General features: G+C 40.8%; 3 protein-coding genes across 9 annotated transcripts; 1 reads left to right on the top strand and 2 right to left on the bottom strand.

The window, feature by feature from the left end:
• The first annotated feature begins 28,493 nt into the window (after nt 1-28,493).
• tcf7 (transcription factor 7) lies at nt 28,494-98,642 on the top strand. 7 transcript variants are annotated; one of them, XM_070843494.1, is made up of 12 exons: nt 28,494-28,944; nt 29,352-29,421; nt 30,984-31,081; nt 71,785-71,911; nt 81,893-81,980; nt 86,543-86,632; nt 88,504-88,623; nt 89,179-89,341; nt 90,024-90,131; nt 91,212-91,259; nt 93,738-93,786; nt 98,477-98,642. In XM_070843494.1, the coding sequence occupies exons 1-12, from the start codon at nt 28,762-28,764 to the stop codon at nt 98,542-98,544; spliced, it is 1,212 nt and encodes a 403-aa protein (XP_070699595.1). In that variant the 5' UTR covers nt 28,494-28,761; the 3' UTR covers nt 98,545-98,642. The 7 variants fall into 7 exon arrangements, with proteins under 7 accessions (XP_070699595.1, XP_070699597.1, XP_070699596.1 ...); XM_070843496.1 differs by having other exon boundaries at nt 98,453-98,578; XM_070843495.1 differs by lacking the exon at nt 91,212-91,259.
• Nucleotides 98,643-100,982: 2,340 nt separating this feature from the next.
• skp1 (S-phase kinase-associated protein 1) lies at nt 100,983-106,242 on the bottom strand. The gene is made up of 6 exons (XM_070844225.1): nt 106,130-106,242; nt 105,310-105,409; nt 105,055-105,128; nt 103,689-103,832; nt 101,893-102,033; nt 100,983-101,702 (listed from the first exon to the last, which is right to left on the bottom strand). Exons 2-6 carry the CDS (start codon nt 105,404-105,406, stop codon nt 101,667-101,669), a joined length of 492 nt encoding a protein of 163 aa, XP_070700326.1. The 5' UTR covers nt 105,407-105,409; nt 106,130-106,242; the 3' UTR covers nt 100,983-101,666.
• A 2,255-nt stretch (nt 106,243-108,497) lies between these two features.
• Nucleotides 108,498-116,969, bottom strand: ppp2cab (protein phosphatase 2 catalytic subunit alpha b). The gene is made up of 7 exons (XM_070843100.1): nt 116,681-116,969; nt 110,290-110,499; nt 110,019-110,192; nt 109,743-109,832; nt 109,354-109,515; nt 108,894-109,012; nt 108,498-108,654 (listed from the first exon to the last, which is right to left on the bottom strand). Exons 1-7 carry the CDS (start codon nt 116,780-116,782, stop codon nt 108,582-108,584), a joined length of 930 nt encoding a protein of 309 aa, XP_070699201.1. The 5' UTR covers nt 116,783-116,969; the 3' UTR covers nt 108,498-108,581.
• Nucleotides 116,970-121,896: the final 4,927 nt, after the last annotated feature.

A 121,896-nucleotide genomic window follows, 5' to 3' on the forward strand; every position in this document is an offset into this window, starting at 1 on the left:
ATCTGAGAAAACTTCCTGCCAGTAAATTGGGTATTTCAGGGAATTGAACGCACCGCGGCTGAGCAGCAGACTTCACCTCCGTCTCTTTTAAGAGTCTAATCATAATTCAACCTATTATCCACAGTGAAACCTATGAGATGTTTCAGCAAGTACGTCTTTAACTTTTATTTCCTTTTCTTTCAATTGTGGATTATGATTCATTTTCAAACCTTTAAAATATCACAAAGTATAATTAAAACAGCATTTGGCGCCTGTTATATATTAAACCATGTACCTCCCAAACAGCAGCTTTTCATGACCTAAGAAAAAAGGTCTGATTCATGATTTTAACTTTTTTCAAAAAACCCAGAGGGTTTTTTTTGATAGTTTAAACAGTTATCTTAAGAAAAACGACAATTTTCTCACCACATAAAGGAACATTAAATCATTCAGGATATCTGGAAAAGTTCAAAACAACCAAATGTGGACTGTTTTGCTTTTCTGACTTTATTTGATGAATGTATCAATTAAGACAACAATGTGTTTCACTTGTCATGAACAGGACAGCTCCAGCTGTGCGTGAAACATTGATTTTCCCTCCCACATAACTGTCATCAGTAACTAACATGTTATAACCTTGTTTTTAATGTTTTTCCTCCCAAATACATTAACACAATACAAAGTTCTACATTTCATTAGTATTTACTTGAGCTTTGCTCGAGCGTTTCCAAGTTATCTAGTTTAAGACTCAACAGCAAGCAAAATAATCTCAATAATTCACTCTAAACATTTTTTAAAAGAGCCTACCTTCACTTGACTCTTTATGGAAAAGGATTTACATGCAAAACATTTAGTTTACAAGATTAACTTAGAGAGAAAAGTCAAAGCCAAACACATTTTTTTCACTTGCCAGGAGGACTTTATATTGAACATGTTTTTTTTTTCTTTTTTTTAAGTACATTGAATATTAAATACGGATTAGTCTCCTGTCACTAAACTACTGACTTAAGTCACTTTTACCTGTGACAAACTGAAGAAGACAGACATGACTGTTTTTTAAAAGTTACTTTTTGGATCATTTTTCAAATCTTGCTGGTTGGTTTTATTACAAACGTTTCAGGTTTTCTGAAAAGTTTCACTTTCTGGCATTATGGGGTCCTATCAGTAGAAAATGTTTTGGTGCATTTGATGCTCTCAGTTTATACTGAAGGCAGCTATGATGGAAAACAGTGATTAATAACATTAATTACAGTCACAATCGCAAACAGCATGGCTCATGAATAAAAGGAGCTGTCTCATGACAGATGAGAAGAGATAGCTCATTTTTTATCCATTCACCAGCATCCACAGCTTGTTGTCATTAAACAAACATATTTAACTTATTTCCTCATGTGTGTGTTTGGAAGTTTCCATCCCTGTTTAATGTCCTCGCAACACTGAATCTCAAGTAACATTTAATCAACAACTAGTAACATGTTTGTCGCCTGTCGGTCGCCTTCAGAGGCAGCCAAAATTCATTTCTAGATTATCCTCGAGTCATATCTGGATGCTCTGCTTTCATCCCCCAAGCTTCAAAGCCGACGCTACGCTCACTTCAAACAGCCGTCACCGAGTGCCAATCAAATCCCGCTCCAGAAGACAACAAACACTACAGAAAATGTTAATCAGCCCGGGCCAAGCATCACCAAAGTAAATAAAATAAATTGTAAACAGATGCCATAATTTGCAGCATATGGATAAATAAGGCAGTATGTCATCTTTCTTTTCATTTCTTTATTCAGTGGTTCACTCAGGGTCCAAACTCCTCCACCTCTTCCACTTCCCTCCAACCATCCACCCATCCATCCATTCATCCATCCATGTATCCGTCCATCTCAAACCCTCATGACTCAGTGACTTCATTGCACGCTGCTGCTTTTTCCAGCTCAGAGTGGAAGTCCACAACCCAGGGTTCGGATATAAATCACTTCACTCATGTTGCCGCGTTCAAACAGTCTGAGCCCCGTAACCTTTTTACCTTCGCCTCTGTGGGATCAAATGCAACATTCAGCGTGCTTAAAAGGGTTTGTAAAAGATTTAATGGTTCAAAGTTTCCACTCCCTCAAATTTGGAGGACTTTCTGCCACCAAATGGGACGGCGAAGGAGATGACAGGTCCAAATGGGTAAATAAAATCACTCATTCAGTCGCTGGGCACAGTCCAAAAGCATCAATATGAAAACTAGTGATGCAAAGCAATTCGGTTTTCGTGTCGTGAGCTGACATCTTTCATTGGAGACACAAGAAATATTTGTGTAGGTCAGACCTCATAAAACATTGCAACAAAAAAAAAAAACACAAATGAAAGAAATGTTTTAACCTGCTAATTTTGAAATGTTTGATTAGAATACCGATATCTGATATATACAAATATGGATTAGATTTGGAACAGCGCCTGCACATTTCTGAGTCATCTTCAAAGTTTATTGTGTTTTTATTCATTAGATAAACAGTCAGTTAATAATGTGCAGGTCCCTCTTTGCTCAGAATAAATAACCAACCCCAACTTGTCCTGTGACAAGTCCAGTGATGTAACGTCTAGAAACAGGAACAATGTGAGTGTGTTTCATGAAACAATAAAGGTCTGTTGGCTTTCAGTGTTTCCTCCTCTTCACGACGTTGAGAGCGCTATCAGTGAGCCATTGTTCTTCTGTGAAAATCTCAAAATGAATAAAAGAAAAAACGACGGGAGTCTGTAGCCGTTGTCTCAAGAGGTCTTTAACTTTAAAGATGCGTGAATGAGTCAGTGGGAGAATCAGGTGGTTGCTCAATTACAGAAGTTCACGTCAAGGTGGAAAGGAAGTTGGAAACAAGCAGTTTCAATCCACACAAGTAAAAAAAAAAATCATGTATTTGTGTTTTGTTTTGTTTTTTGATGTTTATAAGTGGTTGGCATGGAGTGAGAGATGCATCCTTCCTGTCTGAACTTTGGTAAATAGATTGGAGAAAATGTCAAGGCTCAATGAGGTCAGAGCTCTCACTGTGATTGTGTGAGCATGTATGTTTGTGTCTGTGTGTGTGTGTGCATGAGAGAGAGAGAGAGGGAGAGAGAGAGAGAGGGGGAGGTGTAGGGTTTGTGTGTGGCTAGTTGTAGGCAGCAGATGCAGCGATCTTTATCTCTCATTCATGGCGTCCAAGGAAATGTAGCGTGAGCTGGTTAACAGTCATTTTCTCGGTATCTGCCTGGCAGAGATGTGCTGATAATCGCTGTCGTGTCGCTCGTGCAGCCACCTGCCGTCTTGTTCTGTGGAAACTGAGGTGATGCTGCAGCATTGCTCAATAGTGCTCATGTTGCCCACGTGCTGCTCGGTTCATTGATTGTCTGTCAGATGCTACACGGTTGCTCTGTGCAAGCAGTGTAACCTGTGGTGATGCAATGTAGAGTAAACCTACTGCAACTTAATGGTTTGTGAAATAAGTTGTGTTAACTTATAGATCACTTTATAGGCAGTTAGATCAGAAACACAGCTTAAAACTATTCTGACATTAAAAAGAACTAGCTAAAAAACTATTTAAAAGATTATTTATTCAAAGGATAAAGGGAGTTTGTTTTTTTTTTAATCTTCCTCAGCCACATGTTGATTTCACAGTTTGTACTCTCACATCTGGTTCTGTTCTTAACTAAATGTGGACTTGTATGGCGCTACTTGTGACACTCTCAGAGTTAAAAGGACACTGGCAGGGCTGCTTTGTTGACAGCTTTAAAGATGGCACCTTTAAAGGCAAAACCTCCTGTGTAAGTAATGACAGAGCTCTACTCTGAGGGGGGGTGGGGGGGGGCCCGGGCCACCACCCGTGGTTGTTTAAGGCACTTTGGATGAAAGCGTTTACCAGCAGACATACAATACTCATCAAAATCAGTCCAAGTAAAGCCTATATCTTTGGCCACATTGATCAAGAGACGCTTATATATTCTGATCCACATCTGCCGTTGATAATCACAATATGAAACCACAGGCTTGGCAGAGAGAGGAGAGCCGCGGCCCTGCCAGCAGTTTTACCACATACCATCAAACTGCCACGCCGAGCCTCCTGCTATACACTACCTCGCTGCACCCAGCATCTATGTGTGTACTGAATACAGGACCCTGTAATCAACAAATTCTCCATATTCTCCCCCTCAGGTGCCTCGCCAACATCAAAGGAGGTAAAGGATGGTGTGGTATCTCTGTGCGCCTGTGCCTTCTACTGTATAAAACAGCCCGGCTTTCAGCCCCAAGACACAGGCGGGGAGCAGCCGAGGAAATTCAATTTCACAACTACCACGTTGCTACCTGGCAGGTAGGGCTGTGGTTCGTGTGCTTTGTAAGTTTCGCCTGCACCTGGTTAAGTGCTGATCACACCAAATGCCAAGATCAGATATGGAGACCCCTGTGCCAAAGATCCAAATTTTTATGATTCTGTGCGGAGCAGAAGTGGTGCCGCAGTGAAGATTTGGGAAATTAAAAACAAGCAACTTTTAGTGAAAGTAAAAATGAAACATACATTTACGTACTGTACATCAACACAAGTCCTAATTCAAACACCATTCTTTTGATTAACAATCTTAATAAAGTGGATTATAAAGTGAGATAACTCTTCTCAGATCACTGATAATGACGCCATAACTGGAGTGTTTCTGATTTTTCAAAGTTCTCCCGGAAACTCGTACTCTACTCTGTAACTGAGTCAAACAGCTTAAGTTTCATTTGTTGAAAACAAACAAAATGACTTGCTCCAGCTGCACAAGTGCACAAAAGCTGACCTTTAACCTTTGAGTTTATTACTTATTGGTCACCACACTTTATGTGTTTTTAATATTTATAGATAGCAATTAAACTTCAACCTTGTTCATGTTCATTTACTTATAGGTGTTTGAAATCATTCAGAAGTTGAAGGTAAATATTTGAAACACACTGTGAATTGAATTAATAATCAAATAATTGAGTCAAAATATTCTTTTGTTGTGATTTGTGTTGATTTGTATTGTCGGTGTGGTTTCCTGAATCATCGCTGTCGCTGTTTGGCACTTTGCTCAAACGTTAAAGTTACTGGGGTTAATTACTGGAGCAAAGGCCCAGACAGACACACTGAGCACCAACTCAAAATCCTTGGCACTGAACATCAAGCCCCGAGCTCGTAACCTTGGTGTGCTTTTTGATCCTGACTTGGGTTTCACATCAGAAAAATCCCCAAAACAGCCTTTTATTCTCCCAGGGGTGCAGCCAGATACTGAAAGGAAGCTGCCTTCATCATGAGCTGACTACTGTGATTCTGTCTCTCCTGGAGAACTCTAGATAAAAATACAGCCCTGATGTTTCATTTGTCGCTAGTGCATTTTAAATTGTTTGGTTCTGTGATTGGTTTTCAAAGACACCTAAAACATGACCTGCTCCATAGATCCATCCACTGGGACTATTTTTTCTTACTTTCAAGACATGAAATTACGTTTTAGTTTAAATTCCATAGTAAATAAGACCTGTTAAGTTTATATTAAGCAATTTAGTCTCTTTTATTTAATTAACTAACTTAGTCTGCAATGATTGTTTCTTTATTTTGTTATGTCTCCATTGACCTTTATGCAATTTCTCTCTGAAGCTCTTGTTATTCAATCACGCACCAAAAGCATGATTTGATTTAATTATGTTAAATCAAGCAAAAACACATTTATAAATACACATAAATAGAATGAAATATCGCAGTGAATCAACAATTATACATTTGGGCATTTAATTTCCAGGAGTGATGTCCTTTGATTTCCCATCAATCGCTGCATCAATGTCAGTGTTGAACCAAAGCTTTTCTTTTTTGTTTCTATCCTGCAGCTCTGAGGTTGAGTTTTGACCAGGACAGGACGTGACAGAGGGGGACACGGAAATTAAACAATATAATAAGAATAAGAAAAAGAATCTTTACAAAGTGAAGTCTCCTGCGTTAAACTGCTACCAAATACTGATTACGCTGTTTTATAGGAATTAAGATATATGATTCAAAGCTTTAGGTGACGATTTAAAGTTAACAGAAACAACATGGAGCCGTTCAAGATTTAGTTAGTATTATAATATTTAGTATTTTAAAAAAATTTGACAATTGCATTGATCTCAATGCATTGATGTTAATGGCTTGTACCATTCGTATGAGATACTTAGATTGTAAATAATTTTAAATCACTTCAATTTAAAAATCCCTTCAAACTGTGAGTCAAGTGAACGAAAGAGTAAGAAATAATTACTTCTAAGTCTTGAGTTTTGTAGTCATGTAAAACCAACTGAGTTCATTGAGCTTAACAAAACTAGTCCAGTAAGATATTAAGTTGAATTGACAATTGTTCAGTCAAACACATTAACATGACCGACAGGTTTGTTCAGATCTTGTACATTTCCTCAGATCAACAAATGAGTTTTTCTTGTGACTTGAACTCACACCTGCAGCTGCTGATAGAGTTGGTGCAAAGACAACAGATAAGTAACCTTATTAAATCATCCTTCAGTGTGGTTTGCTTTGTTTTCATTATTATTAGCAGAAACAACCATGACTTATCTTAACATATATGTAAGACACTCAGGACATTTCCATCACGTATGTTTTCTCAGTTTTGACTATGAAAACTGGATGCAGGGAAGTCTGCTGATCTTCTAATCATGTTCCTTTAGAAATTTTATTTAAATCAATGAGTATTATGTACTCTCAACATTAGGCTGCATTTATCCAACTCATCATTTCAAGTCCAAAGACTTCAAATCAACACTTGATTATTGTTCTGAACTGGTATGACAATAAAATAAATAAATAGATAAGTTGTATTAATGAAGTTGTATATTTATATTTATATTCATTATTCTAATGTAATATGATTTGTTCATTCCTCCAGATTCCTGTATGAGGTTTTACAACGTAGGCTGAATGACTGTTTAATTAGTTTTATAAAATCACCAGAGCTGTTTTGCACCTTTAACCTCAGACAGCTATATGGGAGGAGGTTACAGTTACAGTTTGTGATACCGGAGTGGTAAAAAAGACATTTTCCATCGGGGTGTCTGATCAGCGCTGCAGATCTGTCAGCGTGTTGTGTAATTCTGTACGTCCTAAGGAAACATGCCTCAGTGTCTTCACCAAGCGTCTACTGTAGCTGTGAAGAGCTCTTTCATGTGAAAAGAGAACAGACAGAACTGTTGTCTGCTGTTGTTGCGCTTTGTTTGTTGAGATGCTGACGGTTAAATGTAAATGCCAGGCCCACCTCAAGGTAACATACAGCCACACACACACACACATACAAGAGCATGACCCTCACACACACACACACACACACACACACACGAAAGGCACACAGCTTTGTCTTACTGTAGATGACCTCTCTGTGTCCTCATCTTTCAATACCAGAAAGTTCTCAATTAAACAATTGATATTTTAACAAACATTTCATCAAGTATTCTGTTGGTGGGCAACTCTTAAAAATCTTAAAAATGAGGAGACAAATTTCTATTTATCAGTCGGAAGCCCATCTGACTATAAATATAAATGAGTGTCAATATAAATGACACATGTACCGTGTGCTCCGCTGTATTATGGTAACACTCAAAGTAAGCGATCACAGAGAAAACTAGAGACAACATAAAACAACATAAAGTGCTTTTTTTCTTTTTTTTTTAAACCTTTACTTACTGAGAGGCCATGAGAACAAATGGTCTTTTGCGGGAACACCCTGTTCACAATCACACTTCACCGTCACACATCATGAAACCAACCTGTGTGTGAAAGCAAACCACTGGAGACTAATGCAAATGAAAAATAGAAGTTGAAAATTTGAAAATAAAATACATTTAAACTACAATCTAAAAAAAACTGCAAGCAATAAACACATTTAAAAACAAGAATACAATTCTAAGAAAGATAAAGTAACTAATGGCCATACATATTGTTTTAATTTTGTAATGTTTTGTCCTGCACCTTTAAACATGCTTCACACATGGACAAACAGGGTGGTGTAAGACCATGAAGTGATATATAAGCTAGTGATGGAATTTTAAAATCAGCTAAATTTAATACGGGTTTTGCTTTTGTAACACTTTTTGGGCTGTATCTCTTTTTTATACAGTGGGCCTTCTGTTAGCTAACTCCTGATCTGTGTTTCACAGTTCATGTGCGAAAAGAGGATTTCTCTTATCAAGTCTGCTGTTTTTAAATAAAGGCTTAAACCTCATTACTCTTGAGGCTCCTGTGATGTATTAATAGTGCTCTTATGTCTTAGACATATGGGAACTGTAATAAAAGTGGCTCTGACCATGAACCACTGTATGCTCATATGTAATGTATATCTATATATATCATTTGTGCATTTTTACAGCACTCAGCATAGTTGAACATAACTATAGTTGTTAGTGTCCACATGTTCTTATCATTTAACAAGTAATTTGACCTACAAACCAAATATAACCAAATCATTTAAAAAGTCACTGGTTGTATGTCTGTCTAAACTTTTCCATCCTATTTATTTTTTCCTCATGCATATTCTAACTGGATCCAGAAACAGTCCTCCTAAAGGCAAACTTTCATTTTAAAAAAAGTTCAAAGCAGCTTTCTAAATGCTTCAAAAACAGCAAAACTAGAAAAAAGACGGCAAATTAAATAAATGATAAAAACCGTTTATAAAATGTATTTATGTAAGAATATGACTCCTTCTGATGTTTTCCCATGGCAAAAACAAACCACTTATTTATCTTTTTTTTTTTTTTAATCAAGATGGTTTCATGTATCACAGGGAAATGTTACCGTAATTACATGCTGTGACAGATGTAGTTCATACAGTCAAAGTCACATCTCCATTCAGTCAGGCTTCGTTAGCTGTGATGTGGCACATTATCATCTCGCAGTTCAGTCAATGAGAACAGACCAGCTCTGCTTTTCCTTTATCCCACTGACTTTATTCCTGATGACGTAACCTCAAACCTCTGTTTCTCTTCTCAGACTAACACGTTTCGTCAATCATAAAACAGGACAGCTACGCACTAAAACCCCAAATAAAGGTTTGACGTAGAAATGATAAAACCGTCAACAGTCGTGCATCACCGCAACATTCAAATTAGTGTCAAATCAGCCGAAATCTCCCCCAGAAACCATGCATCAAGAAATGTTTCCGATTGTTTTCTCTGTGTGTCTATAACAACCAGACAGAGACGATGTGGAGATGTGTGTGGTGACACGTTTGTCGCCATCGCAAAAAGGGCCCTATAATCTTCCCAATCAGGAAAACCAGTACAAATTGGGTTGAGCAGTGCTTCCAGTGTGCCATCACTATAAATCATCATCATGACCCCGAACATTTACAAGTACACGCTACAACAACAGGGCCTGGGAGAATAATGTTTGTTCCCAAGATTGGTCCCCAAGTAATGGATGATATACTGTGAGAAGAGGCCCATTCACATTGATTTCTCACACACTTATTGTATGGTGGAGTTAAAATATTTCCGAACTATAGCTTACAGGATCTGCTGGGTTTGGGTTTGGCTCTCCTCATTTCTCATTACAGGGTTTGTTGACTGTGAACAAGCATCGGGCAAATCTGTGTGATTTATTGTCACTATGTGGAAGCGTGGAGCTGCAAAAAACACCGAAACAAAGACCTGACAATGGAAGTCACATAAACAACAAATAATAATACGCTTTTTTTTCTTGTTTGTGAAACTTTCTCAGAGACGAAACAAGACAAAGAGTCTATAGTCGTGCTGTAGCTGCTCTGTGAGGCTAATTCCAGCATGGCAACACTCTCACAATGGCAACGCTGACACGCAGATGTTTAGAAGGTATACGGTTCGCTATGTTCAGTATTTCAGTCTAACGTGTTAGTATGCCGACATGCCGAATATTAGAGAATTAGACTAATTGAAATTTTGGCGTGTTGATGACAATAAAGGAAACGTGGATCAGTAAAGGTAATACAATTCATCTTGAGGGGGACATCAATGTGTTTATAAGATTTCATGGCCAGACCGGTAGTTGCTGAGGCATTTCACTCAAAACCACAAATGTAAACCTCATGGTGGCACAAGAGAAAAAGTAAAAATATCATGAAAATGATTTGGATTCATCCTCTGGGTACCGTGAATGTCTGCGCAAATTATGTGTCAATCCATCCAGCAGATGTCAAGATATATCCCAAGATTAGTGAGAACTTTGACCTCCTGGTGGTGCTACAGGTAATGTCAGGGGGTCACTGAAACCATCAGGATTCACCCCTTAGGGACCATGAATGTCTGCATATCATGACAACCGATTCTTTAGTTGTCGAGACACTTCACTATAAACCAAAACATCAAGATGCTGGTGGAAAAGTCAGAGGATCAACAAAGTAGAAAGCAAATGTTATCTGGGGATCAAATGACGGAGTACAAATGAATATCTGTTCATGCCAATCCATATCATAGTTGTTGAGATATTTCAGTGTGACCAACATTGCGCTCGCATGGCTAAAAATGGTGCAGGTCTGTCTCCATGCAACAAATCTTGATATTATCATGACCAGTTGTCAAAGTTGCCAATAAAGACAAAAATAGTATTTAGTAGGATTTTTTTCTAGGTAATTTACAACAAAGTTGTATTAATATGCGCATCTACAAGTAAGAGAAAGTTATTCCATAACCTCCAGACTGTGGGAAGGCCTGTTTGTTAGAATAATTGCAGTCAAATAAGAAAGAACATTTTGTCATTCAGCTGAGCATCAAAACGAAAATTCAGTTTAATTCAGCTGATGTTGTTTTCAGTCATCAGTTTTGTCAAATAAGTGTGAAGGAAGAATAAGACCAGAGAAAGAGAGAGATGAGAAGTGAGCAGTAAGCGGCAAACAAAAAGAGAGAGCACGAGGGTGAGGAAGAGAGGAGAGAAAAAACACAGAGAGGAAGACAGATGCAGAGAAGGAGAGAGAGCTGGAGAGGACCAGTTCAGTTCCAGTTGGATATCCAATCTGTGTTCTCAGTCTCTGAGTCAAGTATAAACCATCAAAGCTTGAGGTTTGGGGACTCAAAAGTCGGTTCAATCTCCAACCATTTCCCACAGCCTTTCAAGGGCTGCCAAACGTTTATTTGTTTTGGATTAATGTAATTAACCCCCCCGTTCCCGGTGTCGCACAGAAGAAGCGAGTCACAGTGAAAAGATTACAAGGCCTCTGCTTCTCATACATCCAGCCCAGCCAACCCAGCACAGTGGCTTGGAGATTTCATATCGGTGGATTATATTTTGCTTTAGCTTGACGTGTAAATCGCCCTCTGACAGTCCTCATGAGCACATCAGCGAACGCTTTCCAGTCCACGCAATAAAAGCATCAATTGCAGCAGAGGAATGAAGAATATTCCCGAAATTCTCCACTTTTTAGTCACTCCAGAGTCACTTCTACATTTACACAGTCAGTCCGAGTTTGTTTTGTTTGTGATATTCATTTGAAATCTCTCTATATATATCTATTGGAGTATTGATTGTTCTTGTTAAGGGTGCATATAGTTGTACTGCAGTCGTTAAATGATTTAAATCCATTTTCTTAGCCTTTGGTGCAAATAAAGTTTTAATCATAAAATGCCTGTAAAAATAAAGTTTTGACCTATTTTAGGACGTATTTCCTCCAGACAGAATTGTCTCAACAGACTAGTAACATACAGTACCTACTTACCATTATGTTGTGCCCAGAATTATGATATGGAAATGTTATTTATGACCCAATTTGAATATAAAAAGCTCAACATATCTCTGAGGCATTCATGTGAGGACAAACCACCCCACCCCTCTGTGGCTTAAAAAAAGGTTTTTCACATACAAATAAGATTTCCAATCCTATATTACACCATAAACCACTTCATCAAGCACTGTTGAGTCATTTGAAAGTCTTAAATCTTTAAATATGGTATTCAAAAGCTAAGACACCCCTGCTGACTTTTGCCATTGACCATATAATGCAAATTCCGAAATCATGCAGTGTGTTTTAAGTGGGTTTTAAAGGTCCTTGACTTGGATCATAAAACTTATTCAGTCAATAATGGTCTGTATAAAACTACATTTCAAGTATAAACCAGGTTTTCACAAACCGACTCATGAGCCTCTCCAAGAAGCCCAGAGCCATAACTCGTCTGGCGTCTATATTTTTTCATGTGACAGAAGTCACAGTAAAAATGATGTGTGAGTATGTAAGACATTAGTGTTCCAGCCATAGTAAAATGTCCCATAAATCCTGAGGGTTTTCTGTTTAATACGCTACATGTCTCTTCATGAGGAAGAAAAAAGAAAAAAAAATCTGAAAAGTTTTGTGAAGATTTGACAATCAAACCCAGATGGGACCAAATCATTTTTCTGGTACAATGAATAATGTGCTTTCTGATTTTGCATAAGTTAGAAAAATGAGAGGTTTTTGACAAGAAGATGACAATTCACATGTTGGAACTCAGATAGCACCATTATTTGTACTTTTTTAAAAACTTTTTTACATGATACAAGCATCTAAAACGTGTATTTTGATTAAAATGTAATAATGGAAATAATAATGTCTCAGTTGATGTATCAACATCTGATACCACTGTCAACCTGTTATCATCTATAGTTCTGACTGTCCTCATCTGCCGAGTGCATTTTCAAGACTTTTCCCAGCACAGAAGACATTGAGGTCCTTAATTTTCTGTGAGCTACACTTTACCAGTCAAAGAGCAACTTTAACCCCTCAGCAGCGAATAATGCCGGAGCTGCTGCTGCTTTGAGAGACAGACTACATAAACCTCCCTTCATCTCTCTGCTGCAGTGATGCAGTGGAGCTCACACCTTCTGTTAATTTCCATGTTGTACCTCAAGAGGTCAGTCTAGCTCCCTGTGCCAGCAGCGGCTGACCAGTTATACTGCTGACCAACACTGTAGCTTTAGAGAGAGGCAGCTGTCAAAGGAAGCAGAGCAGAAACCTGAAACTCTTTGTTGCAATAATCAAAACTTGCAAATCTTTGATAATGCATGTCATTCAAACATCGTGCCTCTGCTTCATTATAGATAAGTTGCAGTTGCAGATGATACGTATTGATCTGTCTAAAATAGTAAAATGAAGGATTAATAACAACAACAATAATAAAAATAATAATCATCATCATCGTAAAACACTTTGGTGTTGTTAAAAATATAATGTACAATATTTTCTGCCTATTAAAGGCTGTATTTTTATATTGTGGCCATAATATGAAAATATCAGATCAAATGTATATGTATACATATTCATATACATTTCTGGGGAAGTTTAATTGAGTCTGATAATAAAACATCTTTCAACAATCTAAACCATCAATAGTAGGATTTGGAATCAACCGAGCATAATGAAGAAGAAAAATCGTGTTTCCTCTGATGTCCAACAAATGTACAGGGAGGAATCCGTCGATGGAGAGACAAACAGGTTTCCACGCACGGCATCTTTGAGAAACCTGAAAGCAATGCAGCCAAAAGACAGTTGTGGATCAAAGCTGCTTGTTTTTGTCTTGAAATCTTCTGCTGCAATGATGCTTCATCTAAACTTCAGGCCCATGCCATGTAGGCATTCTGGGAAACGTAGGAAATAATGCAGATAAAGGTAATTTGAGAGTGGAATTCTTTAATGTAGTGATTTTCAGCTTGTGTACCCTTCTGCTACCACCACCTTCATTAAACCAACATGTAGTCAAACTCCTGACAAATGAAAAAAGAATGAGATCCTTCACACTTGATTCCTTGGCACCGATATTACTGCAGTTCTTCCTTGAGGATTTGTCTCTCTGTTTGAACTGTTTCTGTCAAGAAGTTAAACCAACTAACAAGATCGCTCAAGGATCCAAATGGACAAAAGCAGATAAAAAGTTTCTCCTGGCCTTACATTAAAAGACTCAAAAGATGCCCTCTGAAAGCTTTCAGTGCTTTTCATGACGCGAACCAGTCAGCAGAAGTCCTCTCTTAGAGTCTTCGCCTCCTATTTCCAACTGGCTGCTGCCAGTTTGCTGAAGAAAAAAAACATTGCCAGGATGTTTTCTTTGTCCTGCATGGCACTCCCTGCGTTTGACCTTGGCTTCAGATGAGGCTGTTTGGGCTCTCTGTGATGCTTAGGAAATGTTCTTTCTTTGAGTTTCTACTGTCTGCTATGACCTTCAGTACTGTAACTCCATTCCCATTTATTCTTTACAATAGAATTCTTGCACTTCATGTTTGGCATTGGCAGAAAAAAAGAAAAAAACACACACACACAAATTATTCAAAACTTTTATTTTGACTAGATGTCATCAGAAAACACACAGTGGATATCATCTCCCAGCAACTACAACATTTACAGTATCTGCTTAAATTGTTATTAGATTATCAACATACATCCCTCCCCCCTTGCCTTTGCCAGAAAAGCAGTATATGAAGCCTATATATATGAAACAGTGGCAGCTCATGGCTCTGTTTGATGTAAGCATCATATTTTCTTTATTTCACACTGGACTTTCCTGTGTTTCTGTATGTTTTACAGAAGTAAAACATCCCTATCAGGAGGGTCCACTGAGTGTGTTCACTCTCCAGTCAAAGCTTTTACTCATATCATCACAGTCCTGCAGAATCCTTTGCATCTCCATATATCAGTTTCTCCGGAAGAGGGACATTTTCCCTTTTGACTTCTGTGGTTTTGGCATTTTGTGATGTTTCTTCAGTGGTCTGGACACAGTTAGATCTCTGTAATGCTGTAATGAAAGACAAACCCAACATTTAACTCAGGATGTTAGCCTGAGCTGCATCATCATGCTAACATCATTGTTTTTAGTATTAAACAAATATCTGAGGGAAAACATAATTCTGATATGACCGCATAAATCACTCAGCATCCTCATTTACGCTGTATCACTCATTCACCTCCCCCACACCTTCTAATCATCTTACAATCATAACTCAGTCGTGTGTACTTTCAAATCAAGAATAAATACTAGTCTAGAAATCATACAAAACTAACAACAAAAACTCTGAAAAAGACAGTAGCTTTGCAGCACATCCTTAGTACAAACAGGAACATAACAGGCCATGGTTAATGAAAGGCATTTAATCTCCTCTCTGTAGATAAGTCATGGGGTTTTTTATCCTTGAATTCTACCCTTTCTGCTATGGGTTTAAACGTTGGTGTTTAGTTGACGGACTGAGTTTCTGACTACGAGCACCTGATGCCTGAAATTGATTCTGGGGGACTTGAATCCATGACCTCTAGAGGAATTTAGACAAAAATCTCAGGAATTTTAGGAGGAAAAAAATTGAATTCCTGATATCTATATCAGACCACATCGCCAGAGCAGCTTTAATTGAGTTTGATAATGAAATATAGATTAATAGTAGAAACAGGTTTATGCTTAATTATTTTCCTCGATCCACAAACAACTCTATTAGTTTATCTGAAAACTTTATTAGAAAAGTCAGTTGTGCTTAAAGTAATGCTTGTGTGAGAATATACCAGTAGTGTATCAATTGCGGATGTGGAAATTACACTATACTAATTAATTCTTCATTCAAGTGTATCTAAGAAATGCTACAGTGTTTGTGTGTGTGTGTGTGTGTGTGTGTGTGTGTGTGTGTGTGTGTGTGTGTGTGTGTGTGCATACATGTAGTGCACAAACTTGTACAAATGTTTGCTGCTTCATGCAGATGTTTGTCTGCACACATGTATGCATGTACTATGGGGCCAATCCAGAATCCTTGATCTTCAACAGCATGAACTGGCATGGAAACACTCACACACATATGCGCGCACACACACACACACATAGGCTCACACACCCACTCCCCAAACCTAAACAATGATCCATCATACGATTCCACATCCTCCTCTGGGCCACATCAGTCCCTTTGCTGCGGAAAAACTGATCCCAGAATCGGCTGCTAACTGTCAACTGCAGGACTCTGAGCCGCCCACTCACCACTAGAAAGAGACCACTGTGGACGCATGCATTTAATAGGCCTGCCATCAGAGTAAATGGAGGCTTAGTTTGAGAGCGCTCTGATCTCTCCCTGGATTTGTGACGCTCCTCTTTTTTGAAAAACCCCACGGAAAGCGAATACAATGGTGGATTTGTCAAGGCTGTAATTGTGATTTTAGTTTTAGTTTTGTTCCTTGTCATTGTAGGTGAATTGTCTGGCGTGTCGCAGCTGTCATCGAGGTTTGTGTGTGGTGTGTGGTGTGTGTGCTTGCAAACATGTAGGTCTCTGCTCTTTCCTCTGAACACATGCAGTGAGGGTGCAAACTACAGGGGAGTCAGGATGAGCCTGGCTCCTCTTAGAAAGACTTGAGCTCCCCTGGAAAAAAAACTTTGGGGGCTTTTTAAAATATTGTAAATATGCTATTTTTGCCATGTATTTAAATGTATCTGTATTTTCATCATCATGGTTCATGCATAAAATTAGACCATTATTATTGACTGAAGGTGGTACAGTGGTGCGGAGGTTAGCACTGTTGCCTCACAGCAAGGTTCCCAGTTCAAATCTGCTGACTCTGCTGTCTCTTTGTATCAGCCCTGTGACTGACTGGTGACCAGTCCAGGGTGTATCCCACTTCTTCCCCCATGTCAGCTGGGATTGGCTGTATGGCACAATATGATTATATTCACTAACTTTATCCGTGTCTTATTTGTGCCAACAGATTATAGCAGTGTTTCCCACCCCTGGTCTTGGGTGCCCACTGCCCTGCATGTTTTAGATGTTTCCCTGTTCCAAAGCACCTGATTCAAATGGATGGGTCATAATCAGGCGCCTGCAGAGTACATCACTCTGCAGAGCATACTGTGTCCTGCTTTAGCTGGCTGCATTGTATCATGCCTTAATGTGAGGTTTTGATACTCATGTGGAGGTTTGATGTGGCCATTAACGGATTATCGTATATCAGATGTGTTGACATAAAGCAAATATCATGTTCCCCCAAAAGCCAGGATACAGTTCACACACTGCAGGCAGTCATTACACCTGAACATTCAGTGGCTTTGGATTCAAACTAACACACCACCATTAGAAAAAAATACCCCACCTGGTTTCTCCTTAAAACCACAAAATGAAAACAGTTAAGTTTTTTCAGAGAAAAAGACTCAGGCTAATGAAAATATCAGATATTAGAAAACATTAAAGAGTAAACGTATTTGTTATAGTGAAATACTTATGTTTTTCTACATTTTTCTGTGTGTGTGGCCATCATCAGCCACCCACACTCTCTGCCCTGCTCTGCCATTTATATCAAACTCTAGATAATTGACCATCTGGGGACTCTGTATGTTTAACTCATCAGCATCACCACAAGTTCCTCTTTGTGCCAGTTACAAAGTGATTTTTTTCGTACCATTCCCAGCCTCTTGGCAGCTGAGTCGCCCAGTATGTAAAGGTGGGCACAGCTAAGACAAATGTTGAGATTTGGTTCAGTGACAGTTTTAAACAACATGGTTTCCATGGAAGGCTGCAGACAGGGAACGAGAGTGAAGCCTGCTAGTGAGTTTATTCTAAAACTATTACAAGTCTATTCTAACTTCACAGCTTTTCCAAGGCAGGTAAATTACAAAAAAAGAATAAAATGTATGGCAAAAAGCTAAAAGCCACTGGTTTTTGCTATAACCTAGAAATAAAATTTTTAAACGGCAGAGTAGTCAAAACCTTCTTTTTAGCTAAAAATGACAGAGCCAAACAGTTGCTTTATGTTACAGCTGAAGAGGATGAGTGTGTCGGAAAAGACCATTCATTTTGTAAACTGTGCCACCGCCATCAAATATTTTCTAAATTTCATTGTGGTCTGACCATTGAAAACAGATGATTGTGTGCTTTGCTTATTTTTTTTTCCTAAATTGCTGAGAGACCAAATCCGACAAGGCAAATTCATGCAGAAGCAACAAAAGATACAAAAAATAAAACGTACTTATGAAATTAAAAACTGCGCAGATCTCCGACATCAAACAGTGGGTAAATGAGACCAAAGCAGAGACGAGAGGAGAAGCTCAACACATGTGCAGGATAAGACTTTGATTGCCAACGTCCTATTTCATACAGTGTGTTATGTTCTGGTAGATGAAGCTCTGGGCAGAACCTTCATCAAAGACTGAGTCGGGCCTCTCTGGCTGTGGTGAACACACTAACCACTAATATCAGGTTGGTTCAGCAGAGGAGAACAACAGCACGGCCACACTAACCAGACAGCTGCAGCCTCCTGCATCACAATATGCTAGAAGAGGGATTAGCCACTCAGCTAGCATAATAACAGCAACAACAACAATACTGACGACAATAGTATAAATAATTACCATAATTACACTAACGCCACAATACAGCCACAGCTGCTACTATGGAGATACTGTGTACTATAACGAATAGTTGATAGTAGATGACCACAATAGACGTTATTTGGATGGCGATTTTAAAAACTAAATCTTTATGCTGTTTCACAGAGACTAAAAAAATGAGGTACAATAAACAAAACTGAACAATGCCAGACTTAGCTAAATGCTAACATTAGCAAGCTAGCATGCTAGCAATGACAATGCTAGCATGGTTATGTTGAGCAGATAATATTTAACATTTTCTCCATCTTAAATTTTCCTGTTAACATTCAAACTAGTAGCCGTTTAACAGCTGTCCATTAAAAAATGTGGTTAATGGATATCGAATTAGTTTTGCGGGGACCAAAGTATTGTCCAGCTTGAATTTTGACCAGATGGTGGTGCTAAATGAAACGTCTGGGAGTTGCTAGAGTTATTAGTTTGTCCATCCACGGATCTTGAGCAGCTTTTTTGCAAATTTCATGGCAATCTATCCAATGGTTGCCAAGAGATCTGCTGAAAACCTCATGGTGGCGCTAAAAGGAGAAGTCAGGGTCACCAAGGTCATGGCCAAAATGTCATTATCATTTCTAGAGCCACTAGTACGGCTGAAAGATGGCACAATGCAACAAAATACAAGTGAAGAAACAATGCTAGTCTTACTATTTCAATTACTCCTGTTTCTACAGTCTATTTCAGCCGCTTGCACTCCAAATACTGCGTCTTTATTATCGTTACAATGACATCCCTTAGATTTCTGAAGAATAATGTTTTCCATCACAGGGCTCACCTTAAGTCACATCAACTCTACGATTTGTTTTCTCATAAAATTTAAGGGCCTGGTGCTTCAGCTTTACGTTGACAGACTGAAACAGACGCCAATACAATATTAAATCCCATAAAAACTCAGCCAGGATGAAAACTGTATACAATCTCTGGTGCTGTTGCTGGAAAATTTAATCAAATTAAATAGAGCGTGTTTTAGACATTTTCAAAGCAAAAACAATTTTTCAAGCATCTCGCATGGCTCCTACTAACAAATTTCAATTGGTTCAATGCAGATGGAAATAAAATTCATGAAATAAACCACTTTAGAGGAGCCCATCTCAAATCGTGAGAGCACTGTGAGCGTAGGATCTGTACAGTGTTTTCTTTCGTGCTTTGAGCTTTCTGGAGGTCACAAGATCCAACATCTCATTGAATGCTTATCTGCGGCTAATTTAGTGCCTTATGGGTTCCCTTCATTATGTTGGACATAAGAGGCTCAACATGCCGTATGTCAGCCCTGAACTTAGTCAAAAAGAACCACAACTGCGTCTACTGCTACGAGCACAACTTCTTCTGCTACTACAGCTTGTGACTAATACCGGGGTCAGTGCAGCAGAAATGGAACAGCCGAAAAGAGAATGAATAAGAACTTTTTAGATTAGTGAATCATTGAGAGTTGTCCATCTCTGCTCATATCTTTGAGGAGGTTGATATGCTGAGTATCCACAGGAAAAGCCGAAATGTTTCTTTTTTCCATTTACTTTTGTGTTGTACATATTATGATGATTTAGGAGTCAGTTTTCCATGAAATATTCTGGTGTACAGATGGTCAAAGATTAGACTGGTTGATTCTTTTCAGTGTGTATGAGTATGCTAATTTTGTCTCAAAAGTCTGGAAAAAGACGGGCAGATGGACTATTTAATAAGTGTCTACTCTGATCTGTATAGTGAAAATCTTTTGTCAAGTGATTTACGGTCTGATTTATTTATTGAAGGTTTGATCAGATGCTTGTGAAAGTTGCTCGAGATGGTTTTCTGGATGTGGCTTGTGTGAATTTGTAGTGTCTTGTCTTGTGCTTCTACTACACTGCTGTCACCCATACTACAAATGCTGTTACAAATACTATTCTAACTACCACCACTGTTTAAGATTATATCCACTACTGAGATATGATGTACATCGGTGTGCTTGTGTGTCTGTACATGAACATGTAACCTCACCAAGTCTGATTCCTCGTGCAAATATTTCATGTACAAAACCTGGTAAACCTCTCTGAATTTGATAACTTGTACTGATAGCACAATTACTGGTGCTACTACTACTTCACATCATTACAGTTTTCCAGCCCTGTGGGACTTCATAATTTCTTGATTTTACGAGCTAAACTGAACTTTTTCCTTACTAAAATGAAATGGTGGGAACTGAAATCATCACACAGGGGTGAAAATGTGCAATGGAAAAAAAAAGTTTGTTTCCATCGAGCCAAGCTGCAGCTTTGTGGTTCATCAGTGTGTGAGCGTGTGTAGCGTCAGCTGATTCAAATCTAATGTATCGAGCTTTAAATAGCAGGCACGTTGCCTCAACTTCGAGGAGATTGCACTCTTTTCAGCGTTTTCCTCTCCACCAAAAGTGTGTGTTTGAGGCGTTCTGTGGTAACAGGCTGCATGTGTGTGTCCTTGTGTGTACGCATTGCATGTTTCTGTCTTTCTGTAAATGTGTGTGTGTGTGTGTGTGAGAGAGAGAGAGAGAGAGGGAGAGGGAGAGGAGCGAGGAGTGAATGACTTGGCTCCACATCAAAGGCCCCTGCGAGTCTCTGCATTAACGAGGCCCTTTGTTCCCTGCCTCCCAGATTACAGCACGTCTCTCCCCGTGCTGCCAGTGAGCAGAGTGTGTGTGTGTGTGTGTGTGTGTGTGTGTGTGTGTGTGTGTGTGTGTGTGTGAGAGAGAGAGTGTGGAGGGCACGGTAACCTGTAGACCAGAGGTCTGATCCTCCTCCTCCTCCTCCTCATCATCATCATTCTCACCTAATGTAACCAAAAAGAAAGCTGAGCTAAGGAAACTACACTTTTTCAGTCAACTCGATGAATTAGTTTCATTTGTAGAGTTGCATCCTTTCATCGAAACTGATGTTTTTATTCTCGCTGTTTTATCGTCACGTTGTCAAATATACTACAATATTTTATCTAAGTCTCCCCTAATGTCCTCATGCCACTGACCACTGTATCTAATTGTCTATCTCCTCATTTTACCCATACAGACAAAGCTATGCGATGTAAAAGCCAAGTAAGTTAAGTTAGTAGACGTCTAAAAAAAAACACCAATCAGACAGTTGTGAACAATCAGTGATTAGCATCTGATGTAACTGTTCCTGAAGTAGAACAAGCCATATGCTAAATAAATGGGAAGCAGTAACTAATGAAATAAATGCAATCTGTTTCCTTTAGCAGATACCTGCTACTGATCTTTGATACAGGATTTTATTTCATGTGTTCTGGATCACTCAGGAACATGCTAAAAAGGTGTAATCTTACATGCTTTGAATATCAGGAAAATAAATATTTATACCTCCCTTGATGCTCTATTTTCACTTTTATCTGTCCTGTTTTATACAAATATTTATCCTCTGCAGTTTATTTGTGAGTTTGTGACGTGAATGCGCAGAAATGAAAGTGTCTACACAATTTTAAGCAACCTGCCGTGGAATACGTTTCAGAAGTAATCTTCCAACCACTGCCTTCAAACCTGATGCTTCAACCTGCAGATCACCTCACCTCACCTCAGTCAGCTCAGCAGCACACTGAGACACACCGCACGGTGTCTGTGTGTGGTGACACGGTGTGGCGCAGAAGCTCTTTTGCTGCTATTTTCAGTCACTATCAGACCTGTTTTTCATAAGCCGGGGCATGATTTTTTAATGCACGTCTTTAAAAAGTTCATGAACTGAAGCAGGCCTGAGCGAAGATGGAACTGTTCCAACCACAGCTCGCTAGTTCTTTCCTCTGAGCGCACAGGGAGACGAGAGCAGGCTGGCTGCAGGCTTTTGAAGGGTTTTGTTCCAAACAGAGATATAGACGGTTCAAAATAAAAAGGGGCATCTCCTCTTACACGCAGTGACGGACTGCACAAAATGAAAAAAGGATGGCACTTCTGAAGAAGATCCTTGGAGCGGATTTGATTCAGCTCAGCAATCAAGTCCTCAGTTGCCAGAGAAAAGTACAGTTTTATAGTTTGGATCTTCAGTACTTTTATTCATTTATTTCAATTTGTGCTTTAAATGTGGCCAGATCTGCCATTAATGTAGATTGGGTTTTCTTCATAATAGATGCATTGGAAATGGTTCCTTAAGCTATTATTTTTGTGATGTGATCTAGATTAGTGACATTCATTTATGTATTAGTTGTGCTCTTTTTGATGTGGTTGCTGAACATCGTGTTTGATAAGATAAAAATGTGCATTCATTACATTTAGACTCAAAGTCACAAATAAAGTGTTTGCATCTTCCGTCCACCGATCCTCCACTGAAGACCATCGATGTGTTTTCAAAGCTCTTTTCCTGCACTGTTTATGTTTGTTGATTTCACACCCAAAACCCTCCACAGATCTGTTATATCAGCTCATAAATGTTTGATAAGGAGCTAATGAAGAGGTAAAGGAACTGCGTTCTGCCAAATCAAAAGAGACAGACACATTCAAATCAGCAAACACTCAGCAAACTAGAACTTGAACAAGCCTCATTATCTGGCACAAGACATCAAGTTCTCTCTCCTTCTTTCATTTGGGCTAATTTAGCTGAGCCAGTATCCTTCGTTTTCGATATTCACACAGCTACACGAGAGCTGAAACCAGTCTTTGGATTGTAGGTCAGTGAGTGGGTTTCACAGGAGAGGGTGCAGGTTGGGTGCCTTGCTCAAGAGCATCTTCATGTTAACTGCTGAAGGAAAGAGCCACGTTCTCTTTTTTTTTTTTGTCCCTGCTTTCTCTTTCACTTTCAGACCGATCAGGTCCTCGCTCTCGAGATGTAAGATGCTTCCTCTGTCTGCCACTTCTTAAATAAGTGTTTGAATTTCTGAAATGATTCAAAGGTTATTCAACCTCCTACAGGCCGACCTTCACAAGAGCTATGGGGAATCTCATCATTGTACTACTTAAGTCAACCTCTGTGTTAAAAGAAACACTTTCACACAAATTTAGAGAGGTTTCTACTTCTTAGATGTAGGCAGTCTTTAAAAACATATCTAAGGTGTGATTGATTTGATTTAAAAGCTGGTCAACTCTCCTTCTTCTGCGCAGAACCTAAACATCATCTTCTTTAACCCTTTTCATGTTTTGCATGCAGATTGGTGGTTACTTTTGGTCCACTTCATATTCAAATAACCATTAAACATAATCAGTCATAATCTTTAAATACCACTAAAACCACTGACTTGATATTTGATGTTAGAGTAGATCAGTTTACCGTTTCATAGCAGAAACTTAGACACAAAATAAAATGCTGAAAAGATTTGTTGAAGTTCTACACTGCTGGCTGGATGCTGCCTTGGAGGACATGGTTTTGATTGTAGGAAAACTACCAATAAAAAGCACACAAGTGGTTCCAGTTAAGAGCTGTTCGCTTGGATGTGGCTTAACCCCAATGAAAGGACATGATTTAATTACTCTGCAGCTTTAATGCGCCTGATGTTTCTTTATAAAGCACAGTATATAATCTTTTTTTGAACCAACTGTGATTCATCTTTAAACAAAAAAAAGAAAAACATGTTAAAGAAAGAGCGTTTCCCTCACCAACATTTGAGCGATGGAAAGGGATTTGTTGAAATGATCTTCACGCATTAAACGAGTCCTTTACACACTGACTGTGGAAATCATGTTTGTGTGTTGTGCACTAAGTAGCATCATTAATTTGCATTGTTGATTTAAAAAAAAAAGAAGTTTGGGTTCAGGTAGGACCACAAGATCTCATCCTGTTTCTTATCGCCACTGTGAGGGTCCCACATGTTTTGCCTTGTGATGCCTTCGAGCAAAGGACCCCTGCTTGGCACCCCACTCGTCACTGACTGCTTCTTGCAGTTACCAGTTCAACCTAAGAGTTTCTTTTCCTTGTTTTATTTGAATAACTTAAAAAGGCTTGTGGAGATCAAATTATCCAGTAGAAAAAACAAAAAGGGCAGTGAAAGTCTGAAAACAGAAAAACTTTGTGTGGCAGAAATAAACTTTTTCTGTTGTCCTACCCAGTGGCCCCATGTGGAGGCCCAGATGCCCCCTGGATGGGAACCACTGATCTAACATAACACAATTTTTCCTGGATACTTTTCCAATTGAGATTTTACACTTGCCAAGGATTTTAAATAATATATTATGGCAAATAAAAAATATTTCTAACCAAAACATGTTAAAATACCATGAATGCCCTGTTTGCTTTCTGACAATAATTCATGTCTTTAAATGTTAGCATTACTGCACAGAGTCAGGCATGATTTGCTCCACTTGATTTCCATACGCTTTGAATGTAAATAAAAACATCTCTGCATCAAAACACATTTCCGTTATCAGAACAACCACAGCTATTGTCTTTTTCAGATATAGCACAGATATATATCTGAGTCTGTACGTGAGAAGCTCGCCCTCTGGGGTCACAGCAGCGATGCACCCTTTTGTTTTCTGTGTGGGCTGTTTATCTTTTCTATCTGCGCACGTTTCCTTATTTGGCCTTTCCTGCCAAGAGATGATGTCTGATGTCACGGCAGTCATTAGAGTTTGAGACACAAGATGATGAGAAAGGATGCTCAGGGTGTGTGTGAGTCAAACTCTGGACTGATAAGGGAAGGGGGTGTGAACCTAATATATGACTCTGATCTGGCTAGAATGATCAAACCGCTCATAGCAAAAATAGAGACGGTGTGTGTGTGTGTGAGAGAGAGAGAGAGAGAGAGGGAGAGAGACGTAAAGAGAGAGAAAGTGTTAGTAGGTCAGAGCACCTCAAAGTACTTCAACAGAGTCTGTATTTCAACAGTCTGTAGGAAGAGTGCGCTCTTTGCTGAATTTGTGAATTGTGTGTCTGTCTGCTATAGAGAAACAGACAGGCTGACTATAGCCCGTAGCCTTAGGTGAACCTCTGAACCCATGTGATGAATGTGCAGAACTATCAGAACAGATATTCACGGGAAACTGTGTTAAGATCAGAGCGCCGTGAGCTCACCAGGCAGTGTGGCCCGCACAGGAGAGGTGCTGTCTCTCTGGAAAAACAGCTGTCTATATTTAATCAAGGCGAATAAACAAGGAGTTTAAACAACTCATTTATAATTTAGATTTGCATACATTAAAACCGCTCATTTTAATCTTTTTATTAATATGCATCAATGATATTGTATAAATATGCGGCTTTATGCAAATACCAGGCCCATTTTCTGTTTGTATTTAATTCTGTTTCTCAGCTGTGGATCATCATTTTCATTCAAGGGAACCGACTCAGATTAAGTCACGTATTAAGTCACAGCATGGGGGTGTATCAATATTTCTCAATTAAAAACTCTGAAGACCAGCTCTGCTACTGTATCAGCATTAAAAATGCATTGGCATTGGGAGGAAAATAGGCAAAGGCAAGTTACGAGTTTGATAAGAAATCAGAACTTCAAGTCTACATCTTTGAACTATGTTTTTTTTTTTTTGCTTCTTTCCCTCCTCCAGTCGAGTAATTGCAATAGCTAACGCTTTTTGCTGTTTTGGAGACTGTTACAAAATCTGGGGGATGTAAGGACCAGCCAAAAACATGCTCTGTATCTGTTATTGATGAGCATGCCTTGCCTTCTGATGTTTTTTTTCTCAGAATGTCCTACATTTTTGCTGTTTCTTGCCCGAGCTGCCACTTTTCTGCCTATGCAAATGAGGAGTTTTGTTCCAAAATGTGAAAAGTACCAACTGAGCAGTGTGACAACAGCCACTACAAAAGGACTGCTGGGATAGGAGTAAAAATCACAGTGCATAATTACCAAAGTTATTCACTTACTTGATGATGATAATACCCACCTCCCCCAAAACGGAGGCATGTGATAACAGTTGCAACTTATTTTGCATTTTTTCTTAAAAGAGCTGTATGGTAGCTAGGAATCACTAAACGTATGCTCACTAATGACAAAAGGTCAACCTTTAAATGCAGCGCTCATCACAGGACGGGCTGACATGTGTAAGATAAACCAATCACAAAAGGGAGAGGGCAGGGCCTCGTGCACAACAGGCAGCTGATATGATCCACTGTCAAAAAACAAAACACACACGCAAAGTGAAAGTCAAGTTTTTGTGTGTTTGTGTGTGTTAAAGTACATCAGTTTGATGTACACTACTCAAAAAGTTAGGGATATTCGACTTTCAGGTGAAATATATGGAAAATGTAAAAAGTGAATGCTACAGTGATATTATATCATGAAAGTAGGGCATTTAAGTAGAAGCATGCAATGGTCATTTTATTCATTTTAAACAATTTATTGAAAGAAAATCTACCAACAGTGGTAGGTATACCACAACAAAACATTTTCAGTGTCTCAATAAATTGGGATGTGGCCAAAGGACATCCACTCCTCTCCTTTCTGTGACTCTTCCAGTCTCTGTATCACTGTTCCAACCTCCTGATGACACTCTGTGACCCTCTAAGCTCAGTGAACACCTCCGTCTGAGGACTTCCTGTTTGAAGCCTCCAGTGTTGAGGTGCTGCTGATCAACTGTTAGGTGTCGTCTTGGTCTCATGATGTCAGAATGTGAACAGCAGGATGAGGAGGACTGTTTAAATACCAATTCTAACTGAAGCAGGAAATGTATTGGTGGATTCATGGATCAAACCTGTTGTGAATATTGCTGTTAAGCTTCTTGTTAGAGAACAGCAACTTGTGCAAAAAGTACTGAAACACTGAACAGTTGGACATGTGCATTCAAAGGTTTAGAGAAGGTCACATTAAGTTCACCTGGAAAGGTTACAATGCATTTTAGGTTCATCCTGAAATTTCACCTGAAAGCCGAATATCCCTAACTTTTTGTGAGTAGTGTAAGTAAGAAGCAAATCTTCTCATTTGCGGTTTATCATCCCACATGTTTAATTACAGGACAGAGGTCACCATCTTGCATGTTGTCAATCATATAGGTATGACTGCAAAAGAATCTAATCAAAAGCAAAAATAAAATCAAAAGAACTCAAATGCAGGATGTAAAGGTATAAGTTTAATTCAATTTATTGTAATAAGTACCTAGAATGGACGTCTGTGTTGAGTTTGCAATGCCAGTCCTGTAATGAACGTTGCAAACTGAGAATGCATTTGATTGGAGTATGGCTGATGAAAAGGAATCACTTATTGGTGCGTTTCAATAATTATGCATCTTTAAGTGATACTGCAGGTTTAATTTGAGACTAAAGCTAAAGTTCAAATAGAGATCCAGTGAAACCTGATGAAGACCACCTTTTAAAAAGCCCAAAACGTAAAATCGTGAACTGGCTCCGCATTAGAGAAAAAAATAATCTTCCCCGCATGTGACATTAGTTTTAGCTCCACAAAGTGGATCATTGTCACCAGTTGGTGACAAAAGTACAGATTCTGTGCACACTTTGCTTTAAGACTATGGCCAAACTCCAAAGTAACGAGGCTGTGATTATTATTTCAATACTGTAAATAAGAAATAAAATCAGAGTACAACGAAAAAGAAAAATAACTTTAGCAGCAGCTACGTTGAGAAATAATCAGTGGTGGAGGAAGTCCTGAGTTCCTTTACTATAATAAAAGTAGTGTCACATTGTAAAAAATACTAAATTTAAAAGTCCGTCATTCAAAATTTAAGAAAAGTATTTTAGTATCATTAGCACAACGTAATTAAATGTGATATACTATTATATTATTCATAATTGCAATAATAAGAATAATAAGTAATTTCATTATAATGAAAAGTAACTATAGCTGTTGATATAAGAGTTAAGATAAATGTAGTGGAGTGGTATCATAAAGTGGCATAAAATGGAAATACTCAAGTCAAATGTGTACTTAAGTAAGATACTGCAGTAAATGTACTTCCACCAGGGGAAATAAGGAAGAAAATGGTGCAGATGCACAATAGAAAATAATTCTGTTTCCTGAAACCAGAACGCATTAAGTGTAATCAGCCGTCCTGACCACGACACAGAAACGAAACCATGAAGATTAACATTTTTGCCTGCAGGTGCTCTTTTTTTTACACATCTGCACTGCTGCCCCCAGATAATATTTCTTGGACTTTAGCAAAGTTTCTGGTGTCAGGAGCAGCCTGCAGCCAGGGGGCCGTAGATGGTGTGAGCACGCCCCTGAAGTCATGAATAATGCCTGTCTCTTTAAGAGGCTCAGCCCTCTGCCGAAACAATCGTACAACCCCCCAACAAGTCATCCAAGCTGTCAATCATCCGGTCGGCGTCCTTTGATGTCGGGACTCCTCGCCTTGTCTTGGGCTCAAATGAGCTGTTTGCTGTTGAAGGGAAACATTAGTCCTCTACCAACCAGCCAGCCGGGGGACGCCACATCTCAACTTTTTTCTGTATGTGGTGGGGGTTTCTGCACTTTGGAGGCGCCCCAGACTGAGGAGATTTAACAGAAAACTCGCTCGATTCTCTTCTTTATTTATACTTTTTTTTTTTGTTTGTGTTATTATTATTATTTCTTTTCAAAAAAAAAAGTGTATAATATCGCAGGGGGTGGAAGTAGACATGCCTCAGCTCAGCAGCGGCGGCGGGGACGACCTGGGAGCGAATGATGAGATGATAGCGTTCAAAGACGAAGGGGAGCAAGAGGAGAAAATCCCAGAAAACGCGTTCACGGAGAGAGACCTGGCCGACCTCAAGTCCTCTCTGGTGAACGAGTCGGAAATAAATCAAAGTCCGAGCGCAGCGGTAGGTGGCACGGTGTGTGTGTGTGTGTGTGTGTGTGTGTAGAGGCTATAACACGAGTGTGTGTGTGTGTGTGTGAGTGTGTGTAAGCTTGTTTTATTTTACACGCTGCTGACAAGCGTTGAATGAGCCCGAAAAGCGCAGTGAGTTGCCTTCAGGGTTACAGTAGTAAAAAAAAAAAAAACAATTCCCAGGGTTCTCCAGCTCAGGGATGCCATGTCATTGTAGAGCAAAAACACACCGGGAAGTGTGATAAGGCTGCTTTAAACTCACTCCCTCTCTTTGGCTCTCTTCAACACGTACATGTGTGGTTGCTTTTCTCTGAGGTGCATCGTCTTTCTCTCTGTTTTTTTTTTTTTCTTATGGAGGGGAGTTTGTGACCCTCCTTGTTTGTTGTCGGTCCCTTGCAGGCGGTCAGACGGACGCATCACGGCGAGCAGAGGGGCTTCCCAGAGAAACACCGGGAGCATCTCGACGGTGGTAAGAAGAAACATTTCCACACTGGCTCTCGTCCGGTTTCAGTGGCCACTTCTATCTTCAGAAAACAGCTGAGAAGCGATAAACCCCCTCCGCCCCCCGCCGCCATACTGTGTCAAAGTTAGCCCTATTTTGGTCACATGGGACACATGTTGCGTTAAAAGCGACTTCAAAGAGTTGTTTCCAGGTGCACGCTGCAAAAGATGTCCGTCAGGACTGCGATTGTCTAGTTTATCTCTCAGATCCATCACTCAGAGGGAGGTTTCCTCTGTTCCTGCTTCAAATTAGCACCATTTAGTGGAGATTACGTGCTTTAAATGTCCAACCCAAACAAGTTATGCGGCGAAACATGGACTCTGGAAGTGTGTTGGCCCTAAATCCAGCCATTAGGATGGGATGGTTCCACTTTTATGCAGTGCAAATCAGCTTGTATCAAACAATTTCCTGATATTGTCTCGATCCCAGTGTGATCTGCCCGGTGCTCGTGTATCTAGAGGCTTGCTAGAGGCTTTTTAGGGTTAACCCTTGACATTTTTTGCAGTGGAGCTTTTGCCAGACTTTGCCAAAAGTGGGGTCAACCATGGAGTTTAAGAGGTTTATTTTAACAATTTTTTTTTTTTTAAAAGGTTGCCACCCAAAAGAAGAGTGCAATTATGCCTTCCCTCCCAGTAGAAGAAGGCACATTCAGAGAAAGTACACATGGCCGTTTTAATCATAGGCTGTTCTCAGTTTTTGTAGCACATTTTAATCACTTCTAAAAGTTCTCACATCGTGTTCCTTAGTGCCAACTCTTCATCAAATGCAGATTTTTGCGGTTTAAATTTTGAAAAAGTGAAACCCTCAGAAAGACAATCTTATGACTCTGAATGATGCTGATTGGATTGTTTCGAGATCTGTCACCCTGGTTCCCGCCATGTTAAAAGTTTTGGCACCGCCGGCGAAGCCCAGCAATGACAAGGCCCGACCCTGGAAGAGTTAAAAAAAGTTTAGTGTATGTCTGTGTGCTTCATACAGACCAGGTATAACCTAGTTACAGCTGACCCCGCACAGAGGCCTCTGACGCTTGTAATGGGCGGTGGTGAGAGATAAATTAGCACATAGGCTACAGGAGTTCACGCCTCTTGGGCTAGGTGATGGCTGTAACGCTTTTGTCTCAAGTATTGTAGTCTGCGCTCATACAAGGATATAACATGTAGTAACTAGAACACTTGTAAATGTTTGACCTACTTTTGTATGCAGGTTTATTTTGGATGTCAGGCTTCTCTTTTTGTTCTTATAGCAGCGTTTCGGGAGTAAGTATTAGATTTGTTGTTTTTTTTTTTTTTTTTTAAATCCTCACAATGTTTTTATCTATGGCTTCTGTTATTCCATAAGAATCTTTTATCTATATCTATATCAATTTAAATCACATTTAAAAATCATACCTCGCTGACACCCGTCCTCTCCGAGACCAAAGCAAAAGAGTTGTGACAGTTTCTACAAACTAGCATTAAAAATTATCCCATTAAAACATTTTTCAAGTTTCTAACTCATATTTGTTTTTTTTTTTCCATGTCCGATCTCAGTGTCGAAGCACCAAGATGGAGGCATGTACAAGTATCCGGGGTATCCGTTCCTGATGCTGCCTGACCCCTACCTCCCCAACAGCTCGGTTTCTCCATCTGTGAGTCCTCTGGTTTTTAATTCTCCTGCTGGCTACGGCACACTGGTCGCTGTTTACGTCTTAATCGTGTCTTGTGTGTGTGTCTGAGGGGCAGTCTGAGGTCCTCATCTGCCCCTGTTCACATCCCACTTGGCACTGCTCTTCAGCTGCACTTTGAAACACTGGACACATGGGTTTGTGCTTCAGAAAGAGTTTAATTTGACTAAGTTTTTAATAATATACACTGTTGGTGGTGCTGCTCTTTCTGTATTAGCTCACCACTGCAGAAGAAATAAAAGGGACTGAAACTTGTACTCAGGGATGGAAATGCTTCGAGGTTGATGGCCGCTGGCTTGTATTTTTCATTTGTGGCTCAAGCAAAGGACCTCCTCAGAATTTAATAGCAGCAAACAGACAGTAAAGTGGTTGTGATTCTTCTGGTCTTTATGGGTAAAGGCATAAAAACATTTTTTTGTAGGTGTCTCTGCTTTTTCTTCATAATTTGTTGGACATCTGACCTTGCACATTAGTAAACTTCCACTCACATCAGCCTAAGAATCAGTGGTGTCTTTCCCTGTTAAATGCGATCAGCACACTATGGTCTCAGCTGTAATATCTAAGGCATTTTACATCTAATAAAAATAGCATTTTATCCAGTTTTTTTATAGTTTTTTAATGGCTTGTTCGTCAATAAATCAAATTTTCTGAGATTTTATAATATATACAGTACCTGTTAACAGGTACTGTATATATTTTTCCCACATTTTTAGAATCTTTAGTTATGCTTTAAATTATTAGTTATGCTTCTCCAGATTTAGTTATATGTGATTGAGATCTATAATGACTGACAAGAGACACTTCCCTCAGCCTTTCACATCAGAAACAGTCCATTTATTTTAGTGCAGTCCTGCAGTTAAACACATCGACAGTCAATTCATGTTCAAAAGAGGCAAAATGAGGCAGCGTCTCCAATGATCACAGTCGCAGCGCTGCAAACCAGTCCCAAACTTTACATGAGTTCTGATTTGGCTTTGAACTGTGTTGTCCCCCCCCCTCTAACTGCCTTATGAAATAAAGCGGTATTTAAAACATGCTCTCCCTCATGAACACCGCAGCCTCGTGAGGGAAAGCAGAAAAAGAGCTTGTTGTTGTTTACGCCTTTGCTGAAGTTGGAATATGATTGATGTCGTCATCGGGAACCGTCTCGCATGACGTTTTCCATCTGTTTGTACCGTGGATGAATGACAAGAGGTTTGTTGCTGCATTAATAGCTGTTCTGAGTGTTAAACTGCTAAAACAAACACCAGAAAGACTCGCGGAAGGATGTTAAGTATGCAGTATCACTCATCCAGCCTGACAGCCCTAAAAAAATAATCATAAAATCCCTTCAAGTCACCCATAAGCACCAATATCCATGGATAGGCTGACTAATTGCACCAAACAGGAGCAGTTGTGTCAAATTCATTTTTCACGTGCTGTGTAATCCTGTTGCCTGAATTAACCCCCTGCGTGTGTAGACAAGACGTTGCTAAACAGCAGAGATGCCTATTTGTGTATCACATGTACTGTAGGCTGATCTAATGTGAGGCACACTGAATTAGGCTTGTGCTGTACTACAGAATCTATTTTATGCCCAGAAAATGTGATTTGCTAATGACACCTTGAAGAGTGTTTTACCCACCGTCGTCTTCATCAAAGTCCGGGTCAAGACCCAGCAGGTGGTTATGGGAGATTTTAAGTGGCATGTTGAGGGGCCAGAAAAAAGATAGTAGATAATTCCTCTTAATAAACTTCATATTATTTTTTTAAATTAATTTTTCAACCTCTAGTCAATGGGGAAAATAAACTTTCAGTTTAATGTCACGACATCTGGGAAAGGTGCTTATTTACTGCACCACAGTTGCGTAGTATAGAAGTTAATAAAATAATAAATAATCAAATATAAAAACAAGCTGCCCTGTTTGTGCCCTCATAAATTCCTTTTGTACTTGACTAATATCTTTGTTCTCCCTGTAGTTTGAGTGTAAGCCACCAGATTTGCACTTCTTAGAACTAACCAGTCGCCTGGAAAAATGATTCAGTAGCCACTGTTTTACAGTGTTTTAGTATTTAAAATCCAAGACAACCGTAGCTCTACTTCGGTGGGTCTCGGTTTGACGCGTAAAGGCGCTTTTGTTTGTCAGAGATTCACATGTACAAACTACAGCAGTCTTCCAGGAAATCACATTCTCCATAGGTCTGTTATTCAAAGCCCTTCACTGTGATTGACAATGTAATTGAATGAGCTACTAGTACGAGAGAGCGTACTCCTATTTCCTTTACCATCTTTATACTCATCGTTGCATAACACGGCACATCCGGCATCGCGTTATACAAACACGGTGAGCAAGTGTGATGGTATGTGTGGCTCATCAGCGTGTCTCCACTTCTTTCACCTTCCTCTCAAAAGTTCTTCTTCTCCAGCCCAGGAGTGCCAACCGCAGAGCCTCTCAGAGATTGTTTTTGTTGAGGGTGGGATGAGGGAGGAGGGAGGGGGGTAAAGATAAAGAGCACTTTCTTTCCTAGTGTGTCCTCGAGACTCCACACAATGCTCACTTGTTGCTGCTTCCCTTGTAATTAGCCCGCTGGTTGTGAGGCGGTAGCGCGGTATAAGGCCCCATCTACCTGCCACTTGAAAGGGCTGAGAATAGTGGTTTAGAGGGTTTGGGGTTGGGTTGGGGGGTGGTTGGGTTGGGAGAGGGGGTCAGGGCTGGTGATTATGGATGGATCGGAAACTATAGGTCGTGGACACTGGCAGGAAAAATGGCTTGTGTTTGGTGTTTTCCTCGTGTTGTGCTGTTTAACGTGGGATAAGGCGGCACGTGTTGCGTCTCTGGCCGTGTGCGTCCATGTCTGACTGCTGCTCTCCTGTCCTGGCATCGTAACTTTGGGTGTTTCACCCTTTGCTGTTAGTTTCTTATGATTCCAGGAGAGTTTTGATGTGTATTTTTGAGTAATCATTTGGTTTGTAAAATGTCAGATAATAGTTCCCAAAATGATGCCTTCATGTAGTTTTTTTTTTTTTTCTTTTCCAATCTGACAAGCACCTCCAAACCACAAATATTCAGTGTTAAATGGTGTAAAAAGTGTCAAATACGCATTCAAAGAGACGGAAGCAGATTTATCAGAATTGTCAATCCATTAATCAACAAACTGTTTCAACACTATTAATTCTTTGGTCAGCTGATCTAATCTGATTTCATGCTGATATTTTATGAATAAAAAGTCCTGTGTTTTATTATATGTCCTGAAGGTTCATGAATTTAAAAAGTGTAATAATACAGGTTAAATCTTGCCAGTCTTGTCCGGATCTTTGGTGTTATTTCAGCTGAGCAATCACATATTCACCCACCGCAGAGAGATTTTTTTATTCTGTTTAGAGCTGAAATAATTAGCCTGCGAATCAATTAATTCATCGACAAAAACTCAGTTGATAACTGCTTAGATAACTGAGTTATCATTGTAATTTTAAAGCAAAAACACTCTCTAGTTTCACATTCTTAAATGTGAGGATTCTCTGTTTTTCATTACTTTTATATCATTATGAGTTGAATATCTTTGGATTTTGGACTTATGTTTAACGAAACAGGACATTTGAAGATGCAGCCTTGGATTCTGAGAAACCGACTGGTGCTTTTCTCATGGATTTTATAGCCAAAATGATCTACAGATGAATCAATACACAAAATTAGAGTCAGTCGCAGCCCAGATTCTGTTACTGTCACTTCCAGAGTTATTTCAGTTTGTTCTATAAATCAGTAGGAGCCTGAATGTTGCCAGCATTTAGCAGCTAAACAACAACAAGGGTAATTTCTCAAAACCTTTGTGTGTTTCTGTAAACTGTTGAACTCATTGTGAGAGCATCAGCTGAATGACTGGAAGTCTTACAGTATATTAATTGTAATATTTGTCTGCCTGTATCTTTCCCTCCCCTCCCCTGAGTACGCTGTGTGGGTTTATCTCTCGTTGTACATGACTAATCTAATAATTCCATGTTTCTTCTCAGATATTTTTATGTTTGGTTATTCACGCCTTTTTCCCAGAATTAAGGTTTGAATGAGAATCTGTCCAAGGACGTCAAACATTTCTCTTAGACTGATCACGACCTTCGGGGGTCACATTGCATTTCACAGAACAGGAGCAAAAATAATCCCAGAGCGGTTGTTGTTCTGAAAAGATTAACATATTATTTTCCTTGTTCACCCGAACCAGATTGTCTGAAATAGACAAAAAACATGGATAAATCACACCCCTTGTTATTCTGGTATTATTGCTAACATCTCATGTAAAACAGCTTCTAATCTCTGTTGAGAAGTGAAGCCTGTGCACTGGAGGGGCTGCTGCAAAGTGTATTCCCTCCTTATCCCATTCAGCGATAATACTGCAGCATTTCATGGGACATTTCACTGTTGTTACATTAATGTAGATATCAGCTGTCCTTCCAGAGGAAGTGGCCAAAGAAGGAGATTTGTGGGATTCAGAGATATGACTAAACTCCCTCAGCTTGTTGTCTTTGGATAAAGCTTTATCTGGATAGTGGTGTGTTTGTGTGTGTGTGTTTGTGTGTGTTTGTGTGTGTTTGCTGTTTAAGTTCATTACAGTTTAAAAAAAGCAATTTGTATGTATCTAAGTTTCTCGCATTTTTTCTGTGTATGTGTCTGTCTTCATCTGCATGTTTTCTCCTCAAGTTTGTTGCCGTGGGCTTGTGTTTGTATCCAGGGTTCATGGTGTGTTTTATGTGCTAATGTTTGCTGTATGGTATTTGTGTGTGTGTGTGTGTGTGTGTGTGTGTTAGACCTTCTCCGGCTGTGTGTATAATGCTGTGGATTACCAGCAGACAGTGTTTTTGAACGGATCATGAGTCTTTGTCGTTTCGAGGAGTCAAATCCCAGCAGAGGGGAGATTGAGTATTTTCCTCTCCTCAGCATCCACCCATCTTTCTCCTAACTGCCTTTTGAGATTTGTCTTTTCCACCTATCCATCTTTTCTCCTCTCTGTGCTGCCTCCATCATTTCAGCTGCTTCGGAGCATCTGTTTGCTCCAAGTCAACGTTCTTTCTTCGTTGTCTTGCTCATGAGAACTTATAACTTCATGGTACTCGTGAACCAGGCAGAGGCAGATGATGGAGAAGCGACAAAGCTCAAGAGTCCCTGTTAACTTTGAGATATAAGGTGGCGTGATAAGTTGTAAGCTGGCAGGTCAGATTTAACCTGGAGGACCTGGTTCTTGGGAGGAATCCAGCCTGATGAAGTGTGTTTGAGCAACTTTCTGAGTCTGTGCTGACTCAGGGAGTGCTGCTGTGCGGCTGAGCAAATATACATTTCGCTATGTTGATCCATATTATCGCAGCGTTTTCATTTTGGACAGAGTGAGTAAATTGAAGACAGAATGGAGGAAAGCAGAGAGGGGCTGGGAAAGGCAAGAGGAACACAGTCTAATAACTCTGCATGACACACGATTTTGGTTCTCAAGTGGTGTTGATGTGTTATGGTCTATTTGGATTAATATCAGCTTACCATAATCTTATGATCATAACTTTAAATAAAGATGTGTACATGTACACAGATGACTAAGAGCAGTGTTTCCCCTAAAATGTCAGATATTAGTGGGCAGTATTGGTTATTAAGGGGGCACAGATGTGTTTATTTGTCATAAGCTGAATCTCATAACGTGGCACATTATTAGTGTTCTTCTCTCCTCCGTTTCATTATCTAATTGGTTACTTCTACCGTTCCTCCCTTGCTGTATTTGAAGATGATTGGTCAACAGAAAAGTGCAGAAAAATGTCCATATATTGGTGGAAGCTGCTATTGATCCATAGACAAGTTAACGGTTGTCATTTGGCTGCCATAACTCAAGCTGCACTTCCTGCAGCTGCTTCACAATAAAAGCCTATGAAGTCAATGCTGGTGGAAGGCTTTTAATGTGAAGAAGAACATTGCTATCACCCTTGCTGCAGTGGGCTTCAGTCGTGATAGGACAAGAAATTAGCAGCAGATTAGAAAACAGCAAGGCTGCCATGTGTTAGATAAAAGTAAGAGCATAGATAAAGTAGTAGAAGAAGTCACATTTCCTGAGTTTTGATGGAGATAGGTGGCTGTTTGTGTGAAATTAGTGGGCAAAACAAGAACGGGGGCAGGTTCATCTTTCTGAGGTGGCCAATGACGCATGACGACGAGTGATTTGTTTGGCGGATTTTGAGACGCATTTAGACTAGATTTTAATCAGCTTTCACGACCATCTATTCATGAGTTCAGCACATGTATTGTTTAGTCTAACAGAAGAAGAAAAGAAGCTTTTTGTACTAAAGATTTGCCCTTAAAAGAGCTTAAACATATCTCAATCAAAACCAAAGATTTTGATTTGAAACATTTTATTGTGATGAAGCTCTCAGTGGGGTAACCGAGGAGTTGATTGTAAAGATGCTTTCTCGCCGGACTTACAGATGGCTGGGCTGTCCTGTGTGCATTTCATTGTCTAAATGGTGAAAAGCAAATAAACCTTTCGTCTGATATTCGGCGGTGTGCAGTTTTATTCACTATCAGGGAGGCTGTGAAACCTCCTCTGATGTGGAAGCTGTGGTCACACAAAGACGTCAACAAGCTTCGAAGACAACACGCCACCATGAAACACATCCCCGCTTGCTGTACCAGGACACTGACTGTCAATGGCTTTCTGTATATCAACCAGTCAATTTGGGAAAGCAGCCAGATGTTTGTTTTAAATGCTGTTCGACAGCATGTAAACTTTTCACTGGAAATTACAAGCCGGTGCTTAACAGCTCACTGTGCAATGTCATCATCTCGTTTAGGGGAATTTCCTGCTCATCTGACATTTCACTTCACAGAGTAAAATTGAAAATTGACAGGAAGACTGAAAGAGAAAGTTTACATTTTTGGGAAGGTTAGGGGTAGCACTTTGTCATTTCGTAGACTTTGACGGCTCAGCTGTAGCGTGTTTTGAAATTTCTATATATCTGCCTTCATTGTTTTCTCTAAACCAAACCGGAGTTTCCGAATCATGCAAGGAAACATTAGTTTGATTATATTTAACCACTTCAACTGACTTTGTTATTTGGGGGAAATGTCTTTAGCCCATGAACTTCTTCACATGCCTCCTCCTCTTCCTCTTATCCATTCAGAAATCAGCTGCTGTTGCTAACAAGCTCCCCTCCCCCTCCCCATCCCCTTTTCCTCTTCCTTGTATCTCCCAAATAATACGAAGTCGATCCTCCAAGATCAAGGGAATGGCATGTGTGTGTGCGAGTCTCTAAGATCTTGCCACTTCCTTGTTTCCCATTGTATTGCGGTGTTGACAGGGGGGTTGTTCAGCCAGCCCCTAGTCGCTTGGTAAACAATGGCAGCAACACAGGCTGAGGCCTCCCTAATCCCCCCTTCATACAGACCCAGGGGCTGGGATGAGCGGCGCTGGGGCCTCCCTGCCTCTGACTGGCTACGATAAGGACCGCCACTCAGATTTAAGAGGCCTAAAAGAAAAGCAGCTTTCACTAGAAGGCAGCAAAAGCAAAAGCTGGGATCGGGTGGAAATCTTGCATCTCCAAATGCCTTTACGGACTGTTTGTTTAAAATATATGTATCAAGACTTCAGAAGTAGCATCCCTCTTACTTTCCATGCATTTAGCCTGAGTATGTTTTTTTTAATAACTAATAAAGTTGGAGCTTCCAGTGTGCAAGAGCGCCATGGGACGGAGGGACCGGCAGAGTCTTAACTTGCTATTGTTGCGATGTATGTAAGTGCAAGATTATGGCTGTGTAAAGTCTAAGATTACTGAGTGAAGTGAGGTTGATGATGGGACAGCAAATCTCCATTATTGGTGTCGGCCAAACACACAGAAATCCCCTCTCTTTGAGTTGGGATCATGAGAGTGCCGGAGAAGTTTCCTCGCTCACATCACATATAGTGTTGTATATTGTCACCTCATTCTTTTACATTTATTGTGCTGATAGCAATGTGTTAGACCTCAGTAGGCTTTTTAAGCCTCGAAAATGAAGTAAGAAAAAACCCTCCTGTTTAGCAGTACTAGTTAATTTGAGAGAAATAACTTTAATTTGTCTTTTGAAGGATTGAAGGTTCAGGGGTTTCACCTGGTGAGATCAGTAATAGAGCTGTGACTGAAGGATAGTCTCCATTATCAATTTTGTAAATGATTTTCTTGATTAACTGAAAATTAATTTGGTCTATAAAATAAAAAATGACGGTAAGATGCCCATTACAATTTACCAGACTCTCAGTGTGAAAGCCTGCAACTATTCACATTTGAGAAGCTGTAAGCAGTTATTTGTTTTGTCACTTTTGCTTGAAAAACTGCACAAATGATTAAGACAATATTAGAATTTGAGCCCATAAACTTTGTGTTGATCTGCTAACTGATTAATGGACAAACTGTTTCATTTCAAATTTGGAGTGAAAAAGCCAATGAGGCGTCGAACTCTATCTGTTGCAGAGGAATCCCAAATCAGGGCTTTCTCCTGCAGAGAGGAACATCACAGAAATACAGAAACTCAGTTGCTTCAAATATCAGTGTGTGTGTGTGTGTGTGTGTGTAGACTTGGTTGCCACATACACTCAGGTAGACCAAGGCCCCCGCTGCTTCGAAGAGAGACCGGAAATATGAGCAAGAGATCAAAACAGATAAGGATGAAGACAGATAAATAGACTGTAAAGAGAGATTTTGAAGAGGGAGGGTTAGAGAGGTAAAGAGAGCATTATAGGGGGAGAGGAAAGGGAGGGGGAAGATTAAAATACAAATGACCATAAGAGCGTCCTCATCGCCCTGTCGGCTTTGAAGTAGCGGGCTGTGAAGGCACCTAAAGAGAAACTGTTCAGAGGACTATTTCAAGTGGCGGAAATGTTTAAAAGAATATCAGAAGAAGGGGGAAAAAACCCCTTCAGATGGCCCCGAGGTGTTTATACCTGTAATTATTCTTCCACTTATTTCTTTCCGGCAAAAGGGAGGTGGGACGAGGGGAAACTGTAGAGTAGTAAAAGACAGGTGTTGGAGAAGGAAGTATGGGTTTGTTTGATATTGATATACTCCTTTAATGAATTCAGAAACGGTAATGCAGAGAGTTATTGCTGCAGTGAGTATGGGGGGGGAGAGAGGAGGTTGAGACGATTGGTGTTGTCATGCGGTGTTGTTGGTGCCAGTGTTTATCTAAATTAAGACCACATTTCCCATAATTCCTCCCACACATCCTGTCACCAAGAAACTGCTAGAGGTCAGACACCATTTTTCCATCTGCCTTTCACTTTTGCTGCCGTCAACCATTGAAATTAACTCTTGAGAGCTTGAGCTCCTTTTTAATGCCTATGTTCTATTTTCATTATGTAAAGTAATCTCCCAGTGAAGCAGCGCGTCAGACTAACTCCAGCCCCGTGTTATGGATCATTCAGTGCAGACAAAACTCACACTATGAGTTTTGATAACCAGTACATGAATTAAGACATTATTGCCACACATTCTTTGGTTGCACTTCCTCAAATGTGAGGATTAGCTACTTTACAGCACAACGGGAGATAACAGGGAAAGACACATCTTCCACTGTCTGGTGGTGGAGATGGTGGTTTGTTGAAACTTTCATGAGAGGAAAAAGGCAGAGACAGAAACCGAGACAGAGAAGGACATGGGGCAAGCTTCAAGAAGCAACTCTTTGTTTAGGCTCCAGTGTTTGTCTGTGAGGTCTTCATGACGAGTGTGTGTGTGTGTGTGTGTGGGGGGGGGGGTGATCTTGCACCCAGGTGAGTCAATGGCCTGTGGAGTGAAACCATGCAGTTTCTCCTGTGTCGTTGTTTACAGAGTGAGCTGTCCAGGCCTCCCAGATGTGGGTTCTCAGCTTGTAGTTAATCAGTGACAGCATTGTCTCCCTCACATGCCAGTCGATATCATCAAAATAGCCACAAATATCTCTTCATACTGCAAACCAGGATCTTTTAAAAAAATATGGAAACCGTTACAAAGTGTGCACATTTTCTTGCTCCATTAAATCACTCTGAGACCTTTAGGTTCTGGGTTGGAACAGGTAAGGACGTCTTTCAATCGTGTTGACATTAGGAGCTGGCTCAAAAAATGCGGTTAAGCCTTGAAACAGACAAGTTTGTCTAACACGACAAAGCATTTCCTGCAGCACGGTAATGAAACTCAACATTTTTGATGTCCTGAGTCACAGTTACAATGCCCTGCAATCACCTAATGCTAACGTGTCCAGCAAGTTAAAACAAGTCAGTAACACAGTCAGGTGTCAAGCAGGACGACATAAATCTGTTTTAAAAAGGTTGTTTTTGCTTTCAGCACGTTTGGGTTTCTATTCTCATTCTACATTCGCTCCTAGCCAGCCGCAGTTAGTAATTAACAGGAGCTGTAGCCTGCTAGTTGTTTTGTGTTACTTTTTTTTATCTCATGTTTTGGATGTGCAGCGGCTGCCCAGAACCTGCGTGTGCCTAATTTTTCTTTTTTTAAGACTCATGCAAACACGGACCCACATCACAAAGTTTGTAGGTCAGTGGGCCTCGCTCCCAACCTGTTGAACCACGTTGAATCCCTCCTCCCTCTCGTGTCCCTGGTCAGTCAGGAGTTTCAAAGCGAGCTGTGGAATAAACGGCTGCAACTATCCGCCTGGTTTTACCCATATGGAGCAGGTTAAATGGCACTCGAGGTGGAGATACTGGCTTTTGATCCACAAAAAGCAAAGTTCCAGTGTCTTATTAACATGCATTGGTCTTTTGCACAAACATAAAGGCTTTTTTTTTTATTTGTGTGCCTGTTGATGTATTGACTTTAATATAGAATAAGGAGAAAAAGCAAAACTAGTCACTGATGTAGGGAGTAGTCTACATCCACTTTGATTAAATCCATGCTGCATTTGTTCCTTTACTTTTTCCTAGTCACACACAGCACATCTATTTATCATGTAAAATACAAAGCTTATTTGTATTTAGTCCAGTCTAGAGCTGCACTCCTGTCATTAGGAACCCTCAGCATCTCGTTTTGTCTCCTATGAAACATTGATGTCGATGGTAAATCAATGCCCGACAGGTTTAAAGTTGTCTTTGTGGGAAATAGAGTGATATTGTGGTGATTATGCTCTGTGAGTTTCTGTTAGAGTAAAAGAGATGAGTTTTTTTTTTCTCTAAAGAAGCCACGTGACCTATGGGAATTAAAGTCTTGTTTCATTTCCTCTTCATTACTGTCAATAATCAGACTGTTGAACAGTTTCACAAAGCAGTCACTACCTCTCTATATTAGTAGAGGTTCACACTCAACAGGCGCACACAAACATACACATGTACATAATCACCATGGACTTTCCAATAAAAGAAACCAAAGAGAACTTCAAGAATAAATCTCAGGTACATTAATGTAACGTGAGCTGTGTGTCACATCATTCAACTTGATTTATCTTAAAGAAGCATGTTGGAATTTAGATATGCAGTGTATGAAATCTACAGATCTACACCAACATCAGATAATCAGATTCATAAGAATGTAAGAAATATTCAGAATAAACGACCAGTCCAATGACTGTGGTCCAGATCAGCATGGAGACAAAGGTCAGATTTTGCTTCACATGAGGTGAAAAGTTGAGCATGGTACGTTGGCCATGGGGCCATATCGCTGCTTGTATATACAGCAAACAAGCATGACTTGCATTATGCAAAGCTGTACAGGAGGAAGTTAGGACAAGGTAAATACTTTGAGACAGCAGAGAAGCTAAATATATTTAACTAAATTAAGGGTAACATTTCAGATCATCGAACGTGCACCTCAGTCTGTCTCATTCACTTCACCATGACACTTCAAACTGCACTGGATATATTAATCATAGTTAAACGACAAAAGCAGACATATAATGTGTTTAATAATGGGAATGTGTTGTCAGTCACCTCCACTCTGGTTGACTTAAACATTTTCTAAGCCTGCAGCCTCAGCCACACATGCTGTGTTTGTCTGTGTGCAAACACCGTCAGTGTGACGACCATATGTGATCGTACATGACAATTTGCCATGTGCTCTGCCTCTTTCATTTCTTCTTGTAAGGAAATTTACAACCTGTTTACACTCCTCTACTGAGAGATGAAGGTGTGTGTGTGTGTATTTTGTGTGTGGATCTGGCATAGCACGTTGCTTTGATTCTTGGATGTGCGTGCTGTTCAGTCACTGGGTACCTCTTGTTCTTGATTCTTGATTACGCCTGTAACGATTGTAAAAGACTAGAAATGCATCATTATGTCTAAGCTTGAAATTACTGACTTCACTCTAAATGTCCCAAAGTCTTCTCTTTTGAAGGGTTGAGAGGGCAGTGTGACTTTGCATCCTGTTGCCTTCCTCACTCTGTGCTGCTTTTGATCATTTGGAAGCAAAATATATTCCACTGTTGTTTTGAATTGTGAGTCGTTCAATGCAAGTATTTTAAGTACAACAATATAAGATAGGAAAAAGCCTGTGATCTCTACGAATGAACCCATCTTTATGAACCAGCCATGAGAGGGCTTTGTTTATGGAACAAATGTCAATCAATCAGTAACTTTTGCTCCAAAAACTGTAAGAAGATTGTAAAAATAAATGAATGAATAAATAAAATAATATTAAAAATGGCCACCAAAATTACCCAAACGCTTTTTCAATGTAATGATTAGAAAAACCTGTAAGTACATTCTGAGGATCTGTAACCAGTGAAGCTGGCCAGACCCTAAGTAATGACAAAATATTAAATCAGCAAAAATTATAATTGCAATACAATTATAGTCAATAGGCTAATGGATTTACTGATTGCTACAATTTCACAAATAATCCTCAAATCAGCTGAAATAAATGTCACTTTTATGGTCCACTGTCTGGAGAGTGGAGAGTTTCTCAAGCTTAATGTCTTGATATGCAGGTGGGGCACTAAAGAACCCAAAACCACATTGTAATGTTGTTGTAGAGAAGGGCTAAATGTTATGTCACTGACAACCTAAATTTACTCACAGGTTTCCAAAAGGAAAGGTTTTGAAATCCATATAATTTAACTCAGAATAGCTGTATGAACTACTAACAAAACAACCCAGTCCACAAGGCTAAACTCTTGAAGAGGTCATTCTTCCAGCAATCAGAGAAATGGTTTCAGTTTGATGAGAGGATCGATATCATTCTCGTATCTGTCTGTTAAATATAAGGCTACAGCCAGTAGCCGGTTAGCAATTAGCCTGGCTTAGTCCAAAGATAACACAATCCAATCAACAGCACCCTTTAAAGCTCACAAAGTAAGTTACATTTCCTTTGTTTAGTCCTTACAGAAGCCAAAGTGTAAAACATGAATTCACAGTTTTGTGGGGGTTACATGTGGAACTATTTCATGGCTAGCTGTCGAGTGGCATCAATCTTCTCACCTAACCCGTTGCCTGAGAGAATAATAATAAGGCCCAACCATTGCTTTTATCTACATAAACAGTTTGTTTCCATCTCACTGAGCTCAATAACTAACAAGCCCAAGTGGTTTACCTGAATCTAGAACCAACAAGATGTAGTTGGTCAATGTAGTAATTTTATCCTCGTGTGCTTTTCCCTGTGAGTAAACATCCATATCTGCTGTGTTGATGTTACTGATTGTTAATGACCTGTGATGACTTCCCCCTCCCCCACCACCCATTTCACCCTCCAAACCTCAGCCTCTGCAGCCGACCTTTATCATCATTTTAATGTGCACTTTATTAAAATAGTGTTCATAAAAATAGTCGACTGAATGAAACTCAAACCCCGTCCTCCTCCTCCACCCTCTCCTACCCGTGCCCGTGGCTCTGCCCAGACCAGCTGGAGCCTCCACAGCCGCATGAACCAGCCCAGCACACATGGCTGTGATCACACACACACACGCACGCATACACGCGCACACACATGCATACACAGGAGCAGAAGTCTAATCCTCCCTCATATGATACTCATCTGAGAGAAGGAAGTAGCCTCTGTCATCATATATATGCCATATATATATGTGTGTATATATAGTATGTGTGTGTGTGTAATATCAAAAATGATATCGTGGATATCTGAAATGTTATCTGCAATACTTATCCAGTCCACATTCATAATAACAGACATTCATAGTAGTATAAGCTGTACTGTACATCCTCACGTCCTCCTTCCTCTTCACACACACACACACACACACACACACACACACACACACGCACACCATACAGTTTAACACACACTGCACATGCTAGCAGGGAGAAGAAATCAAGTTTTATTCTTCTTTTTATCGTTTTGCTTCAGTTCTAACTGTGCGAAAATGCGGTATACATCTAGAGGTTAAATGGAGATTTGTTTTCAGAGCATCACAGATGGAGGTAGAGCGTGGAAGAGCCCAAAAAAACGCAGGCTCAGTGATCTACTAACATGCAGGCACAGGAGCCTCGTGCCCCGCTGCGCCATGTCCTGAGCCCTGGACCGGTTTCACATTAATCGAAGGTGTGAGGATCATTCACATTGGTTTAAACAGTATGAATAGACGTACAAAAAAGGAAGAAAAAAATGAAAGTTGATTTGAAAATGTCAAAGTTATGAATAAAGCTTCAAGCTATTGGGTATGGCCGTACTCATTACCTCACTTTACTGTAAGATGTTATAAAGCAATCCTTTAATGGGCTAATCCAGGGTTTAAATATCTGAAAAATGTATGGTACGTGACCCCATTGGTGTAAGAATCCTGTTAATCTAAAACTGCCGAATTGCCGATAACAGAATGCAGATAAATTATTTGGGAAAACAGATGTCGTATACGTTAGCTCTTGTTGCCCCAAAATGAGAAATTGAGAACAGTAAATTTCTCATAAAATCTCAACATCTTATCATAGATAACTACTACTTTTGCCGTTTTCAGTTGTGCCCTCCCCCAGATTTTTTCCTCTGTAGCAGCTGTGACTGCACAGGGACCAGCGCCCTCTTCCAGCTTTGTTCTGTAAAGTAGATTTTCCACCAGGTTTGTTCATGCCAAGCGTGTGACTGTTATTAGTTTAAGGTAGTTACCTTGGTGATGTTAAAACGACCATGTTGTGCCGTCAAAGGACGAAGCACAGACGGAGGGAAATGAGTCCCAGGTGAATGTGTCACAGCTTACTTCCAGAGGTGTGTGCACTTAGTTTCTTCAGCCTGAGTAATGTGTTTTGGCAATGCGTCCATGTGTTAATGTCATTTTTAAGCCAGAAAACGGAGAGGGAGGAATTCCCTCTTCAACAGGTTTCCTCAAAAGGAGCTCAGCAATGCGTCAAATTGATTTCCTACCTTTGTTTTGCCCTGTTTTGTATAGTAGGGAAAGACACCCACATCCCCACATTTAGTGGTCATGGGAACCTTTTCTGTTGGTCCACCATGAGAACACAAACGGACACGCGATGAGAACGTGTTTTTCCTATCGGCATTTGTTCTGGGATGGAGAGACAAGACAAAGACATGGAGCATCCCATTATAGCGTCATGTTTTCAGAGTTGATGGAAACAGGGCGAGGAAGAAGAAGTCGCCTTGAGGAAATGAGGAGGGGCGGTGGTGTCTTGAAAGAGGAAAGGAGGAGAAGAAAGTGAGGCGAAAGGAGGAGCCAAAAAAAGACAGAAAAATAAAAACAAGGCGCTTTAATATCACAAAGTAGTCTTCGCTAACAACCAGAACTTTAATATGTTCAGTTTCAGCAAGTTATGGAGCTCATGAAGCATTTTTAATTGGTGTTTTGAGTGTGTGTAGGTGTGTGAGACGATATTGTGTGAGCATTTTTCAGGGCCAAACAAAAACTAGAGCAACTGTGATGTGCACTGCACTGTGGTCGGTGTGTGTGTGTATGTAACTGTGTGTGGGCGTGCGTGACAGTGTAGGTGTTGCACATGGTACACGGCATGTATGTGGGAAATACTGTATGCACACCAAGGATAGATGAAAGGGAAGAGGTGGGTGGGCAGGAAGTGAAGAACAAAAGAAACACTTCATCTGATTTATCAGACGGTTACATATTGAGTTAATCGCATGGCAGAAGAAGAAGATGGAGGAAAAGGGAGAAAGTGGTCGCACACAAGTCTGAGAGAGATTGAAAAAGGCAGAGAGAATGGTAAAGTGAGAGAGAACAATGAAGCAAGAGGAGATAGCTGCAGTAGCGGAAGGGAGTTAGCAGTAAACAATGAGAAGCGGTTGCCGCGTTGTGCACCTGGTAAAACAAAACCACAGCCCCAGTTGAAGCAGACTGTGACACCTTAAGAACACCTTTAACTGTTTCACCACTGCACTCAAGGAAAAGGAGCACAAATCCAGAGCAAATCTGAATCTTGAAAGTCATTTTTTACTTTCAACAATAGGAAGTGGATTTGTTAGAAGACACCAAAGTGGGCAGCAGAGTTCCCACAGCCAAAGTGATTGATGCTGAATCATTTTCACTGTTTGTCTTTGTTTTGTTTTTTTCTTTTCCCTACCCTGCACCAAGTGAAAGGATGCCACCCTTTTGTAGCCTCTATTGTTTTTATCTAATTTCTGATAGCAAATAGCATCAACCACCAATGAGGAGGAATTTCCCCTCAGCAGTACTGCACGAGAATCAGCCAAGACATTTCATCTTCCACATTTGAATTGATATGGTTTCCAATCATCTTTCTCCATGATTCTTTCTTCACATGCAAACTGCAGTGTTGCATCTCAACCTTTCACCACTACTGGTGATAAAATGCCAGTAATATGTAAAATATCCTGGTACAGAAACCAAAATTAGGATTTTTTTTTTTTGCCTCTCCGGTACTTGCAACACTGTTGCAACCTTTACATTTCTGCGTAGAGGTTGTGTTATCTTTTACAGTTTTTATGTGTCCCTCAGGGTTTTTACAAATTTGGGGAAAGTACAATATGAAAAACAGCTTGTTGGGGAATTTAACAGTTGAATTAAAGTCTCATATTACCCATCTGCATGCTGAACACAATGTGAAATACCCTAAAAAAAATCAATTAATCAAAAAAGGAGCATGTCAACTAGAAAATGGTGTGAAACTTTGCAAAGGAAAATGATCCTCTGTCTGGAGCATGTATGATGGAATATGAATGCCACCAAATAAGCTTTCAGTAACTCTTCTCATTAAACATGCTGCAATGATGTGTTTTTGTTTTGATGAGACTATGCATCCATCATCATCATCATCAAACTGCAGATGTGACTCTGCACTTCTCGAGGAATAGGCGCCATTGATTATGCCTTTTTTCCACGTTCATTCAGAGGGAAGGGGAGACAGACAGACAGACAGACAGTCAGACAGACTCCATCGATGAAGTTTTTATGGTCCCCATGCCGAATCCCCACTCAGACAGAAGCAGATTTACAGCAGGCACCGGCACAGTTGGTCCATTGTGAGGACCCCAGAGGAATCATTCGCTCCCCCGCTGCGCCGCAGAGCGAGGCGACCGCCACTCCTCCTAGACTCTTCTTCTGTCTCGCAATCGTTCTTCCCCTCATCTCCCGCTCTAATTTCTTTTCTGTTTGTCTTTTAAAATGCGCCCAGGGTTTTAATGCTGCCAATTAAAGACAGCCATAACTCTGACACTGTCACAAACAAGCAGCACAGTGTGAGTGCCATCCAGGCTCCAGTTGATCCCCCCGCAGAGTCACATTAATCCCAGGCCAGTTGAGAGAATACTGGTTTCAATTAAGTATCCATTAGCTAAACATTAAGTCAGTGGTATGCTGTTTTGATTAGAGGAAGCGAGGACGAGGACTGTTGAGTTTATTTTTCTCCTCCTTTTTTTTTTCTTTTGTGAATTTCACCGCAGGGAGAGAAAGTCCCCAAATGTCCCTGGAGCCCAGCTGCCCCTCCTTTTTTGTTCAGGAGTATTTATTTAAGAGTCTGATTCCAAGATGAGACGTCCTCATGCAAATAAGAGACCATATAAAGTAATGAATAATAAATATCAATTAATTTCAAGGTTGTTCAGACAAAATTGTGGCACGTGTAAGAGGATGGATTCATCTGCAACCAATGATAAAATGAAAACTGATGTGTCCCTTTTGAAACTAAAAAGGCAGATGGTTTATTATTTCCAGAGCTTTTCATTTTTGGTTGTAAGTCAGGGGATGGAAGGACACAAAATTTGAGAAGTTTACATGAATAAATGAAGCTAATTAACATTAATAATAGTAAAAAAAAACACCCCCCCAAAACACTAGCTACTTATAAACAGTTGTATAGTCATTAGTTTTTTCACAAAGGTTCTTTTACTCGCAGAGTTTCAAGAGTTGCTCAAAATTCAAACTCAAGAACCAGTAAAAGGTCATATTCCCATTTTATTTATTTTTTTTGTCAAATCTGCATTGATGGTTGTCTTGTTTCTCAGAGTGATCTATAGCTTTATGGGACATTTCTTCAGTGGCGAAGACACATGAAATACTTTTACAATCATCACTCGCTCATGGCAAGAGAAATATTATTGCCAGCTTGAGTAGAGCTAAGAAGTGTATTTACATGTTATTTGGAACTCTCTCTCTCTCTCTCTCTCTCTCTCTTTCTCTCTCTACCTCTGTGTGTGTGTGTGTGTGTGGTGTACGTGCAAGCCTGTTTATTGTGTACAGTTAGGCAAGGTTAAGTCTGTTGTGGTTTACCATGGAAAATAAAGGCCTCTCTCATTGTCACCTGAACAACACACACACACACACACACACACACACACACACACACACACACACACACACGCTGCTCCTCCCTAACCGTGTGTCGCTCTTGCATTGGTGGAAAATTTTAAAGCTTCACTTGCTCAACTATGTCTCCTTTTTCCTTTTATCACTTTAAAAGGAGAAGTTACTGTCTGCAAAGGCATCTGACCCACAATGGAAAATAATTGATGACATAAATAAAGACGATACAGTTGTAGAAAGCAATGCTAAATGTGTGACATAAGAAACTGACATTCAGGTCTTTTCAAAGGTGGCTCATGCATCAGTATTATGATTATTCTTGTGTAGCTTTGTCCTAAAAGCTAGGTTTACGGTCTTTCTCATAAATTATTACAATTTTAGATGATTTAGTTCTTGTTGTGTAAGCATCAGCTGCTTCACAGACTTATCAACCAATCAAAGGGGGTGCAGGAAACTCAGCACATTCATCATCTGCTGTCACAGAAAGATGTTTAAGGTTACATTTCCCAGGTGTTCATGTGTTCCATGAATGAACAGATAAGCAGCAGGAAGTTTAAAAATAAAAAAAACCCAGTTGCACGACATGAAATTATCTTCTGACATGTTAACAGTGGAAGAGATGCCTCGTCACGAAGCAGTCATGGAAAAGTCATGGAGTTTGATCAGTGAAGTAATGGGTTGAAAGCCTGTTCGTGCTTCACAGCGCCATCACATGCAGTAGCTGGAGGGAGGAAAGGAGGGAAGGAGTCCAGGATGGGAGCAGTGATCTCTGGTTTGGCCTCAGCCAAGCTGCTTGGTTTTCTGGTTTCCAACCATGTTTCTTTTGGACTGAGATTAAAAGAGTGAGGGAGTGAGGGAGAGAGAGATAGGAGGAACTTTTAGACTAAGAAACAGATAAAAACAGATGGAGGGAGAAACTTCATGAGACTGTAGAGGAGGCAGAGAAGTTTGGCGATCTGGGAAGAGAGAAGACACACAGAGTTTGTTTTGTTTGTAGTTTTGTACATAACAGGATTAAAAATGTCCATAGAGTGTTCTTTTGTAGGCTTGCTTATTTAGTTCTGATTGAGTGTGTGCAAGTTCTTGATTCTTACACTTTCACACAACTTTAAATGTATGAACATACCTCACAAAATAGCACCAAAACACCTTTTTAATTAAGAAAGCACAGCCTTTCCTCTAATCCTCTCACACAACACTGAATTGTTGACATTCACAAGACCTGTCTCATGTCCAATTAGTAATCATGCTGGAGCTGTTAATGTTTCACATTTGAAGCCACGGCACGAATGAGAAGTTCTCAGAAAAAACAAGTCCTTGACAGCTTGGCTAACTTCACATGCAGATGAAGACCATGTGATGTGAAAGAAAGCTCCAGGACAGCAACTTAGCATACCTTTTAATGTGCAAGTTCTCTCGACTCCTTTTTTTCTGTCAGCAGTAGAAGCTTTACAGCCACGTCACAAATGAACACATTTGTGTTCGAGATCTTGTGTTGGTCAGATGTTCTTATTTGTTTAATAACCTTTTGGTGATAGAAAAAAGTAACCAGAACAATAATGACTAACAGTGTGTCATTTGTTGCAAGCCTAGACTGAAACAGCAAAGTTGCACATTGAGAAATGTATTCAACTGTTGACCGTCTCTGTAGCCAAAAAGGCAGAGGACCTCCAATATGGCTGCCAAACGCTGCTACGTCACCTGAAAGCTCTCTGGTCCATGAGCAGCTAAACCATGTAAAAATGGAGCTTGCATCATGGAGCGTTGTCCGTGCTGCGTGCTGCATCTTGTGCTGAGACTATCGGCTCCATCGTAGGGCGGTTGGAGCCTCGAGGCGAAGCAAGCCATAAGGGCTGCTGATGGTTAGCCGCTTGGCTCGGGCGGACCAGCATTGAGAGAGTAGAGGCCCGGGAACAATTATGGCTTAGTAGGAGTAACGGAGCTGAGCCAGGCAGCTGCTGGTTGTTCTCTGAATACGCTGTGTGTGTGTGTGTGTGTGTGTGTGTGTGTGTTAAGGGGGCGTCCAGAGGGAGCAGTGCTCTCACACGCAGCCGCATATTTACATTACAAATCACGACTAAACAATTCAGCCGACCACAGATGCAAACATCAGACATTTTTATAGACGGGATGGATCCATGAGGATGAAGGAAGGATGGATAAAAGAATGAAAGGATAAGGGCACAAAAAGCAAGGATGGATGGATGGATGGGTGATTTAAACAAAAGATACACCAAACTGACCAGTATGGTCCTTTACCCTGAGTGACACAGGTTACAGAACAGGTTAGGATCGATTGAGTCATAATTAACAGCAAGTTTGCAACATTTTGCACTTAACTTAGATGAACTTTAAAAGTGCAGGAGCGTCTGACACAGAAAATCGTCTACAGCCTCAGTTCCCACGGCACCCGCAGGCAAAACTAGCAGAGGATTTGCACTTTGAGGTGTACAGAGTGAGCGTAGAGTGAACTCTTATATGAGGAGCATAAGAAGAAGAAGAAAAGGGTGAAGGAGTGAGCAGATGACAAAAACTGATTTAAAGGCAGAGGTACCTAAAAGCAGAGCCAGCCACTTTATTTTGGGGTGATAATTACACACTGAGGGCAAGTCACCATGTTATTAGTACACATGATCGATAGCAGAATATCAAACCCCTCTGTTAGCCAACCGGGCAGCTTGGCAGGCGCTCTGTAAACCACAGGCCTGCCCTGCTCTCTAGGGGACCCTCATCTCTCTCTCTCTCACACACACACACACACACACACAGAAAAAAAACACACACAAACACATTAAGAGGCATGCATACTAATTTTTTATTATAAAATCATTGATGCGCACATTTCTAAACAGAAAAAAGGAAATGCATTGAAATTGATGCACATTTAAAACACATGAAAATGCAGCCACAGTCCAAACATAAGTACATGGACACACACACACACACACACAGTACTGCAGAGAGAACATTGTGCTCCAGAGATGGCGAGTGGTGACAGACGGCCTCTCTGATGCTGCTGCACAGCAAGGCCCCCTGGGCCTGTGCATGCAGCTCTGTGGTGGAACACACCAGAGCTGGCTCTCCAAGGGTTTTGGACAAACTCCACATGTGGTCAGCTGGATGGCGGCACCCTCGCTTCACCCTCCCAACATACACAGATGACTCCTGTGGAGTTGTGCCATGTCAAAATCCTCAACACAGTTTATTGCCCCAAACTGAGAGAAGAGTATTTTCTCTTTGGCCTTAAAGTCTTTTTTACTGTTTAAAACATGGCCTTTAAGAAGAAAATCGTTTGGGGGCACAGGGGGTTGCAGGTTGACTCTGAGGTGCCATATTTTTTTGTTCCTGCATGTTTTGAAAGATATATTCTCACCTGAAAGGCTCAATACCTGCCTTAGCATGACATTATTCATGGTTGGTTCTGTAGAGGCTTTTTCAGCTGCACCACACGTCTAGGAGTAACACCTGCCATCATGAATATCCACTAATAACGTAGTGTGAGAAATAATGACTAAATGACTAATGACAATACTAATCCTTAATCCTGGAGCAAGTTTATGTAGTTTCAGACGGAGGGACTGAAGCTTATGCTTATGATAATGTGCACATTGTCTTTGCTTTGTTTTTTGACATGTTACACTTGTATAGCCAGTATTGTTTTTGGAACATTAATGAATATGAAAAGAAGTAGAGATCACCAGCAGTATTACACCCATAAGTCTTTGCCCTTCAATGCTGCTTCTTGTACTTTTCGAAAAAAATAATGAGGTTCTCGATGTTGTCTTCCAAGAGATAAAAAAACAGAGCAATGTCATTGTTACAAATTCCACAAATACGATTGAAGTCGAAAATGAAAAGTCACTAAATCACATACATAGAGGGCTTCGACCACCCCGGTATGAGACCATCCGTTCGGTTGGACAGACGAGAGTTTGAGTCTGCGCAGTTAAACATGGTGGAGAATGCATCTCTTCTCTCCAACCCCTCTTTGAGTTCCTAGAGATAAAAGCAGCTGGCGCAACATCAAATCAATACGTCCATCAATGGGAACATCTCCTGAAGATTAAAGAGAAACTCGCTCAGACAGAGAGGAAAGGTGGGGTGCTAATATAGTACAAGACCTAGCCAATGGAAAGAGATTTAATTGATGTGTAGAGAGGAGATGGATGAAAAGGTAAGGGCTGACGCTGCTGTAATGGGATGTGTGTGTGTGTGTGTGTGTGGAGGGGGCTTCCTTTTCTTGAATTAATCCATTAGTAAGAGTCCATTTGTCTAAATATTTCTCAATTCTAACATCTTAATTATTTATCCATCTTTTTAAACATGCACCCAGGACTATATTTACCTGTGCCACAGAGGCACATTACTGCCACATCACTGTTTGTGTCCTCTCCTCTGGTTTTCCTAAAGTTCGGTCTCTTCAGCTTTCCTTTGTAGTTTTTGGCGTTCACTCTTTCCTCATGCAGGCCTCCCTGCTTTCATTATCCTGTTTATCTGCTTTTCAAATTTCCTGTGTTTGATCCATTTAAAGGCATCAAGCACATGTCTGCAGAACAGCGTTATCACCGTGCCAATGAGAAGTTGGTCTGTGAGTGGTCACCGCAAGTTTTATGTATATACTGTGGAGGAGGTTCATTTGTTTATCGTCCTCGCGACAGACCTTTCTGACTTGTGTCCAACACAGGTGTAACAAGCAACATTAATCATGGCTGAATTCCATTTTAGATGTTTCCAGGGTGCAGGGCCCTGATGTTAATGCGTGTGGTGGCTTACTGTTGCACCTAATTAGACATCACTATTGTTATTGGCTACAGCTCTGCTGCTTCTGCCTTCACAAGACAAAATGTTTGCAAGCAAAATTGCACAACACACATATTAACACAACATATTGCAGCAAGTTTTAAAGTGGTCATTGCTTCATTGCATCAAGATTTCCAATAACGGAATGATTTCGTTGTCACTTACTGGAGTTCATTTGCAAATTGGAATATTCTTGAGGTTTGTAATAGATCTGCAACAATTAGTCATATTTTTAAAAAAAAAACACACACGCAGAAATCACATGCTCTAGCTCCAGCTTTTCCAATGCAAGAATCTTTGTCATATATGAAGGTGAACTAAATATCTTTGGGGTTTGGACTGGTGGTCGAATAAAATATGAAATCTAAATACATCATCTTGGGCTGATTGAGATTCTAACCAGCAGTTTTCACTGTTTTCCTGCATTTTAGAGACTAAACAATGAATCAACAATCAACAATGAACTGAGAAAATAATCAGCATTTTAATCATTAATAAATCAATCAATCAATCTTTATTCATATAGTACCAATTCATAACAGCGTTATCTCAAGACGCTTTACATAAAGAGCAGGTCTAGACCAAACTCTTTAATTAGAGAGACCCAACGATTCAGGAATTCAAAATTAAGGATTCAAGAATCCCCACATGGACAAGCATCAGATGTTATATTGAACAACAGTGGCAGGAAAAACTCCCCTTTAACGGGAAGAAACCTCGAACAGACCCAGGCTCAGATGTGGGCGGCTTTCTGTCAGAGTCCGTGTTGGGTGGAGGGAGAGGGAGAGAGAGAGAGACAACACAAACAGCAACCAACATACTAACAGCAACTATAGCAGTGGTGGTTGTAGCCTTGTCTGTAGGAACAGTAGGTTTTATACATATTCATTAGTGCCACACATTCTAACGATGGATGTTTTATTCTGGACTAGTCTGTACCCGTCTATACAAGTACTACACTCAGTTTTTGTGATATGTGAAATGAAGTATAAGTCATTAATAGTAATGCCCAGCAGTTCTCCTTTGACTCACAGTCTGAGATGAAGGCTGTGAGTCTGTGCAAATAACTTCAAGAAACAAAACTAAACCTACAATATGCTCACCACCCACCCTCATCTCTGACATTGATTAGTTGTTCTCGGTGCTTCCCAACTTCTACCAGAACACAGCAGAGCCTTCTGTCCAGACGCGAAACCCAATGAAACGCTGTGTGCATCCCTTCAGAACAACTTGTCACAACCACCAGCGTACCCCCCCCACCCCCACCCACCCGTAAAAACCCCATCTAAATGAGAGCAGCATGTAGTGGGGGGGAATATAGTCAGGGAATGTAGAAGGCATTCAAAAATATTCTTTCATAGCGAGGAGACCACAGGACGGGGCCTGCGCTGAGCCGGTCTGTGTGGTTGTGGGCCGGGGTTTGTACGCTCTCTATCTGAAGCCACATCAGAGCACTGAGTCCTGTGTAATGTGATCTGGACAGGCAGAGGAGGGTTCCCCCTTGGATTCAGAGGAACCGCCACCGAGGTGAAGCGCAGGGACGGGCGGTCAATGATGTAAGGCAGCACTCTGTAACAAACAATTATGGCTGCGGGTATGGTGACTTCTTAATGGGCTGTTTTCTGCCACCACGATGGCGACGGAGGAGTGAGTGTGTCACTGCAGCGCTCACTTCTCTTTTAGCGTCTCTGTTACTAATTCTTGATTCTGTTTTTCTTTTTGCCTTTCTCACTCTTTTCTTGTTTGGCTTGTGTATGTGATTAGTTTTTTTCTTCTCCCAGTTTGCATATGATGGACAGTAGTGGCCAAATTCAACATCAACCTCAAAACCTTGTCAAAATATTACCCCGCCACATTAAAACTCACAGTGGTAAACTGTTTTGTCTTGATAACAAACAGATATTCCACCAAACAGCGTGAGTTGCAGCTCAAGATGAATAGTGGTTTAGCTCTGTGCAGACGCTGTCGCATCATCTGTACAATGTCAAAATTGCGGTGCCTCGAGTGGGTCCATTTATCACACGGGTGGCCTTTGCTGGATTCATACTCATGTTTAACTTGTGTTAATGGTGTTCTCAACAAGCTCGCTATGGATTCGGTTGCTGTCTTGTTCTGTCCAGCTCTCCTCTGTCAATCCGATCTGTCTTTCTTTCATCTTTTTCTGCCTTTTCTGCTTTTTGTCTCCCATGTAGTCTCTCTCTCTTTCTCTCTCTCTCTCTCTCTTTCTGTCTCTTTCTTCTTCTTCTTTTTTTTTATTGATCCTCCCCTCCATCTCCCTCTGCACTCTCCGTCCCATCTCATCTCTCTCTCATTCCTCTTTTATTCCCTCTGCTTACCCAAAGTCTCGAACAAACAAACAAGCAGCGGGTGGCTCGCGTCTCCTATCTATAATTCAAGCCAGTCAAACTACAGCGAGGATGTTTGCCAAACACATGAAGTGCATCTCTGCGCGACGTAGACAGAGAGGGAGGGAGGCAGAGAGAGAGAGAGAGAAAAGGAATATGTTTCACCATCATGGCTTGGACTCGATACAGAGAGTATTCCAGCATTGAGCTGAAAGATTAAAATTATGTTTATGGCATTTCTGCTTTGTTTTGATAGAAAACACACCAGGGAAGAGCAGCAATGATCGAATAGGGGGGAGGGATGTGATCAAATTTGTGAGTGCAAGTCAAAGCCACTGTGCTTTGAGAGTGAAATGCACTAAATCCCTAAATTGTAACAGATTTTCTCATAAAAAGTGTATCTGCTTCTTTACAAATTGTATTAAATCACAATAAAATGCTGCAGCAGGCAAACAGTACATAGTTCCAGTCTGTCAACACTTAAGAATCACAAAGGATAACCTGAAGAAAATAACAGTTTTTTTAGAAGAGGATATTCTTTTATTTATTTTCTTTTACTTGAGGGCTTCTGTGTCTTGCTCAAGGACACTGATGCAGCTGCGTAACAGTAACTGACTGCAGGCGTTATCCATCATACAGAAAAGCATCGTATCCCCCCTGAGACCAAGCCAAACCACTTGTGGTAACAGCCCCGTATAACCATAAATGTGAGTGGAGAGGAAAACTAAAGCTGTTTTTCCAGGTGTTTGGACTAAACTCCAGAGTGTAGCTTTCAAGTACATCTGATGTTCTCTGGCTTCACTTCTGGTGAAAGGAGTATTGTAACATTTTTTTTTTTTTTTGCTTTTTTGAGCGTTTCAAATTCATGGACTGTGCGCACTCACAGGAGCAATAAAGTGTGTGTCCTTTTAAAATTCTCTGGTTTTAACTGTGAAATCAGTTTCTCTTGGAGTGGAGTATATGCAGCGTAACATTCAGGCTCATTAAAGATGCCGTTTTGTAATCACACCTGTTTGGACAGGTCACCATGGTGATCCCTGCACGGTGTCTTGATTGACGCATTGAACCTCTTGTCAGGGGTCGGGTTGCGTTTTGAATGCGTGGAACCCCTCCGATGATACAAACAGATGTGCAAATTGTTTTCTCGATAAATGGATCAATCATTTGGTCAACAAAGCATCAGAAAACAGTAAAACATGGAACGATGGCGAACAGATTTCTCAACAAATTTCAAAAACACAAAAATACTTAAACCATTGTAATGTAAGAGGAGGAAATGCGGCTAATTGTCCCATTACAGATGGTGTAGATGTCAACTGTTTGGCATCTTTTCCTCAAAAGTTATCAAAATAGTTTCTGAATAAGTATTGCTATGTTAATGAAATAATTAAGGATTATTGGTTACTAAGCGTGGAATCTGTGGGTTAAAAAGAGCTGTTTTAAAGGGTCATTTTGATAAAAACAAGCTGTATTTTCTCACTCCTGGTATAGAAATTTACCAATCAAAACCTCAAAAGTAGACTTGCATAAAAGCAGAACTATCTATAAGTGAAATATGTTCTTTGTAATATTTGAGTGAACTGACCCTTTAATGATTAAACCCTGCATCCGTGTTGCTCTTTACACATGAAATAAGTCGAGCAACAGATCTTAGTTCAAGCGCTGGGACATTCTGCGGCCTGTGGTTGTAAGGGTGGGTGGGGGGGGGTTTATGGTTGCTATGGCTACGGCATGCCTGCTCCGTTTCCTCACCGCTTCACGGCGTGTAGAGAGGGGACCAGCCCAGCAGGTGGGCCAAGAGACGTAGAGAGGAAGAAAGGTACAGTGGAAAGAGAGAGGAGAGCAGGGGCTGCTGGGAGGTGGGGCGCTCCGCACATCCAGAGGAATCGCTCCAGCCGCTGGGGTAAAAGGAATTAATCAGACAGAATAAATTAGGACATGAAAGGAGAGACACGGAGACAGAAGCATCCACCACTCCCTCTACACTTCCATTCATCTATCCATCCATCACTCTATCCTTTCCTCCATCTACTCCTGCGTTTCCCAACTCCATCCGTCTCTTCTCTCATGGTCTTCTTCTTGTCTCCCTTTATGTTTTTCAACCTGGAGCTGAAACAATCAATATCAAGATTACCGATCTGTCATCGCAATTCATTTTTAATCGTAAATGTCAGAGATACACTTGTTTCAGCTTCCATTCTGGTTTCAAATACAGATATTTCTGGTTTTCTACGGTAATAAATCAAATATCTCTGGGGTTTTTGATCGTTCGTCAAACAAAACAAGCAATGTGAAGAAATCCTCCAGGAAGGGCACTTGTAACTAAAGCAAACGTGCCACATAGCACTGATTCAGTTTGCAGCCTTGACAGATGGACAACAAGAATGTTGGTTTCAGAAATATATCACTAAATCAATTTTAGACTTTACAAGACTCAACAGAGTGGTCTCCGTTCAAGGTTTTAGAGAGTCAGTCAACTTTTTCACTATAAAGAAGATTGTTTAGGGTTGAATTTTTTCATTTCTGCCATAGATGAATGCTCTGAAGGACCGTTGCAGATAGTCACAGTTTTGTTAAGAATGATTGAAAAATGGATGAAAGAGTAGGCGAGGCACAGGTCAAGCACCGTCAATGCAATTTAAAAACTGAAATAAAACCGAAAACGCATCACACTTACTGTTATGAATTTTGACCTTCAGCCAGATGAAAGTTTGTAAGGGTCAAAGGTCGCCACTTTGGGCCTTTGCTCCCCTGCCACCCACGACAAAGAATGGTGTCCTCTGTGCAGACAATGGTCAGCGGTGCTGATAAGTAACCAGTTAGTGTTTGTTGCTACAATCTTTGAAGGATGGATCTTAAAACGGTCCTGAGGTGAACTGCGTAATGTCTCAGAGAGCCGATGAAAGGAACGAGCTGATTGGACGGCGGTCTGAGGCGTCTGGTTTGTCCCTGATCTGTAATCTGATGACTCGCCTCTTCCAGACAGTGTGTATGTCTGTTGGTTTGTGTGTTTTCTGGCTTGGTTTGGGTTTGATGTCTCTGCGTATTCATCCCCATCTCCTCCCAAACTCCTCTTGTCATAACACACTTATTGTATTTGACAATTACGAAGAGAAACACCAAGTAGAGCTGAAATGACTGGTCGATTAGGAGATCGACAGACTAATTTGAGAGTTGTTTAATTGCTTGTTTTCAAGCAAAAATGCCTATTTGCCTGCTGTTTGTGTTCTGCCTGTTCAGTTAGTATCCTGCAAAGACACTGCAGCAAGTAATTGATTAGTTGATTTACAGAAAAGTAGTGGTGTCCATTCTGATCTAAAATGCAGCTGCTCTGTGACCTGCTTTAGTGTCAAGATTTTCAAGGTTTATGCTCATTGGATGTTGCAGTTAAACAATTTCTATTGATTCTATTAATAAGCGATGCAACATGAAAAAGAAATGGAATTTAAGAGAACCGTTGCTCTCAGTTTGTGTCATTGTTTTAGTTAATTTGAGTTTTGGTTGTTTTTTTTTTTTTTTCTTTAAACGCAGCATAAATTTTAAGATCAGAATTTCAAATTTGTGCAGAAAACTTTAAATCAATCAAAACTTTCTCCATATAGAGTGTGTGTGTGTGTGTGTGTGTGTGTGTGTGTGTGTGTTTGTGCAATTTTTTTTTTTAAAGGCATATCCAAAACAACATTTCTGTTTGGTATTGGGTAAGTTAAGGCCATTCAGCCAGTTATGCCCGGCAGGTATTTCTTTTGCATGGTCTTCAATGCTCCCATAACACTCAGACGCCCTGGGATGAGATTATTTTGATACAAACATCAAAGCGGCAGATCAGACATAAAGCACCGTACACGTGAGGTGAACCGGTGGCCCTGAAGGCGGAAAGCATATAAGCTGATTGAGTTGTCTGCTTCCCCAAAATTTTACTCAACAACAGTTGGCCTACATGTAGAGTCAGCCATGTACGACTGCCTCGTCAACAGCCTGATCGCCACCAACACACAAAACACAGAGTCAAATGCACTGGTAGAAATCCACATCTGCATGGTGAAGTACATGTATGGACAGAATGCATGAATGCATAAAGAGATATATGACTTGTAATGTACATGCTCATTTTCATTATCGATTTATCAGTCAGTTACATTTTTAATTAATAATAAATAAATCATTAAACCTTTGAAAACTGATTTTATTACTTATAACACCAGAAACCAGAAAATCTTCACATTATAGAGGCTGAAATTATGCAATTATTCAGCATTTTTTCTTGATAAAGCTGTCAATTGTTTTACTTTTTCAGTAGCATTGTGGGACAGCTTTATTGTCCCACAGTAGAAAATTTAGGTTGTTTTATTGTGGTATTCATTGGCCGTATTTGTGTATTAAACAGATACTGGCACACAGGAAATGCATCACTGAAGGGGTTTTTTTGAAATGTGTGGCGGCATTTCCCATTTGAGCACGTGGTCTAGTATTTAGGCTGAGCTGGTGAGTGAAAGCTGTCCTCGGCAGGCAGCCGCACAGGAAAGGTTTCACAATGAGTGAGCGTCAGACGTGCTCAGTCATCTCAACAGGGGATGAGACCACATAACCTGCGGACGGGATCACAACCACACTGGGGATCTTTAAGAAGCAAAAAAAACAAAGCTGAGAGTGGCTGCATTTCTGTTCCTCATACAGTATATTTGGTAGGAGGAGATTCGCCAAAAGGTCACTCATGATTGGGCAAAACTTTCATTCCAAACCGTAACCACCAGATAAATCAGGTCAGATAAACACAGTTGTGGAAGTTTGACATTTCACACTGGAAACAATCCCAACTGATTTGTCTGAAAATAAATACAAACACAGACGCCTTTTCCACCACAGCAAGCCCTCTGTGCATTTTTGACAATGCTGTTATCAAACCGCTAGATTTTTTTTTTGCTTCTGCTAACCGGTTCCCACAAGACAGACAAATATGACTGTGGCCTGAAGTAGTCGCACTATCTATTGTTTAGTAAACCAGACCCTGGAGGAAGTGTGTCTCAAAGAGGATTTACGTCCTCTGTGGTCGCCTCATTTCCTCCCGACTCCGTATGTCAATATTTTTGTTGCGGATGATTGCCCGAATGTCACAAACAAGTTGTTAATTGTGGAGCTTTCTGATAGAAATAAACAAGTACACCATTAATTAGCTCTCTCCAGGACCAATCATTAGAGGTCACTTCTGCAGAGTGAAACCGTCACCGCAGTCTGGAGGAGAAAGTTGCCGGCTCGTCTGTCTCCGTCCACTCATTAAGAGAGTTATAACTCATCTGGAAATGCCATCACACTGGTTGGATCTGATTTTGCATGCTGTCACATCCATGGCCCGGGGCCAGCGTCGTCTCTCATAAGGAGCTCAGAGATTTTCTCACCACACAGAGCCGTGATGTGAGTGTTCATTAAGTGTGAAAAGTGAATCTCTCTGTTTCTCTTTCTCTGAGGTCTGGCCAGTTCTACCTCCTGTATCACAACCACCACCAATACTACTACTGCCATCTATGTCTTCTGCTAGCAGTGTTGATAAAAAGGACAATTATCATCTGCATGCATTATACACATGCATAAACATTGAGAAACTGGAAGATTGTACAAGAAATTGCATTAATCACAAATCAGAAAGGATGGGATAGCTATTACAGGGGAAAAATAAATGCAATGCAGGTTTAACTTTGACATCTCTCAACTATTGCTGGACTGCTGCTGTTAGTAAGTCTGATGCTACGTAAACATCGAAATACTAGAATCAGCTTATAGAATATCCACTGAATGGATATGCAAACTTCCCTGATTGCTGGCATGTGACCTTGGTATCCCCATTTGTAAAACTAGTAGAAATAGGAGCGAATGTTAAATTAAAAAAAAAAAAAAAAGGCTCCTTCATCCTAAAAGAGGATATGCATCTTTTCTGTCTTCATCCAAACCGATATGGGCTTCCTTATCGAAACTTTCGTTCCGTCCGTCGTGATCTGCATTTGGGATCAAGTTTCTGTCGTGGTGGGAAAGCAATAATGACGATGAGTGAAAACTGGAATCATTGTTGTATGTGAACATTTTGGCGTAGTATCCTCGGAAATACGCACGCACACATGCGCACAAAGAGTTTCTGTGTGTTAGTTACAGGCAGTGGTTACTGATTCATCATGGTCACGGCCCAGATGTTCCAGTGGTGTGTGGCAGCAGTGGACGATGGAGTGTGTGTGTGTGTGTGTATTTGCATGCACAACATTGGGCGTGTCCTTGCATACATGCATTCATGCATGCATATGAGCATTTGTGTGTGTGTGTGTGTGTGTAATAGGGGAGTGGGCGGGCTTTTTGGGGGGGGTGTTTGGCCCTTTTTTAAACATAGCTGCGTTGTTATGGTTGCCTGGGCTTTGATGTTGCCCAAACCTCCAACTAAGAGGCTCTCATTTTGGGCTCCTCACTCTGGAGAAGGGAATGACTTCCAGATTTGGAGACCTACTCACTACTGAAGACTGACTGCTGGGGTGGGACTGGCTGTGGGGGGTCAAGACGGGCAGAGCATGGTGGTGTTGGGGTCAATGGTGGATGTAGTGAACAAAAGAATAGATGTAACTCTACATAGATGTAAGACAGGACACCCGGGACCAGGTTCTGCATCTTGTGTCCCATGTTTGGGATTGCATTGACTGCATTGACTTTTTTCCATATTTTACCAAAACCACAAACTTTTCCTAAACCTAACCAAGAGCCGTTGAGTTTGGGTTGCCTGGCAATAAGGAAAAGCAGCTTTATTCATATAGCACATTTCAAACACAAATGCAACTCAAAGTGCTTTACATATGCGAAGAAAGACATCAGAGTGACATTCAAAAAATAAGAAATCAAAAGCAAAAAAAAAGATGCAAGATGTTTATGCATAGATTTGATGGTGGTTAGGATTGGCGCTCATTTGAGATCATCAGGACGTTAGTTCCAAGTGTGCAGCGTAGTAGCTAAAAGTAGCTTCCCCACGTTTGGTTCTGACTGGAGCTTCTACCAGTGGACTGTGTCCCAAATATCTGAGGGCCCTGCTGCGTTTATGTCCTTAAAAGAGATCAGAAATGTGCATCAGCCTGAGATTATTGAGTGATTTATTAACTGTAGCGCTGTAGCCAAACAGAACTAATGTGCTCTGTTCTCTTGGGTGTCAGAACAACTTTGGCAGCAGCGTTCTGAGTGAGCGGGAGTTGCAGTTTTGGGAATACCGGACATAGATGTAGATATAAAGATATAGCTGAAATGATCTTTTAAAGTATATGGAAAACCTGTCTCTCATTTTCCATAAACAAATTGTGTTTTTGCTGAGAGAGGTTTTCTGGCAAACAATCAAAATTTTCATCCTCAGAAAGACAGAAACCTTCCTTTTTCAGACTCATATTAGTCATACTAGTGATTTCTTAGTCATACAGTTTCAGAATTGGTCTATGCAACACCAGTTCAGGTGTGGGAAACACCTGAACTGCTCGACATTGTGGCCTTAACCTTTCTTTTGGGAGTCAATAAATTCAGTTTAAATTGCACCTACTACCAGTCTGATAATATCTGTTTGATGTAGGCCCGGAGTCTCCATGGAATCAAGTTCTGAGATTACTTGGTCTCTTTTTTTTTTGAGGAGTTGCCACCCCATATTCCCCTCTTTCTCTCATTTTTCTCTTTCTTTCTCTTTCAGTACATCTTTCTCTCTGCGTGCAGGTGTGGGGAATTTTACCGCACTTGAGCGGAGGTTTTTTTTTTTTTGTCCCCCTTCCTGTTCACCCACTAACCGCCCACCCCACTCGTGTATATACTCCTTGAATGTATGTGTGTGCATATATGTGTGTGTGGTTATTCAGCATTCAAGCTGCTGTCCCTGCCCTCTGACCTCACAAATGAAGCCTTACGAGCACTGCACTATTTAAAGGACACTGAAGAGGTGCAAAAAAAAAATTCCACCTTCAAATGCTTTGACATTTGACATGCACTACTTTGCCAAAGAATAAAATAAACATTTACACTGTGTGAAATAATTTTTAATCAAATAGATTTTTCACAACTGAATAGGTCTAGTAATCCATGTTCTGCTTTAGCTGAGTGGTGGCACTCCAGCCTCCATCGACTGTCAGACGTTGGACAGAGCTACAGCTTTGGAAATCTGCTCTTCTTGGCACATGTGTAGATTAACTGTGAGTGTTTGGCCTGTCACATCTCACTCGTACGCCGGGTCAGTCTGTTCGCATCCTAAAGTGAACTCCTGACACCAACTCTGCTGACCAGACAAAGTGAGCAGATGCTCACAAAGAAGATCTCAAGAGAATTAAAGCCGTCAGAGTGAAAAAGGATACTTCATTTCTGAAGTGTTTTGTCAGAGTTGGTGCTAAATTTCACTTTCATTTAGATGATCCAGGGAAAAAAAAATCAGAGGGTGGAAACCTTTTTATGACCAACATCCAGTTTTTGTAAAACAGAAATGGCATTGAGAGCATAAAAAGAAGAATGTGAATAACTCACTTCTCATAATTTTAGAGTATATAGTTGCACCACAACCAAAGCAATTAGTCCTTAAAAGGAGCCACCAGTGTCTTATTTCTCTGATGGCGCATTTGTGTTAATAGTTAATTCACAGATGACAGAACTAAAACATGGTTTATAAATGGTTGTCTTCACTTGTCTTTGACAGACGATTTATTAAGTGCAATCCCGATTCAATTGATGACAAAACATTACGCCGTCATGCTCAGATCTCTTTGTGAGAAAGCTCTCTCCTGCAAAGCAGTTTGATTGCAGCCACTTGAAAGGATTGCTGAGAGCAAGGTGAATCCACCATTAATTCCAGCAACTGTCCGTTTTTTGTTTTGTTTTGTTTTTTTTTATTTCCGCCACACGAGGGCAAGGATGACTGTGAAAGAAGAAGAGTGAATGAGTGTTTTGAATGTGCCATCTCCATGAAATTTGAGATTAAAGACATTAGGCTCAAAAGCACTCTGGAGGGGGGGGGGAACAAAAGCGAGGACGCTTTAATTTCCGCTTCAAATATAAAAAGAGACGGATCTACTTAGTGTGTCATCTGGAAACCAAAGAATACATTAGAGGTGTTTTATCAGCATAAGATCCTCTGAATGAAGGCGTGTGCTTGTGTGTGTGTGTGCGCTCATAAGCATGCAACTGCGTTTCTTTGCACGCGTGTGTAAGTGAAATGCATACGTACGAGTGTGTGCGTGTGCGTCAGGGTCAAGGTGGAGGGTCGTCATTACAGCAAGTGATGTCTGAGATCCTATTAACTCTTGTATTCAGCAGGAGATTTCTGTTCAAATAGAGTGAAGATAAAAGGCAGCAACAATATGCTGATAAATCAAAGGCCTTTCAAGTGAAATTAGACTACAGAGAGACTGAGAGCTACATTTACGGTTTCCTGACGCACATAAAGAGGTGTTGATATCTAATTGGAATTTTTAAAGTAATCGTGTCTTTGAAGTAATTACATCTTTGATGTAATCAACAAACAGGAGATGTGTTATTCAGCGCTGATGCAGTTTGTGTTTATCAGTGGCTTTCTTCATGTGTACGGTTGCTTGCATGATAAACGCATGTGCATTGATAAGCTGTACACGATGATCCTTGTAAATGTACTCAGTGTATGAATGTGTCGAACAACTTTACTACTAATGCGCACCAACTGCTGTTCCTATAACTTCAATATTTTTTACACAAAGATCGCACAGTATCGCTGAGCTCGCCAGAGAGTCGACTTAGTGTGACTTTAGATACCGTAGTGGTTAACTGTGTGCGTACGTAAGCGCATTTTACATCAGAATAATGTCGCTACATTCTCACCTTGAAACGGCAGTGCATCACTGAGGCCTGACAAAAGTGTGAAATGCTTTGCTTTCCTTATGAAACATTTTGCAAAGTAGATTTTCTTCCTACTTTATATTGTGCATTGCTACATTTACCACCTGTAACTGTCAATCAACAGAAAGGCATGAAACCAGCAGTGGGAGTTTATATCACATTGCCCATGTGAATGATTGATGAACAAAACAGGGCTCCACTTGTAAAACCACTGCTCTGTAGCAAAAACTCCAAAGGATACCTTGAAGTCAAGACATTAATTTGATACTATAAAAAGGTGTTTACTGCAGAGTAGATTGAAATGAGGCATCTTCACTTTGCACATTACAATAGAATACACCCTCCAAAATGACCATACACTTGTCTTTTTAAGGCAACCAGTGGTGTAAGCATCAGGCACATACAAATATGTGTTGCTGTATCATGGTGTGCGTCTGTCCACTTTGCCAGCGTTGCTGCACAGCTCCAGTAAAGCAGCATTTTCTAGCTCTACATCCCTGCTGTGCTGGGGAGCAAACGTGGCTGATGTTGGTGCTGTCCACTCTCTCCAAAGTGATATGTTTGGAAAACCCAGATTATTGGATTTTCAATGGTGAACACAGACAAAAATGAGGGACTATCAAGAATATGAAGGGCTGTAGAGAGAAAACTACTTAGTAGTGTGTTTGAAGCTGCACAGTGGGAAAACCTGGTCAGTTGCCGCAGAAAGTTTGACTGTCGCATCGTTCATTGCAGAAATTTAATAACTGTGTAAAGTAGAGCCTCTTTCTGAACATCTGAAAATACTTTGCAACAGTTCAGACTGTCTGAGAAACACTTCTGAAACAGCACTTATCTTCCTATTTAGAAAATGAATAAATCAAGGTTCAGTCGGCCATAGTTTAAAACCCTGTATTTACTATTGATTTGTACTATGAATTCATTCCCTGATAATTTATATCAGCCTGGAAGGGTGGGTAACTCTGCTCCTGTAAATTAAAGGGTGAGTGAATGTTTCCCTCTGCATGTGTGTGTGTGTGTGTGTGTGTGTGTGCACGTGCACCTGAACATGTGTGTAACTCGTGTGGGACTTTTTTCGCTTTAACTAAAAACATAGCTGCGTGTTTCCGTTGCAAAGATGCTGTGAGTGTTATTCAATCTTTTGCGAGTGTATGTGTGTGTCCCACACATGCATGTACACACTTGTCTGTCTCAGCTAAGGTAATTATGTGTAAGTTGTGTGAGTGTATGTGTGTGGTGGTGGGGGGGGGGGACTTTTTTTTAAATACAGAGGGGTTGATAATTATGGGTTAAATGAGTGCTCTCAGTCAGCCTCCCTGAGTGTGTGTAAAAAAAGGAAGGCGCAGCAAAAGCCACTTCAAGGCTGGCTAATTACCCCAAGGAAGAGAGGAAACATAAATGGACGATTTTGCGGCTATAATGTTACAGCAAAATGGCTACATCAACCTCAGCACGTGAAACGGAGCCACAGCTACTTTTGAAGGCTCCTAGCAGCCCGGCACAGATGTGTATACGTGTGTGTGTGTGTGTGTGTGTGTTTGCTTCTCAACAGATCCTACACATATGGATGCAGAGTATGTGTGTGTGTGTGTAAGTGCCTGTATGTGCACTGTGGGTGATTTGTGTGCAATAATTCACTCTTTGGCACAGTTGTGTGTGTGTCTCTTGCATACTTAGTGAATACTGTATTTTTTCAGGTACTTTGGTTCAGTTAGTGTACAGTTAGTCTTGTGTTAACATATTAATGTGAAAACTTGTGTGTTGGCTTCTATTTAGACTCTCTGAGGATAAGAGGAATAGATAATGGATGGATGGACTCTTATTTGGACATTTGCAATCATTAATATTCTTTGCTTTAACTGTGGTTCTGTTCACTTCTCTAGATTAAAGGCTCAGTTAGATTTTAATGTCATGTGACCTCTATTCACATGCTTTCTGATGGTGCTCACTGCTGATGCTGGCTGCCCAGATTTGGGATTTTCCCTGCAAAATTTCATCGCTACTGCTGAAAATGTAAAATTGCACCGTTTCTTTTAGAGCTACATTACTGTGTATGTTATCAGAAATGAATGATTTGTGTTACATCAAGTGGCGATAAACAGCAGCCAAAGATGTAAATCTGAAAGTTGACGTGGCAGACAGGAAGGAAACTATTGATCAAATCTGACCCCTATGAGGAGTTTTTATAGGGTCAGGACCTTTTTAAGGGATCAGACAGTTTGGTGCCGGTTCTCAATTTCCCTCCCAAGTTTTCACAGTAAGTCAGCCTGACCTTAAAAGAGGAAAAGTGATAACTTGGAAAATTGTCAATATTATCTTGAAACACATTTTAAATGAATGCTTAACACAATTACATTCATTTTAAAACCCTGTACATCTTGGACATGACTTCTAAATAGCCCTCAGCATCAACATCCACATTCAAATTTTTGTGAAAGTGGCAATACATGAGGTTTAGTGCTGAATAATGTATAAATGGCAGCCAAAGTGCAGCGTTCGAGGCAATTAATTGCAAATTTTGCAAATATATATTTCTGTTTGTACCATGCTCGGTATTTATTTTTACTACAAGACCAGTTCTGCAAGCTCTCTTTTTCATATAATCATCTTGAGTTGTTTGAGAAGGGTTACTTGGAAAGCAGTAAATAAGGGAGTCTTTCCCAACTCCTAACACACACAACATGTTTGTGACCAAAGAATCAGTCGGATTTGAGACATTAAGACGAGGTCTGACTCCTGTATCTGTTTTCACGGGTAAAGTAATGATCTGGTACAACACACCACCTTAAACACTACTTAATCAAGCATGTGTCAACCGGGGGAATTGGGATGACTTTGTTTTGCTGTTCTTGTCCTGGGATAAGAACAAAGTGACCAACCTTTTTGCCTTTCTGTCAGAATCTTTGCATATTCGCTAACCTACAAGGCTCCTCCTCCATCCCCGAGTGCTTCTCCAGGTTATTATGAATGCAGACCCCCTTATCTAAACCTCGCCCCCACCTCCACCCTGCTCCCACTCTGCCTCCTCCCCTGCACCTCCTCCCCCACCCCCTAACCTCCAAGCCTTCGGCTCTCCGGTACAGAGGCAGTGCGTTTTGTTTTCATGTGTCTCAACATTAAAAGCGGTTTAGCAGTTTGATCTTAGCTCCACAGCCAGCAGTGTAGCATACACATGAGGGTCTGTTTGTGCGTGTGTGTGTGCTTGTGTGTGTGTGTGTGTGTGTGTGTGTGTGTGTGTGTGTGTGTGTGTGTGTGTGTGTGTGTGTGTGTGTGTGTGTGTGTGTGTGTGTGTGTGTGTGTGTGTGTGTGTGTGTGTGTGTGTGTGTGTGTGGCCAATGAGAGTGAGTTTCAGATGATGATGGATAGGAAGGGAGCTGTTGAAAGTGTGTGTCCACGTGCGCGTGTTAATGTGCAGTGTAGCGTGTGGAAGCTCTGACTCTAAGTGATAAGGTATTCACTTTGTAACTCAGCAGGAGGCTCAGCAAGTAGCACCAGATCTGCCCCTCTGTAGTGCTGATGTTACACACACACACACACACACACACACACACACACACACACTCATGCAAATGGTCCGAACTGTACACGTGCACATACACAGGCTTGTCCATCTGTACAAAATAAAATAACTTAAAACTTTTCACAGAAATCTTCACATACACAAATATCATCATCTGTGTCAGGCTTTCAAAGAGTTTGTGCAGCTTGGACACACACATCCAACCGCCTACAAACACACATTCACACTCGCACAGAAAGACGCATATTTATACTCGCCTCCCACAGAAAAGATTACATTGCCCCGTCCGCGCACACATATGGCCTGGTTCAAACATATGCGGTGTAACTCTGTCCAAGGCTGCCTGGTAAGCTGCCTCCAACATTGCAAACCACTGTGACATATCGTATGTCAGCCAGCATGCTGGGAGCATTAGCAATAACTGGATTTCACGTAAGTTATTGAAAGCCATTTGTAAACAGAAACATGAAAGCAAACAAACTCGCACGCAGCCTCACTCGATCATCAAAGGCTTATCAATCAAAAGGGCCTTCTCCTACTCTTCCTCGTCGTCCCCCCTGCTCCACTGAAACCCAATGGGAGTAAAGCACAGCCCATCTGTTCACTCCAAATAGACTTAAAATGTCCAGCTTTCTTCCTTTCTATCCTCCTATCATTCTTATCCTTACGTGTGTGTGTGTGTGTGTGTGTTTATTTTAATGTTTGTACCAGTTAGCAAATGTGCCCATAAGCGTAGATAAATGACACTGTGACATCTGTGTGTGTCTCTGTAATCTTGCATCTTGAAACCTCAATGATGCAGCTAAGAGAAGAGAAGAGATTGAGAATTGAGATTTTTCTAAATCATTTCATGTTTGTGTCTGGTTGAGTATAATGTCTTCTTTGAGCAAATGAAATGAAGGGATGTTCTGTGATCATGTTCAGAAGCCTTTGGCCTAATGGCTTAGTCTTGATTCTTGAAATGTTGAAATACTGTTGCCAAACATCATCAGTAATTACAATAGTACAGATTGGGTTTTCTTATTATCAATAAGTTTTGCTTTGCTGAATGTGCAATCTTTCATGTGTCAGACAAAGAATACAAATTATGATGGTAAATCTTGCATCCCAAATAGTCTCTTTACAAATGAATCAGCCAAAATTAGAAAAAAAAGAAGTTCATTTCAATCAGTCCTGCATCGTGGAGACTCACAACCGAGTTCTTATTTTCATAATTTAACCAATTATTTCCCTCGCTTATGACATTTCACTCAGCACTTGCTCAAATTTGCAAAATGGGTCCCTCTGAAGGTGCAATTTTAAATCTTGAAGAGGTGATTCAAATTTGACCCACTGTTTTTACAATAATTTCTGCACTGGATGATTGTAATGAGTGAATGGAAAAAAAAAGGTGCAGGTCTGATTGTTTGTGTTTGACTCACCTCAACTAGAGCCCCTGCAACCCCATATCCCAATGTAACAAATGTCAGAAACTATAATAATTATTATCTAAATTAATTCCGTATCATTGTGTCTCGTCAACAGTCCAACAAAGTGTCGGTGGTGCAGCAGTCCCATGGGATGCACCCGCTGACGTCCCTCCTGCCCTACAGCAACGAGCACTTCAGCCCAAGTCCTCCACACCTGCCCACAGACATGAGCCAGAAGACAGGTGAGAACACACACACGCATATGCACACAAAATGTACATACATATGCTATGGACAGAGACGTACAGACACACTATAACACACACACACACACACACACTTGCCATCATTACTGATGTTGAATTCTTCTGAATTACACGCATTTGAGAGATCTGTCACACTTAAGACACACAAGTAAACACAGACAGACTCTCCAGACAGCAGCTGAATTGTTGCTGAAATCCTAATCCGCATACACACTGCGATCTGTTTTTGCTGTCGACACGTCATTCATCACATGGGCCCAAATGCAGCACGCACACGCACACACACACACGCAGACACGCAAGCACGGTCTGTCCAGAAACATATACATAAGAAATGTGATATACATTCTTGTTTTCTCTCTTTCCTATTTCTCGTTCCTTCTCTTACGCACAATACGTTTATGTTCGTCAATCCCACCTCCCTCGTCTCTCCTCACACATGGACACACACGCACACATACTCAGGCACGCACACAGTGTGTGAAGTGGCAGCCCCGGGTCCGTCAGCCTGTGGCGGTTCCACGGCTGCTCTGAAGTGGCCTGCTCCTCAGAAGGGACCGCCAGCCACACACACACACACACACACACACACACACACACACACACACACACACACACACACATACACACACACAAAGATGGAAACAATTAGAGTGACAATCGCACAAGCCATCGCTGCAGCACACACAAGGTTCTCCTTAGCAAGCGCTGTACATACAAACACACACTGTACTGTTTGAAAGTCACAAACAAACGCACCCTGACATTTAAACACTGTAGGATTTTTGCCTTCAGGAGGGGCTCAAAGGGTGGCAGCGCTGATTTGTCCTTCCATCTCTCTTTGTGTCTCGCTGTTCGTCTCGGGATTTGCTCCAGTGCAAGATATCTGACCACATTAGTGCTGGAAATGCTGAACGTATTTATGATCCCCATTTTGGCAACCCTGCCATCTTTCATCTGTCATCACCATCCGAAATCTTTGTCACCATCAGGTGAAACTTTTAAACATCTAAGAAGCAGACTGCTATTGAATCACACAATCATGGTCCCCAGAAGACCAATCCTGCATATGTATTAAAGGGGAGCTTCACTAATTTTACACATCAAAGTCTGTTTCTCATCTCTGCTTGCGGACAGCAGCTCAGGGCTACATTAGCCGTTACTAGCAGCAGACACCCAGATCTCTAACCAAACTGTTGGCCATCAAGCTGCATTGTGGGTTAAATAGGTGCTGCGTTTTATAAAACGAATGCATGGGGGAAAAAAAGATGATATCTCTGTCTTGATTTGAATCCTTTTTTAAATTGTCCCTTGTGAGTCTGAAAAAGTTGTGGGAGTACAATGCTCAATTAGTGCAGCTCTCATCTGAGAGAGGCAGAAATCCACAGGGTTAACGGGTATTTCTGAAGACAAGGTTATTTCCTCCTTTGTTTGAAAAAAATCTCATTCACACAAGCTTGTTTTAAAGAGAAATCTTCATTCATATGATAATGCCAAAACTGTCAAGAGCAAAAAATAACAGTAATCTCCTCTCGTCTGCTAGACAGTGTTTAGCAGATGATCTCAATACAGCTTCTTCATTTCAATGTTTGGGCAAAGCAGCTCATTCGAAGATAACTGCAACAACCACTTTGTTCTCAAAATTGTTCCCACTGACAAGAGGGCCGCATCCAAAACTGGTATCGCTAGCGGCGGTGTCTGTGTCGTGGGAGTCTAGGATTATGTAGTAATGCTGGAGCATAAGGTAGTGGAAGAGTAACATGCATTTATGTGTCAACACATAAAAATCCGTGTTGGGAAGAAATGTCATTTTTCTTAAAGGTTAGTTTTCAGTGACCTAAAACGCTGTTTGTGTGAGGACAAAAGGCCAAAATGCATAGAAAAGCTACTTTATAAAAAAAATACCCATGTATGTGTGGACTAGGCCTCAGCATGTCTGACAAATTTTCCCAGAATTCAACTGAAGTGTTTTTATGGCTGGCTCTGTGGCTCCAGAGGGAGAGCTGGTTGCCCATTAATCTCAAGGTTGGCGGTTCAGTCCCCGGCTGGTCCAGTTCACATGTTGAAGTGTCTGTGTGAGCGGATGAATCAGAGGCCAGCTACTGTAATATCTGTAAAACTACGGACAAGACGCCTCAAACTGCAAACATAGTCAGCCGTTCAATTTGTATTGTGCATTTTTCAACAATGGAGATTTAACATCGCAAAACCTAGAAATGCAATTATTGTTTATATGATCTTAGTTGGTTGCATAGTGTCATCTCACTATACAGTGTTTGGTACAAGCTTGTAGGTTTCAACACAAGCTATAATTACAAGAAGGTAACGACAACAAGTAGGAAGAAGACGAGAGAATGCAGGCAGCAGCGGGCGGCGTCATTTAACTCTGTATGTCAAAGAACTGACACTTTAATACAGCTGCCAACCATGAAATGGATCCCTGATGTGGTGAGGTGAAATTCATTTCTCCTCCAACACTGTTTTCTTTTAGGAACTGCAGCGTCAAACTCTGAAATTTCTGAGTCTGAAGGAAATAATTGAAGGATTTTGACAGCGATGACGACCACGAAAGTGACCACTTTTTCAGAGAAAAGGAAGAAGCAGGAGTAGAGAAAGAGGTTGCAATCAAAATAAGAAAAAATAGAAACTTCCCCCCCCGAACAAAAGTCTTTTCTTGGCTCTGATTAGATATTGGAGTCTGACCTCAGGCAATCTTCTGCCTGCTCTGTCTGGAAATCCCCTTTATCCTACAAAAACGCACTCCTTGTCTGGTCTAGACTCTTTGTGTGTGTATGTGTGTGTCCATGACGCTAGCACCGTGACTCAGCCCTTAATGACAGACTGAGCCACCTGCTTCTAACCCCTTGCACACACACACACACACACACACACACACACACACACACACAGCCAACACCTGGCTGCTGTACGTAACCTTTCTCACACCATCTCACCTGAATTGTGACTACATTTCCACTCATGGACTAAACACACACTCACACGCGCACACACACTCACACACACACACACACACTTTACCTCACTCCTTATCATTCATCAGCTCATCACAGGTAGGGCTTACCTCATCAGTGATGTCATTTTTTGGCACACCTAACTACTCCTCTGTCCTCAAACCGTTCTCCTGCATCACTGAGCTCAACATGGATCAATTTAGTATTAAAGCTGTTGACAGAAAATCAGAGGATTAAAGCTGAAGTTTGGAGAGCTGATCTGAGGTGTGCTTTAAATGGCAGCTCTGCAGCACGAGTACTAAAAATAAAGATGTTTTAACTGGAAAGCTAATGTTTTCTAGAAATAGTCATATGTTTTAGCAAGTTTAGATCTCCACTTCCAAACCTTTTTCGGCCCATGACCCAGTAGAACGAAGCAACATCTACTTGTGAAGCATCGTCAGAGGCTGCATACGTCCAACATTTGTGACCCATTCAACCAATGAGAAAAGTAAAATAAATATTATTCTGTTTATCTGGAATTGTTTTTTCTGGCTTTTCTCTACTGCTAATCATCTTACAACCCTCAGGTTGGGAGCCACTGGTTTAAATGCTACTGGTCTATATAGAGTAGTCTATCAGGGGCCTGCCTGATACAGAGTCGTGCTTTTGATCTGAATTGGTTGTTCCAAGGTTGTGGAGATCGTACAATGGCCAGCAGGGACAAAGGCTAAAATCTTAGCCGAGGCATTCAAAAACCTGATTCATGCTTTCTGTGAAGCGATCCAATGGTACTATGAATGCAGGGGCCACAGTTACGTACCTTGGTGAACATACTTCTGTTTGGTCTTTCTAATTAAAGCCTTTGCTGCTGCTTTCATCTCACTTCATTCCTTTTCCAATCTTTCCACAACAAAATGTTGGAATCCACCTGCTGTTTTTCTTCACCTTTCATCTGGCCAGTCTTGGTCAGGGACATGTGATTAGACTCACTGCCACCACACTGTCCATGTAGGTTCAGATTTCCTCTGGTGAAAATGTCCAGCCTGTAAAGGGCAGCCACTCTGTTGAGTCTATTTAGTTGCAGTGTGCAAAACCTCCATTCAATCATTCTTTGCAAACTTTTTTGATTTTAAACCTCCACCATGTTCACCTTTTATATATCTCACTCCTCAGGCCTAACAATATACTACTCATGCGTCACTTGCAAGTAAAAGTTGAAGGAAAATCAGAGATGAGATTGCCATATTTCTTTTTTTTTTTTCTTGAATATTTTTTTCTGGTCTTGCTTTCTCCATCGCCACACCAACGATGTGTGAAATACCAGGGCTGACCATCACTATAAAAGTTCTGCTCTCAGAGGCGTCACGTGTCACGATGTCACTGTGAACGCAGCTTTTTACAGATGAGAGCTGCTAACTATAATGTTGAGTTATATTTCTGCCCCAAGTTGACACCTCTTTTCCTTTAACCTTGTTTGTTGTACATTGAGCTCACCGCTCTCACGTTATTCTCACTGCAGTTTGCTTCCTGTGTTGAACCCACTGTCTGTTTTCACTGCTGCCTAAAAAAAAGCTACAGGAGGACTTTTTAGTAGTATCTCAGCTTGATAAACCTCACAATATACCCTCCAACTTCCTCATGCAGTGGAAGCTAAAAGAAAACTTTGAGTGTTACGTCAGTGAACTATCCGTGTATCATAACATCCGCCTCTTGCACCAGATTTATCAGGCACAAAATATCTTCCTTCACCTAAAATTGGCCTTTGAGGTACAGAGCAATGTGTGGCATCAGAAGCAACATAATAATCCAGTCCAGTGAAAATATATTTGCAGAAATGTTATTGAAATAAAGATTTCTCTAATCCCCGCTCTAAATTTAGCCACAGTGCATGACATAACAGTGGATGTACGCTGCTTCAGACTCTGTCACACCTAAGACCCCCCCCCCCCCCCCGCCGAATGTCATCACCTCACACCGTTACTGCAAGAGACTTAAAGAAAGAGATTTGCAGTGACAATGACTGGGATGCAAGGCTGCCAGTTTCTACGGTAATCCAGAGAGAGGTTTTCCAGAGAGCTTGTGAACAATCTGTCTGTTTCTGCGCCTGTTTTTGTGTTCTCGTGCAAGCACACAATTAGATCACAGCAGAGTAAAAGCTCACTCTGATATCATCGATCAGAAAAGCAAAAATGCTGTATTTTGCTGGTGGATTAAACAGTCTTACAACGTTTTGCATGTTTGAATTTTAGAGTTCATTTTTAAATGTTTCCATTTTTACTTTTTCTCATGATTTTCAATTTATTTTACCAAACACTGTAGGATATATTTCAGACAAATATGCAGTTTTTTTCATTAAATTAAATTGAGTTTAACATAACTGTAGATGATAAATTCTCGCTAATCCAAGACTCTGTGAGGCCGTAGTGTGGTGTGACCAAGCTGGTCACTCCAGTCACTTCAGTCACTTCTTCAGTCAGCCCCAACATCACATTCAACATGATTCAAAAGCAGCCGGCTGCAGTCGATATAGCACTGTCGCATTGCTTTGACTATTTCTCAGATATGACTGTTGGCTCGGACAACAGAGCGTAAAATACTGGAAAAAAAAGCAGAAATGAAACATGTCTGCTTTCTGTCACGCTTTTATGTGCAAGATTGACACTGTTTATCACTCACTGTATGGTTTCGCATGGTCTTCAGGTATTACTGTACATTTGCTGCAGAAGGAGTGAGGACTTACAAACTGCATGCTTCAGTTACCCAAGCAGATATATAATGCACTGTAATATATACCTTTGTGTTGGAATTATCGTCTTTATATTGTTTATTACATATGCATTACATGTCCAGGGACAACAGATGGAAATGAGCATGGTGCTATATATTATACACTGTCCCTGTTTAAAATAAGCCAAACTAAATATATTAAATACTTCTCTTTCTATCAACAAATCCTTGGAAAGACCAAAACTTTACTTTCTTCTTTACTTTGCCCGATATATTTTCTTAATTAATCACACCACTAAAGCACATGATATGAATAAAGATTAAAAATAGGTGAACAAATGAAAAAATGATCCGTCAAAATCTAAATTATATCTTGAATGGTTATCTGTGCTCATGTAACTTTTCTCTTTTACATTTTTGAATTGATAACGAGAGTATGAGTCATTTTGCTTGAAAACAACTTGAGAAAAAGGGAAACTGTGTATCGGAAATCAAATGTGATGAAAACCAAGAGGAAAAAAAATACAAGAGTCATATTAGGCATCGCTTTAGTAGTTTTACAGTGTAAGAGATAACTCGCTATTACTGTCACTTTTGATGTTTGGTCTTTAAAAAGGTAACTGTTACTGCACAAATTTGTCAGCACTCATTACTGCCTTTACTGTAACAAAACACTACAAAGTTTCTTCTGGTCTTGGCCTCTTTTATGTACACCACACCGACTGGTTGTCAAGTCATTTCAAGGCTCAGATGCTGCAGCACTTGCACTCTCAGTGGTTATAACCACCGCAGCACATTATCAGTGCAGGAATACTATTTTCAGCTCCTCGACTCTTGGTTTAACATGCACACGTTTTGATACCGAGCTCATGCAGAGTCGATTTGACTCAAATGGTTTCCCTTTTAAGTGTTTCCCAAGACGCTGACATGGAGACCGTGAGATAGTTGCTGTAGTTGTCATTAAAAGGCCGCTTTAAAAGGGGCATTCCAAACAAAACTGCCCCATTACTGCTGCTAATTTTCCCCTTCAGGTTTCCCAACAACAAACAGGGCTGATAGTGTCAGAGCTGAAGCAAAAAACGTGACTTACAGAAACCAGCGTCATGTTTCCATCACATTCGAGTGTGACACATCAACGGTCTAAATAAAAGTGGTGCGCTTTGTGTCAAGGATTATTGTTTTGATGTTAGCCATACAGTCATTTCAGGGAACATGGGTGATTTGGAAAAAGAAGCAAGTTCTGCATCTCAACAGAAGTAGCTATAGTTATCAAAGCAGTGAGTAAGAGCTATTAGAAACACTTTAATGGTGCTGTTGAGTGCATCCGAGATTTAATCGAAAGCAATTCTAATAGTTCATAAGTTCACTTTTATCATGTGCAATATTAACAAACAGAAAAATCAATACGAGCCCATGGGCACATTCAGGCTGATGCCTGTGGCAAAACAACAAAATGGCCTACGTAGGCGTATTGGAGCAAGGTTTATATGAAAAGATGAAATCCAGTTTGAACGTAGATGGAAACATACTGCACTGGTGTATATACTTTACCTCTTAGGAAGGACTACAACTCTTTTATCACCCCTGTAATTAATTTCAATGTTTGCAAGGTAAACTGTAAAAGCAGCACAATGCTACAAGCCACAAGGTGAAGATGCATGTTTTTCACCAAGCTGTATTCATCTTTCACATTTTCCTATGAATTAAATCCTCCTAAATCGTACTGGGTGTATGTTATGACCACCAGCTTTAATTTTTATTTAACTCTTTATTGTTGAACCTCTGAACTAAAACGCAGCACCATAATTGCTGAATTCTTTCAAAATTGAACCATAATTAAGATTTTCATTGATTTAAACTTATGTATTCAGTTTCCTCTTAAGCTTCTGTCTGCCATAAGTGCTGCACATAAAAGACTTTGAATCTCTATAATCTCTGGATTTTCTTACTCATCAAAATGCACGGCAGGAGTCATAGTTGACATCTACAAGGTTTAATGAACACAGATTTGACTCTGACTGAATATTTTCTAATGTAGTTGTTAATCTTTCGATGATTTTAACCAGGAGAGTTTCACGTTCATCCAAAGGTTAGAGGTCCTCCAACTATGAGTCATGTAACACTGTTTATAGGAAAAGTAAAGAGCTTTTCCCCCTTCACAACTTTATAGACATAAAATGCTGCACTCACTTGTTTGGCCGATACTATGCATTGTCAAATGATGCAGCACTTTACTGCACAAAAGTTGAACCAGGATCAAAACTTTCTGACCAAAAGTCTCTTTGATTTGTTGTTGTTGTTGGTTGTGTTTTGCGTGTTTGCTTTCTTTGCATCCGTGCCCCGCCACACCAACGCAGTTCTCTCGTGAAAACAAATGAGATGTCTGTGTTTTCTCTATACGGTGCTGTTGTCAGTCTGCACACACCCTGAGGGTGCACAGTGTGTTTACAAATAGTGGAATTCACCCTGATAAAGACCTCTAAATGTCGCACCCCGTTTATGTAAGTTTGACACATGCTGCTGAGAAAACTCCTCCTCATCCACCTTGACACAGGCAGACCTGTGATGGGAAGATGTTACAGCAGGGATCAGAGAGCAAAAAGTCCCCTCTGCCTCTTCTAATAATCGTTCATCACATGTCCATAGATGTAATGTTCTGTATCAGAGCGTACAAGTGGAACCCTTTAGCTGATTATGTTTGCTAAACATGCTTGTGGTGACTTTGTCTTAAACCTGATTTTTACTGTTTAAATGTCTGTTAGCCAGCAAAGTCACCTACAGTATCTAAAGCATTACGGTCTTGTTGTTAACAAATTTGATTTGTGCGTTATCAATGACATCGTTAAATGTTAATTGTTTTGCTCAGTTATCCTGCTAGGTCACTTGGTATTTGATTTATGAATTACACTTTGTGCTTTATGTCTTCTAAACTTCCACTTGTGTTTTTTTTGAAGAACTAAAGAGTTATGTCAAGTTTATTTGCTCACGCAAGTCACATGATTTAGATTAAAAGTAAATACTTGTGCAAGAGATGGAAAGACAGATGGATGGATAGATGTGACTAATGAGAAAATTGTTTTGTTGACAGGACAGCATAGGATGTTTTTTTTTTATCTGTATTCGTCATAGAGTAGAGAAATAAACCAGGGGAGGCAAGAATGAATGCGGGAGAGACTATAAAAGTAATAGAGAGTGAAAACAGGAGCAGTCCACAAATGAGGGAAAAGACAGGAAAAGAGGTGAGAAAGAGGACAAATATGAGAAGTAAGAAGGTCTGAGCAGTGGAAGGGCAGAGGGCTGTAAGAGAGGATGAGGGAGGAGAGGAGGAGGGAGGAAGGGCGTGGTGGGACAGACGGACGGAGGGGAGGGGAGGGGGAGGAAGGATCGGAGCGGTGAGACAGGTCGACTGACTCGGTCACATTCCTGTCGTCCAGATTTATAGTGGCTCGGGGTCCTGAAACAGGCCTGGAGCCGCGGCCAAATTACAGTCATCTAGAGCATTCCTCTGCAGCAAACACAGGTTAGCAGCCGGGCCGCGCTAAGTGCTAGGTGCTGCCTGTTGACAAATGACTTCCTTTGAAGGGCACAAAGAGGGAGACACAGAGAGACTGGATATTTACTGCGTGAGGGCAGAGAGTCAAGCTGTCTGTGTTTCTTTTGTTGGAAAACATTTTTGCTATATTAGAGATGAAGCTTGTGAGATGGTTTGTTTGTGTGCATGTTTGGGTGTCTGTCTACCCGTAACTGTGTGTGTTTTTAAAAAGTGGGAACTTTTGCCACAGCCTGTAACTTGTGTAGGATAAACCAGTGAAACCAACTGGCGACATTGGCTCCCAGCAGAGGGTCACACTAACACACACACACACACTCTCAGACACACACACTGACAGGATGGGAACAGAAGTGTGTGACCTGTGTAAAGAGCATCTTTGTGTTTAATGCCAGGTTCCCAGACTACTAATAGCACTAATGGGGCTAATAGCTCATCGCACCTGGGGCCAGGGGCTGCTGACCTCACCTAATGAGTGTGTGTGTGTGTGTGTGTGTGTGTGTGTGTTTGTGTGTTTAAAAGACAAAAAGACAGAAATTGCAACAAATGTGTGTGTGTGTACTTGCGATGTCTTTAACAACAGAATGCAAGAGAGAAAATAGTTATTAAAATGATGTTAATCTGTGTGTGTGTGTGTGTGTGTGTGTGTGTGTGTGTGTGTGTGTGTGTGTGTGTGTGTGTGTGTGTGTGTGTGTGTGTGTGTGTGTGTGTGTGTGTGTCCTCCAGGCGTTCACAGGCACCAGTCCCAGGATCTCTCAGGGTACTACTCCCTCCCTCCAGGCGGCGTCGGCCAGATCACACCGTCCATGGGCTGGTGAGTCTTTCTATCACACACACACACACACACACACACACACACACACACACACACACACACACACACACACACACACACGTATCTGTGCAAGCTGTAACTCACTCAGCCCTTTGTGCACTTGTGATGACCTTGTTATAACTCCCAATCTTTCCCTGGCAGTAAAGGAATACACCAGGTCTGCCTGTCACACCATGAGAACTGACTTACACTGAAACGATATGTCAATTAAGTGATTTGCTGATTGGGAGAAATTTAATCAGCAACTGTTTTCTAAGCATAAATTACAAAAAATCTCTTTGACAGTAAACTGAATGTCATCGGAATTTGGATCAATAATGAAAATAATCATTCTTTCTGTGCTGTTTGTCCAAATGCAGGTGTTTCTCTGCAACATAATTGGTACCATTAACATGTATCTAACGTAACCTTGAACCCTCAAACGTTCGTTTTACCAAAAAAAAAAAAAAAAAAAGCCCTCTGCTAATCTTCACAAATGACTTTTACCTTTAATCGTTCTTTTCATCATCTGACAGCGTCACATATACTCATATTCACCTACACACTCTGACCTAGGTCAGTGTTGAAATACATCACTGTCTCACCTGGTGTCAGAGTCTCTAACCCAAGCCCCCGTTGGCTTGGAAACCACCTCCTTTGATCCTCTGTGTTTAGGACTCTTCTTCAGCCTGTGGCCTCTGCTCAAAACAAAAGGAATGTGGACAACTGCAACACCAAAATGAAATGTCAACTAAAAATAGTGTTGAGTAAAAACTATTATTAACGCAACTCCATCACCAACAGTGTTCCCGATGTTCAAGCTCTGTGTTTATCTAGCCATAAAAAAGTCCTATGAGCGCGTGTTTTTACTGACTACAATCACTTTATCATTAAAGACACTTAACATGGTTGAAAACTGGATATTGCTGCCAAGAAGTCATCTTATACAGTGAAGACAGCAGTGACAAAAGTCACGCAACATCCTGGACTCAATTGTACTCTCACATCTAAGTGTGCAGCTGTAGTCTTCTTCAAGATGTGATGGATTCTGGGAAATGTTGGCATATTCAGGTAGAGTAAACTAGCGAAGACTTCAAAATTAAATATCAAAATTAGGGCATTTTTGGCTTTCATCCATCACATTAAGAGGCAGCAGCTGTGTAGAAAGCTCTGTTGTGTCGGACGTCTGCAACGGTCACATCTGTTCCTTATTCAGTCGTTTCCATCAATTCTGAGTCAATTGTGAGCTGGCGATGTCATGCTGGTTGATTGTGAACTTATAATGTCAGGCTTCCGCTGATTTATGGATCAACACAAATCCATTTATTACAACCTACAGTATCTGTGCCTGGACAAAATCCCCTGCAGGAACAGTTAAAGGCTTACATGAAATGTCATGGAGATTTGGAGTGGGGGCTTAAAACTCTGTGTGTGCATTTGCTTACATGTGTGTAAGCAAATGTCTGTTTTTCATGTTTCTGTAGGATGAGCAGTCTGTCCCTAGACATTGCTCAAGTCTGTGATTTACAGACGTTTTATCTTTTTCAGACACTTCACTATGGATTTTCACAAATATTATTAACAGTTAATCTCCTTTAACCCAGATTATCTTATTGTTTTGGCCCCTTGTAGCGTTCCACTTTGTTTAAGGAGGAGGAGGCGAGAACGTAGAGAATGAATTGTTAAATGTCAAACTGTTGTTTTCTGTTGTTTTGACTATTAGCCTGGTCTCTCCTCCTGTCCCTCCATGACCACCTCCATATGTTCCCCGGGCCTGTTGGCTGGTCGGTTAGTTTCCTCAGACCAGGAGGGAGTCAGGAATTATTTGAGATGTGTTTTGTTGTTAGTAAGGATGCAGCTTTGGGAGCAAGAATCTCCCAGATGTTGCATTATTGATTACAGTGTGCAACGAGAGCTGAAGGGGATGTTCTAAAGCTTCTTTTACTTCTGTCTGACTGTCAGACTGTAGCACAGCCTCCTGCCCTCCCCTTAAGGAACGATGACATGTCAAGCTCTGATTATGCTCTTGTTGTCCAAACTCGTCGTTTGCCGTCGTTGACATGCAAAGTGTAAAGAAAACTGAGAGAGAAGTTCAAACTTTTTTTCTCACCTCCGTGCAGCTTGACCATCATAGAGGGTGAATGTCAGAATATCAGATTGATGCCCCCTCCCATCACTTCCTGCGTTGTAGAGGCCATGGGTGTGTTAGAAACATATCGATTCTTTCATTGACAGCCCAAGAATCCAGCCGAAGGTTTCAGTCAGGTCTCAGAAGCAGTTTATATCTGATCACAGGGAAAGTACTTGCAGCGCTGGGCTCATGACAGGTTCTGGCCAGAGGAGCCAAGAACTGGGGTTTCCAACAGATTTTAAAGGGTAGAGTATCACAATATCACACGTAACCATTGTTCCATTGGTCCGGTGGATTCATGCGTCAGTCACTGTCTACGTAGCCATGTATCTAGCAGGAATATGTTTACAAAACAAGAACTTTCTGTTTCTTACAATCAAGATATTACATCTGCTTCTTAAAACAATAGAGGAGACACCAGCCTGTCAGGTCACACTGACCTGTACAACGTTTGAGAAACATATGAAACACTTTATGATTTAAAGTTCTGATTAACATTGAGAACATTTTGTTGTGATATTCAATTCTAATGTAACAGGTGGAAGAGGTTTCTGATTCGACCAGTCGACCGTTCTGACAGACTACAATGGTGCTTTAGAACAGAGATTTCTGGCTAAAAAGATAACACGTCACCATGCAAATTCCATTAAGATTTTAAGACAACAATTTTAATATCTTGTTTGTGTCCTCCATCACTATGCAGCTGAAATTGCAGGTGGGAGGTTGAAGATCAGATGTTCCTAAAATGGCCATAAAGTAAGAAACAAAAGCCCAAATTCACATTTATGGTCACATTGGTACTTAATGGACATAAATCGTACTTATTGGTCCCTTAACAAAATACTTAAAGAGCTGGGGAGCAGTCAGAGGTCTAAAGTGTCGGAACAAACAGTTACTGTTGGAAACAAAGCGTGAAAGCTATCCCCATTTGCCATCATTCACCGACGTTTTCAAACTCTGTGCCTTTGACTGAGCCTATCAGTTTGCAGCGATGTAATTACTTTGTTGTCACTTGTAGTCAAAGCGTAGCAAAGGAAATGCTCAAGGCGCTGACCAGCACAATAGAGCAGGTGGCCCAGTTGTTCGTTTCATTCCCAGCATACCTCTGTCCAGCCATGCCTTTCACGTTGGAGGTATTTTTCTGTTTGAGTGTGGCGTCACTGTCACTCAGGAGCTGCCTTTGCAAGAATTGTGGTGCATGTCAGTGGCCTGTCTGATGGTGCACATGGTGGCAGCTGTCAAAAATACATCATTGACTGATGGATGGACGTATTTATGAATTCTGATACCCGGTGTGCATGGCTTCCTGGCAAGATAAAGAGCAGGTCGGGCATTTCATTTGAACTGCCTCAATGTGAACAACACTTGAGCTTCGTTGTGGTGCAACCTAAGTTCAAACAGGATTGCAGCACTAAGAGTCCTCCAGGAGCTGAGTTGGGTGATTTCTGGACATCTACCCAGCCAAAGGCCTCTGCTGCTAGGCTTAACTTTGTGTGGCGCTGCCTCCTGGGGCTAAAGAATGGATGCAGAGAGGAGAATGAGATGAGACATGGAAGTGTGTGTGTGTGTGCGTAATGATAATTATGATGGTGAAGGTGGTCTAATTGCTAGATGTGGATTGGAGTGCGTGTGTGTGCATACGTTTAAACATAAGGATAAATCTGTTGAAGGGGGGGATGGAGGTTGAGGCTTTCAGGAGGTAGAAGTGTGGTTTTATACATATCAAAGGCTCATTCTTACATCCCATCCCCACTCTCGACCTCCCACGGTGTGTGAGTGTGTGTCTTTCTGCTCTCAGTAAGCCAAGTATTGACACACAGCTGTCAACAGTGCTGATCCAGAGTCTCCACGGGGGATCCCCGTGCATCACTGCATCACAAGAGCCTCTACAACAGATACTTCTCTACATGTGAAGTGTTTAAAAAACCATGAGATTTCACTTTATCGAAGTTTTCTGAGGCTGAACTTTAGTAGTTATTTGTTTGCTTATTACAAAAAAAGCAGTGTAAAAGATAAAGACACTTGGGATTTGCTTACACCTACTTGATTTGTTCAGAGGGACAAAAGAATAATATTAATCATGAACAATAAGGATCAAATATAAATTACGGGACAAAAAAATAAGAGAAATGTAAAGAAAATCAATCATTATTTAAAAAAAAAATGTTTAAATGTTGTTTAAGATGTTCTCAATATGCAAAGAAAGATGATGAATGCTGGAAAACATGCAAGTTCCCCCAGACAGTGCCTCTGTGTCACAGTAGAGTGTTTTTTTTATTGGATTTAATGATGAATTGCATTTAGATCAAGATTCTAATAGCATTAAATTGACCCAAGGGGTAAACATCCCCACTGGGATCAACAAACGTTTACCTGTAAAGCTAAAAGGCACCAACTGTTGCCGTCTCTCCCCTCTGCTGTGCTGTGGCAGGCAGAGCCAGCCAGTCTATCCTGCCCTGTCCCCCTGTGGATTCAGGCAGCCCTACTCCTCCAACCTCTCCAGCACCTCCTCCTACCCCAGGTACCGTAGCCGGCCGGGCGGACCGAGCCAGACCGAGCCAAGAAAGTAAAAGCAAAATCAAGCAACGCTCTGCATCGTCGACTGCTGTTTATAGCGCATTCAAAATGTCTGAGCAGGAGTTTTCCATTCGCCACGGCAAACTCGTGTTCAGCTTCTGTGTCAGCTTTCACTGGGCAGCTGCTGTAAAAGTCCTGTTGGAGCCAGAGTCCTGTGTCTCGCCAAATCAAGCTAGTCACTGCTGCAGAATACAAAAGGCTCACATACACATAGAAACGCACTGTTTTCTTCACCTTGAGTGCCATCAAGACAATAACTGCTTTTATTTTCCTGGCTATTGGTAACTTGAATCTCTTTTTTTTTTTTTTTTTTTTTGTCATTTGTGTGTGTCTCTGATCCCTGACACTCGCTAATAAAACTAAATTCTAAAAAAGCTGTTTTTCAAGGATGCACGGGAGCTCTAAAAATACGAGTGTGAGCCTTGAGGCCCTGCTTTGAGTTTGAGAGAGCTACAGTGTCTTCAGTCAGTCACAGCCTCAGCACGTACACATACAACAAAGAGCCCAAACACTATTGATCCTGTTAATATAAATCAGAAAATAAGTTAGTGCTTGCAACAGGAAGATCCTTTTTCTCGCCGCAGTGCTTTGCTAGTTCGTCAGCAGGGTCTCAAACATTAGGCCGCAGTCACACAGCAACCAAGAGGTCAACCAACGCTTTCCTATAGTTTGTTTTAAACCTGTATCAGCAGGTGGGTGTTTCCATTGCTGCATAGATTTAAGAATCCAAAATGAGAAAATGATCAAATAGCACATGCAAAAACTTAGATGTAGACCCACTTAATATTTTTTTTCGTGCGATCATCAATCCTGCAAGTCTGAATTTATTTATTCTTGTTGTTAATTGTTTCTGTAACTAGTTCCTAAATTCGTCAAATGAATTAAACCCCACCGATGAGCTGTCACTCCATGCAGGTTAAAACAAACAATATGAACATTCTTTGGTTATTAATCGACCCGGACGCTCACTCGTCTGCCACAAGCTGCCAGCAACTGATGCTTATTGCTGCTTCCTTGTCTGTCACTTCTTCCTTTTTATCTTTACACTCTGTGTAGATGCTGAAACAAACCTGTTTTCTAAGTTGAAGAACGTCTATCGTTCTAATCAGAGAAACTAATCTGGCAACAAAATCCCTAAAATTGCCTTCTGTTAGGCCTAAACGAACAGATTTGGATCCAGTGGTGGATGGTGAACTTATTTATCAACATTTCTTGTTTAGTAAGTAATGTTTGAACATGCACTGACTGAATTCAGACTTCACACATGACAGCCTTTAAGATGAGAGTGAGTGTTCTCCTTGTCGCCCAGCCTCTCACTCGGTAATGCCAGGACGCCCTCTAGTGGTGAGAAAAGCTTACATCTTTGCAGAATAAAAATAAAGAACCAAATCACACATTTCAAACACTGTGCTCAGCATGAACATCAGCCGCCAGTCGCATGTTTTGGAAATTCAGAGAGCTTGTTTTGCAGTCTGTCTGTTCACACAGGCAGGAATCAGCAAGTCAGGAAGACAAATCACTGATGGAAGTTTAATTTCCAAGCATTGCAGCAAGGACAAAAAAAAAAATCACACCAGAAACACCAGGTTGAAGATAATTTTCAGCACTTCAGTGATCAACCTAGAGGCTTTTCACACTTTCAGGCCCATTGCTTACGAAAACTCTTGCTCTTGCTTTGGCGCTCACTGTCCTCCCTACCCGCTGACTCAAAGCATTCCTCTGAACTGACTAAAGCTTGTGTCTCTATCGCTCTCTACCTTCTATCTGTCTCCCTCCCCACATCTCTCCTCCACCTTATTTTTTCACCTCCACCAGGTTCCCTCACTCTCTGATGCTGAGCCCATCGGGCATGCATCCGACAGGGATCCCCCACCCAGCCATAGTGCCCCCTACAGGCAAGCAGGAACACGACCAGTATGACAGGGGCATGTACGTGTGAGTATGATCGTCTCTTTATGCCATAAAGGGTTTATCTATAATTAATCACTTTATATTATTAAGACTCACATATTATGTTTCCACTTTCATGATAATTAATCCTTAAATTAGTTCCAAACTGTCAGATTTTTTTAAAGTCTTAACTGAATGAGAGGATAAGAGAATAATTCAGTTATGTGATGTTTTAGGACATTTAAATGAATTAATATTGTATGCAAAAAATAGGATCTTTCATTGTATCAGCTGTGCTGGACATTGACTGATAGGTATTTTAATTAACCCCAAACATCCAGTTTTCTCCACTTTATATCCCCTTTAAGGGATTGTTTGACATGTTGGGAAAAATTAGTATTGGCCTTCTTGTCTAGAGTTAAGTGGAGACAATCGTTTGTATCGTTGAGACAAATTCTACCACTTTCGTATATGTTCAGAAAAAATGAAGCTCTAACAGTCAGGAGACACTTGGCTTAGCTTAGCTTAGCACAAAGACTGGAAACAGGGGTGAACTGCTAACAGGATATAAAGTTTTTCTTCCTCTCCCCCCTCCTTCAGGAAGCCACAGGTGGAGGCCAAGCGGGAGAAGGAACCCAAGAAGCCGGTCATCAAGAAACCCCTGAACGCCTTCATGCTCTACATGAAGGAGATGAGGGCGAAGGTCATCGCCGAGTGCACATTAAAGGAGAGCGCAGCCATCAACCAGATTCTGGGACGAAGGGTGAGGGATGCACACACACACACACATACACACACACACACCCACACATCGAGACTAATCCTGTTTCCAGGTCAGTCTGTAATTTCACACATGAGGAACATGAGAGGACTGTGGTAAGGTGAACTCTATTCCCCTCACACACTGGTGCTACTGGGATCATAACAACATTGGCAGGTTGTACTGGGAAAGAAGAAAAGACGGTGAACCCTGTTATATCACTCGGACAGTTCAGAATACTGTATCACACACTTGCTTTGGCTGCAAAAGCCCTTGTCACAGTTCTCACAGTCCAAACCAAGGATGATGTGAATTTGCCGTCTTAGCACCTAAAGTGCAGAACAATCTGCACCATTACTTCTGTATTTTCGCACCTTTTTAAGCTGGCTTTTAGGTGTTATACATTTCTTTCACTGTTTTATCTTATTCATTTGGTTTCACTTTAAAAAATTATAAAAAATAATACCGTCTCTCATGTCCTTAACATAAAGCAATTTTTCACTAAGTTAAGAAAAGTTACTTTTTGCAGTGTCTTTGTTTCTTCAGTCACAGTATGGCCAAATGTCTAATATATGTTAATTAGATAAAAAAGCTAACAGTTTCTCTGTTGTTTTATTGTTTGTTTGTGTGTGTGTGTGTGTGTGTGTGTGTGTGTGTGTGTGTGTGTGTGTGTGTGTGTTTCCAGTGGCACGCACTGACCCGAGAGGAACAGGCAAAGTACTACGAGTTGGCCAGGAAAGAGAGACAACTCCACATGCAGCTCTACCCCACCTGGTCTGCCAGAGACAACTACGTAAGGACTCCTCCTCTTTTCTGCTGCTCCTCTATACTGACTGAAAAAGAAAAAACCCACCTTGGCAACTTTTCTGAGCTGCTTTTAGAAGCTGATCGGGAAAAAAAAACATAAGCAGGGGGATGTAAAAGTTTTAAGTCGAGGAGGCTCTCTCACTTTGTTGTGGATTTTCATGCTGCAGTGGGAACCATCTCTAGAGTGAACAAGTCATGTGGTTGCTATGGTTACAACACTGAGCTAAAAAGGATAGGATGGCATAATAACCTTGTATAATCTACTGTTTGTAATGATCTATTATGCTATTGCTTATTATTACTTACTAAAAAAGGCACACTTTTGTAATTATTATATCAATGTAAAGATCATTTTCAATGTATAGCAATTCACCACAGCACAGCTCCAAAAATGCCTCTGACAAATTAAGAAAAAAATGGAAAGAAAATGCAATTAAAAGGACATTGTACATTGTTAAATGTCAGTGTTTGTGCTGCTAATTGTGTTTTTAAAATCAAATTGTCACCAGGATTCTTCTATTATTATTCTTTTCAAAAATAAATGTTTTAATTGAAATGTGAAAACAAACACCAATGAATTACTTTCAGAATAAAAGTAAGAAAGCAATGAGAGCCATGCTTGATCTCAAAACATTTGTTTGTGAAACAAACACCAGAAACTAGTCCAACTACTTGACTTCTTTTTTCTCTGGTTTGGTTCCCTGTAAATAAAAGATGATTTAAAAAAAACAGAGCAGGAACAAGTTGATAAACCAGAAGTTGGTGAACTGGGTTTGATAATATTTGTTGTTCTCACCTCAGAGCTGAACAAATTAGTAAACTTACTCCCTTCGCTGGCTACTGTCTCAACAACCGGCATGATTATTGGCTCCCCGACCTGTCAGTCAAAAGTCATAAAACATAACTACAAACTTTTACGGCATGAAATGATTAAATCAGTCTCCCAGAGTACAGGAGGGAGTCAAACCTGTGTGGTGCATGTGTTTTAGTCTAATGTTTTGGGGATGTGCTGTATCTGGGCTGCTGTGTGCCTCTGACTTGTCAGTTTGCTGTTGAACTCTTGCAGGAGGCGGGCCTTAGCGGGGTCGCAGGGGAAAAGAGTAAAGCTGATTGGGTAGGGACACGTCTTATGGTGGATTTATGCCTCTGTGGTGGGGAAAAAATGAGTATGTGAGGAGCTGCATGAAAGGGGTTGTGGGTATTCCTGTGCAAAGTTTGCATGCACCTTCCAAAGTTCTCAATGACTCACACACATCAGCCTCACAAACGACATGCGAGTAGCAGCAGCTGCAATAGCAGATCTGATTGGTCAGTTGAATGAATGCATTTCACCAAGTCTTGCAAGATGCCTTGGTTTTGACTACTAGTCAGTTAAACTGTTAAACGATGAATCACACAGAGGTATAAATCGACCCGTTTTGCTCAACTAACAGAGAGCAGGGCTGCATGGCTGGCCTCGCTGCCTCGCTGACTATTATTTGTTATTTTTAGGGGCATCCCTTTGTCTCTGTTACTAGTATAGCTCGACAACGATGACTTATGTTATGGTTATATAGAAACACAACCTTGTGACACTAAGCAGTAGTCATTTTTAGATGATTTTTTTCTAATAATTGTAGGTTTAAGTAAATCTTTTGTACCAAAAAAGCATGACGCAACTGTGTCATAATCAGGCGAATTTCAGGCTTTGGTCGTAACAGAAGCTGCTTTTTCAGTCATTTTAGGAACTTGTCAGAGTGGTCACCTGTTAACGCTTTTCTCTGCTGTACTGTCTTGTTTCTCTACGTCTGACTGAGCTGAACTCTGTTGACGAGCGGGCATGACGCCAGAGTTATGGTGACGCTTATCTTGGGCTGTGGTTTATAACATGTCGGTAACACCTGGACGAGTGCTTCGTGCCACAAGCATGCACGTTGATTCAGTTCTAATGTCATTCTCCATTTGGTCTTCATCTCTCATTTTAATGCTTAAACTGACAGAGCAGCACAAGATGATGCCAGTGTATTGAGTAGAGATTTCAAAATAAAAGCCCCAACGCTACTCATAGAAAAAAAACAATCTTTTGATGTTGTTAATATGTTATAAGCCAGAGCTCTAGTAAACTGTGACCAGAGGTATAAGAGCTATTGCCATATGCATGTAGCTTTTAGCATTTTCTAAGCGGCTCAGCAAAGCATAACACTGGATGCTGTTTGATTAGTTCATATGGACAAATGCCTCGACTAAGTACTACTGTATATGCACACATCAACCACACATGGTGGCTTACTGACAGATGCAATGCTTGTTTTACTGTGCAGTGCAGGTTACTTAAGTATACTGTACATCACTGTGAGTCAAACCTTTTCACTTATTTTTAATGAGAGGAACACATTACACTTTACGTCCCATAAAACAAATCCTGTGATCATTCTGCAATAGTTCGGCAGCTGCAAAGGTAAATTCATTGTCTCCCCGCAACAGATTGGGACAACAGAGTCTGATAAGCTGTATAGAAAAGAACAACTTCTGTAATGACGACATATCTACAAGAATTTAGGGCTTCTTGGTTGTCGCTCCCCATCACCCTGCTCACTCTGCTCTCTTCCTGGGGTTAAAAAAAACACAAAGAAACAGTCACTGGACTCACTAGCATAACAGGAAATGAAGTTCCACATATCGCCCCCGCAGCTGTGGAGGGCTTCTCCTCCGAGTCCTAAAAAAACCTACATGTAGTATAGGCACACACACACACACAGACACACACACACACACACACACACACACACACACACACACACACACAAACACACGTACGCCCACAGACACAGAGCTTCAGAAAGGTGCAGTTGCAAGAGGAGTTGTTGTAACCACATAGACAATGCTGACAGCGAGCCGAGGAGGGCAGACATCGAAGCGTAGGCGGTAGATTTCTGTACCCACATCCTTCATCTCACCCAAATATGAGGCCTCACTTCACCATCATCGGATCTGTGTGAACAACTCTGATGTTTACCTCAACAGTCACGCATTACAGTCAGCCTGGAGATAATGAAATATCACTACAAATACCAAAAGGAGAACTTTTTGACACGAAGTGATCCATAAATGTTTAAAAGCCCTTTAAAGCAGAATTTTACAGTGTCTCAGATGTTTTCACAGATTACTTTTGGCAACGACACATCATGTTTTACATGAATTTGAGACAATGACATTAGCTATTCAACGTATTCTCTTGTTTTCTTCATCTTTCTTGCTTTTCCTTGCTTTTGTAGAGCGTTAGAGAGGGTTGCCTGACCTGGTTGCTGCTTCAACTTTGCATTTTTTTTAAATTTAAAATGATTGTAAATGTCACATTAAAAAAAAAACCCAATTATTCATATGGTGCAGATATCTGTTGATAAAAGAATACTGTTTGGGAATTTGTTTCATCATAAACACTCTCTCTCATCATCACTCTCAAAGGGGGATTGCACTCGAGGGTAGTCAACAAACACACTAAGCTAACCTGAAAAGCAAAGAGGAATCCAGAAATTCTTTATGGAGGCCTTAGCAGACAAAACAAATAACTAATTGGAGGGATTTTGTTGGGTTTTTTTTTTTTCTCTGACAGGGCAAGAAGAAGAGGAGAAAAAGGGAGAAGCTGCAGGACTCCAATACAGGTAAAGACCTTTTTCTTGTCAGGTAGACGACATGATACCATGTTTCACTATATGAATATGCGTCAACTCCGCAGTCTTTGTGAGAATTCAGTTGAGCTCGAACTTGCGTCGGTGCTCTGTAGCACAACATCTTGGTGTCTTTGAGGCAGGATGTGTCTCTAACGTCAAAACCACCCACCCACTCTGCTTTCCACGTAACCTGAATTATAAACCGTTGTGTACAAAACTTAATGTCCTGGTCTTAACTGTTAAAGTTTTAAAATGTCAGACATCATGGCATTTCCCCTTTTCCTTCACCACATCAAAGGATAGTTTCCCATCTCTTCTCTTAGCCAACTAAAACATACCCACAGAAGTCTAAAGCAGATCATTTACTGTACGTGAGAGCACATGCTATCACGCTACTTGGTAACATTCCAAATATAAATGATGCGAATCTGAAATGTCTTGCAGGCATCGCTGGTGTTTTATGTTAGACGTTGGTGGGAAAATGTGAATGTCAGAATAACTAATTGTATGGTGTGAATGATGCCAATAAGCTAATGCAAGCATGAGTGCAGTGCTCCTCCTGAATTAAAGCTAAACATGACATGATGAAAAATGTAGACATAAAATCTTATTTTCAAATACAGATGTGATGAGGATTTCACTATTTTAGAATATCAGAACCAACTCCAGCCTCAAATAGAGATTCAGTAAAGGGTATTTTATGGATTTCCCTGAGATAAAGCAGTTTAAGACTGTGTCTGTGCCAGAGGGTGGAAATCTTATTAAAATCCTTAACTAACAGAGTGTCGCAGCACGGCTGAGTCTCTCTCTGTGTCTAACTAAGTTTTGTGTGTGTGTGTGTGGTGTGTGTGTGTGGTGTGTGTGTGTGGTGTGTGTGTGTGTGTGTATTGTCGTATTACTGACTTGATGGGGCCCAAAAAGAGTGAGTGCACTCACAGTGTGGGGTCCAGAGTGTCTTGTGAGGACATTTTGCTGGAGCCATGAAGAGAAAAATGTCTTTTTAGACTATGTTGTTGTTATTGATTGAAACAAGAAGTGTTAAAACATCTGTATGGTGATGGTTAGGGTTGGACTCACTGAAAGGTTAGTATTCTTTAGTTACAGTATACATTGTGTCAATGGAAAGTCCCCACTAAGACACATGGTGTGTGTGTGTGTGTGTACATGGTGCTTGTGTTGGGTTATTCTGGTGGTTGTTGCTGTAACCGGCTACTAACAGTTTGACTTGACGGCTCTCTCTGAATGGACTGCCCTGTTGGTGCTTTTTTTCCCACCCTGACAAGCTCTTGTGTCTCTTTCGTCCTTTCAGTGTTTCTCTGTCCTCGCCCTCTAACCTTTTTGCTCTCCTTCTGCCCCTCTCTTGTCGTTGCTTTTCCTCCTTCTGGTTTTGTGCATGCTGTGCATTGTGCTCAGACCCGGGCTCTCCTAAGAAATGCCGGGCTCGCTTCGGCCTCAACCAACAAACGGACTGGTGCGGTCCTTGCAGGTGTGTACCAAACATCCACCGTACCTTATCCATGGCACCGTACTGCTGTGGGCCAACAGACTCCTCATCTCTCCCCCCATTTAACCATCTGTCCATCAGCGCATCATTTCCCTCTGGTGGGGTCTTAGTTATTCAAACATTTCTCACAGGCAGAGCTGCTCTTGAGGTAGTAATAATCTCCCCATTCTGAACCAAGTTCACAAGGCATTATAATTCTAGTTTAATCCCCTCATACCTTTTCATGATGTTACTACCTGATGAGGCTACCAAGCTGCACCCACTGATGATAAACTCAACCAATGAGATTATCTCTGCCTCGCTACGAGCTCTGCCCTCACAGAATGTTTGAGAATCCAACCTTAGCTCTGCATGCTGTCTGTCACTAACCTGCTGCTCTGCAAACTGAGTCATTATAGCCATAAATACGTAGTTATATAGAAATAAAAGAAATTCAATGTAGAGACAATTTCACAGTTCAATAAAAGTATCAGAACATCTAAAAAAATACCTGCACTCCATCCCCCCCCCCCTTAGATAAGAAACAACAGCGCAACGATGTAATGATTCATTCTCAGAATTACTGTTCCAGGATCATTAATCTTGTCAGGTCCAAAAAAAAGATGTGTCCTTTGACTTAAAGGACATTAGATATTGCAGATGTACAAAAAACATTTGCCTCAGGTTTTTTTTTTTCTTGCTTCATCATTTTTTTTTAACCGTGAGGTGTCGCCTTAAAGGTTAAAGGTGGTTTGTGTTCTCCACCTCTGTTTAGAATAAATGCAGCGTATCATACAGGCCCTGTAAAGGTAAAGTGGTTAAAGGGAAATACCACTCAATAGAAAAGCTGTCAGAGAGTGTTTGCTGAGCTAGTAATCGAAACAAAAACATACCTTCATGTCAGTGGACAAATATGTCTTCACTTTTTCACCTTTTTTTGGCGAAAATTTAAATCAGCATTGCAACTTTTATTTTGTTGCTGGCAGCTCCTAACATGCTCTGACAGATTTATGAATTCACATGAGTTTGTGTTGTAAAATGCCTAAAAGTCCGACATTCCTACAAGGAAAAACAATCAAATTGTTATTGCAACATGTAAATTCAGGCGAAGGCCAGAAGAGTTCTGCTGGAACTAAAAAACACTCAGCATGAAGCCGTTACAATCACTGAACGTACAACTTGTTAGTACTTCTAACATAACCATCAGCAATTAATACTAACTTTCCACACCTGTGATGTAGCGAACGTTGCCAAACGTTTCTCTCTCGCTTGTAATTATGAACTAAAGCTGGGAATCTCCCACTGCGTGAGCAAAGGGTCTGAGCCCGGAGTAATAAAAGTAAAACAGGAAACTTGGTTTACAGAGTATTAATTTAGTGATCAAGCACCCCGACAACTCAGAGTGTTAGATTTATTTATCTGCCTGAGCCGTGCACCCAGACCTACCAAAGGCTTATTTAGTACAACAGCAACAACAATGATCAGGTGTTTTCCCTGACCTTTTCTCAAAATTTCAAGTAAGTCAGTGTTCTTTCCTCGTAAAGCAGAAACATGGTAATAGAACAATATAAATCATCAGGCGCAGCCCTTTCACCACTTCAGCCTGCTCTGTTTCAGTCACAGCCGGATTTACAGTTGACGAAAGTCAACATCTTCGCTGCAGAGGTCAGGAATCTGTGCGGTTCTGCAGAAAAAGCTTCTACCACCACAGCACTGTAGCAGCCCGGTCGTCTTCCCCACCATCACGTCATGGAAATCTTAGAGTGTGTTTGTGTGTGTGTGTGTTTCGGTTTGAGAGAACAAAGGGGGGTGAATGTGGTTAGAGCAAATCCTTATCACCACAGCTCAACACACACACTCCCTGCAGTTTGCATTCTGACGGCGTTCTCATGCCCATCTGCTTTCAACTTTCTCCATTCATGCAATGTGGTAACAGGCGCCTTTTGATGGTGAACTCTGACATTTAGAAGTCACTTTCTACTGCTGTCTTCCTCCCTTTCTCCTTCTCTCTCTCTGTCTCTCTCTAAATATGGCCTAGCGCCTTTCCTTGCGGTTAAACCTGGTGACTCATATCATATTCTGGTAATGTTCATGGGATCCTGTTAACTGCTTTGATGCTGCGCTCAGTGGTACACAAGTCTGCTTTTAAGTATAACACCTTACAAAGCACAGCACACCACTCGTGTTTGGTGCAAACCAGGAGATTAATGCACATAATGCCTGTATAATGCAATATCTAAGCAGTAACTACTACTTTAGTGATGCTTATGACGTTAAGGACCCTGTGTCAACTCCACAAGGTCGTTTGAGTTGAATTCTAATTGTTTACCACAAATAGCACAAAAAAAACAGCAGTATTATAGTAAATTATAAATATGAGTGGTATTCCCTGCTCTCAAATAATAAATTATGTATTTATGTACTGTTTCTACTTCATTTCGTGCCAAACGTTGAATGAAAGGATCATTATCACTTAGTTCCAATGTGAACTGTGGAGCTGGAGCCTGGAGGCCATTAGCTTAGCTTAGCTTAGCTTAACATGAGGACTGGAAGCGGTGGGAAACCTCACGCTCGAGGTCACAACAAGACTTAAGGAGGTCACGGTGGTTCCAGCGTGTTCTTTCTCCCCAAAACCCCAAATTGTTGTGGTGATTTTGTACAGATCGAGTTTTAGAGGTGTTGGTGGGTGTCATTTTGAAGTTGGTTCTAGTGTGCTTCCAGTATTTATGCTAAGCTAAGCTAAGCTAAGTGTCTCCAGGCTCTAGTTGATGCAGATGTAGCACAGACATAAGCACGTTCTCCATTTACTCATCTAATTCCTGGAAATAAAGCAAGTAAGCGCAGTTCCCAAAATGTTGAAATCCACAAATATATATTTTTATTTTTTATTTTCTTTACAGACGATCTGGTAATTTCTCACACTAGCAATATTTTCAACTGCTTGTTTTTTTTTTTTTATATCTAGAAAAGAATTAGTTTGGAGGATAGAATTTCTGAAAATTGACTTGTGTTGTTTTGGACGTTACATTTACATATACAGATGTTATTTAGATCGACACTAATACTTTCCCGTTGTTCATTATGACCATGTGTGTCCCTGTTCATTGACATCGGTGTGAATGATGCATCTTCACTGAAGCCTGCTGACGTTTACCATCCACACTTTATTCACAGATAACTCTCTCTGACTGTCCCTAGGAGGAAAAAGAAGTGCATTCGCTACCTTCAAGGAGGAGGCTGCCCCAGCCCAACTTCTTCAGATTTAAGTGCTATAGACTCTCCCCCCTCCCCCACCCCCTCCCGCCACCGCCTGTACCAGCACCAGCGACCCTCCTCCCCGGGCTGTTCCCCGCCGCCCACCTCCCCATCGACGCGCCTCCCCATGTCTCCGCCCACACACACACACACACGCACGCTCACACGCTTACCCCTGCAGCAGCCTGCTGGCAAGCGCGGCGACCTGCGTCAGCCCGCAGCCAAACACCCCCACACAAACCTGGAACTGTCCGGCAAGCAGATGCACAGCTCGACGACGGCGCTGTCAGCCGCCAAGGCCGCGGGACTTTCTCTCAAAGTGCTAACAGAGACTCAGTGATCGCTCGGGTCCGCTCCCATCCCAGACCCCGTTCACCTCCGCTTCCTCCAGAGCCATAAAGATCATCTCCCTCACCTGCCTTCATTCTCACACCCGTCTATATCTGTTGTCCTCCTTGTTTGATTGAAAAGAAATAGGAGTGATGAAGGGGAAGCCATCCCTCGTTCCCTGGTGATAGACGGCACCAACAGTTCAGAGGCTGGACCCTCCAGAGTCATTAACCATCTCAAACAGTCAGTTCTTTAATCAAGCATTCAGACCATCCTTGTCAACATGAATGTATGGAAATAAAAACACATCACATTTGGTAGATTCGTGGTTCAGGTTGTCACTGGTAATTTGTTCGCCTGGACGTGTTCACAAGATTAGCATTTGTCATTAACCTAGAAATATTATCAAACACATTCCAGTTTGGTGTTTTGTGAGAAGAGCTTGCTGGTCATGACATTAAAGAAGTTGACAAGGAGAACCTGAACGCAGCAGAGTCTGTCAGTGAGGTTAAATGGTCATTCAGAAGAGAAGCCTTTGCCTGGGGGGGGGGGTCCAGCTCCTGAACTGGTGACTGTCACCAGCAGCTCCAGTTGTTCGGAGGCAGACCTGCACCGGAGGCAGAATCTGTCTGCAGCCTGAAAACCTGCGGTTCTTTGGCTCCATCTGCTGCAGCGACTAGTTTTGCCTGGAGGACAGCTCTGGCCTACCGAGAAATCATTTTACAAATAAAACTAAGTCTCCCGGTGCTCTGCTTTTACAGCTGACCCTGTGCTTTGACCTCACAGACAATCACAAACACAATTATAGTAAATGAGCTACATCAGCAGAGGCCTAAAAACGAGGCGCAGGTCAGAGAGAGTGAGAGAGCACCGAGGTAACAGACTCCTCACCAGATGTCAGTGTTGTTACACATCCTTTTACATATCAGCCGTCACTTTGACACATTTTCCAAAAGCATCGCTCAGAACAAAGCAGAGGGGAGCAGAGACCAACAACCAGCCAGCCTGACCAGCAGAACCTCAGCTCTAAAGAGAGGGACTGACTTCTTTTAGCTGCCATTTTGTAAACAGTTGGACTTCAGTTTCATTCCATTTTGCAAACATTTCGATGACTACCTGTGCAGACCCTTCCACAAAATGTAAACAAAAAAATGATTTTCAGCAGAGAAAAAAAAAAGTCTCATAATTATGAATGACAGAATCGCTAACTTCAAGTTACATCACTTCTTTTAGGCACTTTCAGGCTGTCAGTCTCTCGCCAAATGAACCGTTACATTTTCGTTCCGTTTTCTCCTAAGTTTTTGTATTTTTGTATGAATCTCCTATGATTTTAAGGTCAGATGTTTTGCTGGTGGTGAAACCCTCAGAGAAAAACTAGAGGGATTCTTTTGTACGTCTCTTGGCAGTTTTCTTTTGACTGAACATTTTTGCAGCTCCGTAAACTAATGAGACCAAATGGGTACTATTATATTGCATTGTGTTGTAAAGTTTTATAAATGTTGGAATTCCCTATTATAATTAAACTTTTATATGTTTTTATGTAAAAAAAAAAAAAATACGAGAAATAACCAAAAAAAAAATCATTTTTGTTTCTACCATTTCTTAAAGCAATACATTTTGTGTTTGTCCTCTTTGTGCAGAATCTTTCTTTTTACTTGGTCAAGTGTTACTGCGGCATCAAATGATATCTTGTGTTCTCAATCAGTGCATGTTCCAACTTAAATGTAACAAAAATAGATTTTGACTAAAAAGGCTTTAATTTACTGTTCTGCTTGCAGCTTTAAACTCAGCTTACGATGCTGTGGACAAAGTGTAGGCTCAGCTTTTGTACAGCAAAACAGTTTTCCTCCAGCAGAGAGAGCTCTTGTGCTAGAAATAGCTTGTTTTATCCTGAGGATGTTCACAACAGTAGTGGCAACATCTCGGACACGTCCTTTGTATTTTTTAACGCCTCTGATGTATTACTTGTTTTTGTTTGATGTATTAAAGTGTTTTGACTATCTTGTCCATGTCTACTGTACTTAAGGACATTTTCAGAAAGATGACCCTTTAAAATAAAATAAAATTGTCCCGATGCTCGTCGGCACCTGGTACTTTGAAATCAGACATGACAGACATCAACCTTTTTATGCATTTTATTTACTCCTTCAATATACGTTTGATCATCCCCAAAAGCCAGCATCAGAGCTTATCTGAGAAAAGTTTCCAATTCAGTACAACGTGAATTAGGAATGAGTTACCCAATGCTGTGACAATGCACAAGTACTTCGAGTCCAAAGGACATTATGCAGAAAACATCATTCCACCTCAGTCTTCTCTTCTCCTTCAAAACAGGCCGTCCTCTTAACATTGTTTCACATAACACACGCATTTACAGAGCAAAAATAAAATATTCACCCTCTCGTTTCCATTGTCAAAAAAGCCATTTTATTCAATTAACCTAAAAGAAAAACATGTCCAGTAAAAAAGACAACCATAGCGATTAATAGGGAAAATACGAAAGGACCGCCTAATCGTTAGGGTTACAAAGCCATGAAACCAGGACTATGTGTTTAATGTGAATACACTGCATGTGTGTGGAAACACAAGAGCTTTTTTTATTTAAATTAATGGAAACACACAAGCAAATTTAAATAAAATGGTCATGCTATTGGTATAGAGAAATTGAGGGAATGGGAGGAGGGGGGGCATGTGGCTCTAAATATACTAAATGTAAATATTGACAAGTATGAACAACGCCAGTGCAACCAGTTAGCAGGGACAATTCCTATTCAGTGTGGTAGTGTTGGCAGGAGCTTCCCCTTCACTTCTCTTCACACCACTGGTTCTCTTTGCGTACCTGTGGACGGCAGCAAAAACAGGCTGAGTTTCCAAAAATGTGCGAAGGGCTTCTGTCAAAGCTGCGATATCTCATGCAGAATTAAAGAGTTTATTATCTTGATCACTGCAAAGTGATCGGCTCATTTCTCCTAATTCATATATGAGACCTTTTTGTTTTCTGGCAGACAGGTGATGGATAGAATAGCTACCTGGGCTTCCTCCTCCTCTGTGAAATCATTTTTGATGTTGAAAGTCTTCCTGATCTCCTCCGGGGTTTTGCCTTTGATCATGTTGGCCACCGTCTTGCAGGTGACATCTAACAGGCCTTTGATATCCAAATAGTTGGCGGCCTGAAAAGAAAACACAGCGGTGGCGTGAAGAAGAGCGGCGGTGAGAAAAAGGCTGCGAGGACCATCCGACATCTTCGCATTTCAAGTAACATATCAGCACTTACAGGTACGAGAGCAGCCAGCCACCAGTGCTTTGCATTACTCTCAGGGACACCAGTGTACGAGGCTACTGGTGATTTTCACTACTGGGGGGTTTTCAGACTGTCCAGCTTTAATGTGGATGAACTATAGGCAAGTACAAGCAGGAAACAGCTCTGAATTCAAACATTCAGAAGCTGCATTGGTGTGGGCTTAACATGCCAGGTGCAACGTCATCGGCTCACTCAGACCGCGTGTGGAGGTTGTGATCACACGTCAGCCATTTTTGTTTTATATCGTTTAACAAAGTGCTGTTGTCCAACATCCAAGTTTGTATACATAGAAATATGTAAAGACACTTAATATTGTGATATTGACTTTGACCATAATCCCAGCTCCACTTCCCATCCTGTAATACCTGTTGAGCCTTACATAGACCACTGGTTGATCACCGATAAAGCCTCTCATTTTCATATGGAAGGGAGCCCCCCCACTGAACTCCTTCGTCACTCCTCAGCATCCTCTAGTTTGTAAACACATTGGAAACAGCTGGAGAGGGGGCCGACCAACTCAAGTGACTCCGACTTGTATTTCACTTCCTGGAAGCCCGCTGCATGTCCTGTACCTATTTCACAATCTCTGCTTGGGTTTCCTTTCACATGCTCTGCCTAGTTTCTCTTCACACGCTGTCCAGAAGAGAAAATAAAAATCTATTAAAAGTCCAAGATCTCTCACTGTGATTGTTCACCCAAAACCTTCTTTTTAAAGTCCTGCCCCTCTAACCACCAGTCATCTGGCTGCTGCCGACGTTCATTTGTTAACTAAATAAAACTGCCACAGAGGAACAGAGCGTCACAAGAGAAATGTGCAGTCAGTTTTAAAAGTTGGTGACAAAAAGAGGCACCAAAACAAAATACCTGCAAAGAGCACTTTGTATAAAAGGAATGTCAAAGTGAAAGTCTTCAGAAATCAAATTATGACATTATGAAATACCACTTGGCAATCCGAAGAGCCAGATCGAGTATGGAGGGTTTTTGTTAAGCCACCTCAATTATTTCTGGAAGAGCTACCAAATAATTCGATCTCTCCCCGATGTCACATTTTGAATGATCCTTTTAAAAGCCCCTGTTATATTTTCCATCGTGACGACATTAGAGACAGTATCTTGTATTCATCATATAGTTGTAACACAGTCCACATCACAGCACTGGGCTGATGATTGGTGTTTTTGGGCCAAAAGTATTAGTGCCAAATTGCTTTAACCTGTGTTAATTTGCTTCAGTGGGTTCAAACAAACACATTTTTGTTTGAATATTGCTATAATTGCTGTTCTAGTGGGCATCTGTCTGTTGATGTTGGGGCAGAAATCTGTTAATTAACTAAAATTGTACAAAGTAATAAATTAAAACTGTTGCAGACCAGTTTTTTCCCCAGAGAATTGAGCCCCTACAATGTTAAAGTTCAGGTGAGGGACTTGGTTTGGAGGACAGAGGGTGTAGGTAAGGTCAGTGTCACCCTCCTTGTCCTGAATGTGGGTCAATGTAAAGTAAATGTGATGTCATGTAAAGCGTGTTTACCAGAATGAGCTCAAACAAGGTGCCTTGGTCCACTTTGAGGAATTCCTGGTCCCATACAGGAATGTCATCTGTCCTCTTCTCCTTGTTCTCATCATCCTCAGGTGGAGGAGGGTCATCTTTGTGATGAGTGCACCACTGAATCACCTGAGAGAGAAATACACACACACCATTTTTATCAAGGTAGTGCATTACAGTGGTCATAACTAGCTAAATATACAGTATATGGCACCACTAGCACTGCATTTCAAAACTGGAACACAAGGGTTAAAACACCACGCGACAACTGCTGCACTTTGACAAGTACCACAGAGTTTACTGTTATTAGAAACATGTGGACAAAATCAATTGAACATCATTACACAGCATGATTTCCAGTTCATCGACTGCGTTATGAGGGAGAAAATCTAACTGTAGCTCTGAAGCACAAGCACAAGCTTGTCGAAGAGGGGGGAAAAAAAAAAAACAACACCACCGCCTTCTGCTCCCACAAATGTGATTAGTTGGTTTACTGGCAACAACAATTTAGCAAGGGCAAGAGGAAACAAATAGCTTGTGCTTCTGCATGTGATAAATGTGCAGTAAAAAATGAGATAGCCATGATATCATGGAGTTATCTTGTCTAATGAATTGTAATTTTATATTTCTGTATTGACTATATTAACTATACTTCTACACTTATTTGTATTCAACACTGTAGTGTGTTTTTTGGGTGTAGTTTTTCCATTACAGCCGTTACGGATTTCTACCACACCCTCACGTGTAATTTCATGTTTCTTTCTTATGCTTTGTATTTATCAGTGTGAAATAAATCCTAACTGAATGGGAGCATAAAACACAACCTAAACCCTCGCCCTGGGATAAATCCTCCCATCAACAAGGCTGACATGTTCAGTTGTTGAAACTGAGAAGGGTTTGATTTTTTTTTGTCTACCCATCAAGAATATTAGAAACTGTCAGTCTTCACAGTACAATTCAACAGCACCACAAACTGCATGCTCTAAAATTAGTTAGGTTCAATTAACACAAAAAAAATTGTTGTTTTTAGAGTTTAGTTTTAATGGCAACTGAGTGAACAGTAGGTGTATATAAATTTCACTGTGTTTCTAGTTTACTTGCCTTAATAGCAGCATCTCAGTTTATGGCACAAATAAATTAAGAAATTCTGATGGCCAACACATGCAAAAAACACCAAAACTACTGAAGCAACGTTTTTCCATTAGCACAGGCCATCTGTGAATTTCAATCATTTTGTCATCTACAACACAAAACCACATTAAACAAACAATACTGCAAATGCTGATCATCATAGGTGTGTGTGTGTGTGTGTGTGTGTGTGTGTGTGTGTGTGTGTGTGTGTGTTCTGTACCTTCTTGAGGATGGCAGCATTCACATTGGGGAGGGGAACTGGATCATCATCTCCTTCATCATCCATTCCCAAATCTATCAAAGAATCAAAGAATATCATACATTAGTCTGTTATATATCTACCAAAATGTGCATTTAAGCTACAAAAGCACAGCCCCTACAATGATGCAAAGCTAAAAAAAAAACAGATACCACACAAGATAAATCATGAAGTCACACAATGGACTCAAAAGTTTGAGACCATTTAAAGTCTTACCTTCTAACATGGTCTTGATGGTGACAGACTGTTTAGCTATCTCAACATCCACCTCGAAGATTTCCCCATCGGAGCTCTGTAATTTTATTGTGGGCATTATCTGTAGAGTAAAACAATTAGATTATTATTATTATTATTATTAAAAACACAGCTGCATGGACAGATTTGTACAAAATACGTTACACAAAGTACATTCCCGTTAGCATTAGCTGACATTAGTTATACGTTTGGTTATTGCTAACGCTAATATTGACGTGATGGCTAGCTGGTTGTAAACTAGTCTGTTATCCTACAAAAACAGATTACACATAGTTAATACTAAGCTACCAACAGCAGTAACGATACAGCTAGTATGAATATAAACATATATTATCGTTACCTGTGTGGGCTTTAATAGCAAGATACTGCTACGTTCAAGCTAACCAACGATAACGTTACATGTAGCTACCCACAGACTAAACACGGTAATGCTAACCAACTAGCTAGCTTGCCTTCCTTTGATAACAATTTACAGTGGTGGTCGCCAGTTAACGAAAAATCGTGTTAGCGTGTTAAACTCTACCTACAACCCACCCAGTGTGTGTGTTTTTTTTTACAACCAAAAGAATAATGCAGGTTAGCGTCTAAGCTAACCAGCTAGCATTACCATGCGCAACGCTAGCATCTTAGCTTAACGTTGCGCTAGCGCCTTGCGAGGTCAGTGAGGCCTCTTAGCAACCACATTCAGGGAATTCAAACAACGATGTAAACAAAATATTTAAAAAAAAACATCAAAATCCGCCTGTTAAAAGAACACAGTCCGCTTCGCACAGCCACCTACCTTAAATGTTTTAACTCAGATCCAGAGGTGAGATTCCTCTGTAGTCAACAGCAGCAGGGCCTGACAGACGCGGAGGCACCGACGGCGGCTGGAAGTCTCTGGATCAACCTGGTGAGCTGCCGCCCGGAGGCTGTCGGAGGCTTTGTCAGATGCTGGAGGAATAAAAAAAAAAACAGCACAGGGGGGGCGTCCGTATGAAGGCTGCTGATATTCTACCCCGTTTACATTTTTCAACCTTAATATTTGACACAGTAAATAATTAATCTGTGTGCAGCGAGCTTGAACGTCATTTGTATTGTTTTGGCTGACATTCTGGTTTATTCATTAAAATCTGAAATGCATGCGTATCACTACTTATCTGAATCTGTGTGTTCATGGGAATAAAGATGTGTTCCCATATTCAGCTAAACTGATTCTGGCTCTGATTTAAAAGAACTATAGGTATTTGGGTGTTTTGATATAATATTACATTATGTTAATTTAGATTAATATCAAATCAAGTTTAATTTGCAGTCATATACAAAATAAGATGTAGTGACATTCTTAGATGCCCAGCTCCAACAATTTAGCAATTAGATGAATAATAATTATCTTATGATGGATTATTTTCAGTTTTAAAAACGATTTTCAGAAAAATGTAACAGTAAAACTACGAAATAATACAGCCTGTAAATATTCAGCATTAACTTAGATTTAGTCCTACCAGTGATGTGCAATCACAGTGTAAATGTTTTCTTTATTTATGTAATAAAAAGGGTGATTGGGTGTTTAAACTCTTAAACTCACCATGGAGTGGCGCTTTCTCCTCATTACAGCCCCCTTCCAGCTGATTCCATGGTGCATTCAAGTGCTCCCACACAGCTTTCATTCCCCTGGTTTGAGTGTATAAATATCTCCTCAGTCTGCTTCCAAATGCTGCATCACTGCTGCTTTTTACATAAATAAAATGTGTTTTTTTTTTTTGTAGTGGCTCTTATTTTATTCTCAATGTCAAGCAGCACAGAGCTTTAGCTGCAGCGGTAAAATAAAAGACAACATGAGGAACATTTGGCAAATGTATATAACATGCATTAAACAATAAGCATTTGTTCCATTAATACCATTAACTGATTCAGTGTTTGTGCTCACAAAACATCCTGACCACCATGAAAATGACCTTTCTGGGTGTGATAATTATAATATTTAAGACTATAGACTTCCACCACTCCAATACTTGGACTTTATAGTAAAAAAGGTTAAAAAAAAATACTAATTTTACATCAAATCTTAATTGTTGGTATTGACAATTCTTACTGACAACATGCAGGATGGTGGTAAATGTTGCTGTTGGTGTGTGCGAGATAGATTTGATATATCTAGAATCAAGAAATGATAAAAAAAAAAAAAAAAAGATGTCCTGATAGGTTATGTAGCTGTGAGACAGTTTAGTTTCCATTTCAGTAACACTGTCCAAGAGGAAGAAGGTCATCAATGTGAAAACCTCTCCAAAACAAGCCTCCTGGCCCAATTCCTAAATTGTGGAACAGCCAGCCAACCTGCAGTCTGGTGGCTGACCTACTCACTGTCTGATAAACTGGCAGACTTCCAGTTAGTTAAATTCAAAATTAATCATGTCAAAGGGACCTTGTGAGCCACGTCGTAACACCAGTTGTCATCTCATTCAGGTCAAAGTATTTGAGCACCATAAGAAGAAAAGAAGACAGTCAGACATTGACATCAAGGAGCCACCTTTGTCTTTATTATTCAAATGGTTTAGTTAATACAGACTCTGTAGTTCAGAGGGAGTCAGTGAGGTGATGTGGATGAACACTCCATCATCTATCATATACACCAAGCTGGGTGACTGCATAAGAAGGGTTTTACTTTAAAGTTACACAGGACAAAGAAACCTTGTGTAAAACTTGCCTGATGGGGGCTTTATTTGTAAATTTAAAAAAAAAAAAAAAAATCAAAAAGAAAGGAAAGAAAAACATCTGTAGTGTGAAATAATTTTCATCTTTTGACATATGTTACATTTCTTTAGATTTACAAAAGTGCATACAGATCATGTTCAGATCTCCTTAATATAAGCCATGGCATGTGGGGTTCAAACAGCCGCATTTAAAGTAGCAAATTTTCATCTTGGACCTCGGTGCCATCAGTCCAGCTTCACGGGTACATTACTGTTCTTTTACATAGTGAGGGAGATTTTCAATACAAGTCCTCAGCAATGAATATTGTAATGATTATGGCACACACCTTTTGGTCCATTCATAGACACACAGACATTGTTTTCGCGAAATGCTTAAATAGGTCTTTGTGTGGATATACAATGTGCACTGCTGTGTAGCCCCCCCTCCCTCCCCCCTCCCCAGTCTCCCACCCTCCCCTTCCTCACTCATGTTGTTATCGGTTGAAGGTCGTATATCATGGCAATACTGGACCTGACTGTACAAGGGTCAAAGGTCAGAGTTTACAGGAAGTAATCTGGGGTGCGGCGAGTGACGTGAGGCTCCCCTCTACGAGGCGCAGGATCAAACTGCAAGCTGGTCAAAAGAAAACAGACAAAGATTTGTTATTTTGAGGCATATGCAATGTAATAATCAACATAATCCTCAGCGTTATTTAGAACGATGCATACAAGTCATCATTTATATTAAGTACAAATTTTACACATTCAGGTGTTTAAGCATTTAAAAAAAGAAAAACATGCAGAGCTTCAGCATTCAGGGATCCACAAAATGACATGTTCCAGCTCCAGTACTTAGTATTTTGTTACACTTACAATGAGTATTTGAGGGTGTCGTCTAGTTCCATGATAGCTGCCTGGTTGCCACAGCGGTAGCAGTAGTTGGGAGCACTAAATATTGTCACCACATTCCTCTCATGGCACCAGTTGTAACCCTGGGGGAAGCAGATGCATTATTCAGAGATGTAGAATTCAGGACAGAGCGCTAATACAATCCAAAACTATGAGCATGTCTGTGAAGAAGGTATGAGTGCTAGCTGGTGATTTAACCGTTTGTCCTCTTGTTTTCTGTAGCGGAACATTTCTTAAATGAAATGAATTCTTGACTGTAGCTGTGAAGTCTATGTACTGTAACATAGAAAGTCTTTAACTATACCAGAATTCATATATGTCTAGGAAAACTGTGAACATACATCTAATTTCCCGTCCCAAACTAAATCACCCTCTGCATCGGATATGCAGCGACTCTGCACACATGCTGCGGGCAGACACTCACCTCCATAACCAGCTGGTGGGCGCGGGACACCAGTGTGAGGCGGTTGGCGTGGTTAAAAGTCTCAGAGATGTCCTGGCCGAAAGTGTAGCCGGCTCCTCGAGGGGAGATGCCCCATCCACCGCGGTCATCGGGGTCTGACCACAGCAGGTCACACATGGGACCCTGCGAAGGACCAAGAGAAGAGGAGGAGTGCGTTAGCAAGGAAACACACACAATCCTGCAGTTGATGACCTGACCAGCCACCGTCATGTTGAACTGCAAATACATACGACTATATGTACGTACACTTCTTTGTTTCTTAGGTATTAGCCATGATTAAATTACTGTCACTGATCATGAAGCAGCTTATGTTTTTGCTTTTGAAACACACATTTAAGTATTCTCTTTACCTCATGTGGCACTTCCTGTAAACGATCCAGTGCTCTAATGTGATCCAAAGTATCTATGGACGGTGACAGGCCTCCATGAAGGCAGAAAATCTGGAGGGACAAGAGGAACATTTCAGTATTAGCGGTAAATACAAGTGCTTCTGTATCGGTCACATCATTAAACCAATAATGTTACAGGGTTCGTTCTACAATGTGACATTTAACTGTCACAGTAGAGAGTGTTCAGTAGTTGCTTGGTCTACGGTATCTGTGAAACCAGCCCACATGTGTTCTCACCTGAGAGTCTACCAAGGCAGTGAGGGGGAGGTAATCGAACAGGTCTGTGAAGTACTTCCAAACGTTGGCGTTACCATATTTCCTTAGGCACTCGTCATAGAAGCCGTACACTTGTGTGATCTGTCTGCTCTCGTGGTTCCCTCTGAGGATTGTGATGCGCTCTCGGTAGCGTACCTGAAACACAAGCAAAGAGCGGAGACATATGTTAAGTCTTGTTTTATTTCTGTCGATTTAAGTTAAACATGTGAGGACTTCTAAAATGATTACTTACCTTAAGTGCTACTAATAAAGTGACGGTTTCTACAGAGTAGTACCCTCTGTCTACGTAGTCTCCCATGAACAAATAGTTTGTGTCTGGAGATTTTCCTCCAATCTTGAACAGCTCCATGAGGTCGTGGAACTGGCCGTGCACATCGCCACACACCGTCACCGGACATCTCACCTCCTGGACGTTTGACTCCTTGGTCAGGATCTCCTTTGCCTGCAGAAAAAAAAAAAAACACACACATTTGTGAAATTTCAAATTGGGAAATACAGAAACTGGAGAGGAGACAAAACCCCACATGGGCTTAAAACGTCTCCACAGCTTAAATATCGATTCCGCTTTACCGAGTTTTACTCATTGAAATGCAGAAAAATCCATGTGCTCCTGCATTGTAATCACACGCTCTATACACTGTAATTTTCGACGTCATTCTTTGTTCTCCATCTTTATTTCAGGAATGGACAATTTCCTCCCGACCTCTCTGCACAATTTCCACATCAGCCTCCAGTGGGGCCAACATTAAGATGTCACAAAGTGATTACAACCACCCCCAACACCACCAACATAATCTCACCAAGGAAATAAGCCTGTGTGTGTGTGTGTGTGTGTGTTGTTGTTTCCTTTGGGCATGCCTTGCAGCACTTGGAAAGACAGCTCTAGCTGCATTGCAACATTTTAAAAATCAACTAGTGTGACGCCCCAAAAGCTAAAAACAGAACTAAAAACGGTCCCTAGCTAAAAACATTTAGTTTTCTCGGATTATTGTTTTAAGAAGTCTCTGTTGTGGCTAAGAGATCTGTGGCAACAGTCAACTATGACATCCAGAAGTGGAACTGGCATATTTTTCTTGGACACTGGTCATCCTACCCAGAATTCATCATGGCATAGTCTAAAACTTGCTGTAGCCGTGTATGACTCAGTATGTGGCCTACAGCTACTGTTTATAGAGGAAACACTTGGTTACCATTTTCTGCTGATTCAATACAAACAGAAAGATACTCATACACAGATGAAATACGCAAACAGATTTCCATTCGTGGATCAGCTGGTGCAGGAGAAAAGTTAACCCGGCGAAATTTGGCTTTGCTTCTTACTTCATGTATGACATTTCACAGTAAACTCATGGTAAGTCTTAACAAGATGGTGGGAAAAGTTTCGGTTCTCCCATTTAAAAATGTATGTGAGCATTCTGTTAATCATTTTCACTAAGCAAGTGTCTGATGATTATGCAGCCTTTTCCAGTACTAGCCCCTTTTATACAAAACTAAAAATAGCGGGGAAAGCTTTTACCAGCAATTTTAAATCTGGAGACCCACAACAAGGCCTATTCCTGGAGTCGGTCTAGCTTGGCAGGTCTGACTAAGGGGTCAGTCAGCTGGATGAGCTCTTTTAAGGAGCTTTGAAGCAACCAAATCCTCGGGCTGAGAGAGAAATGCTCTGAGCCGAGCGACCACCAGACATGTCTGACACGCTAAGCCGCATGGAAGATAGAGTAAGATGAGAGATGGAGTGAGGCATCTGCAAAAACAAAGCAAGGGTGGACAATGGAAATAGGGAGCATGAGAGCAGGGGTTGTTGTGTCCTCTGTGTTTCATACGACTGTTATCATGACAGACACTTTGAAAGCCACCCCCCCATCTGGTTTGGGTAAACACTCCTTCCAACTTAGAGTGAGAGAGCCGACAATGACAGAGCGCTGTAGTTGGCCCGTCACCCTGGCAGTAGGGATAGAGAGAGACAGACCCAGAGTGACCGGGACGAGACCGCAGTGCTGCACAACGCTGACCTATATTACACACACACACACACACACACACACACCCATGAGACAGGAGGCCTTTCAATGAGTGGACTGCGAATAACAGATTGACCAGGGCTCCTAATAAACTACGCGCCTGTATTTAAGTGGAGCAGTTATATTTCCATCCTCCCCTCCTCCCGAGACGCGGTGAAAATAAACAAACATGTATTTTAAGTGGGCCAGTCTGTCTGATCCTCGTTTTCAACCTTCAATTTCCTTGCGTAACAGTTTAAAATTTTATTTGAGTGCAACATAAATTTAACATCCTCTATAATTTGGGGAAAGCTGTATTATCATTAACCATTACCTTTATTTTACATTTAGATCACGGCACTCTCCTCTGAGAAAACCTACCAGACACTAGGTTTTAAGAAAAGTAGAACAACCCAATCAAAGCCAATATCCTTAAGTGCTATTCCTTCCACCCATAATTCATTAGGACATCCTCTACGTATGGCTTTGCCAGCGCATGATACAGTAAGTGGCCTACAGCTCTGTAACCTTACACTGAACTGTATGTGTAATATGTTTAATGACGCATCAGATATCACCTGTGTCCTACATTGGCTCAGCTGATTATAACTTGGTTCATGTGCACTTTTGAGTGAGTCCAACGCACTGACGACAGATATGAGTCATATGGATTTTAATTCTTTTAAATATCCTTTCATGTAACAAAACAATCTGATCAACTATTACATAAAACTGATGGACGCAAACTCATTCAATGTGACGTGCTGCTTGTGGTATCAGGATAATCCTTTCATAACTCCCAATTTAAGCCTAGATTTAGCGATAACCTCACCTAGTGTTTAGAGAACTGTTTATCCAGGAGACGGAAGCTCAGGGCTCGCACCGTGGATGTCAGTTCAGCTGTGAATGAACAGGATGACGGCAGAGGTTACGTAAGCACCTCGCCCTAAAGTACAGACCACACCTGTAGCAGAAATGCCACAGAGAGGCTGCAGGGAGGGAACCTCGGCCCAGATTACAGCTATGCCGAAGACATCAGACACCACAGAGTCAACAAACTGCTTAGCCCAGTGCTGAGAAGTGAAGTCAGCATTTTCCCTAACTGCCGCAATATAATCCCATTAAAGTGAGTCAAACACGTCCAAAGGTTCTCATGGAGACAACTTAAAGGGAATTAAGCTTGACGACTGGGCAAAATGACAACCACAAACAATGACCTCACTCAATATGCTTATGGTAGTTAAATGTTAAGCATCTTCCTGACAGCAGCACTATAACCACAGTGGAAGTGGAAGTCAGCAACCAAATGATGTCAGATTGTGTCCGTGTTTGTCAGCTTTTCTACTATGACAGTTTGCTGAGATGCACTGTCAACCCTTCACCAGTCATTTTGGATAGCACGTGCTCTCTGGAATCACGTTATTTTCAGATACTTGTGTGTATCTGATATCCGTTTGTAATGCTGACTATTAAACTACCTTGGGATTTCTGCTCTCCTTATGGATAACAGAGAGACCTTTAACTTACTATATCAGACTTTGTTTTAGGAAAACAAACCATCATTTGGAAAGGACCTTTGCACTGACTAAGTTCTATAAGTAAACAGCGGTCATACAGAAGCCTTCTGCGCTAGAAAGTGGGACAGCTATCACCATATGACCAAATATTTACATCATCCCGATACTCTGTGGGTGATGTCATGCAACATTAATATTTGAAGTTAAACTCATATTTTAACTTTCCCATCTTTCTTGGTCAAATTTCCCATTTACAGTACAGACCCATTACTTCGCTCTGCAACATTTACTGCCTTTTAGAATTCAATCATGTGTAAAGCACTTGGTAGATGATTTACCTAACTCAAGACAAGACAAATGAACTGTATAAATAGTTAGTAAACATAACCTCATAAAGGAATATAACCAACACAGGGCTTCAAACTTAGATGAAAACAATGTCTGAATGGTTATGCAACTCTAATAGGATTTATTTTTGAATGGAGGAAAAAAAAACAAAAAGGTCATGAAAGGATGTGCCTCTGTCTGAGGGACGTGCTAAGCATTTAACCAAATTTACTCTGTGTAATTGACAGGAACATAAAACCAATTTCCAGTGAGCATTGTCTGCAGTCACTTAATTTAGACATGGCAACTGGGTTCAACACTATTAAATGATCAAACAGACACTACTCTATAAACAAATGCTTGAAAAACACATCTGAAGCCTTGAGAGGAGGGAGGATACTGCAGTGCTGAAAACTGGAAAAATTTGCATCTATTATGAAAAACAAGATACAGCTCTTAACTGTTCTCTCCTCTCGGCACAGTGGACACCAAACAGAAACTCTGGGACGTTCAGCCTTTTTCTGAGATAGCTGGAGAGCCGAAATGAGAAGACTATGGACAGACTACATAGCACATATCATTCCCTCACACCCACAGACATCCCAAAACAGAGACGGCCGGCCTCTGAGTCACAAGGAACAGTGCTATCCTGAGTCACACACTCTGATCCGCTTCACAACAATGGTTCTGGTTGTGTTTGTGATGCAACTCAAAAATCAATCATAGCCTCCTCTATTTTTAAATCAGGGAGGACTGTGTAGGTTCACTCTGCTGACTGTTAACACCAGTCACAGGGGGATGGGTGGATAGATGCAGGTAGACTGTAGTTTGGAGCTGATGAGCTCATATGGGCTGTGACTTTTCCTTCCTTTTTCCTCTCAACTACTTTTATGGTGCCTTTGCTGCATTTGGGAGGAAACAGTGGAGAACAACATTAAAAAAAAAAAAATGTTCAGCTGTTCCTGCATCTACATGTTCACCTGTTCTTCAGTGTTCGGCCTTTTAAAACAGACAATGTGTCAAAACATATCTGCTGGAAAAAAAGCCTGTGAAAAACTGATATTTCTTTACAGAGGGCCCAACAGGAAATCTGTTGGTTGAATAATTTATTTTTAACAACTGGAAGTGACCATATCAGAAATAGAAAAAAAAGATGACATTAACCTTCAGCGCACAGCACTCCAAACATGGTAGTGGGCCTTGATTTTCAGGCCTTTTACGAGCTGAGGGGGACAGAGCTGCACTAAGGAATGAAAAGCACATTTGGCAAATGGCAATAAAAAAAACATCTGTCCAAATTTAGCCTGTCATTGGGGTTGAGCTTAACAGCAAATCTGAAAATTAGAGATGAATATAGGAAACCACAAACATATACAGCGAACTAAACCACCGTAAACTGACAGTCTGGCAGTTCACCAATCAGACACAGAGGTGTCAATTCCTCCAGAAACGGGTGCCTTCAGATCACAGCATAAGGCAGCAACAATATTTAACGCACTTTGGACGAGTGTGAGACTTTCTGGAAAACAATTAACACCTCATTTAGGTGATGAAACACTGCGTAGGGAGTCTATGGGTGACGTTCCTCCGTTTAACCCAGACATCTAAAGAGCTGGAAATCAGCAGACGGTCTGAGCAGAGAGGACGTCGAGGAGAGATTGGGGTTAAGCTCCAGCTCAGTCTGCAGAATCACAGTTGGCCAGTTGTCAGCCATGGCGGGAGCAGAGCAAGAACATGCATGGTTACTGAAAACACAGTACATGCCATGTGTTCAGTTTGTAGTGGCATGAATTACAACAAGTGTTAAATAAGATCAAGTTCGTGGCTCAGCAACAAGCAGCCACCAGTGAAGTGGCTAAAAGGTCAACTGAACCTCTGGGTCCACAAAAACTGTCTGTGAGAAACAAGTGGCATTATGACCACTACTGCATGTTCCCTGCTATAAATGACATGTGACAGTGACCTGTCCTAAAACATGAATAAGTCAACCAGAAACAGGATTAATAAGGTTCAGAGGTCAGAGTCACCACCCCCAAGTGTTCAAGTCTAAAAACTGTAAACTTGATTGCCCAGTAAAAAAAGCCTTTCTCACTACTTATTGACTAAAGGGGGTAAATATGAAGCTAGATGAAGGACAGGGGTCTGAAGTTAAATATAGCTTTCCTGACTACTTTTGAGTGATGAATCATGTTGCACACATGCATAGATGACTTTAAACTACATCTTAGTTAACCAGCATGTTTCCATACACAGTAAGGTAGGAGTTTGTCAACCATTACTGCACATAACATTAAGATAAACTGACTAACGATGGAAAAATCAAAGATTTTTGTTGTTGTGTGAAGCAAACATTCCTTTCCCCTGCCTGCCACGCACATGCTGACACAGACATTAGCCATGATGTGCAGTAATGAAGCGGTCATGTAGTTAAAACTTGAGTGGACTTTTACTGCTGCAGGTCGCTTTAACGGTCTGAATGAGGGGGCTGTGAATGAGCTATGCGGCTTGAATCCAGCCTTTCCTGGCTGCTGAACCCACAGCTACAGACAGCATGTGCGAGTAATTCATCATTTCCAGACATTTCTGACGGGCAACGATTCAAATGCGTCCGAAATACAACGCCTAAACATCCCCAGTGAGAGTCAAACACACGCACGGCGCAGTGAAATGTACACTATAGACGCCATTTTAAGAATGTCTGGAAGGCGTCGGGGAGGAGAGAGGAGACGGTAACAGTAAGTTGAGGTTACAGAAGAGGACATTTTCTGAAATATCTCACCTTTTCACACAGTGTTTTCACTTGTCCCTCCGACAGTTGTTTGCATTCGTTGAGCTGCTCGATCCACTGATCGATTTCTTTCGTAAACGCCTTTTCGTCCATTTCTGTGTGTTTTCGCGGTCGCTGCGGTTTCGTCTGCCGATACGTCGGTCAGGAGACGACTCCCCCGGATGGTCTCGCCTTTTCCGGAGCTCACAAATCGGCCACGGACGGTGCTAATTGCTCTCTTGCTAAAAGACGCATGTAACTGGCCCTGGCTGCCAGGTCGCTATGATTTGACTGAATTGAAACTGATGGGAGGGGAGGGAGAGACGTCAGACGGAGATCCACCCTGGAAGTTAGCTTGCGTCGAGTTTTCCACAATAAAACGCCGCAGTTCCGGTTAGGACTTTCAAAATAAAAGCACTGCTGCTGACGAGCTCCTTCACAGGTGAGTTTGCGCTGCAGACATTCAGCCAGCAGATCACACATTTTGGTAGAAGTTCAACAAATATTGTTAGATATTTAAACAATGGGTGCTATGGTGGTGTTTGTATGGGGACCAGCACACATTGGTATCAAAGGCAATGAAAATGGCAGATAAGATTGCAAAGGAGGCTACAACAATAATGACATAGTTCTTTTTTCAGTTAGGTTTATCAAAGCATCATTGAGCAGAGACTGAAGGAAAGATGGTTAAGAAAGTGGGAGAAATTGCATGTGCTGGAAGGAACAGGAACGATATAAAGACTTCTATATGCAAATGTGACTCAGCTGAATGAAACAGTGGAGTATGTTGTGTTACAGGGGCAGAAATATGAGTCAGAAAGAAGGCATCTGAGCCAAAACCACAGAGAGATGAAGGTACATTTTTGATTTAATAGATATTCTACAAAATAACTCAAGAAATGAGTGTTATCAAATCCTATTTCAGTTTTAGGATTTTAATACTAATTCATTTTTTTTGAATGAATATTGTAAATATTGTAATGTACTAATTTGTTGTTTGCCAACCACCAATTAACCCCAGATGAAAAAACTTATTTTAGGAGTGATACTAGTCCCTCAAAACAAATGCCTAAAGGTACTAATTGATGTGGAGAGCAGGGTAAACACTCGGTTACCTGGGACATTTTAATATTATCTATATATCTGTGTTTTAGCCAGCTCCAGCCTTCACAAACACATAGGCCACAACATCTATATAAATAGCAGCCACCTTCAAATATCATAAGGTTAATGGTGGAATAAACTTTTTTCTTTTTCCTCTGTGGCAATTTTCTTCCAAACACACACACAAACAGATGCATAGCAGCCTTCACTGCCTACCTGTAGTGTCATTACAACCTTAGAATAAAAAAAGGAATTAATTAATTATACTTATTTATCATTATTTATTATTATTTCACCATATTATTATTATTTATTATATTTTTTTCTCTTTAAGTCGACTTTCAAAGCAGCCGAACTGAAGCAGGATTTTTGTATGACTCAGTTTTCCTTCTTTTTCCTGTTTTTCCTCTAACTTCCTCAGTGTCTCTGGTTGGTTGTGTCTAACTTGACGCAGCAGCAGAGCGCCGCTGGACATAAATAGCAACCGGAGACCGATGACGGCATCGCTGCCATTGGCTCGGAGCGCTGCTTCCTCTGCAGTTTTATTGGCTCACCGTTTAATAGAGAAGTTACCAACACACACCAGAGAGAATACATCACTGCTGCCTGCGAGCATGTGGTGAATTTTATGGTGTGGCGATGATGTCAGCGTTTTACAGTAGGTAAACAAACTAAAAGACAACAGCCAATAGCCGACCTCTAATGGATACAGAAGACTCAGTTTATTTAGGTTATTCCACTCAACATGGTTTGTCGTCTCTTGTATGATATTCTTGATGTGTTTAGTGTGTACAAGCAAAATGAGTCGTTGATCCCATTCAGACTTCCTGTCCTAAAGCTGAGTGATATTTCATCCACAGTCTGACATTCAATAAAAATCTTGATTAAAATGGGTAAAAAGGCCTTTGATCCTACTAACAAGTGTCGTCTGTTTATCTAAAGCCTGATACAGTTTATTCCTCTGTGCCAGTGTTGTCTCAAAACTGTTCAAAACACACCAAAGAGCCTCATCGTTGTTCTTGGTGACATGTTCCATTATTGTGACAAATATGGGCATTTTAGTTTCGTTTGTGGTTTATTGTTGCCTAGTTTTAGTTTCACTCTTCACACACACACACAAGTGCCAAATGTGTATTAATCCGCTGCTAAAAATAGTCCCGGTTATTGCACCACGAAGTCTTGTTTGTGAGACATTCACAAAAAACTACAGTGCCCAGCTGCTTTAGGAAACTATTTAGTCTTTTATCTTTTATTATTTAAATGACACTGTGTATTTGCGGCCCATTTTAAAAGATTTGCATCTTGACTAAAAACAGCAGCAACAAACTCTCAAAGCAATTTTTACATGTCAGTGATTCTGATCTCCTTTTCTGATTTCATGGCCCCTCATCACCCACATTTTGACCACGGTGAAAAGAGGCTGCTTTACTGGAAATCAATGGTATTGTCATATGAAAAGTGTTTTTCTCAAAAAGAAATTAGCGTGTTTCTGCCTTTTCTGGCTTCAAGCCTTCTGCCATAGGACAAGTCAACTTGTGTTTGTGTAAAGACGTGCACAAGTTGTATGTAGACCCATTTAAATGTGCTGTTATCAGATCATAGAAACTCTAAAGCAGGCCTCTCTTTCTCTTAAAATCTCAGTTAAATTGACAATATAACAATCCAAAATAATTTCAGGAGGGCAGGTAGTGTTATCAAATGAAGCAGAGATTTGGATAAAATGTAAAACCAGTTTTGTCAGCAGTTTGTCTTTATTATTCCAGTGTAACAGATTCACTCATATTGTGATTCAGTGATAGCTTTAAAAGAAATCAAACTCCTCCAGGGGAAAATGAAAACACTGACACAATAATTTCCTGTTGTCTCGACTCCATAATGCGAACAGGATATACATGTCTGAGGCTGCAAAGGGAGTATCACAGGTACAGTGTGTTCTTTGAAGAAAATGTTTTGTTCCTTAGCTCAGCAAGCTGCGGTCTAAATATGCTTGTGTCTGCTGCTTCTACAAGTTTCCATATCACCACTTCAACTTGGAATGATTCTGAAGTGAATGATTCAGACTGAATATTACTGCAGGACAGCATCAGTACTGCAGTTAGTATTTATGATCATTGATAACTGCCCTCTTCACCTAGAAAATCTTCAGTGTGAACCACATATACAAACTGTATAGCTGAACTATCAATAATTTATGGAGGGCTGACATTGTTCTTAAAATGTCAAATACTTCCTTTAAATTGTTTATCATTATTTTCACTATACTGTATAGGCAGAAAACACAAAGGCTCTACAGCTGTAGTCTGTTTTCATCCGCTCCCCTGTTAGTTATTGATCATTCAGCAGTTACTTCATCAAGTGCTGAGATTTATTCTTTGCAAAACTCCAAAAAAGCTTTAACTGCCGTCTGTTTTGGAACAAAAACTGCTGTCTCAGGACACAAAGACACATTCATCTGCTATCACATATCGACATTTTCACATCCTCAATCCAAACACATGAGTCATGATTGTTGTTCCATTATTTTGCATGTTTTGTAATTTGTTGTTTCTTTACTAGATCTGTCGGATTTCTGCTCTGACCGACCCATGTCTGGGCTGAAATTACAGTATAACTTGAGAGTTTGTGTTGGCAGCAGGCCACCATAATTGAATGGGAGGGACCTGTGCCAGAGACTTGTCAGGGATGCTGTGAGTAGAAGTGGACAGAGGTCATAGGTGCCACTTTAAAGTGAGTAACAACACACTGTCAAAACAAAAGTAAGAATACACCATTCTGAGTCTACAATATATTTCCTGGTCCATTTGGCCCACCATCCAAAATGCAAACCTCAGTCTCTACCACAAAGACGCTGCACATCAAACAAAAGCAGCGATCAAAGACTGAATCTGCTCTTCCTTTCAGGGCCGCTGTGACGCACTGAGACACGTTCGAGCATCATGTTAATTAATAACCATCGTACCTTAAATTAAGCCTGTTTGGTTCCTTTGTAAGCACGATGAAACACCAGGCGAGATGACAGAGGGTGACAAATGGCAGAGGCAGTGGGCAATATGCTGAAATTAAACTGGAGGGAGGGTCGCTTTGTTTCACAGGCAGGCTACTTTTAAAGTGTGCAGAATATTGATTACACTCTTATCATCATTTACAACCATCAAACATCAGATCAAGAAATAAAAAAATACCTCCAAAACACTGTAGTTAGTTTAGTTATCAATTTTCTTTAAGCCCCTCTAAAATCAAAATGAAAAATACATCCACTTCAACTCTCATTTTAAAAATATCAAATCTATTTTCTTCCCACAGAAACCACACAGCTCCACAGAGGACGTGTGTGTGTGTGTGTGCTGCAATGGTGCATCTCTCTCAATAAGTTCTTTATTAAAAAACTAAAATGTGCCAGGCAGAACCCGGCGCTGCCGCACTGTGGTTTTTCTGTGTTCCTGATTGAGCCTCTTCTGCAACAACAAACCATGTAATCATCCACATTTTCGACAGCGTTCTCCTCATAATTGAAAATCTCTGTTTTGCGGGTTCACTGTGAAAACAGACAACAATAAAACAAACCCTAACCAGCATCTCCCTCTGATCACGATCACCAGTTTCAGTCTTGAATGTCACATCATCCTTTTATCTGTCCCCATTCTCTCAATCATGTTGGAGTTCATTATTTTAAAACGGCGGGAACATGATGCATTTACATTCCCCAGCTGTCCGCCTCATAAGCCTCCTCTCCATCAACTCTCTTAAACAGTGACCCTGTAGCCCATTTTAGATCATGATAAGCATTCTGTGGATCGCTGTTTTCCACATTAACATTTCATTGATCACTTGTGTCTGATTGTTGCGGCCCTGGCTTCCCCGGTCAGTGGACCAGGCAGGCGTTCAACCTGGCACACCCCAACGGTTCATTCACCCTCCTCATGTGACCGGCCCGCCTTTATTTAGTTTAACCCTTTGTGAGGTGAAATCCTGTTGCAAGTAAACAATAGATAATGGGGAATTTAAGTTAAGGGAAACATTTTAGATTCTTCCCTATATGTGAGAATGAGAATGTGCATGTGTCCCTCTGCAAAGTGAGAATAGTTAATATAAAATATTTGTTTTGTTTCCTATACTTTTGATTT

This window comes from Pempheris klunzingeri, chromosome 14, assembly GCF_042242105.1.
Source record: "Pempheris klunzingeri isolate RE-2024b chromosome 14, fPemKlu1.hap1, whole genome shotgun sequence".
Taxonomy (NCBI): domain Eukaryota; kingdom Metazoa; phylum Chordata; class Actinopteri; order Acropomatiformes; family Pempheridae; genus Pempheris; species Pempheris klunzingeri.

Excerpts from the sequence above, each read along its gene's own strand:
- tcf7 (XM_070843494.1), top strand. The coding sequence starts at position 28,762 with ATGCCTCAGCTCAGCAGCGGCGGCGGGGACGACCTGGGAGCGAATGAT. Across the intron at positions 86,633-88,503 it reads AGCACCTCCTCCTACCCCAG|GTTCCCTCACTCTCTGATGC; the intron begins GTACCGTAGCCG and ends CACCTCCACCAG. Across the intron at positions 93,787-98,476 it reads GCTGCAGGACTCCAATACAG|GAGGAAAAAGAAGTGCATTC; the intron begins GTAAAGACCTTT and ends GACTGTCCCTAG.
- skp1 (XM_070844225.1), bottom strand. The coding sequence starts at position 105,406 with ATGCCCACAATAAAATTACAGAGCTCCGATGGGGAAATCTTCGAGGTG. Across the intron at positions 105,129-105,309 it reads CATCAAGACCATGTTAGAAG|ATTTGGGAATGGATGATGAA; the intron begins GTAAGACTTTAA and ends ATTCTTTGATAG. Across the intron at positions 103,833-105,054 it reads ATGCTGCCATCCTCAAGAAG|GTGATTCAGTGGTGCACTCA; the intron begins GTACAGAACACA and ends TTTCTCTCTCAG.
- ppp2cab (XM_070843100.1), bottom strand. The coding sequence starts at position 116,782 with ATGGACGAAAAGGCGTTTACGAAAGAAATCGATCAGTGGATCGAGCAG. Across the intron at positions 110,193-110,289 it reads CTTTATTAGTAGCACTTAAG|GTACGCTACCGAGAGCGCAT; the intron begins GTAAGTAATCAT and ends CTTGTGTTTCAG. Across the intron at positions 109,516-109,742 it reads TACAGGAAGTGCCACATGAG|GGTCCCATGTGTGACCTGCT; the intron begins GTAAAGAGAATA and ends GGTCCTTCGCAG.